Source organism: Dendropsophus ebraccatus, chromosome 2 (genome assembly GCF_027789765.1).
Source record: "Dendropsophus ebraccatus isolate aDenEbr1 chromosome 2, aDenEbr1.pat, whole genome shotgun sequence".
NCBI lineage: Eukaryota > Metazoa > Chordata > Amphibia > Anura > Hylidae > Dendropsophus > Dendropsophus ebraccatus.
The window spans coordinates 53473194-53617372 of NC_091455.1; the positions used below are offsets into that span (position 1 = coordinate 53473194).

Here is a 144179-nt window from a genome sequence, read left to right on the forward strand (position 1 = left end):
AGTGTCAGCAGCATTTTATCTATGTTCTGGTTCCGCCCAGATTCTGTATTCCATCATTTAATGGGCTCTATTTTAAAACAACGGCCGACTCCACTACCAAAATGAATCGCTAGCAAAAGCACATCTTTATTATTTTACAAATGTATGGCCTATAAGAGTAATCACATATATACTTGCCCAAAAAAAAACAAAAATGAAAACACTTAAAACTGCATAACCAAATGATTGAAACTCTGTGGGCATTTTTTTTTGCAACAATATATATGTGATTACTTTTGCAAGCCATGTTCACTCTGATGTAAAATAATAAGGATGCGTTTTTTATATTAACCCTTTAAAGACCAGGCCATTTTTTATTTTAAGACTTTCGTTTTTTTCTCGTGCTCAAAAGAACATAGCGCTTGCATTTTTTTCACCTACATATTTACATGAGCCTTTATTTTTTGCGACACTAATTGTACTTTGCAATGAGAGGTTTATTTTTGCATAAAATATGTTGTTAAAAAATGAAAACCTTTAAAAAAAAAAAAAAAAAAAAAAAGGTCCTTAATGGTGCGTTCACACCTACAGGATCTGCAGCTGATTTTCTGCAGCAGATTTCATTTAAATAACTGAACACAGCATCAAATCTGCTGCAGATCCTGTAGGTGTGAACGCACCCTAAAATTGCTTTATTCCCATGCTTATAATGCTTAAATTTTTTTTTTAGTTTATGGGGCTGTGTGAGGCGTAATTTTTTGCGCCATAATCTGTACTTTCTATCGGTACCTTGATTGCATATATGCAACTTTTTGATAACTTTGTAAAACAATGTATGGATTTGATGTAACCAAAAATGCGCAATTTGGCACTTTGGAATTTTTTTGCGCTTGCGCTGTTTACCGTGCGAGATCAGGAATGTGATAATTTAATAGTTCGGGAGATTGTGAACATGGCTATACCAAGTATGTTTATTTATTTATTTTTAATTATAAAATTGGAAAAGGGGGTTGATTTAGACTTTTATTAGGGGAAAGGATTTTTTCTTAATAAAAAACTTTTTCTTCTTTTCTTTTTACACACTAATTAGACGTCCCCCTGGGGTTAGGGTTATTCCCCGTTGGGGACTTCTAGTATAACTACATTGATTTCTCATTAAACCCTAGACGACCTAGGACGTACCGGTATGTCCTGGAAGTCTGTCCCCAGACGACCCTGGACGTACCAGTACGTCCTGGGCTATGACGCGCGGTCCGGAGCAGAGCGCGCTTCATAGCAGATGGGGGTCGGCTGCAATCAGCAGCCGGCACCTCACTGTTAGTGACACACTGCAGCGATCGCGCTGCAGCGTGACATTAACTCCTTAAACGCTGCGCGGCCGCGGCGTTTAAGTGTAAGTGACAGGGGGAGTCCCCTGTCACTTACCAATCGGGATCCCCGCAGTGTGACTGCGGGGGTTCCAATCGTTAAAACGGACAGCCGGAGGTCTCTCACCTGCCTCCGTGCAGCAAGCTCAATGACCCCGTGCGGCAGGCTCAATAAGCAAGGCGCCGATAACACTGATCAATGCTGTGCCTATGGCATAGCAATGATCAGTGTATAAAGTGAAACTAATCAATGTACAAGTCCCCCAAAGGGACTTAAAATGTAAAAAAAAAAAAAAAAAAGTTAAATTTACCAACACACTACCCCAAACCCCCTCCCCCAATAAAAGTCTTAATCACCCCCATTTCCCATTATATAAATAAAACATATAATATACCGTAGCGTGCGTAATTGTCCGATCTATTAAAGGGGTAGTGCGGCGCTAAAAATGTATTCACAGAATAACACACATTACAAAGTTATACAACTTTGTAATGTATGTTATGTCTGTGAATCGCCCCCTTCCCTATGTCCCACCACCCCCGCCCGTGTACCCGGAAGTGTGTGGTGCATTATACATTACCTGATCCGTGTCGAGGCCGTCCGCCATCTTGTGCCAAATGTCATCTTCGGCCGGCTGGCCGAATCCCTGCCGCCGTCCCTCCTCCGCCGCATCACAACTGTGCTGAGCCGCGATTAGCTGAGCACAGTTATGCCCAGCCAATCACGGCTGATGACATTTTTACTAATTCACCTATTTATATCTTCATAAATAATATATTTGGAATTCCGTCATACATGTTATGGTAGAATGAAAGCCATTACACAGTACAACTACTCCTGTAACAAATAAGCCATTACATGGCCTTGTAGATAGAAAACTGAAAGTGCTAGAACTCTTAGAAGGGGAGGAGGGAAAAACGAAAGCGCAAAGATCAAAATTTGCACGGTCCATTGGGTCATTTTGGGCCTGGTCCTCAAAGGGTTAAGAACTTTGCAATATTTACACTGCATAGATCAATGAGATCGTGGATCTATTGCTCTGGCCTGCTGCAGCCAGGAACAATAGATCGCTGAGTCGGCATCAGCGCCATTACGGGCAGACCGCCAGTCAGACAACATGGAAGGACCACTCCTCCACAATCGCCCCACTAGACCACCAGGTACAGGGAAAAGCAGCCATTTAAATAAAGCTGTTAGCTTTGACAGCTGCATTTAAATGGCTAATTAGCAGGCATGGCAATCGGATCGTGCCTGTTAATTGCCGTGCTCCTGGGCTGCAGATAGCAGCCGGGATCGCAGTGGTTCACAGCGGGGTCACCATGTGGCCCCACCTCTGAACTCCCCTAGCAGCGCCAGGATGTACATTTACACCCTGGGTAGGGTTTAAAGGGGTTGTCTTTTTTTTTTTTTTCCAAATTAACTGGTCCCAGCAATTGCCAGAGATTTGCAATTTATTTCTATTAAAAATCTCCAGTCTTCCAGTACCTAGCAGCTGCTGTATGTCCTACAGGAAGTGGTGTATTCTTTCCAGTCTAAGAAAGTGCTCTCTGCTGTCCTGCTCTCCAGACTGGAAATAATACAACTTCCTGTAGGACATACAGCAGCTGATAAGTACTGAAAGACTTGAGATTTTTTTAATAGAAGTAAAATATAAATTTCTGACATCAGTTGATTTGAAAGAAAAATGGTTAACAACCCCTTTAATTCATTTTGGTAGTGCAGTCTTTGTATGATGTACAGCTTTTCGTCTTCATATTTATTGCTGTCTTTTTGTATGTCTAACTGCACCCAGTAGTATCTATTGAGGTGGTGCCCACAGCTTCTTTGTTCCAGCATTATTTGTATAACAGTCTTTAAATGTTGGAGGTCCAAAAAACGTCCATCCTTTTAATGGTGCATGAATAATAACCTCAGAGGTCTGAACAAGGATTTACAGTAGCTATATTTGAAATGGTCTAGATTGTTTTAGGCCTAATTGGCTTCAAATGCCAAAAATGCCCCCACTCCCTTTTTTTGCCTACTCTCTATATATATCCTATTGTATATTGAGGCCTTCAATTTTTACAGCCTGGTTAAACCCTTTAAATTCCATTTGTGATTTATGTAACAGACATTTGACATTTTTATTAGAAATCAATGCAGAAGTGCAGGTAATCCCAAAGGTTTCACTTGATTTTTCTTGTGTAGAATTCGTATTACAAGATATTGGGGACAACCTGCCCTCACAATCTATCCAATGGATAGCTCACCAGATATTAGTGCGCGGGGTGGCAACACTCAGCACCCCCACCAATCAGCTGTCCAGCGCATGCACTATACAGTGAATGTGGCCATCACCCTGCTGATCAGTGACTGACTGCTTTTCCTTTTAGATAGCTCATCAGTTAATTTTGCCTGGAAAACCCCTTCAAATGGAATCATAAGCTCTGGCCCTACCAGGCAGAATGCTATAGTTGGCAGTCCCCTTGTGAACATGTTGCCTTTTGGTAATTTATCTGTGGAGTTGATTATGTGCAATATCAGACCTCCTACTGTAATGAAGAGTAAAAGAGGAGTTGAGGCTCAGCATTTGTGACACACTCTAGCACGCCTCATTGCTTCCTCCTCCCACTACTTTATAAATAATCTCTTCTGCCTGGCCTCCTACTCCCTCACGCTATCAGCCAGTGTTTTAGAGTTTAGTTTAGACAAACTGATCTGCAATATGATATAGATGTGTTAGAGCTGTGGTCATCAATAAGTTGCCTAAAGACTAACAACAGGTTTTTCTTGGGTTCGATTCCCTGATGGAAAAGAAATTCTAGGAACTGGATTTTAAACCTATTTTAGACCTGATTGGGAATTATTTGCACTTTTAAAAATGATACAATGGAGAGAAAAAAAACAAAAAACACAAAAATACATTTTATTTCCATCAACAAAAACCCTGTCACTGGTCTTTAGAAAAGTGATTTACCACTAGACCACAGCTCCAACAAAACTATACCTGATCGCAAATCAGTGCTCTGTAGGCAGTTTATGACTGATACAAACACTCAGATCCACTGGCTGACAGCATAAGTGAGGAGGCCAGACTGACTCTCCATTATAGTAGGAGATTGCGCATAATCCACTCCACAGACAAATTACCAAAGGTGCCATGCTCATTGTCAGCACCTTGGGTAGGGCCTAGGTGATGACAGATTCCTTTTAATAGAGGGGATGTCTAGTGATATATATTTTTTTTTACACAGGCAGCTGGTCAACATAAAAAGTGACTATTTTCTTACAGACTGGCAGCGGTGTCTCGCCTAAGCTGCCGATTGGTTGAGCGGGCAATGTCTTGTGCCAACCCTGATCCATAAAGTGCTGTGCATTAGGACTAGGGCTTAGTGGCCAAGTTACACATTTTTTTTAGTATGTTAACCAATTGCCTGAGCAGCTGCAATGACCTCAATTATTTTGCCTTCTTACAGTTGAGATTTTTTTGATTGGTAAAATAAGACACCATTTAAATCTGTCCCGCCTCCTGTGCCAGTCTTGCTAAGAATAAATGATGATAGGCTGCTACCTGTCAATTTTCATTGTTCCCTACTGTTTGTGTTGAAAACTTTCAATACAAATTACAGTTGAGGAAAAACTGTTCAATATATTTATACACAGTTATTAGAAACTCAATAACCTGAATTTGTATCTGTGTACTCCAGACCACCCCTATTCCGATAAGTACCTTGTCTACCCCCCTCGAACATGTGATTACAGTTATAATATGTAATTCATAAAGTCAGAGAATAAAATACCACTGCTCTAGAGTCTAAATTTGTGCCTTACGCTAACTCAGTCACTGTGCATGGTATTTTCAGGCTTGTATGTGGCTGCTTGGTCATTGAAACCTTATCCACGAAGCTCTCAAGGAACAGGACATCTGCTGACGTAAATTACAGATACACTTAGCAACTTGTTGGAAGTGTTGCATCTTAAACATAGACATGTTCTGCGAGCTGCCCACTTAAAAACGCTGTGGTACCTTTCCGTGAGCTTTTAGTGACTTAATTCTGCTGAGAAGTTATTGCTTCTTCCACTTCACAATGGTGTGATTTTAGTTTTACCAAGTGAGGCCTCATCCAGTCAAGCCCCCTTAGTAAATTCATAGAACAAGGGGCTTTAGTGGTAATATCTTTATTGCAAACACAAAAAATGAGGATGCAAAGACAAATGAAGAAATGAAGCTACCAGACTGTAGAACAAATAGGTAAGTGTTGAGAGGCAGAAACCCTCTGACCCTGGAAGATTTTCGGGGCTGCTATTAGGCCTACTGGTAATATGACATACCACTGACAAGGTGGTTGGGAGTAATGTTGAGTAGAGATGCTCGAGCAGGTTCAGGTTCGAACAATCGGTATTTGACTCCCGCAGTCTTCCCGTTCTGTAGGGAAGGTGTAGACAGCCCGAGTCCTGCCTGGAAAACAGGAATACAACCTATGGCCCAAGCTGTATTCCTGTTTTCCAGGCGGGACTCGGGCTGTCTCCACCTTCCCCACTGAACAGGAAGACTGCGGGAATCAAATACCGATGGTTCGAGTTCATACGAACCTAAACATCAACACTGTTCGATCATCTCTAGTGTTGAGCAGAGAGGCTGAACTGTTCGCGTTCTAGAACTCTCTCCGAACCCTTGACATTGCACGGCTAAAGTTGAATGCAGCCCTCGAGAATCCTGAAAAACATGGATACAGCCTAAGCACAAAAGCATAGGATGAAGTGCCGCAGCTCACCAAAATCGGTTAAGATGCTTTATTTGGACATAGAAGGCATCAATAGCAGGTACTATCCACAAATAAAGAGCGACGGCCGTTTCACCTATAAAACGCTTCTTCTCTGCTCACTTCTCGGTGAGCCGAGAAGAAGCGTTTTATACGTGAAACGGTCGTCGCTCTGTTTATTTGTGGATAGTACCTGCTATTGATGCCTTCTATTTTCAAATAAAGCATCTTAACCGATTTTGGTGAGCTGCGGCACTTCATCCTATCCTTTTGTGCAAAGACTTTACTGGACTGTTTTCTCAAGCTGAGTACCACCTACGGTAGAGTTACACAAACCAAGGGAGAGTCACGGTGAGGTCCAAGCTTGGTTTCCTAAAACTGGGGACAGTGCCAGCATACACATCTTGTGTGAATCTATGGATACAGCCTATGATTGTATCCATGATTTCCTGGACTCCTGAGGGCTGCACTTAAGCTGCACAGCCACGATGAGGCAAATGCAGAGAGTTTGGGTTCGGACTCTCCAACCCAAGCAGTTCAGCCTCTCTCGGCTAAGCACTGGTTGGGAGTGATGGAGACACTAATACACAGGATATGGATGTAAAACACCAACTGAAAAAAAATATTGCAGTTACTAGAGAGGTGGTTTACAATATTAAGAAAAAAGTATTTTATTTAGTTTTTGTTTTACATTTATGACATTCTGACACATTGCAAAGTCTACTTCAACAAAGATCTAGATGTAAAACTTCAGATTGTGTTTAACACAAACAAAAATATATAATCTTCCTTAAGTAAAAGCCTGTAATAATCATGCCTTAACAGACGAGTAGCCATGTTTCCATAGACTGGCAAAGGTTTCCCAAGCTATTGGCACGAAAATCTACTACAACTTGTACGCTAAAGGACATACTGTACATTAAGAGCAGTCACTGGACCAGGGAGGAACATGCCAAAGCAAATCCTATAGTAATGCTATACAGAAGCTCTTAATGAAAAGAAAGTAGATGTAAATTCATAGAAACCTTAGCCTGGCATATACACCAAGGCACGTCATCTTACATGTTATATACAATATGTACGGTAAATGATAGAGTGTCATATTAAATTCAGTTTTATTTTTGCCTTTTTTTATTAAAGGGCAACCCTATTAACTCATGTACGTTGATACATGCCAAGTGTAAAGCAGATCTGTGGTACCTATAGCATACACACAATGGAAATTATTGGCTAAAAAGGTGTGGAAACCTTACAGTAAGGGCCGAATTACACGGGATGATTATTGTTCGAAAAATCGCAAGATCGTTCGGATTTAAACTATAACAGTTTCTTGAGCAGGCAACGATTAAACGGATGACTAAAAATCGTTGATTGTTTGAGAGAATCTGGACCCATTTTCATCATTTGTCGCACACAAATCGTTTTGAACATCATTCGGTGTAATAACACGTCATTCGGTTGTTCCCTGGTCTATGAGCCAGGAAAGGACGAGTGCAAGAATGACGATAAGTAACAATCATCGTCCTGTATAATAGGGTGAACGATATAAGATAATTTGTCATAGCGGTCGTTTGAGATTGTTTATCGTTAATGGACAAAAAATCGTCCCATGTAATACCACCCAAAGAAGATCAGGTAAGCTAATCATACACCAACTCCACCATAAACATGCATGCTCAGCTGCAAGTGTTGGTATTAACAGGGAATAAACTGTTCTTATACTCTTTCCCTGACAGACTCCCATAAAACATGAGACCAATGCCCATTCCTGTTGATAACAGCGGGATTGGACAACTTTTTTCTCAAATGTATGGCCACCTGTGCTAACCAGTTACTAGATGATCTCAACATGGCCAAAGCTAGGACTCAAAATGTCAAATCAGATCCACAGCTGGAAATGGAGGACTTAGAAAGATCTTACAGGTCTTACATAACACATTATTAATGCCATAGGTTGATAGGAAGCGGACAAGTTCTCCACTGTATGTAGAGCATGGGTACCTCCTGATGGTGTTGACTAATAACTAAAAACAAACGAACCTCGAACACGCTTGTTTTTAACCGATCCCAAATGATCAGCATTTTATTACCAGTGGCTGAAGTTGGAAAAGATTGCATGGAAAACATTGATACAGCCATACAGGACTCCCTAGGGCTGCACCCAACTGCTTCAGCCACCAGTAATCAAATGCAGCGGGTTTGAGACTGGACAAACACAAGCGTGCTTAATGGTGCGTGCGTTTACACAAAAAGATTTATGACAGATTTTTAAAGCCAAAGCCAGGAATAGATTTTAGAAGAGGATAGATCTCAGTCTTTCCTTTATGACCTGTTCTCTGTTTATAGTCTGTTCCTGGCTTTGGCTTCAAAGATCTGTCAGATAAATCTGTGTGTGTAAATGGACCATAAGGTTCGCTCATTTCTACTAATAACTGATGTTACATATGTTGCGTCACAAACTTAAACCTCAAATTCTCACAAGGTTACAGTGAAAGAAATCTTTATTGCAAACACAGAGCACAATAATAAGGCAAAAGAAAGGATTTCCAGTAGCAGTAAACCATGACCATGCCAGGATTAAAGAGAAAGCATTTAGAGATAACATATTCGGCATTATAAAAATATCCCATGTATTTACAAACACGACCCACGCAAATAAAGTCATGATGACAAAGAAAATGTAAGGAGTGGAGATTAAGGGTGTTTTCTTGCCACAAAAGAATAAAATACTGAACATATCATTTCCAGTCCTGTTGTGTACCTCAGCGGAATTACTTGCTGCATTACACTCATCTCCCACATCTGACAAACCGATATTTACATTTCTGATGAATAATACCACAATTGGGTCATCCCCTCCAATGCTTCAGAACCTGGAATGTATCATACATTAAAGTGCACCTGTAGCCTTCATCTAGTGGAGGCAACCAACATGCATGGGAAAGAGGCCTAGCCATATATAAATCAGAGGAATTACTACATCTCTCTTTGTCTCCAAGTGTCATTCTAGGAAAGAAAGTCATGAGCTACTAAATATGCTGAAGATCATATCAATTCAAACACATATATAAATATTAAAAATGCTATTAAGAATCAGAAAAAAATGGGTGTTATCTATGAACAGGAACACATCTGTCCATTGATTGTGTATGTTATGCAGCCCTATGTGCACTGAAGTAAATAGGGTGAAATTGCAATACCATATACAACCAGTGGAAAAGAGTGGCACTATTTTTGGAACAAAAAAAAAACATGTTTTATCTAAGCTTTTCCAAATACTTTCAACTACTAATCTACAAATCCGTCAACACAATAAAACCGGGTTCTCCAATTTAGAAATTTTAGTTTTTCTTCAGCTTGCCAAAAGCAAACCTACGGCAGACAGTTTGGTGGGCATTTGCAAATTAAGAGCCAGGCACATATCCATTTATCTTTGTTAGTTTGGGGACAGAAGTCTCTATACATAGTGAATACATACATAGGCCCTATTTATCAAAACTGTCAATCATAGTAAGTGACAGTGCAGCCTGTAGCATCCATTCACAGAACAGCTTTCATTTTTACAGAGCCAGTTAGGAAATGAAAGCTGAGCCCTGATTGGTTACCATGGGCTCCTAACCCCATTTATAGGCCACAGTATGGAAACTTCAAAGCAGGATGGGGAAATTTTGTGTAAGATGTTGCTTGAAATTACATGCAACCTCATCCTGAAAAGAAAGAAAAATCACATAGGGTCATAGATTCTATTAATACAACGGGGGGTCATGGATTATTAATTGGTGCTAAAGAAAGCTATATTCCCAATAGAAAACAGAGGTTCCTTCAATTTAGACATGAAATCTGACTGGTTGCCAGGGACAATATCACTTTTATTTTCCCTAGTTAAAGCTTAGTTGATGCAGATGCAGTTTGCGGAGACATAAATTGCAGTGGCACTGACCCTAAATACGATGTCTGTAACTCACTTTACTGCAGCTGCAAAACTGCAGTGTCCTTTTCTTCCCCCCAAAGATAACACAGGCCATGTTAAAGCAGCACATTACATCAGCAAGATTACCCCAATATTATACCGAGAACAAGTTACTTCATCGCCACAATAAGATGTGCAAAATGATAAAACAGTGCAAGAAAATCTAAAGTATTCTGTATTAAAATGAAAACCACATGGATCTTCACACTAGTTAATGACAATACAACTGGTTTACTTAATGACAAAAAAAAAAATAAGATGGACTATCGCAGATTAGGATTATTCTCTCCAGGAATTCGACAGGTTTATAAGAAAACGTCATGTTCACTCCTCCGTCTTGGTTGTGTGTGTGTACGCGTCAGCATTACATACAGTATCAGGGATATACACACTGTACATGAGTAAAAGGTGATACATTATACATTCTGGCTACAGCCATTTTTCCTGTCTACCAATATATTATTATTTTTTTTTTTTTAAACTCCTTTTCAGCTTTATTGTGTAGTAAACTACTTAAGGCTCTCCCTTGAGGGACATCTTTGACGTTCACGAGTGACATTCGCATATTTGGTAGACTTGGCAGTTAGCGTATCGCGCCCCCTATTAATCAGCTGAAAAGTTTTACAAATCGTTAAAATCAACGTCCCACTCATTGACCGTTATACAGTATGTTGGTTAGCGCTGCTGCCCCGGTTAAAACCACTTAAAGGGATATTTCTATTTTAGCAAATGAGAATAAGCCACTGCATCATAAAACATTTAGCGACGACCACCACTAAATTTCGTATTCAAGATTTCAGCTAAACAGGAACCTTCATTTTTTACTTCTAGGAAATCAAATGTCATCCTGGTTATGTGCTGACCAATCCGATGCACCGTGCGTTACAGGAATAGTTGTATCTAGCCCTGCAGCTGTGTGATCCCATGATCAGGATGGGTTTCTGTCCCCCAGAAATACACAATGAAGGTAAAACATTCAATGGCTGCAATCAGAGATCTTCATAATTACAATAGAACATTGTGTAACTTTATAACATTACAAGCTGAAACCAGAATAACCCTAAGGGGCTTCACCAGTTGAACATCTTGGTTATTATATCACTGTCCACCTGTTGAGAAGATGATCCAGTCCAGGCAGAGTTTCTTGACATGATCGATATAACATGCGCATTACCGTTACTTATACATTTCCTTCATTAAAAAAATATATTGGTAGAGAGAAAAAAAAAAGGGTGTCTCCAAATGTCCTTTATTATTTGATTTTATGTCCCTTTGAACAGGTCACCACAGATCTGTGATTCCTACCGACACAAACCATTTAAAATACTATGAAAACATTTTAGTGTTGATAATTCAGTTTTTTTAGTCAAGGGAACAAGACGACATTTAAACAAACAACCACAATCAATAAACCTAGAAATCAAAAAAAGCGAATAGATACAGTATGGATACAATTTCCAAAATCTCTCTCTTTAAAGGTGAACATTGAAACTCTGGAGGAAGGGGCGGGGCAATAGGTAAAAGTACATGTAAATAGCCTATGAACAAGTTAAGTAGCCACAGCTGGCTCCTCGGATGGAGAAAGAAAAAAAAATAAAATAAAGGGAGACAGGTTCAACAGCAGCTGCCACCAGCTTGTCCTGCGTTGTGCGGTCCGGGTGGTCCAGGCATTGGGTTTTGTGGTCCAATTTTAATGCCGTTTGCCTAGAGAAAAGAAACCTTAAAATTAATATACAACAGATTTTACAAGTAATTTAGCAGCAGAGACGGGACACTGCTTCAGCCATTGAATGGCAAAGAGGCCCTGCCAACGTCACGTCTTTGAGTCCTGTCTGAGAGGTGAGCGGGCAGAGACTGTGGATGAGTCAGGGAGGTAAGTGGACATGATTGTTTTCATTCACCCCCCCCCCCTCCTTTATAAGGTAGCCCCAGAGGGCAGATTTTTTCCACTGTGTGCCCATAATTCCACTCCTGCCAGTGATAAACAAATGAGTTAGGTCCGAGCATGCCTGAAAATCCCGTTTCTGTAAACCAGAACTATAACTTAAATCTAAAAATTTGAAGCAAATGTACCATCAGCACATGAAAAGGACGACGCGGGGAATTGGGCTGCTGTGGGAAAAAAAAAAAAGGGACTGCAAAACCAGCTTCCCCGCGCAGGGAGTCTCTCCCCCCCCGCGTGGAGTACTTTGAGTCGAACCACTGACTAATATTGACAGTCTAATCTTGGTTGGTGGACGCAAAGACATAAGAAATAAGTTTCAAATCTTTCAGAATAAACTAAAAAAAACAAACAAAAAGAAAAACAAAACACAAATATGAATATTTTTCATGGTTATAAAGTAATCTTCTGGCTCAGAATGCATGATGTCTATATACAGCTGTTTATATTACAACACACGAAGCCTTCACATTAATTTTGTGGTTGTTCTCCTTGGACCAAAGCCAGAAAAAATAAATGCATGCATTGTATAGTGAAAATGGGCACTTCTCTGCGCTTACCAGTCAGGGCAACGTTATCAGAAGGAGAACGGCAGAGCTTTTAGGACAATCGACACTGAAAAGTTGGCAGGACGTAACAAAGAGGTAGCGGAGCTGGGGTTACCATGTGGCACAACATACTATAAAAGGTATCATAACACACGGTCCTGACCCATGAACAAACTTTTCCTAAAGCTTTCACCAATACAAAACAAGTTAACGGTTACAGAGGGACGAGTTTTCCGTCCTCAGCGTGTATTTTCCGAGTTGAATCAGCTGTGTAGATGCATACAAGTGTTCAGTGTCATCAATAATTTCTATGATCCCCAAAGAAATGGCAGCTCGCCAACAACCCACACACGGAGGAGCGCCTTTCATTCATCAAGATCGCACTTCTATCTTAGCGTTTGCTATCTCAAGTGGGTTTCAACTGAAGAATACAGCATTTTGGGTGGTGGGGGTAGAGGGGGTGTGTGGAGTGATTCAGAAGCTTTCAGAAATTAAGCTCTTAAGGAAACTTTGCGTCACACTAAATCTCAGATTTATAGTGCTTGGCAGTTGTTCTGCAACTGTAGTAGCCTTGGGGTTTCTGGCAATGGCTGGGTATTGACAGCAGCTGAAGTGGTTTCAGGGCTTTCTTTGACTCTGTTTTAATAAAACGCATGCCCTATGGCTCATTGGTTTTGCCCCCTCTCGGCTGGTAGCAAGTTCTTGAGGACTCCGGGAGCCAGACTTGGCGCTGCGCCAGTTAAGTAGCACAGACGGCTGGCTCTCACAGCAGATTGCAATCAGAGCTCCATAAAGGCACAGTGAAGCAGTCAGGTGCTGTATTAAGCTACACATGAAGAACCAACTTCTCCAACAAATGAACCACGACCTGCCCAACTTTCCTACAGCTTTTTATATTCGCGTTGCTGGCTTAGAATAATGCATGATCTCCCCTCCCCCGTGTGTCATATCCACTCTCACTCAGAAAGACAAAGAGAATGAGATAATAGCTGAGAGACAGGGAGGGAGAGCTAACAGCAGTACAAAGACGCTGGGGGGGGGTGGAGGATGCTGAGAGAGTGCGGACAAGTGAGGCACTGTAAGGCGTATAGGATTACACAAGTAAATCATCCGGGAGGAGATGGTGAACACTGGCTGTAGTATCGGTAAAATATAGTGCAATAGTGTGTGTGTGTATATATATATATATATATATATATATATATATATATATATATATATATTACACTTGCACGATGCTCAAGCGATGTGAGGAAGTTTGGGCTGGTTCCTAATTTCCTATTACAAGATGTTTTAGCAGCCATTGTCCTAAAAATGGTTCTAGAACAGGAATACTGCATTTTGCTGTCATGTTGACTAAATTCTAATTCACCATAGTAAAACAGCGAAGAAGCCTGATCTTAAGCTGCCATATACGTTCCATAAATGTCTGCTGAATGTTTATTCGGCTCTCCATTATCTCCCCCGACTTGCCCACACACGAGAACGCTCGGCACGGTGGGATAATCTGGGACGGCTAATCACTCCCAAAAAAACAGTTTGGGTGGCAATAGTCTAGCACGCCTAACCTTATCATCTGTTGGGAGAGACTTAAGGCCCTATTCCACAGGTGGACAGTGAGGACAGCTCACTGCCAGCGCTATTACACGCAACAGAAGCGAGCGGGTGAGTGCGGAAGGGGCTGCCCGGGTGATTGCTAGATTGTCCGGGCAGCCCATAGAGGATAGTGGCTGTCTGCTGCCGCGGCTCCTATTCCGCTGAGCGACGGCAGCAGATCGCTGCTATCACAGTCCTTTGCCTTTCAACATGCTTGAAAGACAAACGACTGCAACGATCAGCCGACATGAACGATGTTGGCTGATCGACGCCTTCTATTCCACGAGACGATTATCGGCCGAATACGGCCGATAATCGTTCCGTGGAATAGGGCCTTTGGGAGGCCACCATACACCATACAGCCTTGAGCACCACTCAAAAAGATCAGTGCTCACTTGCAGGGTCTTTACAGGGCACGATGAATTGCACGGCCAGGCCGCACACCCGAGTATTGCAATGATAATGGTCCTGTGTAAAAGGGCTTGTAGCAGCAGATATAGTTGTCTTTAGTATGAAGTGTATGAGCACCTTAATGGGGTTATTGAGCATTAGAAATACATGCCCACTTTCCGCCAGACACTGCACCACTCCAGTCTTGTTGGGGTTTTGCATCCCAATTCCATTGAAGTGAATGGAGCTTAATTGCAAACCACACCTGAATTAGAGACAAGAGTGGTGTTGTCTCTAGAAGTGGCCATGTTTTTCTAACTCTGGATAACCCCTTAAAAGGGCCCTTTTAGACATCTGCCCGATACCAGTGATATGTAACGGCCACATAAACGACTGCTGAATGCCATGTGTGTCCTTTTACTTCCATTATTGTCAGCAGCTCATCCTCTGTTTGTGCTGCTGACAAACCACAATTTTTAGGGCTGCACAAAAGGTGCATTTGTTCATTCCTTGGCTGATCATGGCTGATCATTGCTGCTCGGCTGATAGTCGCCCCATCTAAACTGATCCTACATGAAAGGAGGTGTGTAGAGAGGCAGGAGGCAAATAGATTAAAATGGTGCGTGTCGGAAAAACTGTCTTTTCTATCATTTTCAGCCTATTCTCATTATCACCAGCAGTTCAGCCTCCTTCCATGTTGTTAGAAAGCATCGTGGTTATATAAGACTGCAATCTGCTGCAATGTTACATACCCATCGAGTGACACTGGCGGCCCATGGGGTTTGCACTCTTACCCTGCGCGGATGCTCATTCCCTTTTTCACACTTGCGCGCTCTCCTCTCTGCGCTGCTGACAGTGAATGAAAGCACAGGAAGGAGCGAGGGAATGCGTACAAGGAGGAAGAAACATAAGGTGAGATAATAAAGATGGCAAGGAGAAGGACATGGAGACTGCATGAAAGAGATCAGCAGAGGAAGGGAAGGGGGAGGGGACGGCACAGACCAAGAGCTATAAACAGAAAATAAAATAAACAGATGACAGGATATTACAGGCTCTGTGTGTCTCCATGTGGAGAGGATATTCCTGCAGCTAACTTGATAATCACTTTAAGGGCTCGAGCACACGGACAGTAATCTGATGCAGTCAATGTGCATGGAACACATCAGAAGGAGAGCACAAAATACATGTATACGGAGGATCCCTGTCACCACAACCCCCTACGCTAGGGGGGAAAAAACGCAATATGCAGGCATGAAATCATATTCCCCACAGTAAACAGCAGAATCCCTGCAGATTTATTACCAGAATCACTCCCTATTGTAAAGAGCAATCCCTATATTTATGGTAGGGAAATGCTCATACTGCAATCCCATAATATAAGCATTAATGTGAAGCCCCTTTAAATATTTTAAGCAGTTATACATTGAAATTCCTTTAATCCAGCACAGGGACGCTTTCCTGGCACAAGACCACATGATAATCTAGAATCTTACAAGACAGGAAGTAGGTGAGTGAACAGCCAGCACTATGGAGAATCCTTGGGTTATTTAAAGTGATAGTAGCATGTTCTGCATTTTCCCTTCGTTTATTTAGAGTATTCTTACATTCTTTCTATGATCATACAAAATATCTGATCACCCAGCACCCATCAGGGCACCTTAATATTTACTGTACATGTAAACACAACAAGTCTATTACACTGGCTGGTCATTACAATTTGCCTGTTTCTAATTCGTCATCAGATAATTGACCAGTGTGAACAAGACCAGAGATAGAGTAATCGATGCTGCCATAAAAAGCAGATATATTACTGCACTGTAGATAACTCTCACTACAGCTGTTGCTAGGCAACAATAATGCTCCTTGCCCGGAGGGTAGGGGTCCTCTCCCCGCCAGCAGCAAGGACTTCAGTCATGGAAGAGCCCATCGGATTCTCAAGAGTAAGTTTTTTTTTCTTTTCTTATAATGGGGGCCTTAAATGAACACGGACATACACAAAGTGCAATAAAAACCCCACATCCCAGCGATTCCTCCCTTAATTTCTTCTCTTAATTTATTACATACATGTAAAACTGACAAATATATAATTCTTCTCTATGTCCTCCTCACTAACCTATACCTGGGTGGAAAACAAGGGACTGCAGCAGGAGCCTCCCTCTGCCCTCTCTAACATTGACCCCTTGTAGGTTTCTGCAGAATTTATAACTTTCAGGATCATCCAAGTTTAGTGCTCCTTAAAGGGCTATCCAGGCCGAAAAAACATGGCCACTTTCATCCAGAAACACCACCACACCTGTCCTCAGTTTGGTTGTGGGTTATGCATCTCAGTTCCATAAAAATGAATGGAGCAGAATTGTAATACAACACACAACCTGAGGACAGGGGTGGTGCTGTTTTTGCAAGAAGCTAGCTGTGCTTTTTCTAAGCCTGGATAACCTCTTTAAGAGAGAATGGCAACTACAATAAATACAAATCTGGCAGTTCGTATTCTGAGTAAAGGCCGTACCACACGGAACGATACACACTCGCTTAGGGTACCATTACACGAAGCGATGTTTCGACAATCGATTATTGATAAACAAACTCAAACCACCGCTATGGCGAACGACCTGAAATCGTTCACCCAATTACATGGAACGATGATCGTTACTGGGTTCGTCCTGTGGTCGCTACTGCAAACAATTTGCAAACGATCAACTATAATATTAGGTCTAAATTCTATTAAACAAACAACGATTTCTCGTTGGTCGTTTAATCGTTGTCTGCTATTACACTAAATGATTATCAGTCAAATCCGAATGATTTAAAGATTTTTTTGAACGATAATCGTTCCGTGTAACACCACCCTTACCGCTCTTTTCCTGCTCACTGCCTGTGCTACACACACAGACAGCGAGTGGGGTACAGCAGGAAGGGCCGCAGGGAGCAGTGGGAGGGGCGGCCTGGACATTCTAATATGTTGAAGGACCGCGACCAGCTGACATTGTGCATGCTGGCCAATCGTGGTCCTTTAACATGTCCTATTACACCACGCGATTATCAGCCAAGTACGGCCGATGATCATTTCATGTAATAAGGCCTAGATAGGCCATACCAAAAATGAAGCTTGGTGTTGGCATCAGGACGGCTACAATGGGGGCCCTTAGTGCTGATAGTTGGAAACAACAGCCATCACGACTACAGAAGTTGCAGAGTTGTCTCTTAAGCTGTGCGTTACATAAAGCTGGGAAGTTTGTGACTACAGCTACACACCCACTGTGCTAAACAACAGGTTACGGGGGGACGGGATGGGACGGAGAACCAGTTGCTAGCGATAAATGAGTTATTACAATCTCTACAGTGTATTAGCATAATGGTTTCATTCAGAGCAAATGGATAATAAATGCTAAGAGAATAGAGGCGGATTTACAAAGAAACTTCAAAGATCTTACTAGAAACAGTAAACTCTGGGGGGAAATGTAGTCGAGCAGACTGCAAACTGTTAATGATCCAAAACCAGCAGTCAATCTTGTATCAAAAAGGGAAAACAAAAGAGAACAAGTCCTGTGGCAGTCACCGCTGAGCCAGGTGGTGACCCTCGTAGTATCGCTGCTTTACCAACAGCTAGTGCTTGAAATTTAAGTCCTCCATTTACTCACAGGCCACATGTAGTGTAAGCAGCTGCAGGGCTGCTGGAGCTTTCCCTCAATGCCCTGCCAACGTCTGCAACCCCTGACCCACTCAAACGCTGCAAACGTGCGTCCAGTGCACCTCCTTGTGGCTATTCTCATCTAAGGCTTGCACCTTATTTCAGGCATCTATGACTAACTCCAGCAAGTCTAAAAAGAATGTTATATATTGGCAAAATAGCTATATAAAAAAGAAAATGTAATTTAAAATCACTAGGTCCTGCCAGAATGTAGTGTTAGAGAGAACACAGGTCATCCTGAGCCTCCTGGTTCATGATATGGCTCTGTGACATTCTCAAGGCCAAGCAGATGTAGAGACAAAGTACTATATAACTGCAGATGATGAGATGCTATTCTGCTTTACCACCTCAATAAACACTGTACGGGCAGCCAAATGTCACTTTTGGAAAGCTTATGTTAGATCAATATAGCATGGAAATGTCTAAAGGGAATATTAAAAGCATTAAAAAGAGAACACCTCAAGGTCTTACATATCTAGGGATCCTTCTTTAAATTGCCACAGTGATTAACATATCACACAGATATATCAAAAGTTTTGATCCGAGTCTAGATGTTCAGACCTCCACCAGCTTGGATCTCACTAACAATTTACCTTGGCGTGCCAGTATAGATTTTGATGACTATAGGATAGGGCATAAATGTATGATCAATGTATGGGTCTCCTATGTGAATGACATATGCAGTCATGTGTAATTTTTTTTTATGCATCTCCTATCGTCATATATGTAGAAGAGACGTCTCTACATACATACAATATTCAGGCCAAGCAGCAAGTAGATCTTGGGGCTCATGTATTCATGGCTCAGTGTTTATTCACAGTACACCTTCCTGAAAACCAGTGTATGGGTATGTATACATGGGACTGAAATGCTGCATGTCTGTTGGGGTTTTTGACCTCTCTATTGAAGTTAACTAGGAAAATCTGCAATAAATCTGCCCCCCGATACTGTATATAAAGGCTCCCATGCACCTTCAATAGCTGGTGGCCAAACAATCGTCCATCCATCAGCTATATCTATGGCCTGCATACCGTTCTGCCCATTCACAGGAACGTTCAAGCACAGCCAAGTGTTCCTGTGTTCTCTATGGGGGGGGGAAGGGGTAAGCAACAGCAAGAACGCTTTCACTGCGGCTTATCTCTCTGAACAAAGATGTCGGCCGTGATTCTCCCTAATGGCCGACCCCTATCACCCACCTACCCAAGTCTAAGGTGTACAGTAAAGCTTGAGATTATTTTATATATATATATATATATATATATATATATATATATATATATATATATATATTTATTATTATTAAAAAGGAATATCCCTTAATTTGCAATGTCACTATAATCAAAACCCCATAACTTAGTTTTCTATTTTCCCTTGATGGAGCTGTGTGAGGACTTGTTACAGAAATGGCTATATAATAACATGTACATATTTTTTAAATGAAGTCTTTGTTTGCTTTTGTTCTTCCTTGTGTAAATATTTTTAAATCATCTTATATATGTTACTTTCTCTTTAGGGGACCACGCAATTGCCCAATGATATATCACACTACAATATAGTATGCCAGTGATAGTAACACTGACAGGTACCGCACTACTACTAGTTTGGAGCACACCCTAATGCTGCAAATATTCCAAATCAAATGAAATACTTCTGAACATCTCCAGGCACCACTAGGGGGAGATCACTGCATTCATATGTAGTTTGTCACTGTTCAGTCTAGAGGTGGGGATGTGTAACGGCAACTTAGCACCCGATCAATGAATAGGAGCTGAGCTGCAGGTACACATTACCATTGCTACACAATAAGCCGAGACAAACTCTATTCCCTGTATAGACCGGCCTTGAACAGCTTATCTATGTGGGTGACGGGTGACAGCACCCCAGTGATCAAAACACCTTTTGTTGAACAAAGTATATAAAGTAAGCAGAAATCTTCTCTTAGTAGTATTAGCTGTAGGTAGATAAAATGCTATTTTGCTAGGTTTCTACAGGGGATTTTTAGGACTCAAAAGGGTAAGCAGGTGGATTTGCCCTAGAAGATAAATAGATTCAGGGAAGTTTAAAGCAACTCTTTAGCCACAATCTAAGCCCCCCCCCCACCCAAACCACTTGTACCTTCGAATATCTGCTTTTAATCCAAGATCTGTCCTGGGGTCCGTTTGGCAGGTGAAGCAGTTATGGTCCTAAAAAACAACTTTTAAATTTACAGCCCAGTGCTCTTTGGGCGTGGCTTAGAATATCTGCACCACTGGCTTAGAATATTTGCACCACCACTCCGTCCCTCCTCCCCACCCTCTTCATCATTAGGAATGCCACTGGAACATTTTCTCCATGCTGAACATTTGCACAGGTGTCTTAACGATCCAGCCCATGTGCCGGGCTGACAGCTGAGGAATAGTAGGCAATCTGCCTGGAGGATTCCTAATGAGGAGGAGGGCGGGGAGGAGGGACAGAGAGGGTGTGCCAGCCTAGGCCACTCCCGTAGGGCCCGGGGCTGCCAGTTTAAAAGTTGTTGTTTAGGACAATAACTGCATCACCTGCCAAACGGACCGCAGGACCGATCTTGGATTAAAAGCAGCTATCTGAAGGTACAAGCCATTTGGGGTGGGGGTCAGATTGTGGGTACAGAGTCGCTTTAAAAGCTTCACTCTGTTATGGTACAAAACAATGTGCAGAAAGGGGATCAAGTTCTGAAGTCCAAGGCATTCATAAGTAGGCAGCCTCCCCCACCCACCAGCGTCTATCTAGACCGGATGCATAAGTGCGTAACACAGGACGCCTTTTTACACCTGCCATTGCCGACCTGACTGTGGGTGTAATGACCTATACTGATTATTATATACGTGTGAATCCGGCATGAGACTCAAGTACTGTGTCCTCATTTACAAAGGTGTGTGCGTCACACCTTACTCTCTAGTTCAGCACCTCTCGACTTATAGCAAGGAAATGACTAACCTGCTTTATTCTGAGGTCTGAGGTGAAATAAAGACAATGAAATGGCAGATTATTGATATGTAACCTTTTCACATAAAAAGTAAAGGCGGCACTTTTTACTTGATAGACTGGATATCAGAAGTCCCTATAAATGTAAAGGACAGAAGGCTTATCTAATTACACTGTAAACTAATTACACTGGACTAATAGTAATTCATAAATCCATTTATAGCCTAATAAAAGAAAAAGTCTGCCAGTGCAGTCAACTAGCAATAGCCGAGGAACTCTGTTTTCTTCCTAAGTGGACAACTTGCAGTGTATGCACGGTTTCAGCTATTAGGGCTCTCAGAAGCTCAACAGCAGTAAACGTCCTCAATGTCCCGGTTTTAAAAGGGAACCGGTTACCATTCCCGACATCTTTGTTTTGGTTAATACTCAAATTCCTGAGTACATTTTTTTTTATAGCTGTGGTGTGCCTTTCCTATTATTCTTACTAAAAATGTATGACCCAATAGCCAACCGGGTTTACTAGAACAGATAGGCCAGGAGTGGTGACAGGTCCTCCTTAAAGGAGAAGTCCGGCGAAAATTATTTTTTTATATGTTATTACTTATGGAAAGTTATATAATTTTCTAATGTACATTAATTATGGGAAATGCTCATATACTGCTATTTCCCTTAATTTAGTGTATCAGGAAGTGTTAGAATTATCTCTGAAGCAGTGACGTCACGACCAACGGTGTAATTCCTATGGAGTGTCCAGCAGGGGGCGCTCTATATATAGAAGTCAATGAGTACCATTGACTTCTATATATAGTGCGCCCCTGCTGGACACTCCATAGGAATTACAGTGTATGTAATGTAATGTAATGTAATGTAATGCACTGTACTGTTGTGACTTTATGAATACATTTATGGAATACTTTGGGGAGCAAGTGTCCTTGCTCCCCAAAGTATCCCATAAATGTATTCAATGAATACATTTGCAGGGCACCGAGCAGGGAGGGAGAGAGGTGCCATCTACCTTCCCCCTCCCTGCTCGGTGCTGGGAACATATACAAAGCACTACTCCCCCATTATCTGCAGATAATGGGGGAGTAGTACCTTTTGCTATCCCTATCACCGCCCGCGCCGCCGCCGCTCACACAGGGGCTGCTATTCATCGCGCCGCTGATTCCCCGCCGCCCGCGCCGCTCCTAACTACCCGCCCGCTCGCTCGCCCGCCCCGTTCCTGGCCGCCGCTCTCTGCTCATGCCGGCCGCGTCAGACCACCCCCACCCCGGCAGGGAGCACGGCGCTTCCTGGTGTCCCCGGCCGGTGTGGGGGCGGGCTGACGCGGCCGGCATGAGCAGAGAGCGGCGGCCAGGAACGGGGCGGGCGAGCGAGCGGGCGGGTAGTTAGGAGCGGCGCGGGCGGCGGGGAATCAGCGGCGCGATGAATAGCAGCCCCTGTGTGAGCGGCGGCGCGGGCGGTGATAGGGATAGCAAAAGGTACTACTCCCCCATTATCTGCAGATAATGGGGGAGTAGTGCTTTGTATATGTTCCCAGCACCGAGCAGGGAGGGGGAAGGTAGATGGCACCTCTCTCCCTCCCTGCTCGGTGCCCTGCAAATGTATTCATTGAATACATTTATGGGATACTTTGGGGAGCTAGGACACTTGCTCCCCAAAGTATTCCATAAATGTATTCATAAAGTCACAACAGTACAGTGCATTACATTACATTACATTACATACACTGTAATTCCTATGGAGTGTCCAGCAGGGGCGCACTATATATAGAAGTCAATGGTACTCATTGACTTCTATATATAGAGCGCCCCCTGCTGGACACTCCATAGGAATTACACCGTTGGTCGTGACGTCACTGCTTCAGAGATAATTCTAACACTTCCTGATACACTAAATTAAGGGAAATAGCAGTATATGAGCATTTCCCATAATTAATGTACATTAGAAAATTGTATAACTTTCCATAAGTAATAACATATAAAAAAATAATTTTCGCCGGACTTCTCCTTTAATGTAACAAAACTATGTAAGTGTTTTTGAAAGTGCATGTGCTCTTTAAGGCTCCTCCATACACACACAAGTCATCCTAACTGGACTATCTAAAGCATATGGGGCCTTTTGATTTAAGAAAAGGGTCAGGTACGCTGGAATTCAACTACCCGATCCTTTTTCTCCTGAAGAAAAAAGCCACCGCCAGACTCTTCTGGCAGCAGTCTATCCCTCCTTTCTCCCTTCATGTGAGGGGGATCAGGAGAGAGAGTTAAAAATCTTCTCCCGACTGCTATGTTTTGTATATGGCTAGCATAAGCCTTAACATTACTACTGTGTTTCTCCAAAAATAAGACCCACCCTGAAGCCCTAGCTTCATTTTGCAGTCTTTTTAGAGTAGGCTATCACGTTTCTCCTAGTTATAGTCAGCTGACCAGATCCCTGACACTGGGTGCTGGCATCAACCAATCAGTGCCAGACTTGTTATGCTTTCATCTGATCAGCACAAGCTACAGGGGAGGCGGAAGGGGTAAGATGATGCACAGTAACTAAATATGGGAGGACAGGGGGTAAATGGGCCAACTACAGATGGGGAGGGAGGTAAAAAGTATGGGGACTACCCGCAGAGGGAGGATGTATACAGCATAGGGAAACTAGAGAGGGGGAAGGAATGTACACAGTATGGAGACTATCTGCAGAGGAAGGATTTATACAGTATGTGAGAACGACAACAGAGGGGGAGGGAAGAATACAGTATAGGGACTACCTGCAGAGGGGGGATGCATACAATACAGGAAAAAAACTAGAGAGGGTGAAGGGAGGTATACAGTACAGGGACTACCTGCAGAGGGAGGATATATACAATATGTGGGAATGACAATAGAGGGGGAGAGAAGTACACAGTATAGGGACTACCTGCAGAGGAAGGATATATAGAGTATGCAGGAACGACAACAGAGGGGGAGGGAAGTACACAGCATAGGGACTACCTGCAGAGGGGGGATGCATACAATAGAGGAAAAAACTAGAGAGGGGTAAGGGAGGTATACAGTATAGGGACTACCTGCACAGAGAGGATGCATACAGTATAGGGAAACAACTACAGAGGGGGAAGGGAGGTATACAGTATAGGGACTACCTGCAGAGGAAGGATTTATACAGTATGCGGGAATGACAACAGAGGGGGAGGGAAGTATACAGTATAGGGACTACCTGCGGAGGGAGGATACATACAGTATAGGGAAACTACAGAGGGGGAGGGGAAGTATACAGTATAGGGACCACCTGCAGAGGGGGGATGCATACAGTATGGGAGAAACATAGTATTGACATTTTAATTTATAAATGTACAAGTAAATATACAATAATATAATCAAAAACATACCTCATTATTAATGTCAAAGACGCCTTCTTGAATTTTTTCATAGATTTCTTTTGCTGTGTTTATGAATGCCTGGAAGACAAGAATAAAGGAAAATATACTGAGCATAACCTTGTGACAGCTCAAGGGGTGTACATTGTTTAAGGCCATACGTCAGAGAAGTGCTATGAAATTATATTCATCACTATCATGCCCGGAAATGAAACCCATGAACCTGCACGATCATAAAAAAATATATGGAATGGAGATACAGCCATATAAATGTGCTTCAAACACAATTCACCACCAAAACTTTCTAACAAAAGGAAAGATGTAGGTAGATGTTGTCGTTCATCTCCATTATGACCCGTGGTCATAGTGGGACAATGTGAAGCTGGGCTAACTTGTAACTTACTCATTTCAGTTCCTACTGGTTCAGAGCTTAGTAGTCCAGTGGGAGGTCCCAGCAGTGATTGACAGCCGACTATGCATAGGTGTACATGTAGAGATGGCTATCAATCATAAAGTAGGAATATGAATGAATAAATCAGCTACACTGAATCTTTTCCCAATGAACTATCTATATATCAATCTTCTCAGCCTCATTTGCTCTATATTATGTCACCTCTTGTCAAGTCACAACTATTTATAGGAACCCTTCAATATATTACATGCAATATCAATTACAAATCATCTCGGGATGTGGACGAAATAAATTTACATTAGGGTTTTAGTATTTATCTGACCAAGACATTATCAATGGTAATTCATTTTTGCTTTACGAAAACAAAAAAAAAAAAAAAAAGAGCTAATAAATAATACACATAAAATTTCCATGTAATGACAGCAGCCTCGATGAATAATAAAAGTACCATGTCTATAGGAAATTACATGCTTCAGCCATGGAAAGCGTTAAATTGGGCTTTGAAGCATCGATTCACAGCCCGGAAATCTTTCCTGAACTGTCAGGGAAGGCAGCTATATTAACCAATGGTGAAATTACAGAGCAGCTATGAAGTCACCGCAGTAACAGATAGCAGGCACACGCTTTTACGAGCTGCCTGCTGCCGAGCTAGAGCCATTAAATATTAATGGTGACCTTACTAACATTGGGCAGCAGACACTAGAGATGTTACGCTTCAACAGAGTGCACCAGGGGAAGATGACACTTGCAATGGTTTATGTTCTGTATAGTTGCAGCCGCACTTGGCCCCTTCATGTTTGCAGGGGAGGACAATGATATTACGGAGCAGCTTCTGGGTCCCTGAGTTTTCACATGTAGATTTAGAAGATGAATAAGACAGTGCCAGACTAAACTGGAGAACATTTCCTAGCATGATTATAAAAATCCAGCACCAAATACCCCTAAACTATAACACCCTAGAGATCTTTTGACCTTTACCTGCTTGACCCTACGGCTCCTCCTGAGATGAGCTTCACTGGGTATGCAGCTCCTTCACCTCTTACAATAAGACATGATCAGTCAAGGCAAATATGCAAGTCGACTGGCAGACATTGAGTGTCTACAGCCAGGTCAGGGCTTACAGTGACCCCTGACCTAGTGCAAATAAGGGGCAAGGCTTTAGCAGACTACAGTTCCCATCATGCTTAGCTGACAGCCCCTTGTTAATCCCCAGGCTGCAGAAAAGCAGGTCTGTATGCCTCTGTGCACTATATAGTGCACTCACTCCCAATGCTGCAACTGAGCATGTGCGACCAGCAAGTTAAACTACAGGTCATAACCCTATGCAACCAGCTATAATAATCACATTATGAGATTGGATAGTGTGGATTTATTACTATAAATATGAGCAACATAAGTGCAAATCTAGAAATAGAGATATTGGTGGAGATTGATCAAACATGGTGTAAAGTGACACTGGCTCAGTTGCCCCTAGCAACCAATCAGATTCCACCTTTTATTTTCCAAAGAGTCTGTAAGGAAAAAAGGTGGAATCTGATTGGATTGCTAGGGGCAACTGAGCCAGTTTTACTTTACACTATGTTTGATCAATCTCCATATTGTCCTTGGTTGGATCTGAACCCTGGACCCCAGCGCTGCAAGGCTACAATGATAACCACACCACACCTAGGGTAGAAAGACTAGGGCTACCCATAGGCTTCCTGTAATAAGATTTCTTTCCATAGCATAATAAAAACCTTAAAAAGTGAGTTTAAACTAGCGGTGGTCTTGAAAACAGATATTGGAGAGATCAGAAGAGAATACCTATGGGTCTGGGATATCAGAGAAAGTTTTCCTATGTGACATAAAAGTTTAGGTGTAACCTCAGCCTAGTTAGGCATTACCCCCTATTTCTAATTCTGGTCAGAAGGAGATGTAAATGACTGCTGACTGATAATACCCAAATGCTGACAGACAATACGTGGCCGGGCCAATCAATCAATCTATACAGCAAGACAGATGCTTTTCAGATTCTTCAGAGGATTAGCTGTCTTGTGGTTTGGGCTCTCGTCTCATCAGCGTAATCCTTTACCCACAGAGTCTATGGAGAGTTCTATATAGTTGTGACTCTTATTATCAACATTTCCATAACTACCAGACTAAACAATAGAACTCAGGCAGTTTCACTGCCTTTCTGACCAGGGCGTTTGCTTCATTTCTCCCCCTTAGGCTATGTATACCTTTATGGCGACAGGATTTTTCTTAGCCACGTAATGCTCGCTACGACTGTCATGCAGAAACTGGATTAGGCATGTACAACCTATATACATATTCCTCATCAATAAACAAGATATATACAAACACCACCAGTGCCCCCAAGAGCCACATTATCACAGTGACGGAGAACCTCTCTAAATAGCAGTGCTATGTGTGTCTGATTTATTCCCCCATTATGCAAAAGACATACACACATATCCTTATTCAGCTGTGAAATCTTTTGTATCCCATATTGTATAATAGGATCATAAAGCCGATATATAGAATTAGGAGGAAACAATGTTTTTGTAAAGATGCTACTTTCAGATGTACTGAAAAAAAAATAGTGGACATGCTTTGTGCTCCCTAAATGCTAATCTATCATTTAACCGGATTAGTCTCACAAAGAAGCAAGAACCCCTGTGATTGGCTGCTACTACTCAACCATTTAGACCATTTTTTTAAGGGAAACTATCAGCAGGTTAGGAGCATCCAAACTGCTGATTTCTTATAGTGCATTGAGCGCTGAGGATGAAGGTAAGCTTATTAAAAAAGGGATTAAACTCCTAAATATCATAGAAACAACATCAAGGATGAAGATAAGAAACTTCGTCATCCTCAGCACCCCGTGCGCTATAGGGATACTTCTAACCTGGTTATAGCTTATCTTAAAGGGAATCTTAAAATGTACCTGTGGTTTTTTTTTTTCTTTTTTAATAACTCAACAGGGGCTGTGATTGCAAGCAGTTTTGCAATATACCGTGCTCCCTTTATTTTTAAAATTTTATATGTTTAAATTTATGTTATACATATAGCCAAACTGGTCCATGCTCTCTCTTAATGCAGATATTTAGTCTTCTCTCAGTTCAAAATCAAACCCTACTAGGAGGCAATGCTCTTTGATATGCTGGTTACAGTGGTTTTGGTGCTGTGTGACAGGAGATCTGACCATACAATGCGAGCACCCCCAGGATTCTCTGCTACTGAATGTGGACAAGCAGCAGCTGTACACATGTGCAGTGAAGGAAGACATCTAGTGGCCACAAGTTTAACGTTGCCCTAAACATACAAAACGGGAAAAAAAATTATTTTTCTCAAAAACTGCTATAACACGCACCAACAGCGAGGGTGGAGAAGCGGGGAGGGGCTACCTAGACAATCTTTAGGAGACCATAGGAGAGAGCGGTGGTGTGATGCTCCTATTACATGGATCAATGGCCAGCAGACAGTCGCTATTGTTGTAGCTTTTTTTCAACATGGTAAAACACAAGGATCAGCAGACATTGTGCATGTCAACTGATCACTGCCTTAACACTATTGATAATTGACACTGCCGATAATTAGCCACATACAGCCGATAATCGATTGGTGTAATAGGGCCTTTAGAAAGAGCACTGAGAAAAATAGACTCACTCTGAACCAAGATTTTCATGAATTTGCTGCTACTGCTCAACCACTTTTACCATACTTTAGACAAACTTGAAAAAAATTAGCGGGCATGCTCTATGCTTGCTAAATACCATTCAACAAGCAAGCTGTCCTTATCTGCTCATTTACTTTTACTATAACCGAGTAGAAAGTGCATCTTGCAACATAGCCATAACTATTAGATCAGTCACGTCATTATTTTTGGCCAGCCATGCTTTTCCATTGCTGTGTTAAATTTGGCCCACCTAACCTTGCAGCAGATTATAATATGGGTGGTCCGTAGAGCTGCTTGGACCACCCATATTAAAATCTCATAGGCCACAGGCAGTTTTTAGCCTGTGGCCTAGAAGTATCTCAGTAGTGCCCCAACACTGGAAATGTGGTGAAGTCATCGCGCGCATCTTCCTACAGGCGTCTCCTGCAGACTCTGGAGCCGCAGGAAGGGTGAGTCCAAGCCAGGGGCTGGCTTCTATTTTAGAGACTATTCTCGAGGACTGGCTTCTACATAAGAGACTGTTGGGGAGGGCTAGCTACTATATAAGACTATCGGAGAAGGCTGACTACTGTAAAAAAAATATTGGAGTGGGCTTGCTACTATATAAGAGACTATTTTAGGGACTGGCTTCTGTATAAGACACAATTGGGGAGGGCTGGCTTCTACATAAGAGGCTTTGGGGGAGGGCTGGCTTCTATATCAGACACTATTGGAGAGGGCTGGCTTCTACATAAGAGACTATTGGGAGGGCTGGCTACTATATAAGACCCTATTGGGAGGGCTGGTTACTATACAAGACCCTATTGGGAGGGCTGGTTACTATATATTGGGCACTTAGGAGGGGCACTATTTAGGGGGGCTACTACATGGGGCACAATTATGGTATTACCTACTGCTTGAGGGATATAATGGGTAACTTTCATGTGGGGAAAATTACTATAGTATAGGCAGTGCCAGGAATGCCACACGATTCTCAGACAGTGCCAGAAGCGCTGCATGCAATCTTCATTAAATATCACGGTTAGCCCGCGACTTTGCCCAATTTTTAAATTTTGGCCCACTGTGTATTTGAATTTGACACCCCTGTATTAGATAAGTACAGCTATTGCAGTGATCTGCTAACATTTTCGTTCTTGTAAACGACAAGACCCTAAACACATCCGTCCATGTATCTAAAGCGGTGTGGGCAGAGGGTAAAGAACCCCTTCCATTTTGTAAGTAATACATAAGTGTTCAAGCACAATTTCACACATCTCATACGTATATATTAATAGGTGCTGATGCAGGGATCTCAATCACACCTAAGAAAGTAAACAAGGTCCACTGTGGAAATCTCCTCCAGGTCGTCGTCGTCCTCCTTGTGTGAGCGGTGGCAGCGTTTGACTGTTGAACTTGCCACCAGAGCTTTGTTTCCTAATTAACAGGACTGATATGTTTTCACCTTTAAAGGCCTTACAGCTCCCCAGAGCAATCAATCTACTGCAGCTCAATTACTGCACCGAGCTCGGGCCGCAGCTACACAGGCAAAGAGGGTGGCTGCAGCAGGCGGAGGAGGGCAATATGAATATGCATGGGCTCTAAGTGGGTGATCGAATCATCATAGAGGGGTCAGGAGAATTTGCAGCAAAATAATGAAAGGAATTAATCATCTCACACTTTCGTCAAGCACTTAAAGGAAGCAAGTGCATTTTTTTCAGGCGTGCCGTTAGGATGGAGAACACTTGGCTCGGTGCCAGCCGTGAATTGATTCACAATCCTCTGAAATGGAAGTTTTTAATTTTCAAATAAGGGGGGGGGGGGGGGGGGGGTGTTAAAAAAAAATCCTGGGCTTGCGATTAACATACCAATTATCGCGATGGCCTAACAAACCGTGCTAATTGAAAACGGCGGTCAAAAGCTGCACAAATCCAACCAGCTGGGATCCCGTATGGGGTGTTCAGTTGTTCACATTAAGTAAAACATTAAACAGAGCCATGAAATCCTGAAAATGTGTTATGATAACTTCATGTAAACAAGCACTTAACAACTGGCACATGGAGGGAAGCATTACCGCGCTCCGCACTTCCTCCCGCCCTGCTTTCATTATGGGGGAAAATCAGTTCAATTACGTCCAAGGGCTCGGTTTATTTTAGGTCGAGAGAAATTATATGCCGATTTATGGCTTCACAGATCTCGTACTGTACGTGTGACAGCGCCAAGAAAGGATTACTGTAACTTTAGAGCGATATATCGTTTAGCCGCAATTACCCGCAAATAAACATCAGACAATTCCAATTTAAGATGGCTGACATCAAAAATGACATGGAAACTGCTCTTTCTAGCGCATTATGTTGTCGCCAGCTTAAACAAACCAGCTTTGTTAGGGGAACGAGTACCAGATGAATCCCCGTGCAGCAGTGTGGCCGCGGATCCAGATGTTTAGAATCACATGCACCACTTACTCTAACATACCTTAGCATTCCCCTACTGTTCTGTGCTATATATTCAATCTTTCAACACGCATCAAGTTAAATTACAAAAATATACATCTCCATGTGCTCTTTGTCTGGCTCCATGCTCCTGCCTACTATTCCTCTTGGCGAGTAAAATCCCAATTTGTTAGATGCTTCCTGGGCTGAAAATTTTGGCTCAAGAGAAGAGAACACCAAGCTGGCAAAGAGGAGGCCTAGAAACCATAGCTGCCAGGACACAGACAGTTCTGAAGTATTCTTAAAGGGGAATGGTCACATAACAGATACTTTTTTTTTTCTCCTTGTTGGCTGAATCATCGCTGTGCAGGGCACCACAAGTGCAGCCCCATGCAAGTGAATGGAGCTGGCATTAGTTCCCTGTACAGCTCGGTTGCCAGGAACACCAGCACTGGAGGATGGATGGGTTACTGGGGGGTCTGGCTCTCACCGATCACCAAGTTACAGCACTTTATAAGACAGAAATAATCATTTAATTATTGGCTCAATGAGTGTTCCTAAAAGCTCCTTCACAATGATCAAAGCATCTAACCTGTTGATAGATCCCTATAGTGCACAGGGTGCTAAGGATGAAGATTTATTACCTCCATCCTCTGGACTATTTTCACGATATTAAAAGTGCAACCGTCATATAAATGTCATTTTTCAGAAATCAATACATATCAATTGTACAAGTGATTTTAAGAAACCATGTAATAGGTTTTATTAAGCAAAATAGTTTCCTGTACTCAAAAAGCTGTTTTCCTACCCCCCCCCCCTTTCAGGAGAAGCAGGATTTGTGTGTTTTTTATGGTCTATGGAGGGGGGAGGGGCCGAGGGGGGATGAGTGCGCATGGAGAGGAGAAAAGACAGCCCTGCACAGCATATCATCCTTCTTTTATCAAATTCACAGAGCACACAGACCTGTGAATCCAGTATTATGTGCTCAGACTGTCTGCAAACTGTACAGCTGCTTTTCTCCTCTTCCTGCTCACTCATCCCCCCTCAATAGGTTATAATGGACATAGGAAACCCGTCTTCACTTTGCTCCTCTGTAATAAAGACAACTTTGCCTGATAATGCAGATAAGCAGCGTGTGTGTGTGTGTGTGTGTGTGTGTGTGTGGTGGAGGGGGTTCTGGGAAACAGCCTTTTGAGCACAGAAAGAGGCTTTTTTGCCTGATAAAACCTATTACAGAGTTTCTTAAAATTGCTTGTACTATTGATTTCCGCAAAAAAAAAAAAAATAAAGTTTCATCCATATGCAAATGTGTCATTTTGGTGCACTACAACCCTCATTGAACCGATCCTCCCCACTCTGCTGATATTCATTAGGTGAGGTGAGGTGTAAATGTGGCTCTATTATGGCTGCATTTGCAAAACACACAGCCCTGCAATAACCGTCAGTAACTATGGGCCAAATAAGCTCTCCCATCACCCTAAAGGCTGGAGCTCTGACCAACTAGATAAAAGCACATTTGTCAGGTGACAAGATTAACAAATCTGCTACATTCTGTAGTGTAAAAGGAGTGGATAGCCTCATGAAAACCTATGAGCAACCACCTTGTAAAGACACCTAATTATCAGTGCATCTGAAATGTAACTAAGTGCAGAAAATATATTTATTTTAATATATATATATATATATATATATATATATATATATATATATATATATATTATATATTAACATATTTACACAGTGGTGCCTTGGATTACGAGCATAATTCTTTCTGGGGCCGTGCTTGTAATCCAAATCCACTCTTAAACCAAAGCAAGTTTTCCCATAAGAAATCATAGAAATGCAGACAATTGGTTCCACACCCCAAAAATAATGATTTATTATTCTGAATAACATGTAAAAAAATGAAAAACATTCAGGAACAGCAGAATATGTGATATTATAAGTTACTGTACAGTAATGGAGAGGATGGGAAACACAAGGACTGACAGACTGCAGGGAGCAGGAAGGAATGAGCAGGACAGATGTGGGCACAGTATAGCAGCAATCTCTGTCCGGGGAGAGGGGTTAACAGCTATGTAAAGATTACCTCCACAGTCCTGTCCCCTGATGCAAGCCCCAGCCTGAAATGGATCTGCTATGATTTGGAAGGTGAGGGAGCCTTCCTGGGTCAGAGTACAGTGCTGTAGACCATGCTCCTCCTCCACTCCCCCTCCCACCCAGTACAGGGAGCTCTTAAACCAAAGCAATTCTCTTAAACCAAGTCACAATTCTGAAAAACTGTGAGCTCTTAAAATCAAAACACTCTTAAACCAAGGTACCACTAATAAAAAAAAAATACAGTCACTGGCGTCGGTTAACTGACCTAAACCTAGTCAGGATGGTATCTGCAGTATTTTTGTTTTTCTATCTTCCTGTCAGAGTGCCCCCTCCCGGCACCCCCGTCCCGTGAGAGCGACCCCTGCACAAACGCACGCCGCCCGGCATTAGCGCTGTACATTATGTGCAGAGGCACTAATATCAGAGCGGGAGGTGGTGGAGAAGCAGCAGGGTCAAGGTAAGAATGCCCCACCCCCCGCAAGTCCCGTCCAAGCGCCCGCCTTCCTCACCTGTCCGGTCCCGTCTGAGACTCCTCACCTCACCTGTCCGATGCCCCCCACCGGTCCTGTCCCGTCTGAGGCTCCTCACCTCACCCGTCCGATACAACCCCATACCCCCCCCCCCCCCCAACACACACACCGGTCCCGTCTCAGGCTCCTCACCCATCCGATGCCCCCCACTGGTCCTGTCCCGTCTGAGACTCCCCCCCCCCCCCCACCTCTCCCGTCCGAGGCTCCCCCCCACCTCTCCCGTCCGAGGCTCCCCCCCACCTCTCCCGTCCGAGGCTCCCCCCCACCTCTCCCGTCCGAGGCTCCCCCCCACCTCTCCCGTCCGAGGCTCCCCCCCACCTCTCCCGTCCGAGGCTCCCCCCCACCTCTCCCGTCCGAGGCTCCCCCCCACCTCTCCCGTCCGAGGCTCCCCCCCACCTCTCCCGTCCGAGGCTTCCCCCCACCTCTCCCGTCCGAGGCTCCCCCCCACACACCCGGCCGGCGAACACTGCACGTTTTCCGGTGTGTGCAGGGACGCCAGAGTGTCAGAGCTGGAGGAGCAGCATTTGGAGGCGGCTGTCCTGTACTTCCCTAAGTAACAGTACAGGAGTGTGGCATAGGAGGAATGAATGGGCTGCAGCAGGCAGGATAAGTTATAGGAGACATTGCAGTGTGCGGCATCCTGCTGCAGCCCATTCATTCCTCCTATGTTACAGCCCTGTACTGTTACTGAGGGAACTACAGGTCCCAGCATGCACCTCCCTGTATAGTAATACACCCCTGCGCCCCCCCGTATAGTCATACACCCCTATCCCCCCTGTATAGTCATACACCCCTGTCCGCCCCTTGTATAGTCATACACCCCTGTCTGCCCCCTTGTATAGTCATACACCCCTGTCCGCCCCCCCCGTATAGTCATACTCAGTGAGTTCTTTTTAACTTTTTTGATATTGCCAGTTTTTCATAGCAAGTGGGTGTGGTTTGCAAAAAACGGCGTGTCAAAATTATCGTTCAGTTATTGTTACCGCAGCTACATGTGCGATTAACCGCGATATTGATTTTGGCCCATATCGCCCAGCCCTAATATATATATATATATATATATATATATATATATATATATATATATATAGTGATGTACAATTTTTAAACGGAATAACACATATGGAGCAATTTATCATAGCTGGTGTAAGGGAACAGTGAGTCTATTGTCTACAACAACCAAACATATTGTAGCCTGGCACCGTCACATATTTATTTATTTTTTAAATCAAGAGGGGTTGTGAACATTATGCATATGGCCACTAGGCATTTTCCTTCACTGCACATGTGTACAGCTGTTTAACATCCATATTCAGTGGCAGAGTGTCCTGGGGGTGCTTGCATTGTATGGTCAGCTCTCCTGTCACACAGCACCAAAACCATGTAACTACTGAACTGTTGCATAACAAAGAGCATTGTCTCCTGGTAAGCATGCAGAGTTGATAATATAATTATCCTTTCGTTAATTGCCCTTAGTTGCTATGCAACCTGCAAGTGTCTTTCGTTACATGAGTGTGCAAAGAACTGGGACTTCCTGTGTTTGGTCTCTTTTTTTGGAACAAAGAAAAGACCAGTTATTGGCATGAAGGAAGCAAGGACCACAGTTTGGCCATATGTATAACATTGATTTAAACATAGAAAACAAAAAAGAGAGAGCATGTTGCTAAACTGCTTGCGATCACAACCCTTGTTGATTTCTTAAAACGTACCTGTCATGATTCTTTTTTCTCCAAATAAAAGCTGTATACAGATCTGTTGCTATGGACAACAGCTTGAACTGTTTTGACACCATGATATTAATGGCAGGAAACAAAAGAAATGCCATTATGATAGCACAGGGGTTGTATCTCCTTGTGCACTGCAATGTTTTATTGCGTCTTATAATAATAATCAGGACCGCATAGGTGGATGGGCTGTAAGAGCTATAGGGAAATCACTTTGCGTCTCTGCTGGGAATGCAAGAAAACATCTCAGTCATATAAAAGTGGTAGTCCCATCCTAAGCCTGTTCAGCATTAGAGTGAAAGGTGACACCAGTAGATAGCATCAGTATAAGACAATAGTAGATCCTTATGGACTGACCTGTTCAAAAGGTCATAGGGTACTATTACACGGAACGATAATCGGCCCTATCCGGCCGATTATTGCTCTGTGTAATAAACACAACGATCAACCGATGACAACGATCATCGGCTGATCTTTGATATAGGTTTGGACCTATAATTGTCGGGGGACAGACCACGCATCGCTACGTGTAATAACGGGCAGCGTCCGGTGGTTGACGATTTGAAAAGTACATACATTACCTATCCATGGTCCAGGGCTTCTCCTGCGCTCTGCTTCTCCCCGGGTCCCGTGCGCTGCAGCTTCAAAGCGGTCTGTCTGAGCTGAGACAGGCCGCTTTGAAGCTGCAGCACACGGGACCTGGGGAGAAGCGGACCACAAGAGGAGCCCTGGACCATGGATAGGTAATGTATGCAGTTTAAGCAAGGGCTGCAAGGACTTCAGAAACAATGTCCATGCAGCCCTTGTTAAACAATTATCAGGCCGTGTAATAGACACAGTAAACGAGCGCCAATCTAGCAGCCCATCGGGCTGTGTAATAACACCCTTAGAGTATGCTCAGTAATGTTTCACTTTCATTTCAATGAGACAGGTCCTGTCTTATTGTCATCCATGCCAACAGGCCTTAGAGATTTATCTGACAGATTTTTGAAGCCAAAGCCAGGAACAGACTGCAGACAGGGAGGTGGTCATAAAAGAAAGACTGAGATTTCTTCTTTTTTCAAATTGTCAAGGGGACGCAGAGATTAAAAACAACTTATACTTACAACTGGCTCCAGAAAGTTCCCTGGTGACATCCCTATACACAAGATGCTACTTGTGGCTGCTAAGGCCGGTGACTGGCTGCAGGATCTCATGCACAGTGTATAGGGACCCCTCTGCTAGGGACTCGGGACAGTAGTGGACCTGAACCAGGAGCAGCCCTCCCAATCCCTGCTGCCTGGCAATATTTTGTCCAGCAAGGAAAAAACATTCACTTAATAATTACTACTAAAAGTGTATACTATAATATTGTTAAAAGTCAGCGTAAAGAACAGGAAAAGCAGACGTCCACAGCTTACAAGCAGCTTGTGAAAAGTGAGAGCTGAAATCTGTTTGTCACTATGGGCAGCACCGCCATTTTTTTCATTTGCACCAATTTTCTTTAAGCACATAGAAACCACTGTCATATATCCATATAACTAGGACTGAAACCAGATTGCAAATCTCTGCACAAAAATAGCATTGTACAGCCCTGATGGTTAGGTCCAGGCTGCAGCACCAGGATGTATGATACTTGGTGCGGAAATGAACATCGCAGGACAGAAAATGGAGACGGCATGATTAGTGAGCGGCTGAAATACTAGCGGGAAACTGAAGGCGGATGACAGCCTCATTCATCACTGGCTTTCCCCACGGTATTATTTCTATGGAGCTAGTCTCTTTGGGAACGGCTCATACCCACCTTATAACACCAGCTTCCTCCATAGCGGATCAAAAATGATTTCAATCTCCATGTCCTCTCCTGTCACCTCTAACTGTGCCTCAATATTTGGACATCTGCTGTCTAACATGATTCTACAGGAGAGTCAGACAACCCACTAGCTATTGTACCTAGCTGTAGACTCTCACATAACCCATCACATGGAACATAGAACAAACAATGGAGAGGCAGGGGATCGCATATTCATCTGCTTGGAGGACTACAACTCCCAAGCTTTCAAGAACAGCTATATATGTATGCAAGGCCTTTAAAATACACAACCTATTCACTTATGTTTAAAAGACACAACCAAATCCCTACAATGTAAAAGCTACATATACACATACAACAAACAGCAGTACAAGGAACACAGATGTACACAGGAGAGTCCTTGAGGAAGGGATCGCCAGTCTTGCACAGGTATGGGGACTATTAGGAAATCTTCTACATAAAGTCCCCCACAGATTGGGTAGAATTGATCTACTAAGCTGTATCTGGGGTAATCTATCAAAGATCGATAAAAATAGATACATTAATAAATCAATTACATAAGAAAACTTGCGAATGTCATCACTAATCTTCAACCATGGCTGGCTTGTCAGCCAGAGGTGCGCGGAACATTCTCACATTCCATGTGTTACACTGACACCTAGTGGACAAGTGAGTGAGTTCTTAGTTTAAAAATTCATTTTGGAAAAAAGGTACAAAAATACATCTAGTAAAATGGACTCTGAGGGGTTGTTCACAATTAACAATTTCCTTTTCAATAGAAGAGAGTATTGATAAATGGATCACAGGATGATCTCATGCTGGAGACCCCATCCCATTGGTCGGGGGAATCTGGCAGACAGTGTTTACTTTCCCTGCAGCGCCACCATTAGGGAAATAAGACATTGCTTAGTTCCCATTGAAATTAATAGACTGTTTTTTTCAGTACACTTGCCGTGCTGAATGCTCCTGTGTATGGGAAGGAAGGTAGTGATAGCTGTCTGTATGACTGTAATATTTTTCGATCTATTGATTAGGCTTACACTTAAAAAGCACAGAGTCTGAATATGTATACTTTTAGAATATAACCAGAAATTAATAGCGCTAAATTCTATGAGGTCAGTGCCTGAACATGCTTCTATATGTTGACAGGATGCCAATGTATCAGTGAGATGTTTTGGTAAATCGCAGAGTGAACTCACCCTTGTAGATAGGTATGTTGTACAGGTAAGCTCTTTTGTAAAGCATTCGTATAGGTGTGCAGTCCCAACACATTCTACATATCCAATATGAATGGACTATGGTCTTCCTATAACAGAATTGGATGTATACGGGGAGAGGTCTTATGCATTCAGTCTTTAATGTATAATCACTGCTGAATTTAACCAAGACCAGATGCAGAATTCTGTGTCATTGTTCAACAATAACCCAATGTTAAGAGTCACATGATGGCAACTGCTGGACCCTGGTCTATAATAGACAGTGACTCTGCTGCAGGCCGCCTTCCACTGAACAGTTACCTTATCCAGTGACCCCAGTATGGTATCACATAGCTGCTTGGGGTAGCAATCTCTAGGAAAACCCCCTGCTGGTTGTGCTCAAGTGATAAATCTGCTATGGAAAGCTGAAGCTTGGTGAGAAGATGTATCTCCATTATTACTGAACTGCTAATTAATCTTGAGCTGTCAGGTTGATGGGGGACCCTGCTAAGCTGGCTGACTTTCACATTCCTTCCCAAGCCTCCCTTGTAGAAGAAGCAGAAAAAAAAAATTAAAAGGTAAGGAAGCGGAAAGTTTCTGAGCACCTAATTAATGGGATGCCACTTGCAATTAAGCAGAACTCTGGTTAATTATTTCGGCAATTTCAAATATCTAAATTTATATTTTGTCTTGTGTAAGATCTGATCCTAATCTGATCCTAACCTTGTGTACGGCACAAACGTTTCCCCATTACATGGCATTACAGGGACAAGTGAGACAAAACCCATCAGAACACTGTCTTTTCTGGAGTGGCTGGTAATCACAATGACAGAGGAGGGGGCATCCCGTACTTGCATACAACTTGTCTGAGTGCTCATGGAGGTGAATGAGTCTAGTTAGGCCTAAAACAAATATCTGTGATATAGACCCACAAGGGCTTTATCCAACTTCAGCAGCCACCGCTAATCAAATGCCGAAAGTTCGGGTTCGGATCGACTCGAGCATGCTCGAGGTTCGCTCATCTCTAATGGACACGTTTGCGGCTCTGTATTACAGAAGTGTGTTGGGCCTTAGCTTTTACAACTCCAAATACAAGAAATCTCCCAACAATTTGATTAGTCTTGAAAAACTGATCAAAATGGTTCTGCTTTGGCTGCATAGAGCAGTAAGGTATAGCATCCTTAGCGTACAGTCCTATGACACCTCAGAGTATACTGACCTGATATTTTTGTGCAAACAGGGCACACCGAAAGTGGACTTTGAAATAAATCAATGGTCAGTAAATTAATTTAAGATTCATATTCATCAAGACTTAAGTGTCCTTTTACACGGCCTGATCATAAACTGTAAACAAGCGCTGATCTCCTAGATTGGTGTTCGCAGCCCTTGCCTTTAGTGTAAAGTAATTAAGTATTAACTTACCATGTCCCCGGTGTCCTTGGGCATTTCCCACTCTCTGCAACTCTGCCTTTTGTTTCGGTCTCTGCACTCATAGAGAGCTTAGCCAATCACTGGCCTCGGTCTGCCTCGACCAGTGATTGGCTGAGTGGCCGCGGCCTGCCACGGCAGAGACCAGAATAGAAGGGAGCAGAAGGCCAGTGCAGAGACCAGGGAAGGCCCCCAGGGAACGTGGTAAGGTAATTTTTCTTTATTATTTTATACTACAATCATCAGCTTCTGCCAAACATCATTACACATAGCAATGCGTGCCAATGATTTTAGGTCTGGACCTAAAGAAAGCCTTAAAGAGTCACCATAGGTTGCAGACCACTGTCTTACAACACCTAGTTACCTGGTCCTTCCAAGAACAGTACAATAATTGGAGTAGTGTACTTAATGGGGTTGTTTACCCCAAAACATCCCTTTCCATATATCCTATTAGAACACACACCACAAGTCAGAGGATGGTCGGCTTCCCATATGCAGCAGTGTGCAGGCCAAATTTCACTGCATAAAGAAATGCAGGCTGTGAGCAGATACTGAAAGGAGAATGAGAGCAACTACACAATAGGAGCAGAGTGATAGAATATAAAAGCCGCTCTCATAATAGTGAATCATGTAATCTGCAACCCAGTATTCAAGAGGGGGAAGTGGCCAGTGGCAGATAGGATGCAAAATATCATATGTCAACATGAGAGGAAGAGCCTGCTGGCTATAGCTGGGCTACAGGCCTATGATGTGGCATTAGGAGCAGTAGCAGGAGCACTAGTAAATCACAGCCACAGAATATGGCTATATCTAATCTAATTATTATATATATATATATATATATATATATATATATATATATATATATATATATATATATATATATATACACACACATACACACACACATATATATATATATATATATATATATATATATATATACACATGTGTGTATGTGTATATATATATAACTCTCTCTTGCAGCTAACTGTAATCTCAATTAAATCTGTATGGTAAATGATGCATTGCATTTACATAAAACAGCTATAGTGATTGACGTGTTTAGTACAGATCACTGCTCCGCTGTCCCTTTTTTCTATCTGTAAAAAATACTTAGCAGTATGTAGCCACCAAAAAGAATATGGATCAGTATGTGGACAAGAGTGACGCCATTTCTGGAGGGGAAAAAAGGACTGTTTTTCTGTATCTCCTACAACCCCTTAAAAGCAGCTGCTAAAGACACCTAGTCCACTGATACGCCGCCTGTGCAAATTACTGATAGCCCCAGGTATACAACAGAAATGTAGGCCAGGATGTGTGCGCTTTAGTCAAGAGCAGAGAACAGACAGGTTAAAGCTATGAGGCAATGAGGAGACGAAAGGCCTTCCTGTCGACTGTAATCAGTGTAATGTAATGACTCCCAATCATAGAAATGACCCGCTAATTACAGGGGGCGCAGAAGTGGAGAGGAGATATTACCAGCACTTGTCTGCCTCTAACACAGGGAAGATGTGAAATCCAGGTCTGTGCACTGGTTAGGAGTCACTAGGTGGAATGACAGACAGCTGATATATAACACTGGGCAGATACACTACTAATTTTTTGTAGCGGAAAAAAACTCAAGTGCTTCCACTACAAAATTCACAACTGCAGATTTTAAATACATTGGGAGAGTTTAATATTAGAAACATAGAAGATTGTTAGCAGGAAAAAAAAAAACACTGCCCCATTAGTATTTCTTTCCTTATCATCTTAGGATAGGTATGCGTGGATCCCAGGCATGTTTACATTCTATTAAAGGGGTTGTACAGTTTGAAACATTTTTCTCCCATTCTGACCCTTTGCCAAAGTTATACATACCCCCCATATGCTTCCTGTACCAGAATGGTCGTTTTCCCTGACTTTGAGCCCCCTCTCCAGCTGCACAGGAAGTTCTGTAGTTCTGAAAATCTCTCTGACTGTCGTCACATAGATTTCCCTGTCCTTCATTTTGTGCCAAACGTCAGAGAAGGTGGGCGGTCCTGGCAGTGAGACAGTCCCTCCTAATTGGTCCCTTGCTCGTGGCTAATTTACATATCTGGGCGTATGAATTCCTATTGGTCTGGTAAACTGCCGTGCTATGTTATCCAGAGGAGCAACCATATCCCCCTTCATCTGTGCTACAGCATCTATGTAATAACAGACTGTGGTCCTGCAATGTTCCTGTATGTACATATAATCTCTGCTGGAATACAGCGTCTTCATGATGTAGCAGAGCCGAGTGTCACTTCAGTGCTGCCATGTTCCTGGAGGTTAGCTTCTCTAGGAACATGGCAGCACAGTAGAGAAACTCAGCTCTGCTACATCATGAATACGCTGTATTCCAGCAGAGATAAGATGTACATACAGGGACATCAGCCTTTCGCCGCAGCTGCCTCTCCCTGGGACCCCTCTACATTACTATCCCCCACTCTCCAGGAGCCCCAGCCAGTAGTCGCTCGCCCATCCGGTAGCCGCCGGTGGGTACATCAGCCTGCGGCCGCCGCTGCCTCTCCCCGCCCCACTGGTTACCTCCAGCGGCCTGCCCAATCAAGTAGGACCCCTCTCCAGCCTGCTGCCCACCCTCCTGGAGTCCCCGCCGGCCGCTACTTGCTTGTTCAGCAGGGCGGGGAGAGGCAGCGGTAGCCGCAGGCTGATGTACCCACCGGCGGCTACCGGATGGGCGAGCGACTACTAGCGGGGGCTCCTGGAGAGTGGTAATGTAGAGAGGCAGCTGCGGCGACAGGCTGATGTCCCTGTATGTACATCTAATCTCTGCTGGAATACAGCGTATTCATGATGTAGCAGAGCTGAGTTTCTCTACTGTGCTGCCATGTTCCTGGAGAAGCTAACCTCCAGGAACATGGAAGCACTGACGTGACACTCAGCTCTGCTACGTCATGAAGACGCTGTATTCCAGCAGAGATTAGATGTACATACAGGAACATTGCAGGACCACAGTCTGTTATTACATAGATGCTGTAGCACAGATGAAGGGGGATATGGTTGCTCCTCTGGATAACATATCACAGCAGTGTACCAGACCAATAGGAATTTATACGCCCAGATATGTAAATTAGCCATGAGGAAGGGACCAATTAGGAGGGACTGTCTCACTGCCAGGACCGCCCACCTTCTGTGATGTATTGGCACAAAATGGAGGACAGAGAAAAGCTTTTCAGAACTACAGAACTTCCTGTGCAGCTGGAGAGGGGCTCAAAGTCAGAGAAAACGACCATCCTGGTACAGGAAGCATATGGGGGGTATGTATAACTTTGGCAAAGGGTCAGAATGGGAGAAAAATGTTTCAAACTGTACAACCCCTTTAATCTGGATTTACCAACCACATCTGCTGGAAGTTTGATTCAAGCATCTACTACTCTTTAGGTAAAGTAATATTTTCTCATGTTGCTTCTGATTTTTTCTCCCCAATAACCTCATATTGTGTGCCCTTGTTTCCCCCTTTTTGCCTATGTTTCGCCGACTGATGTTTCAAAATAAGGGCCCCATTTAGTATCACTGCAAATAAGCCAGGGAGATTGGTGCTCATTTGCAGGGCATTTACAAGGCTTGATAACTTGTGTTGCCTGTGTTACAGCCCTCTATACTGTAATGGAGGAGGAGTGAGCGGCAAATTGTCCCACTACACATCGGGAGTCAAATGTTCTCTGAATCTGCATGTGAGATGGCTGCTTAAGACATGTTAGGTGGTTAGAATATTTGGGTAGTTTATAGGTCTTATCCAGTTATGCAAAATGAACCTTCAAAATACGAGATGTGTACCCTGTCTTTTCAGGCAAAATGGACTGGGGAGCTATCGGCAGAATAGGCAGACACCACATGGTGCGGACACCTAGCAGCTGGTTTGATCATTTGTTCAGCGCCCGCACTACTAAGTGAATGAAGTTTGTCTCCGTTCACTTTATAGCGGTGGAGACCCGTATCTCCTTAAAGGAGAAGTCCCACCAACTTTGAAATCTGCAGGCAGGCTGGAGTGGGTGTGATAATAACTAATAAGTGAACTCACCCATCCCCTGTGCCCCGTAGCATTGCCACCGGGGTCTTGTTCGCCGCCGCCATCTTCTGAATGAAACCAGGTACATCACATATCCGGCTCCTGCAGCAGGAACTTTACAGTGCAGCTGAGCGATTGCCCACTCAGCTAGCTTAGCCGGGGTTGTGACTTTGCAGCTAGAAGAGCTGCAGGACCCTGGTGCACGGCACTATGGGGGTCAGGTGAGTTTACTTGTTAGTTTTGTTTCACACCCACCCCCGACTGCCTAAAAATTTTATAGTTGGTGGGACTCCTTTAAACAATGACCTCTGCAGACCGAGTCTTCTCCAGTCTATTGCTTTCCATGTCCATGGGGCTTGCTGTAAAGCATACCACTATACACTGTACAGAAAGCTTAGGCAGGGTGACTGTACCTGGCTCTAATCAGTGTAAAAAAAAATTAGCTAGATGACAAATTCCCTTTAAAGAAAATTTTCATAGACATAGCTTACTTACTGTAACAGAGCACTAAGTATATGCTGTCAGAATTGCATGGCTGCCCTTTCAGTATAGTACAATATGACAGTGTGGCCAATGTACAATCAATACAACGTGATGACAATTTCATGCCAGATTAGCAAATTACCTCCTCCACATTTGAAGCTGTTTTTGCTGATGTTTCCATGAAAATTAGACCATGTTCTCTGGCAAATGCTTCTCCTTCTTCTTTTTTCACTTCTCTCCTTGATTCTAAGTCACTGCAGGAAAAACGTACACATCAGAATGGGATCTATCACTTTGTCAAAAATACAGTTCACAAAATAAACTCTAATCTTGTCGGGGGACAATTTCAGCATACCTCCATCCTTTAGTATGGGAAAACAAGTTGCCATCGGGGTCATCTGACAATAAATTTCTCCTCTCTTCCCATTCAGAATACATGAATACATGTATGAACCTGGTGTGCATGTGCATAAGGCGATCGAGAGAGATGTTGGCCAAGTGAACATATGTCTCCACTGTAACTTCACTGTAAAGTTAGTGACACAATGGAGATACAAAATTCTCCACTGACAATCTATCACCATATGACTGCTGTGATTCATATCTCTGATTGCTGTTAACATGGTAACTATTAAGGCAAGATGGCTGCCTCCATATTCATGTACAGAAAATAGAATAAAATAAATAAATGATTCACACAACCATGGTAATATATACTCCGAGGATCCTTCTATGACAAGATCTATGTAAAAGGAACCTTGCAGGGGGAAAAAGTTGTGCAAGGATACCAATAGTTCCTGGTGACATAGAAGGCGGTACACACAACTGTAATCAAGATCGTTCTGCGCTCATTTCATCTTTCATCCTAATATCTTTAATGAGATGGGCTCGGTACAATTAGCAATGGCATAGGAGCTGCAGGGGCAATGAGGACGCTAGAGCAGTGGTTGGCATACAGAACGCTGCGCCTTTTCCTGGCTGGTTGCTCAGGGTCTCCACTCATTAACAGATTTAGTTATGGTAAAAAAACGTTCTGTCAGGAGGGAACCCACCAATCAAAATGCATACCGATACATGCTCCTCTGATGCCTGTGCTGTCAGTAACACTTCTTCCCATGACATACGATTACTAAAGTGCCCAATATGTGAAATCATAGACTTGAAAGAGGATGTCTTTCTCCAAATATAAGAAAAATACAACGTACTGCAGTTTATATATACACAGTCTCATGAGACCTGCTTCAAAGCATCGGCAGCAGGGATCAATGTGATGTCTAAAGTGCTTCGCTTTCTAAATGGATGTAAAAGCGTAGCAAGGCCTTGAGACATATACAGCTAGCTTATTAATAGCCTATGAGAGGACTGCTGGTATGTGTGGCATTCCAACAAAGTGATTAAATCAGCAGTTTCTTCTTGCTTTTTTTTTTTTTTTTGTGCAACCTAGAAGTGTAAAGCACTGCTTAACATGACTGGGTTATCCCAGCTAGCCATTCATGCACTGTGTAGTACTACAGTGTTACATTGTGACCATTCAAAAGAACAGCCTCGTGTCAGCAGCTCTCCAGTTCAGCTCAGAGGGAGTAGTGTAGGTAGGGGAGCCCCCTCTCTGACATCCTTACTCCTGTCCAGTTTAAGGGCCTTATTACACAGAGCGATTATCGTTCACAAAATTGTTAAATCGTTCGGATTTGAACGATAATCGTTTAGTGTAATAGCAGACAACGATTAAACGACCAACAAGAAATCGTTAGTCGTTTAATAGAGTTTGGACCTATTTTTATCGTGGATCATTCGCAAATCGTTCACATGGAATAAGACGTTGTTCGCAGTAGCGGAGAACACAATAGCGATGACAAGACAACTGCATGAACGATTATAAGTAACGATAATCATTCCGGAGAATTGGGCAAACGATTGCAGGTCGTTCACAATAGCGGTCGTTTGAGATCATTTATCGTTAAAAAAACGTTTCGTGTAATAGTACCCTAACTGTCCTTAGATTTATTCATTAGATTTCTCTCAGCTTATTTTGGGTCCAGAATTGCCTACTGACTGCCCCCCCCCAGACATCCCCCAAGTGTGTCACCAACTCATCACCCCTATTTGCTTTCGTTTACCTTTTGTTGGCAATGAGCATGATCACCATGTTCGAATTTGAGTGTTGACGGGCGTCTTCAAGCCAGGTAGTCAGATGATTGAATGTGTCTCTCCTAGGTACAAAAACAAAGTGAGATACAAGACCAGCTTTCTGTTTAGGTGCCTATCTAATAAATATCCCGTGGCAATGCATGTAAATGCTTTTGAAAGCTGTCATCCTTTCCTGTCAACTTGGCCTGTTACTTCAGGATCCCACAGCCCCAAATTCAGATTGCAATTTTTTTTTTTAAATAAAGCTGAATAAAAACTTTTAAAAAAACACTGCGCTAGTAGCCAGAACATACCAGCATATACAACTGTGGATCTCATGGGAGACCTCTACATTAAAGAGCTTCGGGGTTAAACAAGCACTCCGTTTTTATTGTTTGCCCATATAATGCACACTCCCTACCACTATGCCTTCAGTGCCATCTGTTTCATCCCAGCTCTGCTGCATTAACACATCTCATTAATATATATTGGCCATGTGACCTCTGATCAGCCACCATCTTGAATTATTTTAAATATTCCCTCTTTTACATCTGCTATACATGCCATGATGCATCAGCACTGCCTCACATAGGCAGCTACAGACAGTACCCTCTGTCTATGCTGCGGTACAATAATCCTCATCTCTATATATCTCTAAATGAGCGAAGACTGTAAGTACACAGTCAGAGAGGCTAAGCTGTCATCAAATCCATTAAACCTATGTGACAGGTGCTACAAAAGCATCACCAGTAACGGTGATAGGAATAATACAGAAGGCCTTCCTGGCTGAGCACAGACGCACATGTGATTCCCTGTTTTGTGTTCTGACTCTTCAGTGCTAATACAGACATCATGTGATGACATCATCGCATTTAAACCTCTATTTAGAAGACAAGAATGGGAGTTACACTGGCCACAGCCAGCTGGAGCAAAGACCATGGGGCTGAGTGGTCAGGGTGCCTATCACAGTGGAATCACTGCCATGGGGACCTGGTATGTACAGTACACATGTTAAAGTGACACAATAGTGACACAATAGAAGAATAAGTCTTCCATTTTTGAAGAAAAAAAGCCATGCAACCTATAATGCTTTATCCCAGTTTTAAGTTGTAGACTTGTATATATTAATAACTGGATGCAAGCCTACAGTGAGTCAAAAATGTGAAATTCTAGGAAATAAATAAATAAAATTGAAATCTCACCTTGTGATGTCATAAACTAATAAAGCACCGGCTGCACCTCTGTAGTATGACCTTGTGATGGAGCGAAAAGATTCCTGACCGGCCTGGAAGAAAGCAAGAGATTACCAGTCATCCATAAGAGCCTCTCAATATGCATCAAGAAAAAAACCTTTTCTGAACAGATTTTTTTCTAGCGGATTTGCAGCAGAAATACTGTTCATCTGGTGGGGACTTTACCTCCTCTGTTCATTTCAACTGAAAATCCGCAACATAAATTCACTGATGTTGTTAAAATCTATATGGCAGGTTGCCCTCAGGGAGAATTCACACAGGACAGATTTGATGTGCATTTTATCTGTGGCCTTGTGGCCGGGATGGGACCGCCACGGCCAGTGATTGGCTGAGCGGCCTGTCACTTCAGAGACCGGCTCTGAAGTTGCCTTTGCGTCTGCGGGGAGAAGCAAGGAAAACACTGGGGAGCATGGACAAGTAAGGTATATACTTTATTATACTTTAAAGCAAGGGCTGCACGGACATCGCTAATGATGTCCATGCAGACCTTGCTGAATAATGGTTGAGTTGAGTAATAGGCTCAGTAAACGAGCACAGATCTAGCATATGTAATATGGCCCAAAGTCTGAAGCAGATTCTTATGGGCAGCATTATCACGGTATAGTGGATTTCTTAGCAGATGTCACCACTTTAACGTAGCAGGGGTGCAATCTGCAGCACAAAATGTATACTGTGTGTGAATTTATAGACAACAACAGTTCCTAGAATAAGTATCAACGAAGTGGCGGACTGACAGTGAAGTTTGCGCCAAATAACAGCACGGGACCAGCACCAAGGATGAATATAAAACATATACCTTCCTCCTCCGCGTCCCAGGCATTATAGGGGGCTATAAGCATGTTAGATTCCTTTAACCTGCTGATAATTCCCCTTTAATCAGAGTGAGTTCATAAGAAACTTGACCTCAGAGTTAACCCTCCTTGCTTTACAAAGAAGCTACAAAGTTGCAGATATAGCCCGTCGGGGCATTGTTTACATCAGTTGGCTCAGAAGAGAGAGGGGGGGGGCAGAGGGAAACTGTTCACACACAGATTTCTGTGTTTTCAGCAGAAAGCAGCAGCTGATAACTGGGGGAAGGAGACTGAATGGATAACAACAAGGGCAGCAACATATCAAAAGTTATGTTTAAGCAGAGAATACACTTTTAATGGACAGAAGAGCACATGGGGCTGTGCTTGTAAAATTGCTTGAGGGTGCCTTCACACACACCGGATCCGCAATGGATTTCACGCTGCAGATCCATTGGCACTTTTTTCCTATGAGAATATATACTTGCAGCGGGATTGACATCCCGCTGCCAGTAAGTTAACCCCCCTGCCGGCTGGAGCATACATCACCCGCTCCACGCTCCGGGGCTCCCGGTGTCTGCATGTCCTGCTAAGCCAATGAGTGCGCCCCCCCAAGAAACAAAACAAAACATATTACATGCCCTAAAGATCGCCACCTGACTCTAAAGGAACCTGCATTGGAACAGTGGCAGTTCCCTGCATCAGAACACAATGTGCATTTCTGCCAGTTTTAAGAAAAAGTGTCACAAAACTGACAGCTATTAATACATTCTAACACAGTGAATGAGCCGGATGAACCGATCAGTCTAGCTTCAGCTATAACACTAAGGGGGAAAAACCCAAGCCAGTGGTCCTCTATAACTAGAATTCCATCCAGTCTTCCTTCAGAAGATGTGCCATATGATGGACTAGGCAACTACTACCCACTCCCTGGCTGCCGTAACACTGAATGATTAACATTACTAGTCCAGGGAATGGAAAGGAGAAATAGAAATGTAAATCAATGTAAATGTTATCATTAGGACTAAGGCAGGTTAAGCGAGTTTTATGCATCTGTATTATTGATGCAAATTTAGGCTTGACTGTTAATCTGATGTCACAAACAGACAACTGCAGATCACTAGGGGACCCCTGAAATCCTAAGAGTCATGAATGTAAGCCACTTTTCTATTTACTGTCTATGGAGCTAGAGGAGCACCGTACTTCTCCGGCAGCTCCATAGACCATAAATGGGGTGGTAGTGCGTGCACTTGTTTTCTCAACATGCAGTGGCAATTCACTTAAAGGACAAGTGCCATGAAAAACTTTTTCCCAGTAATTGAAACACATTACAAAGTTATATAACTGTGTAATGTGCTTCAATCACCTATCTGCCTCCCTTCCCTGTCTTTTCTCCACCCCCCACCAGGAAGTGTCCTGACTCACACAGACCTGATTACTGTTGTCACCGTCACCAGGCAGCTCCTTCTTGTGAGGATGAGTCATCAGCAGGAGGGCTGCTCTAGCTCCTGTTACACCAGCCTCCCCCTCCCCCTCCTTGTCAGGTGACTCTGCTTGCTCAGCTTATCTTCTCTAGTGACATGACTCCCTCACTGAGTCCATGGCAGCAGGAGAGAGGGTATGAGGGGAGGGGGGAGCTGCCTATGTGCTGGAGTCAGTCTGAGGGAAGATAAGCAAGGGAGATGTGACAAGTGATGGCTTGCAGTTGTTCAGCCAATCGGAGGTGAGCAAGCCTGTCACCTGACAAGGCAGGGGAGGGGGGAGGCTAGTGTAACAGGAGAAGGAGCTGAGAGAAGAGCTTGGTGATGGTGACGGCAGTAATCAGGTCTGTGTGAGTCAGGACACTTCCTGGTGGGGGGTGGAGGGGGGGTAAAGACAGGGAAGGGAGGCAGATAGGTGATTGAAGCAAATTACAGAGTTATATAACTTTGTAATGTGCTTCAATTACTGGGAAAAAGTTTTTCATGTCACTTGTTCTTTAAGGCCCTATTATACTAAACAATTATCGGCCTTACTTGGCAGATTACCGATAATCGTTAAGTGTAATAGTGCATGTTTGAAAGGCCACCATCAGGGTCTTTAGGCTCCTAGACAGAAATAGGGCTCCTAGGCTCCCAGCCACCATCACAGCCTTTCGGCTCCCAGCCGCCATCACAGCCTTTAGGCTCCCAGCCGCCATCACAGCCTTTAGGCTCCCAGCCGCCATCACAGCCTTTAGGCTCCCAGCCGCCATCACAGCCTTTAGGCTCCCAGCCGCCATCACAGCCTTTAGGCTCCCAGCCACCATCACAGCCTTTAGGCTCCCAGCCACCATCACAGCCTTTAGGCTCCCAGCCACCATCACAGCCTTTAGGCTCCCAGCCACCATCACAGCCTTTAGGCTCCCAGCCACCATCACAGCCTTTAGGCTCCCAGCCACCACCACAGCCTTTAGGCTCCCAGCCACCATCACAGCCTTTAGGCTTCCAGCCACCATCACAGCCTTTAGGCTCCCAGCCACCATCACAGCCTTTAGGCTCCTAGCCACCATCACAGCCTTTAGGCTCCTAGCCACCATCACAGCCTTTAGGCTCCTAGATTCCTAGCCACAATCACGGCCTTAAGGCTTCTAGACATGATCACGGCCTTAAGGCTCCTAGACTCCTAGTCTCGAATACGAACTTTAGGCTCCTAGACTCAAAATCACAGAGGGTCCCAGTGGTCAGACTCTTAAGGATTATTATAAGTGTTTAATGGAGAGTGTTCAAAGGTGAACACTGTCTCCGTTCCACCTTGAGCTTGAACTCATAAATCCCTTATGCAATGCAGGGTGCGCCCAGGTGGACACCCACCAGCTCCTGCTGCTGCCGAGTCCATCCGCTCACTAAATGAATGTCCAATGTTGAAAGGGCAGCTGGAAATAAATCTTTATGATCCTGTTGTCTTTATGTTGAATCAGTCACCCAGAAAATATGTTCTGTACCTTGCATATAAATGAAAAGTTCTCCGAGCACTTCAAACCATAACTCACTCTTTTATGTGTCAGATGCTGACATTTTACAGTAGTTTCTCCCTTCCTCTCTAGTGTTTAAGGTGCCCGGAGGAGATGGCAATAGATATGAGGCTATAATGTTCTTTATCGAGCATTAGAAGGGAATGAACAAGCGAAGGACAGGAACAGGTAGCTGCTATTTTTTTTCTAGGAACAAGCAGCCCTTCCTTGGCAATCCCTGACATCCCAATTTACTGAATGGCTTCACAATACATGAATCATTATTAGAACATAGAAAGGACTCCTAGCAACTGAGCTCACAAGACAAATCTGAAAGGAAGCAAATAACCCAGAGCTGCGCATCTCAATTCAATAACCTGCTCCCTGGGGCAGCTGTTGACACTAGAATAAATAAAGCCCATTGTAAATAAATGATGAATGACATCTTTACGCCCACCATCTGCTGGTGTAAAGGTTGTTGGAAGGCCAAGGATGCAGATTTTATCCGTTATATCGGAAGCAGCAGCCAGCCTTTCACCAATCCCTAGACTCAATGTTGTCACTTTTCCCCTTTTAATCTGTTTAGGCAAAAAATAAAAAAGCTGAAATTCAATGACAGCCCAAATTGTTCAGTTGGTCACATCACCTAAATAGATTTACTCTTCAAAAGACAAAAAATAAAAAAAAAAACTGAAAAAAGAAAACTTGCTGAGAAGGGGCACTGCCCCTCCAGTGGGAGAATGGAGACTTCCTTACCAGCAAAGCAAACAATTGTCCGGCCATCAGTTATTAAAGGTTTATGTTAAAGAGGCGGTGTCACAAAGCAGAGAAGGTAGAATCAGATGGGCACTACATACATGTATATAAAGGAGAACAAATATGCTTATTTTATTTTTTATTTGGTAAAGCAGGTTAAATCACTGCACCATAATTCTTCCCTATGTATCTGATAACTCCCTTGTTTCCTCTCTGAACTGTGACACTTTTCCACAATCCTCCCTGCTGCATGTGAAGTGAAAACCAACTGCCAGTACTAATGGGACAGATCAAGTGACTGGGAGTGAACTGGACAATGGAATCCGAGCATAGAATGTAACCTATGTGACGGGCGGAACTTCAAGTGGGAGCACGGGGGGGAGGTGGCTGCGAGCAGCGGAATCCGCATGATTTTGTAGTGTGCATATACCCTTAAGGACAAAGCCAATTTTTGTCTTTGTACTTTTGCTTTTAACTCTTTATGTTTAAATGGCCATAGAGCATGAGCCTTTATTTTTTGCAACAGCAATTGTACTTTGCAACGATAACCTTGATTTTACCATAAACCATGCTGCGACACCAGAAAAAAAAAATCACTTGAGTTTTCAAAAAAAAAGGAATTTGTTTTAATTTCAGGAAGTTTTGTGTTTCGTGCCGTTTGCCCTATGGTAAAACTGACATGTTATCTATGTTCCTCACGTCAGTACAACTACAATGATATGCAACTTGTATAACTTTTATTTTATTTGACAGCTTTCAAGGGTGCGTTCACACGTATAGGATCCGCAGCAGATTTTTTGCTGTGTTCAGTTATTTAGATCAAATCTGCTGTGGATCTGCACCATCAAATCTGCTGCAATGTGGAACATGTGAAGCTACCCTAAAAAACTAAGGCCCAGATTTAGCAAAGGGTGTAAAATTTAGACTGGTGCAAACTGCCCACAACAACCAATCACAGCTCAGCTTTCAGCATTGGTAAAATGAAAATGGAGCTGTGATTGGTTGCTGTGGGCAGTTTGCACCAGTTTGAATTGTACACCCTTTCATAAATCACACCCTAAATGTGTTCCATAGATTCCTGACCGCCTCTATAATGTGTATATCAGCTCAATGAGAACCAGCACTCCCCCAGAGTAGCATCTACAGCATCTCCCTAGTTGACCAACATCCTGCTCTCTACTGATACGGAGGAAAACCAGCTGTCTACAGAGGGGTGACTCTTCCTTCTGGAGGAGACTATGGTTTGGCTAATATCAGATTTTCAGCATTTTAGCTAATAACTGACCAAAGGGACACAGTGCTTGTGTGAGGGCAGCGGTTTCTTATTCAGCTCTCTACATTTATTAGTGATTGCACCTGGAATTACAAATCATTTAATTATGGGACAAGTTGTAATACCAAGTAGAGTTGCTATTAATGTGCGGCGCTGTGCCCTATAAGCGATGGTGAAGCCATCCATTTACAGTAGGGATATATGTAAAGGCATCTAGTTCTGAAGCTCACTGGGTTGTTATGCTAGGATTTGGTTTCTTGTATCTATCGTTTCCCTCCCTGTGGGCATTTGCCATTAGAGATGAGCGAATTTACATTAGGAACAAAGAGAATCGCTACATTCCTACTGTAAATTTGCTCATCTCTATTTGTCATACATTTCTTTTGGAATGTACTTTTATTTCCTGTATTTTTGGTGCACCACATAGCGCAGTGTTTCCCAATTCCAGTCCTCAAGACCCAGCAACACGTCATGTTTTGAGGATATCTCATACAAAGAACACCTGTGATAATTCTAGATATAATCACCTGTGAAATACTGAGGAGATCCTAAAACCATGACCTGTTGGTGGGTCTTGAGGACTGGAGTTGAAAAACACTGACCGTCATAGCAGGAGGAGGGACCTATCAGTTTATGTGTGGACCCTTGTTCATGCATAAAGCATTTTAATATGTTTAAAAAGTGTGTAAGATACAAATTGGTGTAAAGTGCCCATAGGAATACATCTCAGCTTAGCCTGCAGCTTAAAGGGGTTATCCAGCGTGGGGGCACTTTTTTGGGGGGACCGGGGAGGAGGTGGCTGAAATAAAAGGCGTCCACTTACCTCCCCGGTTCCAGCGGCGGGTCCCGCATCACGGCGCTCCGGTGCCCGGCCGCTTCCTGGTGTCTGACACCGCCTGAGACGCTACGTCTCAGGGCCGCTCAGCCACTTAGTGAAGGAGGCGGGATCCGAGCGGACTTCAAACGGAAGTCCCCAGACGACCTAGGGCGTAACTGTACGTCCTGGGTGTTTCTCCAGCTATGAAGCGCGCTCCGGGCGCAGCGCGCTTCATAGCAGGTGGGGGCCGGCTGCAAACAGCAGCCGGGACCTCACCGGTAATGACACGCTGCAGCGATCGCGCTGCCGCGTGTCATTAACTCCCTGTCACTTACCGATCGGGACCCCTGCAGTGTGACTGCGGGGGTCCCGATCGGTAAAACGGACCGCCGGAGGTCTCTTACCTGCCTCCCTGCGGTCCGATCGGCGATCTGCTGCACTAAGCCTGCACAGGCAGGCTCAATGAGCAGATCGCCGATAACACTGATCAATGCTATGCCTATGGCATAGCAATGGTCAGTGTAAAAATCAAAGTACTGGATGTAAAAGTCCCCCAAAGGGACTTCAAATGTGTAAAAAAAAAAAAAAAAAAGTTAAAAACACTAACACTACCCCAAAACCCCTCCCCCAATAAAAGTTGAAATCACCCCCCTTTCCCTTTATATAAATAAAACATATAAAAAAAAAAAAAAAAAAAAAAATAAACATATAAAATATACCGTAGCGTGCGTAATTGTCCCATCTAATAAAATATAACAAGCGTCATTGCGAGCGGTAAACGGCGTACACGAAAAGAGGGGAAAAAAGTGCACGGATTACCGATTTTATGTTACATTATATATAAAAAAAATTAATAAAAAGTGATCAAAACGTTTGATCTTCACAAATATAATATTAATAAAAACTAGAGATTATGGCGGAAAAAATGACACCCCATACAGCCCCGTAGGTGAAAAAATAAAACTGTTATAAGCGTCACAATAGGCCCATTTTATTTATAATTAATTGCCAAAAAAAAGGATTTCATTTAAAAAAAAATATATAACATTAGAGAATCTGTGTAACCTGCATATGGTTGTGTTTGGACTGACCTATAGAATAATTGTATCATGTCGCTTTTACCGTATTACGTAGACACAGGAACCCCCCAAACGTTACCATATTGCATTCTTTTTTTACGATTTCACCAATTTATATCTTCATAAATAATATATTTGGAATTCCATCATACATGTTATGGTAAAATGAAAGACGCCATTACAAAGTACAACTATTCCAGTAACAAACAAGACCTTACATGGCCCTGTAGATAGAAAACTGAAAGTGCTAGAGCTCTTAGAAGGGGAGGAGGAAAAACAAAAACACTAAGATCAAAATTTGCGTGGTCCACTGGGTCATTTTGGGCCTGGTCCTCAAAGGGTTAACAAAACAAATGCCTAGCAGGAGGTGTATAATATGTAAGCAGACGCATTACTTACTGTGTCCCATATCTGAAGTTTGATCTGCTTGCCATCAATTGTTATCATTCGTGCACCAAATTCTACACCTAAGGAAGAAAAGTGGACAGTGTTAATTTTTCTTTATCTGGAATTATATACTCTGTACTCCTGCATAAAACGTCACTGGTCAGATGGTTGGCTAATCTCCTTAGAAGTAGTCTTGCACTAGTACCAGGAAATCAGTTGTATATGCCAGACATGGAATTTTATTAATTATTTAGAGGACAAAGTTCCACAATCCAGCAAGTGTCATTCAAATACCCCGAGGACTGTACAGTACTTCTCCACTACAGCCATCACTTTAACTGTGTGCCTGTACATTTTCCATAGAAAATTCTTCAACAAAAATACAGAAACAATTGCATTGGACAGTGACACTTGTTCATTGTTCATTCTTCAGCGCGGACAGGGCAGGAGCGCGCGCCTCCCATAGACTCCCATTATGAGCGGGAGGCTAACGGCATTCCGCGGCGGACAATTCCATCGCGGAATTCCGCTACCTTTCCTCAGTGGGAACGAGGCCTTAGAGAGAATCTTGACTTGTTACAGAAACACGTCTAAAGTTTTTATGAGTTGAGGTGTGAGTGTTTAGACCACGACAATCGATCAAGAGAATAAGTAGGAAGCTGGTTGTATTGTCCTGCGTGCCCCTCACTACCCTGCCCTGCATTTTTGCAATCAGCTTTTTTTTCATCCGTTGTTTAAAAAAAAAAAAAAAAAAAAAAGGATTGCAAAAATGCAGTGTGAACCCAGCCTGACACAGAGCTGATAGAAAACGTGCTAAGTACAGATTTCTCTCGGCTCCTGATCGGTCCTGACCAATCAAAACTTTTTATATGCCTCTATGACATACCAGAAGAATAGGCTTTGTGCTACAACACTCCCTCTACCATCCAGCTGCTGATTGACAACTGTCTGCCTATACACAGTATAGATAAGCAACCGACAATAAGTAAACAAACATTGGGCACAGAGAGCTGGTGTTCATGAATAGCAAGGACTACAGAGCACATGCACATAATGGAGAGGGCTAGTGTGTGGTGGCTCAGAGTCCTCGTTATTCAAGAGGATAACTCTTAATAAGGTCTACAGAACAATGTAAGTGATCCATCATTCTCTTCAGCATCGCATGTCAATCACTGGTGGAAGCCTCCATAGCACATGGATGAGATCTGTAAAATCCATTCACCTGCAACATCAACCCTGTCATTTTAACCTGACCTGCAACATTTCTATCCATGTGAATCTATCCTTAGATTGCTTCACTTTCCAAAGCAGAAGGAAAACCCAATCCAGCCCATCACTTTGTGCTGTTTACATGGACACTTATTAGTGACATAGAATAATAACAGGACTTGCACTAGCAAAAGGCTGAATGCTTGGCAAGTACCACTTACAGAAAAAAAGAAACCTAGACATCAAGATCCTCTGAGTTTGTCAGTAAGCTGCTGACTGCAATATAATGATACCACACTGCCATCTATCAGGAACTCCTGGTTACCACAAATGGATTCTGACAATGTAAAAACAAACAAAAGATTTGCATCTAGCGCAACTAAGTGAAACTCATGAATGGATCGTTACTCACGATGTCTTTTTCTTTTACTTCCTCCTGGTGGTGAGATGTTATAATCCTTCCAGTTTGGGGTTCCAGCAAGGTGGATATAGTCCACGCTGGGAGTACGCCCCGGCCGGTGGCGTAGTCTCAACCAGCTAATGTTCCGGTAAAGGTTCACTGTGACGTCACAGGGTTTGTTACGGAGTAAGGTGAGGACCAAACTTTCTCCAACGCGTTTCAGCGTTACTAACGCCTTCCTCAGGGATGGTGAATAGCTCCTTTCTTACTCCTTTTACGTACTCGGAACATCCTGATTATCCTCCTATTGGTTCCTATTGAGGATAATCAGGATGTTCCGAGTACGTAAAAGGAGTAAGAAAGGAGCTATTCACCATCCCTGAGGAAGGCGTTAGTAACGCTGAAACGCGTTGGAGAAAGTTTGGTCCTCACCTTACTCCGTAACAAACCCTGTGACGTCACAGTGAACCTTTACCGGAACATTAGCTGGTTGAGACTACGCCACCGGCCGGGGCGTACTCCCAGCGTGGACTATATCCACCTTGCTGGAACCCCAAACTGGAAGGATTATAACATCTCACCACCAGGAGGAAGTAAAAGAAAAAGACATCGTGAGTAACGATCCATTCATGAGTTTCACTTAGTTGCGCTAGATGCAAATCTTTTGTTTGTTTTTATTATTACTTATACGGGGAATCACGGGTATCCCCACTCCGCATCCTAAGCAGCACACTAATTGCCAAACTGGTACAGCGCCGTGTATAATATACGCATAGTATATACACTTTATTACGATTCTGACAATGTGCATCATAGGGCAGCTTTATGTGATATGTGCTTCTTACACTATTACTCTTTAGGTTTAGCCCTTATTTAACCCCTTTCCACCACATTCATATCCATGAATAGCCAATGGAACTGTTCTTTCCCTATGTGACTCCTCAGTTTGCAGTCACGCTGTCACTACCAGTATCAGGCTGCCAGTATAGCCACTACGAGGGTTGCACACAGCACTCACACAAAGCACTGTGGTCCTGAATGTAGGAGACATTGCTTTCGCTTTTTTTTTTTTTCTTGATGTCATTATTGACATCAAGGGATTTCTAGAAGCTGAAGAGTGTGGCTATTCGGAAAGGGCACAGGTTCCTGTATGCAGACCACTAGTAATCCTAAATCTAATGGATGATTACTATTACCAATGATCAGTATTATCAGGACATGCAGGGAACACACAAATCATGTGCCCCCCGCCTCTCTGACCCCAAACGCGTAACATTTAGGGCAAAAAAGCATTAGGATGCGTTCATACGTACAGGATCCGCAGCAGATTTGATGCAGTGTTATTTAGTTACATTGATATCTGTGCCATCAAATCTGCAGCGGATCCTGTACGTGTGAAGCTACCCTTACAATATCAATGAAGTGGATGAGACTATAAATCCTCACCCATGCTAGGACAGTGCAGAAACACACACAAAGTGTGGAGTCAGAAACCGCAGAAGACTACACAACACAGATTGCATATTCTTTAAATTAAATGGACAAAAACAATAAAAATCCACATCATTTCCACTGTATATGGCCACAGGGAAAGCCACCCCTCACCACACACCAGATCCCCTGAAACAAAAAAGTTGGCTGTGATTTAACATCATGCCTGACCCCTATTCTCGACTGACATCAGTGGAAGGTGGGGAGAGCCACATAGATCTTACAGCGACATAAGTCTAAGTTTATAGGGACCTTTAGGCTCTGTTCACACTGCATTTTTGGTTTTCATTTAATGTATATGGTAAAAGAAAAGAAACTGATAAAAAAAAAAATGTTGCTGTATACCATACTGCAGAGTCAGTTTCCTACTGACTTACATACTAATAAAAAAAAAAAAAAAAAACTGATCAATTTCAATCTCTTTTTTTGCGTAGACAAAAATGTGGTTGAAATGAAACATACGGAAATGGGAAAACAAATGGAAAGATGCAGAGTGAACTTAGACTTACGTAAAAATGTGATAAAGTCACTCAAAATATTTGAGTTGCATGACTTGGATGAGACCTGTTATCAAGTGAATAAAGTTGCTGTGTTGCCCCAGCCCAAAGCCACTAAAGTCATAGGCATCTCTGCGTGCTTGTGGATTATGCCATTATAGCATTTAAGATAATAAAACTGCAAATACTGTGCAAGGTCTACTATGCTGTAAACAATTATATAAACTATACTCCAGGAAAGGGTTCCCCCATTACTTGCACATTTCTGCTGTTAAATGGCCACTGTGCTGAGACTGGGAGCGATAAGGAGAATCAGTCTGGAGAATTCAGCATGCTGTGTGTTCTGCAATCTGCCTCCTTTTGGACCTGGTAGGCCCCATAGCCTTACATTAAGTGGCTAACAAACGCTGTCAAGGCCCTATTCCATTAAGCAATTATCGGCCATATTTGGCCAATTATCGGCGCTTGGTGTAATAGCTAGTGTTAAAAGGCAACGATCAACTTTCAATTTGTTAACAAAAAATGTAGAACAATAATGACGGTCTGCTGGCCGTCACTCTGTGTCATAGAGGCGCAGCTAACTCCTATCCCGCGGTCTTCCTGCTCTTAGCAGCACAAGTAATCGCGCCGGCAGCGAGGAGGGAACAAAGAGCAAGCGAGCGCTGTTCTGACAGGTTGGCGCTCGTTTGCTCCTCCAGATCGGCCCGTGTAATAAGGCCTTTAAACGCAGCACTGGATACACCATCTTAAAAGTTGCAGGGGTATGAATAAAGCCAGACTTTTTTTTCCATTTAAAGTGCTGCTTCATTTGCTATTTCTACATTATGTGACCGTCCAGGTCACAAAACCCAGAGATGGGTTTAAGTATTCAGACCACGACCAATCAAAATTTCTGACATGTCTAATGTTGCATTTACACAGACAGATTTATCTGACAGATTTTGGAAGCCAAAGCCAGGAATGGATTTGAAAAGAGGATAGATCCCAGTCTTTCCTTTATGACATGATCCCTGTTTATAGTCTGTTCCTGGTTTGGGCTTCAAAGATCTGTCAGATAAATCTGTGTAAAAGCACCATTAGACAAAACTGTCTTTCCCAGATCATCTTTCATGTTTACAAGCTCTGATATAATGAAATGTTATTTAAAGGAGTAGTGCGGCGCTAAACAATTATTCACAAAATAACACACATAACAAAGTTATACAATTTTGTAATGTATGTTATGTATGTGAATGGCCCCCTTCCCCGTGTTTCCCCCCACCGCAACTCGTGTCGACCCCCGTCTGCCATCTTGTGACAATGCCGTAGTCTTCGGGAGGCCGGCCGAACCGCTCCATCCGTGCCTCATGGCGACCACCCTCTGCCACGTCATAACTGTGCTCAGCCGCCATTGGCTGAGCACAGTTATGCTCAGCCAACCAATCGCGGCTGAGCAGCTGGTGACGAGGCAGAAGGGGGCCGGCATGGGGAATGGCTGGAGCGGTTCGGCCGGCCTCCCGAAGACTACGTCATTGTTTCAAGATGGCGGACGGGGGTCGACACAAGATGCGGTAAGTATAATGCATCACACTTCCGGGTCTAGCGTGGGTGGGGGGGAAACAAGGGGACGCGGCCATTCACAAGTTGTATAACTTTGTAATGTGTGTTGTTTAACTGATGTTTCTGTAGGAAATGTGTTAACGCATAATGGTCCTTTTACACAGAGTGATTATTGTTCGAATTTTCACGATAACGATAGCATCTGAGCGATAATCGCCTCGTGTAAACAGCGAACGATCAAGCGATGAGCGAGAAATCGTTTCTCTTGTTCTTTCAACATGTTCTCAAATAATTGTTGGTCGTTCACTGAACATTCACAGATCGCTTTGTGTAAACAGTCTTTCACCGATTTACCCAATGTGTGAGATGGGCTTAAGTGATCTTAAAACAATCGCAATAACGATTTTTGCAAACAATATATCGTTCCATCTAAACGCTGATCGTTATAAAAAAACACATAGTTACTTTGAAATAGTTTCAGGCTCCGTGCAAAAGGACCATAGCTGTTGTTTCTATGGATTTTTAAAAATCTTTACGGTTTTGTTAGATTAACCCCTTAAGGACAGGGCCTAAAATGGCCTTAAAGGAGAAGTCCGGCCAAAATGAATTTTTTATATGTTATTACTTATGGAAAGTTATACAATTTTCTAATGTACATTAATTATGGGAAATGCTCATATACTGCTATTTCCCTTAATTTAGTGTACTAGGAAGTGTTAGAATTCTCTCAGAAGCAGTGACGTCACGACGAATGGTGTAATTCCTATGGAGTGTCCAGCAGGGAGCGCTCTATATATGAGTACCATTGACTTCTATGTATAGTGCGCCCCTGCTGGACACTCCATAGGAATTACAATGGATGTGTGTATGTAATGTAATGTTATGTACAGTACTTTGCAAATGAATACATTTATGTAATACTTTGGGGAACAAGTGTTTTTTCTCCCCAAAGTATCCCGTAAATGTATTCAATGAATACATTTGCAGGACACCGAGCAGGGAGGGAGAGAAGTGCCATCTACCTCCCCCTCCCTCCCTGCTCGGTGCTGGGCACATATACAAAGTACCACTCCCCCATTATCTGCAGATAATGAGGGAGTAGTACCTGTGCTATCTATCGCCGCCCACGCCGCCGCCGCTCACACAAGTGCCGCTCTTCATGCCCCCTGCGCCGGTCCGACCTCCTCCTCCCGGCTTCAAACACTATAGCACAGTATTCCCCGCTGCCCACCCGCACTGCTGACTCCCACTATCCGGCCGGCCGCCGCTCCGCATACTATCCGGCCGACCGCCGCTGACTCTCTGCTGCCCGCCCGAGCCGCTGAATCCCACTATCGATGCTATCAAATTTTCAGTAAAATTTCTAAATCAGATATTTTTAGGGACCTGTTCAGGTTTAAAGTCTATTTGAGGGGACTATATGTTGGAAAGACCCACAAAGCACCTCATTTCAGAAACTGCACCCCCCAAACTCTTCAAAAGCACATCCAGAAAGTTTTTTACCCTTTAGGGGAGTCACAGAAATAAAAGCTAAGTGTGTAAGTGACATTTTATTGTAATCCAATATCTTTCATAATTGTAAACCTATTACCAGAGAAATGCACCCCAATATTTATTGCAATTTAAAGAAATACCCCATATGTGGCCCTAATGCGCTATTTGACGCAACCACAAGCCTCAGATATAAAGGAGCGCCTAGTGAATTTCAACGCCTCCGTTCTATTTGGTCATTTTTGACTGTACCACTTCAGGTTGGCAGAGGCTCTAGGGTGCCAAAACATATAAAACACCCCTAAAAGGACACCATTTAAAAAAAAATACACCCCTCAAGGAATGTAACAAGGGGTGCGGTGAGCATCTGCACCTAACAGGTGCTTCACAGATTTTCAGAACAATGTGGCGTGAGAAAGGAAAAATTAAATTTTTTACACTAAAACGTTGTTCTAGCCTTCAATTTTTTAATTTTAAAAGAGGATAAAAGTAAAATAAAAACACCGAACATGTAGCGCACTTTCTCCGGAGGACAGAAATACCCCACATGTGGACATAAAGTGCCAAGCGGGCGCAGGAGGAGCCTCCAAAGGGAAGGAGCTCCAATTGGCCTTTGGAAGCTGGATTTCACTGGAATGGATTTCAAGGGCCATGTCGCATTTACAAAGCTCTCGTTCTGCCAAAACACTGGAAACCACACTAAAAGTGACCCCATTCTGGAAACTACACCCCTCAAGGAATCTAACAAGGGGTGCAGTGAAAGGGAAAAATTTTCATTTTTTCACTTCCACGGCACAAATGTGCCCGTCATCAAGGGGTCCATATCCTCATTTCACCCCTTGTTAGATTCCTTGAGGGGTGTAGTTTCTAGAATGAGGTCACTTGTGGGGGGTTTCCAGTGTTTTGGCTGCACGAGGGCTCTGTAAATGCGACATGGCGTTCATCATCCATTCTGGCCAAATCCAGTCTCCAAAATCCAAATGGTCCTCCTTCCCTTCGGAGGCTTGCCCTGCGCCCACATGGCGCTTTATGTCCACATGTGGGGTATTTATGGACTCAGGAGGAATTGCTCTACACATTTTGTGTGGTTTTTTTCTCTTTTAACCCCTTGTGAAAATGAAAAATTCAAGGCTAGACCAACATTATAGTGTAAAAAATGTAATATTTCATTTTCACGCCACATTGTTCCACATTTGTGCCCATCACCAGTGGAGTCCATATGCTCACTACACCCCTTGTTACATTCCTTGAGGGGTGTAGTTTCCATAATGGGTTCACTTGTGGGGGGTTTCAACTGTCTTGGCAACACAGGGGCCTCTTAAATGCAACAAGACCCTCAAAATCCATTCCAGCCAAATCCAGCCTCCAAAAGCCAAATGGCGCTCCTTCCCTTTGGAGGCTTACCCTGCACCCGCATGGCGCTTTATGTCCACATGTGGGGTATTTTCGTACTCAGGGGAAATTGCGCTACACATTGTGTTTTTTTTTTTATCTTTTAACCACTTGTGAAAATTAAAAAATCTAATTTACATTTACACTAAATGTTGGTCTAGCCTTGATTTTTTTCTATTTCCACAAGGGGTTAAAAAAGAAAATGAACACAAAACGTTTAGGGTAATTTTCCATTATGTGAACATAATGTGCCATATGGGCACAGGGCAAGCCACCAAAGGGACAGAGCGCCATTTAGGCTGGAATGGAGGATGGAGGCCATGCCACAATTACAAAGCTCCTGTGCTGCCAGGACAGTAGAAACCCCCCACAAGTGACCCCATTCTGGAAACTACACCCTCAAGAAATCTAACAAGGGGTGCAGTCAGCATATGGACCCCACTGGTGACGGGCACATATGTAGAACATGTGCTGTAAAAATAAAAAATACATTTTTTTTCATTTTCACAGCACAAATGTGCCAGTCACCAGGGAGCCATATCCTCGCTGCCCCCCTTGTTAGATTCCTTATGGGGTGTAGTTTCCAGAATGGGGTCACTTGTGGGGGGGTTTCTATTGGCCTGGCAGCACAGAGGCTTTGTAATTGCATCATGGCAAGTCTCTAATGGGAATGGGGGCCATACTTATTTAGTTGGGGAAAAGGGACAGTTTTTAATTAATTTGGGAGTATTAGGCCAATTATTAGTTTATAAGGTTGAAAAGGACAGGAGTCCATCAAATTCAATCTGTGTTGGTCCAGAGGAAGGCACAAAAAGCCTTGTGAGGTAGACGACAGTAGCCTCATCACAGGGAAAAAATTCCTTCCCGACTTCAAAATGGCAATCAGAATAATCCCCGGATCAACGTGACCCCTGAAATAGGAAAGAGTGAAACTCCAATGACGTGTGGTACGTCTTGAAGCGATCCAGTATGCGGAGGTCGGGGTGATCAGGACAGGTGTCACACTGGAAAATGGTGTCCTTCCTGATCCCCCGGTTACGGCACACTCTGCGCTTCTTCTGGGGTCTCCTGTTTTCCAGTGTGCGGGACGTCACCTAGAAAATGTTGTCCTGGTACGATACGAGGTCCTAAATAAATATTAGGGCTCTATTACTGCTTCTGATATTTTCGGATTGTGCCACAAGCTACAGTAGCTCGGGCAGTGAGGGACCGGAAGAGGGGGGTGCTGGTATAAAAGTTATCCCCGTACAGGTGGTAACCTTTATCCAGCAGTGGGAAGATCAGTTCCCAAACGATCTTCCCACTAACTCTGAGGATGGGGGGGGCATCGGGGGGCTGGATTCAGGTGTCCTTTCCTTCATACACTCTAAGGGTACATGCACACTGCAGAATGGCGACGGATAAGGGCCCTATTCCACCGGACGATTATCGTTCAGATTATCGTTAAATCGTTCGAATCTAAACGATAATCGTTCGGTTGAAATGCAGTAACGATTAACGACCGAACGAGAAATCGTTGATCGCTTTATAAGACCTGGACCTATTTTTATCGTTGCTCGTTTGCAAAACGTTGGCAAATCGTTCGCATTAAATAAGACATCGTTCGGTCGTTCGCAATAGATACGAACGCAATAGCGAAGAAATACGGAAGAAGAAACGATCGCAATTACGATCATAAGTAACAACTATCGTGCCATGGAAATGAGTGAACGTTTTCAGGTCTTTCGCAATAGCGGTCGTTTGAGATCGGTAATCGTTAACGATTATGCTAACGATAATCGTCCGGTGGAATAGGGCCCTAACCCTTCATGCATTCCGCAGCTGGCACCCGCCGGCGGACTGATGGAGGCGCGTGTCTCCGTCCGTATCACACTCCATTCTATGCACAGGCGCATTCCACACTCTGTCCAAAGACAGAACGTGTTCATTCTTTGGACGGACAACAGAATCTGCCCGTGCATAACATTGAGTCTATGACATGGGTGGAGACGCACGCATGCATTAGTCTGCCGGTGGGTGCCAGCTGTGGAATGCACGAAGGGTTATCCTTCGCCATTCCGCAGTGTGCATGTACCCTAAATCTGTAAGTGTACCCGGAGGTAATCTCACAGAGTATTTTAGAATTTTCACGCCATACCGCAATCTCTTACTGAGACTGTACTGGATTATGAGGATTAATAGAGGAAAAAATGATCCCCCCCCCCCCATTCATCCTCACTGGCTGTTTCGGTGTCAGAGGCAATAATACCATATGCCTCCGACGCCCAAAACACCCTGGGGGCCATTTTTATATGGGGATTGGTAGATGGGGTATGTAAATGTGTAGTGGTGTAATGTAAAACTTTATTTCGTGTAGTATAATAGTGTTTTTTACGTGTTTTTTTTAACATTAAGTATAAAAAAAAAACTACGCCAAAAAAGGTGTTGCTGATAAATGCCGCACTTAGCAGACAGTGGCAGTAGGACATAGGAAAAAAAACACACCCTACGCCTAAAAGGAGGAATTGCTGATTAGCAGCGCATTTACGTAAGATGCTGATCAGCACTCAGCGGCGATAGGGTGCGTAAAATAAAAAATAAAAAAATGGAGGGGAAAAAAACCAAAACACTTTCTACAACCCTATAGCTACTGATAAGTATATAATATACACTTATGAGCCGCTAGGGGGCAGTAGGACGCAAAAGCCGGAAAAAGCCGAAGATACACGACGGGACCGACAGAAAAAGCCGAAGACAGCCGACGGGAAGGACGGCGCGAGACCAGGAAGACATCGCTCCTGACCCTGGATCAAGTAAATATGGGCCAATACCTGCTCTGGACACCTCAGCTACCTAGCTGGTGTGTCCAAAGCTGGTATTTAACCCTTTGTTGGGGGACATTTATTGCCGTGATCGGGACGTGGCACTGTGGCTACACCAGCAAAATTATTTTTCTTTTAAATTAACTGGTGTCAGAAAGTTATACAGATTTGTAATTTACTTTTATTAAAAAAATCTCCAGTCTTCCAGTACTCATCAGCTGCAGTATGTCCTGCAGGAAGTGGTGTATTGTTTCCAGTCTGACACAGTGCTCTCCGTTGCCATCTCTCTCCATGACAGGAACTATCGAGAACAGTAGCAAATGCCCATAGAAAACATCTCCTGCTCTCCAGACTGGAAAGAAAAAACATCCTGCAGGACATATAGCAGCTAATAAGTACAGGAACACTTAAGAGTAATTAATAGAAAAAAAATTACAAATATCTGGCACTTTCTAGCACCAGTTGATTTTACTTTTTTTGCTAGAGTACCCCTTTTAGGCCTTGCGTGAAGACAAGGTGAATTTTGGACTTTAGTTGCGGATAATGAGCCTGTGACTGTCCCCTTCATGGTGCACAGCTATTTCTTATTTTCCTCCAAGTCAGAGCACAGCTCTTTCTGCTATGACAAAATGCTAGTGAAATTGCACGGTTTACACTTCACTACTATAGATGTGGAGGATTACTGATCCACTGGGTTTGCAAGGTGTTTTGTGAATAGAAAAGTGATGCTATATGTGCAGAGATAAAATTAAAGCCTGGACCTCCCATTTAGATCTTCTGGAGGATGGAGAACGCCTCAGTTTGCATGCACAGCCTGGGGTTGTTCTCTTTTAGCCCCCCGCGTCTGCACATGGCACATGGTAAGCCCTGCCCTCACTGTGTGTTCTATCTTGCTCTTTCCACTAACAGGTAGTGAAAAGCAGATTTCAGAGAAGAGAGTTCTCTAGTGGCCCAGGTTTTAGAGTCCTTTTTCTGAGAGTATGTAGTCATTTCTACATCGTCTGGAGAAAAAGTGTATTATAAAGCCTGAGCCTGAGTATTATTGAATATTAGGCCAGGCCTATTTAACTTCAGCCTATGGGTGGGTTCTATCCACGCAATTAAGGACCGCTTCTTTGTTATCAACTTACCAATTGTCAGGTCGTGAACTGGCTGGAACCTCTTGTCTGTGAACTGCAATAGTAGGCATGACTTACCAACACCTGCAACCAAGACAAAAAGAAAGGATTTTATTCACTATAGAAAACAGGAAATTAAGACTTTATTAACTACAGAGTTAAAAGCATTAATACAAGTAACCCCTTTACAGGCAAGTATATATGTATTATGAAATCACTGTGCTTACTGCGACTAGTATAGTAGTTTAGACCTTGGCATCATACCCATACTCTAGGTGCAATATTCAGGTCAAAGCCCTTAATAGAAGCCAGGGGGCTTCTGGAAGAGAAGGAAGAGCCCAAATCATCATTTCTTACACTGGCCATACACTTGCATTCTGCTAATGACTGAGAATAAAGCAATAAGTTGCTGTCAGACACCATGAAATCCAACACTGCAATCCCCCTCACATACAGATATTTATTTATTTTTTTTATTACGCTGGGTCCACTATGGGGAAAAGAAAAACACACATCCGACTACATTGTTCCCTTAGAGATCCCCTTAAATCTGGTCAAAAGGTACAGTGCCGAGAGGCCGCTTATTATTCTAAAAGTATATTAATACTTTCTTATTCTTTGCTCAGGTGTCTTCAGGACATTGTTCAACATCAGATCAAGTCTTTAGTGTAGAATTTCCTTTGGTGTGTTATCTATTGCCAGAGCATTGTGAGGACGGCCAGTACTGGTACCATCCTAACCTATCTATGGTGTGCCCGCTCTCCATTGGAGGGTGACCCATCTATAGTGAGACCACTGTTAATGGGGGGGGGGTGACCTGTCTAGGGGTGTGGTTGCCCATAATTGCAGCGCTCTCCTTATTGTGTGCTCACTCTCCACGGAGGTCACCCATCTATAGTTTGCCCGTTCTTCATGGTGGCAACCTCTTTATAGTGTGCCCACGCTCCAAGGTGGTGACCCATCTATAGTGTGCCCGTTTTTCATGGTGGCAACCTCTTTATAGTGTGCCCACGCTCCAAGGTGGTGACCCATCTATAGTGTGCCCGTTCTTTATGGTGGCAACCTCTTTATAGTGTGCCCACGCTCCAAGGTGGTGACCCATCTACAGTGCATCCACACTTCATGGCGGTGACCCATCTATAGGGTGCCCTCTATGGGGGGGCACACTCATCTATAGTGTGCCCATTTACCATGGCAGTAACCCAGTGTGCCCTCTCTCTATGGGGGTGACCAATCTATAGTGTGCCCTCTCCATATGGGGGTGAGCCATCTATAATGTGCCCACTCTTTATGGTGGTGACTCATATATAGTGTGCCCTCTCTCTATGGGGGTGAGCCATCTATAGTCCGCCCTCTCCCTATTGGGGGAGAGGATGACCCATCTATAGTGTGCCCACTCTTCTTGACGGTGATGTGATTCTGCCATGCTGGACTGATACTTTGCTTCTTATTAGCACTGCCTCCAGAGCAGCACAGAGCTGTTAGCATGTTGCTTTCTTTCCTCCCATATTACCCTTGATATAACATATGGTTTAGTAATTTCGTGCTAGGACCAGACACGTTTTCTCATTAGCTGCCGCCAGACACAGTATACTGTATTTTTGGTAGCAGATATGGTTGTGGTTTGTCTCACGATCCTAGTTATAAGTGAATTCTCTAGACTCTCCCTGTTTGCGGAATCTATTGCTCATTGGCACTGACATGTAACACCCAGGTTTTCATGAGTTATAGGTTGCATTGTCTGATGCCCCTGGGAGCTCACCAGTAACCAAATACTATTGTTCTGTGCAACCATACCAAATACCAATGATGGACAGGTAAGGTGCTGTTTGGAGAAGGCAGCCATGTTTTCTAATCCTAGATAACCGCTTAAGGGTGCGTTCACACGTACAGGATCTGCAGCAGATTTGATGGCGCAGATTTGAAGCTGCAGATTGAAAGCAAATCAATTCTGGGCCATCAAATCTGATGTGGATCTGCTGCAGATTCAAATCTGCGCCATCAAATCTGCTGCAGATCCTGTACGTGTGAACGCACCCTTAACTGGGAAAAAAAAAAAAAAAACACCCAAGAGAGACCATGAGAAGAATGTAAAGGTCCGCGTACACTTTCAGCCATCAGTGTATGGGGCTCTCTCAACACTCTTTCACACCTTCCATATGTACAGATATTTTACTTACGTGCATAACCTCACAAATCCATCAGCCGGCCCGGTTTATTGACAAATCTCAGCACTGAAGCTTGTGCCGCCCTATTGTGCACAATGCCCTAAGTGTTACATTAGTGGAAGCAGCACATGGTATGTAAGTTTTATTCTCTGGGACAACAAGCCGCACTGAAGCTGGAAGAGATTATGTTGTTTAGTACATGGGCTGAAACCTAATATGTTTTCTATTGCACAAGCTGTTCAGTCTGGTGTCTGGTATACTAGCAGCATGACAAGTCACATGCACCCTTGCAGCGTAAAGGTGCCTGAGTAACCAGTGCATGTAAACACATCCTCATCATCCTCATCTAGTCATGCCTTGAGAAGGGGGCGGCAGAAGAAGCAGGAATGCTCCATACAACACATACTGTGCTGGTAAATGTCCCCTGGATCAGTGACCTGCACCTAAATATAGCAATACAAGGACATTACATTACATCTGACAGTGACAGACTTATCTGTTCACTCTCCTGGAGAGATACATGATACATAGCATTATACATGCTGTTTCAGACTACATGTTTGTGTCTTACAAATGCAACGTATAAAGGCATAAAACAGACCAAACTAATGGACTGCTGTTGGCCTATTGACACCCAGGGGTAAGCTGTAGTATATATTTTTTTATGTTATCCCAACATACACCACAAGCATATATCCACTCCTAACACAGAAGCCTATGAACACGATGGTGTCTTGGCTAGAGCTAACAGTAAGTCATCACTATGTAGGCAGATAAGGGCAACTGGATGACGCTCCCCTTCAAGAAAGCAATAGGACTACACAGTGTGACATCCAACCACTCCAAGCTGTCTGTTTTCCCCGACAGCTGACATAAGAGAACAGTCGCCTTATTCACATGACTCTGTGAATAAGGTGATTTGGCATTCTGTTGCAAGGATGAATAGCCCGCCCCCCCTAAACCCCCCGCTGCCCTGTTAATACTTTACCCGTTCGCGCTCTGGCCTGCTTCTGTGCCTCCCACCTCCCTGACATCCTGCTCAGCCAATCAGTACAATGTCCTGCTGCAGCCACTGATTGGCTGAGCGGTATGTCAGGGAGGTGGGAGCGTGGACGGGTAAAGTATTAACAGGGCGACGGTGGGATAAGCCTTACGTACTCACAGTGGAATGAAGAATCGGCTGCGAGTATGTAAACCCATACAGAATAACAGTACAGTGAAATCCGCTGTGATCTGCTACATGTGAAGCTACCTTTAAAGGGAATCATTACCATTAATGAGCAGAGATGAGCCTTACTGTGCAGTGATTTCCTATGGACACTGGACTCATCTCTGCTCATTAGCATAACTAGCAAGAGGACGAGCGGCGGGGATTTCTTTGCAACAAAACGGGCACCCAGAACAGGAGGAGAGATGAAGTATCAAAAGCTTTATTAAGGGGTCGGGTGGGTTCTGCCCGGGTCTCCAGCATGACAGGTTCCCTTTAACATGAAAGAATTTGTAGAAAAACAGCACAGTCTCTATTTTGCACAAGATACAGTATCTCAGCACAGGTTGTTTTATTTGCCGGTGAATATTGGGATTAAGAATAATCTGTGAGACATAAAAGTGCCAGTCTCCTTTACGGTATTATAGTGGCAGGACTGGATTTTGTGCACACATGCTTGCTCCTCCACTTCAGAGGCTTATACCATACTGTACACAAAGGGCAGCCTGCAACCAGCCAACCTGAGCTGCTCACTACCGGCCACGGTAACCGGGGAGGCTCCAGAATATCAGGCTGTCCATACACCTTACTGAGATATCTCACAGATTGTGGCATCATTGCACTTTACACTAGCTGATAACTGTGAACTCGCACTTAGTTTTAGGGTAATCCTCCCATATAAAAAGGTTCCTGTTGATATACCGGCCAACATCCAATGGTCAGTGGATCCCCTCAAAGAAAACAGGTGTTGGTGATGACCATTTTATTATGCAAGGGATCCCTGAACAAGAGACCGCTAGACTTCAACAGAAAGGCTAAAGACCCTCTCTGCACCATGGTGTAACTTCATGTTGTGTGGGCTCATTTTCTGCGTCCTGAAGTAAAGTTATGTCATACTCATCTAACCCAATCTAATGGTGCATTTACACAGGCAGATTTATCTGACAGATTTTGGAAGCCAAAACCAGGAATGGATTTGAAAAGAGGAGAAATATCAGTCTTTCCTTTATGACCTGATCTCTGTTTATAGTCCATTCCTGGCTTTGGCTTCAAAAATCTGTCAGATAAATGTGCCTGTGTAAACGCACCATTACTCAGCTCCTGGGGTCACGTCATCTGGATCCCCACCTGTCACCACTTTAGGATTTGGGGGGAGGGGGGTTATTATGCGAATCATTCCAAACGGTAAGAGAATATAGCGTAGTCCCAGGCTATACTGCAGTTACAGAAAAATACTGAGTACCATTAGCACACAGTCCTGTCCCCATGGGACACTGACCAATTGCTGACTAAGCTTCCTCTATGCTTACAGCTACATAATGTATACTATTAATAGGATGATCTGACATTACCTCCACCCTAATAGCCAACCTGGGCATTTACTGAGCATGTCAGGTGTGTGTAGACTTTGTTCACACAACGTATTGAGACTGGCCATCCGGTCTCTGCCCGGATGATCTGTCTGGCCGCAGAGCTTTGATGCGGGCGCATCAGCGTGCACGGGCATCAGAGCTTCCCATAGCACACAGTGAAGCAAGCGGCCAGAGCCGCTCGCTTCACTGTGTGAACTGACAGAGTTTCTTACGGCCACAACTCATTGAATTGCAGCTGCAGAAAACTGACATGTCACTTATTTGCGGCCCCGTGCAGGATACCGACCAGAGCGTATACGATGTGTATACGCTCTGGCCGGGATCCCTCAGAACAATAGGTATTGTTCACCCGTACAAAGTACGGCCGTTGTTGCAGATGGCAACAAAGGCCGTACTTTTACGTAGTGTGAAGGTAGCCTTATGCTACGTTTACACAGCGATTTATCTGACAGATTTCTGAAGCCAAAGCCAGGAATGGATTTGGAAAGGGGATAGATCCCAGTCTTTCCTTTATGACCTGTTCTCTGTTTAAAGTCTGTTCCTGGCTTTGGCTTCAAAGATCTGTCAGATAAATCTGTTAAACACAGCATAACAATAGACAATATCAACACGCTGCACATATAAGGCAGCAATAGACACTTTCTGCTACTGATCAATGGAATTAGCGAACGTTGTAAGTAGAAAAGGCAAAAACAAAATATATATATAAAATGTATGCCATGTATCTGTATACTTTTTTTTTTTAGCATAGATATCTATGTCTGTTGTATTATCGCTGCAAATGTTTTAGCAGTGTGGTCACCAAGCTTTTATACTTCATAGCAGATACCAAAATGACAAAATATGACCCAAAACCAGGGCTGTGGAGTCGGTAAGCTGCAGCTTTGACTCAGACTCTTGAATCTTATCAGCAACAGACTCAAATTCCTTCATAAATGGCCAGTCAGACACCAGGGGAGGTATCACAGTGGTGTAAAGTAGATTTGGCTCAGCAGCTTCTTCCTTATGTCCACTCCAAAGGCCCCACAGGAACTACCCACTGAGCCAGTCAGTGACTACAGTGGTGTCCCACTCACCGATTGGCTGAGTGGGCATTTCTGACTGGGGCTGTGACATCACAGGATTGGGAGCCTGGCCGGGGACCATAAGCCATGATGCTGCACTGCAAGAGCACAGGGACAGGCAAGTAGGACTTCTTTATTATGATCCCATCACACCCCCTGACCCCCTGGATTTTATACTGTTGCCCATAATACCCCTTTTACTTCTGCCCCTTTCTCTCAAACCCACATACAGCCTGCTGCAGCCATAGCACACATGTTCATACACAGCCTGCTGCAGCCATAGCGCACACACACACAGCTTGCTGCAGCCATAGCGCACACATACACAGCCTGCTGCAGCCATAGCACACATGCACACACAGCCTGCTGCAGCCATAGCACACATGCACACACAGCCTGCTGCAGCCACAGCAAACATGCACACACAGCCTGCTGCAGCCACAGCACACTGAAGAAAGACAATCTTCTCCCAGAGAGAAACCACCACACTGAGGACAGAGGTTACTGCTACACTACTTATGGCTTTTCTACATTCTCTATATTACACTGGAAATCTTTATAGTACATTGCTGCCCATATATAATCACCCAGCATCCAGAAAGAGAAAAGCACAGATCTTCCCACACACAATGGACTCTTTCAGCTCAGAAACATACTGCCAAATAGTGACTGACAACGTTTACTCGACCACCCTTATCTAATAGGGCCAGTGCTTTATTAATGATATATGGAGGAAACTAAAGGTATTTGTGAAAGTGTTTTTCTGGTTTTAATAAATAAGGGCCTTAGCTTGCCAGAACATAAAATATATTGATGAGAAACATTTTTAAATTCATGTTAAAACTCAATTATAAAATTTGTAAAGATAAATTTTTTTTTTAAGCTGGAGTCGGTACATTTTTTCGACAAAAATTCCACGACTTCGACTCCACATTACAAAAAACAATGTGTAATAGCTGAACAGCCAGCCAACACAGTAAAGTATTTTAATAATGGCACATGTTTTTCCAGATCTAGAAAAAAAGTCTAGAAACTTCAACAAAATCTCTGTAAGGGTACCTCTACATATAATGGATCCGCAGCAGATTTCACGCTGCGAGTTTGCAGCAAAATCTGCTGCAGATCCAGTAGTGTAAAGCTGAATGGGTCCCATACACGTCTGTATGGGACCCGGCCCCTTTAACCCCCCACCGCCCTGAGCATACGTTACCTGCTCGGCGCTGCGGCTGTGCGTGACGCTCCCGGCTCCCCTCGCTCCTCATGAGCCAATCAGTGCATGGCAGCACTGATTGGCTGATGGGGAGCCGGGAGCTTCACACAGCCATGGCGCCGAGCATCAGCATTCATTATTATGCCGTGAGCTCCACAACTGTTTAAGGAGAATTACAGGCACAGACATTTTTTTTCAAAACTGCTGAGGAGGGGATGGGTGTCCTCGGTCCTCCGTTCTGGTCCCGGCCGCTTCTGGGTCTGAGTAGGTACCTGGGACGTGACATGTCAAGCCCACTCAGCTGGCCAACGGCAGAGGTGGGACACCGCTCCAGCCGCCAACTGGCTGAGTGGGCATGGAACGTCACACCCCAAGTCAACTCTCTAGACCAGACAGCGGACATCAGCGCTGGAGTTGCGGAAGTGAGTGCATGTTTTTTTCGCCTCTCTCGGCAGTTTACAAAATCTTGGACCCTCTTGTACTGACATGGAACACGTGAATGTAGAAATACTCCTTTGTTGCTCCCTTATGCTTTTAGAACCAATTTCTGATTTCTTTTGTGCACAGATTTTACTAGTAAACAATATTCTACATGGGTGGTGGGTGCAACTTTGCTGAACACTGGTGACAGATCACAGTCACAGGATGGGGCCTTGTAATAAACCAACTTTCTACTTGTGTGTTGGTATATTTACGATGAAGTTGTGGTGACTCCATAATTGTTGTTAGGAGTAATAGGTATGCCCCCTCTGTCACCTTCCATTATCTTTACACTCATTACATACAGGTAAAGTCACGTATCACCTGCAGTTTGGCTGTGATGCAAAGTTTTGCATTGTTCTTGGCAGGTCAATTTATACCGCAGTCTTAGGTTCTACAATCCACGATTATAGACGACGCGCTACAGAAAGGCCATTGAATTTAAACTGTTTCTGAGTTTCCGTGCATGGACAGTAATCGCAAAACTGCCCCCTTACTGTTAATATTCCCTATTGACTTCAATGAGGAAGTCAAAAATTACAAGTAAGGTCACACGATCACACGTTCTAAATCCCTTTCAGATTTATTCAATATCCATAAACACATCAGAACCATAAAATCTGCAACGGATTAGGTACATGTGAACGTAGTGCCTTAGGGTATGTACACACGGACTGCCTACGCTGCAGATTTTCTAGGGCCACCTCCCATCATATCAGGGCAGTCAAAGCAATAGCTTATAGGCATGATGGGAATTGTAGTTCTCTGCGGTGTTCTCTGCGGCCGCACAAAATAACTGACAGGTCTATTTTGTGCAGTCACAAGACAGCCTGTTCTCACGGTGTAAAGCACAGGCAGGTGCCACATGTAAGACAATGGCCGTTGTTTGACACGGCCATGTCAAATAACGGCTGTTGTCTTAGCCCGTGTGAACATGGCCTAAAACTGATGCAACATTTTTGCTGTTAGTTTTCTTGCTGTTAGTTCATTTGTGAGGATTTGAAGGCACAAGAGTCTACCACATGCTGCGTTTTATGGTCTAGTTGTTTGGACAGATTCTGCGACATCCGATACTCTGAACGCCGCCTCTGACACAGATGTGAACCTATTCTTAGGGCCCTATTACACAGGGCAATTATCATACAAAAAATTGTTATATTGTATTAAACGTATATATCGTATTTAATGTAAACGTATTAAACACATTAAATTTAACCGATAAGGCAACAATAAAAAAATTGTGCGTTGTTGATCGCATCTTTTAAGCTAACCATAAAATCATCGCTAATGGTTCGCTAATCTTCCATGTATACAGACATCATTCCTTCTTTTGCTGGGATCAGAAGGAGTAAATGATTTTAGTAACGATCGTATTAACAATCATAACTAATGACTAGGGATGAGCGAATCGTTTCTTTCCTATCTGCATTCTGCTCATCAGGCTGCTGTGCTTTGCAGTCTGCTCCGCTTCGTGCCGCTCCTCCCCGGGTGCTGGGAAAAGATGGATCCAGTCCTGGGAAACCTCACAGGGAGGTGCGGCATGGAGCGGAGCAGACTTCAAAGCCTGCAGCCTGATGAGCAGAATGCAGATAGGAAGAAGCAATTAGCTTCATTTTTACTGTAGATTTATTCAACTCTTTATACAATTATCGTTCGGTGTTATTGTGAATGATTTCAGGTTGTTTCCAAAAACGTTCGTTTGCGATCGCTTATCGGCAAAAACGCAAAATCACTTTGTCTAATAGGACCCTTAGGGCCTTATTCCACTGGACGATTATCGTTCGCATAATCGTTAACGATTAACGATCTCAAACGACCGCTAATGCGAAAGACCTGAAAACGTTCACTCATTTCCATGGAACGATAATCGTTACTTATGATCGTGTTTGCGATCGTTTTTCCTTCGCTATTGCGTTCGTATGTACTGCGACCGACCGAGCGATGTCTTATTCAATGCGAACGGTGTGCGAGTGTTTTGCGAACGAGCAATGATAAAAATAGGTCCAGGTCTTATAAAGCGATCAACGATTATCGTTTAGATTTGAACGATTTAACAATAATCTGAACGATAATCGTCCGGTGGAATAGGGCCCTTAGTTTTCCCTGCACAGCTGCACTTCTGACCACCAGGTTTATAGGGAAATGCAGCAGCCCTCATTCACTTCAATAGGGCCATTCTGTAATTCCCTGTACAGCAAGTGGTCGGGGTGTCACTGTGCATTGGAGATAAGTCACAGGGTCAAACAAGCGTAGTCTGAGATGTGTAGGGAAGTGAAGGAATATCCTGGCAATGGAAATACCTCTTGACCACACCAAATGAGAAGGTGGCCTTGTAGAGCTGGAATTCCTATTAGTGGTACAGGGGCAGCTGCTGCCCTGAGGGTCCCTGAAGTGGACATAGATCCCTGCCCTGCCTGGAAGGGACTGCTCCTTCTTAAGAGAACAAAGTCCAATAGGAATTCTTTTTTTCCTTTTGCATACAGAATATCCTACATATACAGTGAGTGATAAGCTGACGGATTTAACCTCCACCCCATTTACATAGCACATTAGATGTGCACTGCTTGTACAGTCTATTGGTTGTCTGTAAAGTCACCCTAACCTGTAGAGCAGGCCGCAGACATTTTTATGGGGTTGGTACAACCCTCATTTCAGTGTATTTCACATCCGCTGCCTGTCCTGAGCTATGGTTAGGACCTCAGAACTCACCGTTCTGGTAGCACAGATGTGACTAGTAAGATCTCCTGCCCTTTTCTATTACAGGATGTGACAAAACCACACATGCAATTTACCGCCAATAGTAGAGGGTTTGGCATTTTTCAGCTGTGTCATTTTTCCATGTGAACCATGTTGCCTTTAAAGTGTATCTGTCACAAAGGGCTGCTTTCGGATCAGCGGAAAGATCCTCTGTTATCACGGAAGTTCAGATCTTCATGGATACCTTGGATTTAAAGGGGGTTACACACATTACAGCCTCATTGAGTCACCATATTCATGGAGACCCGAACTTTTAACAGCGGATCACTGATCTGGAATCGGCCCATCATGACAGGTACACTTTAATGTTTTACATCTGTAAAAACCCTGGGTTAACCAGCCTGTAAAAGTCGATGGTCCATCAGCCACTTTAAAGGGTCATGTGTAGCCTTGTCAATGTTCTCTTGTCCTTACATCACAGTACTACGTGTAACAGCGGTGTAGGGAACTGCTGTGCTGTCCTGTTCACTGGAATGGGACAATTCTGCACTTCCTTGCAGCACTGTTACTAGTAGTACAGGGACAGACAAGTGCAGGTAAACAGTAAAAAGGCTGTGCCCCTTACAAGAGTACCCTTGGGGCTTACTCACACGATCCGTGCTGCCATCCGGAGGAGGATTGTGGCACGGACCCCCGTAGCCAGAGCCCCCCCGCCCAGCACAGATCCCCTGCACCCAACCCCGGCAACAGAGATGACCGTGCTGACCGGCTACAAGCGCTCACCGGAAGTGGCCTGGACTGCAATGCCGGGAGAAGGAGGCAGCATAGTCCAGGCCACTTCTGGTGAACATGTACGGCGGTCAGCACGAGGGATTCATGCCGCTATCCGCACTATTTTTTCGCGGTGCAGGTTGCAGCACGGACCATGTGAATGGCCACAATTTTTTTCTATGGCCCCTAAAATTGCAGATCCGCATCCACAGACAATTTTTCTGGACGTGTGAATGCAGCCTTAAATAAGCTGGGAAGTCAGTCCCACTAATTTAATGTTTTTAAACTGGATAATCCCTTTACACCGCTCTACAGCATGATGACCCCACCCTGCAGCTCCACGTATCTCAGCTTCCTGGGCCATTGTGCTGAGTATTATGGGTTAAATACAACCACACATGAATTTGTAGAAGCTGCAAGGCAGTGCCATACAAGAAGACTGAACTACAACCCTATACGGATATGGAAGAAATGATTGATCAGGCATGTTTGAGTTCAACGTGCTGATCCTTTGTCCTGCTTGCATGCTATGCGAGTATGGAGCGTCTCCAAAGAATAGCTGTTTACTATCTAAAGCCGACCATACATTTTGGATATCTGTCAGCTGGATCTCTCCTGATCACAAAAATATTTATTCAGCAAGGTGTGTATTTACCCTAAACGGGGAGAAAGTTGCTGCCCCCCTCCCCCCCCTGCCATCAGGATCCAGCATGTTGATATTTACCACATCAGCCAATCGGTGAGAATCAAGAGGCCACCATACTGAGAGAGTCATACATGATCCTTCTGATATCAAGGTTTAGCTAATCCTGCATAGTTGGCTTTAGGCTTAAAGGGGTTGTCTGGCGCTCACACACTTTTAACATATAAGAAAACATACCAAAGATGTTATACTTACCTCTCCGCACTCTTACATTGTCTCAGATGTCTGTAGCCTCTGTTACTTCTGAGACAAGCTCATCTTGGGAGTGACAGCCCACTCAGCCAATCACTGACTGAGAATGGAAAGCACCGAGGCCAGGGATTGGCTGAATGTGCTGTCACTCCTGAGATGAGCTTGACTCGGAAATAACGAGAACTACAGACAACAGGCGACACCGGCGACCACAGGGAGGTAAGTATAACACGTCTATTAGGCTTCCTTATATGGCGGCAACATGTTAAAAAAAAAAAAAAAGTTTTATGTCCAAAATCCAGACAGATCTATTAGGCTAGATTAACCTGGAGAATTCACACTGGAGAATCCCGCCAGCCTCCGTGTTATGACAGTCTGTGGGAGGCTCGCTCGCCTCCTCTCTCTGCTCTGAAGAATGGACATGTCCACTCTTCATTGTGAAGAGACGCGGAGAGGAGGAGCGCGAGCCTCCCATAGACTGTCATCATAACACAGAGGCTGGCGGGACTCAGGCCAGTTTTATTCCGTGTGAATGGAGCCTGACTCAAGGCTTTGTCCAGGACCACCATCACATTTTCTATTTGCAAACTGAGCCCGACAGCACCATTGACCTTAATGGGTCCCTAGGGTGCCCATTTTACAAGAATCTAATAGGACAAAAACTATTTTTTTTTCTGTTATTTCTTTTCCTGTTATTAAATCGAATTCTGTGCAGTGGCCTCTGACGCACCTCGCCTTATTATCCATCAGGGAATAAAATCCCTCCCTTTCTAATAGTCACCTCCCTTTGTCGGGGGGATTGTTTCCCAACCCATTGTTCTCCGGCTCTGGTAATACTACAGCACGCTGGATGGAAGATGTCAATATGAGACGGCCGGAGGGCCACAGGTTGTCCATCACTGCTCCAGAGGGCTGACTAGGCCATGATGACATCACACCATGATGTAACAACCTCCAGATTGTAGGTCACTAAGGCCCTAAGAATACAGTCAGCTCAGTGATCTATCCCTTGTAGCAGGGATGGGCAACCTTTGACCCTCCAGCTGTTGCAAAACTACAATGATGGGAGTTGTAGTTCTGCAACAGCTGGAGGATCATAGGTTCCTTATGCCTTGTGAAGAACCCCTGGATGCTGCCCCCCCATGATGATGTCACAGCGGCAGTAATGACGTCATACACCCTGCTGGTTGTCACCACTGTAGCCGTCCACATCATCCAGCTGGAGGAGGCAGGCCCGCCCCGGACACCCACACAGCACCGCCCGTGTCACCGCTGCGTCTCCTCACTCTCACACACTGTTCACATACAGCGTTATCCCGCAGCAGCCCGGGCCCTGGCACCGCTCGCATCCACCACGTCAACGACTCCAACACTGCGGAAATGGGAAGACCGGCCGGCCCCGCCCGCACAGCCTCCCGCACACCGTCCCCAGCCCGTGCCCGCAGCGTCCTGAGCGCGGCGCTATCACGCGCTATCACACCCAGCCCGCCCCACCGCCGCCCGCACACACCGGAGCCCTCCTTACCGGTGTCACCGATGATAATGTATTTAAACAAATACGCGTACGCCATGTTCCGGACTGGTCTGTCTCTCCTCGTCACTGCTACTAACGGACGCGCTGACGTAATCACGGGCTCGTCCACGACAACCCTCGCAAGCGTGGCCGGCCGCGCATGCGCTCTCGGGGCTGCTAGGGTTACCTATAGTCGTAGAGAGAGTAGCACGTCATCAGCTGTAGTGGGGGGTGATGCTCTGGGCTGTATTGTGTGTGATGCCCACCAGGTCACAGGGGCGTGACGGGAAAAGTGTATTAAAGAAAGAAAACACTTGCAGGGCCTATACATATGAATGACAATGTACATGCTGAGAGGAGAGATGGGCAGTCGCCTAGGGCCCCATAGAGAGCGGGTGTAAGGTGAGGAATCAGTCAAGACCTATTGCTGTATCCTCTAACAATGCTGTAAAAGGATAAGTATATATATATATATATATATATATATATATATGCTGAATAGCACCTGGTGGCCCACTGGTCCTTGCCGTTAGAAGATGTGGTGCTCTCGCTGACAGTGTGAGGAGCCAATAGTTCCCTGTTCTGCCAAGTGCCCTTGTGGCTGCAGGCGGTATTGTGTCACAGGCCACTAGAGGCTTCTCTCCTTAGGGTATGTGCACACTGAGGAAAAGGCGAGGAATTCAGCTTGAAATTCAGCTCAAAATTCAGCTTGAAATTCCTCCCGTAAAAAATGTACAGAGCAAAGTCCCATTGTGTTCAATGGGTTTTCTGCTCTGTTGTTCACACTGCAGAATTTCCGAGCAGAATTTTCTGCTGTAGATCTGCTAGAGGAATCCTATAGAAGTCAATGGGGGGCTTAAATTCTGCTTGAATTCTGCCTGAAAACTTTCTGCTTCAATTCCTCAAGAATTGCTCAGTGTGCAAGGGCCCTTACATGGCACAACCTCTCCCTTGTGCCTGCAGTGCCGCGAAGCAGAGGGGATGCTGGGGGCTGCAGGGGAGCTAGGTGAGTATGTTTTTTTGCTTTGTTTTTTTAAATACAGCAGTTACCTCGGTTCTCAAACTGCTTGGAACTCAAACTGTATTTTCAAGGAAAGTTTGCTTTGGTTCTCAAACTCTGCTTGGTTCTCAAACACTTTTCGGGCCCCCAGTTTTGAAGTACTCAGTATCTGAACGTTTTTGTGAGCGTGGATGGTGGGTTGTACCTGGTGAGTTTAGCACTGGTGAGGCTTCACATACAGTACAGTACTGTATAAGGCCCCATTCACACGTCCATTTTTACTGTCAGGAAGTCCTGATCAGGAGGCCTCAAATGCCATCAAGAAAGTATCAGGATTTCCTGACAGTAATCCGTTTTTACTTTCAGGAAACCATCAGGAAAAACCTTCAGGATTTCCTGATGAGAAAAAATAGGACATGATGGGAGATGTATTTCTGCAAACTGGATGGTCACAGCTTGCAGAACTACAACTCCCGCCATGCCGGGCTGTGAGGCCATGATGAGAGTTGTACTTCTGCAGTCTGTGGCCACCCAGGTTGCAGGTCATGATGGGAGTGTTAATTCTGCAACCTGGATGGCCACAGGCTGCAAAGCACAACTCCCATCATGACCTGTAGGAAGGGCATGATGGGAGTTGTACTTCTGCAACCTGGATGGCCACAGGCTGAAGAAGTACAACTCCCATCATGACCTGTAGGAAGGGCATGATGGGAGTTGTACTTCTGCAACCTGCATGGCCACAGGCTGCAGAAGTACAACTCTCATCATGGCCTGTCAGCCGGGCATGATGGGAGTTGTACTTCCGCAACCTGGATGTCCACAGGCTACAGAAGTATAACTCCCATCATGACCTGTAGGACATGGTGAGAGTTGTAGTTGGGGGGGGGGAGTGGTGATTCTCACCTGTCCGGGCCTGATTTTCAGATCGCCGGTGCTGCTCCGACCCGGGGGCGGGGCTGGCTGGAGTTTGATGCGGTGAGGTCCGGGGGGAGCGAAGTCGGCAGCCCTGTCCAGGAGGGGGGGGGGGAGACACAATCGGGGCAGGTCCGGTGCCGCTCCGAGTGCAGTGCTGAGATCCGGTGGGGAGGCGGCAGTCGGTAGTGTGTTGGCTGCGGGCGGCCCGGTGGTGAGTTTCGGGGGGGGGGGGTGAGGCGTCAGTGTTTGAGAGCGGGCAGCGTGCAGGGCTCAGCGGAGTGCAGAGGTCCGCGGTGGGGTGTGGGCTTGGGGATTCGGGCGGTGGGCTGCCCTGAGGTCCGGTCTGGTCCGGTGTGGCTCTCAACCAATCCGGAATCACGGGCACTTTCCTGATGTACATCAGGAAAGTGCCCGCGATTCCGGCGCTCCCATAGGCTTCTATGGGTGCGTCCGGGCCGGAATTCCGGGCAAAAATAGGATATGTCCTATTTTTTCCGAATCTATTTTCCGGAACGGACACCCTTCCGGAAAAATCTTGGTGTCCGTGACTAATACAACTCTATGGGTCCGGTTTTTCCGGACGTGTGAAGGGGGCCTAAAAGGTGGCGCTTTTGAGGCGGGGGGTTACCTACAGGGATTATGTTCATGGGGTATTGGGTATCTGATGTATGTATAAAGTGCATACAATTACAGCTAATCCACATGCCCCCATAATATTGACATATATGCAATAGTATACATGATGTATACAGTGCCTTCCATATAATGCAATACATATAAAACATTGTATATTAAGCCCTTATAGGTATATAATGCACACACAACTATCTATGTACTCACCTTTTTCAATATACCCCTATAAGTATATAATCCATATGCCCCTATACCCGTGATGCTGAACCTATGGCATGTTGCACTCAGAGCTCTCTTTGTTGGCATGTGCATCATAGATCGCTTGCTAACGGTAATCCAGGTCCCCTTGAGAGCAAGTGGTCTTTCAGGTGTATGTGCATTTGCACATACACCTGATAACTGTAATTGTAGGCTATGGATCAGCAGGACCACAGCTTACACTTACTGATCGCGACCTCTGCCCCAATGCAGGCGCATTGATGTCAGTTGTCAGCACGCCTGCACTGCGGAATTAGGTTGCCCAATAGCTCGAGTGCAGGTATGAATAATGGGTAAGTGGTGATGCCTAGCATCATCACTCAACTCCATGGGCTGTGCAGTACACAGTGGTGCTTTGGAAGCCCCAAAGTCCCTCATAATAATGGGAGTGCCTGCTCTTTATGGGGTTTCACGCTCAAGAGCAAAAAACCTATGATCCTGAGCAGGCCCCTGAGCTGTAGAGCTGTGGTTGGTCTGAGCAGTAGGCATACATTGTATGCCTCCTGCTCAGCCTGTAACAGTTAAGTGGCGACACTGTCCAACACTACGTAAAGGGAACCAATTGCAGCTGTTATGAATATAATGCTGCTAGCAGCTCCTAAAAGAGCTGCTAAAGTGTTTCCTTAGCATACTTGGTGTAACTTCCGCCCAGGGGGTGTAGCTTCCTCCCTGTATCTGCAGAAGCATATAACAATACTTACCTATCTATCCCAGTTTTGAAACTACCAAAAATCCATTTGTTTGGGGGGTTTTGTTCTGTTTTGTGTTTCTGTATTTCCTGGTTGAGCAGATGTACTCAGTACTACAGGTTCCAGAATGCAATGCTTTCCCTCAGCTGTTCATCACAGTCCTCCATCCTGCCCATTCCCCGCCCAAAGCTGTTGCAAAACAACTAGGCTGTGTTCACACATTGCAGTTTTATTGTGTTACTGAATTATTTGCAGTACTTTATAGTTTCATTGCGTTCCCACCCACACAGCAGACTGTATTCTCTACCTGTAACACCGCACAGCACAGTGTATTCTCTACCTGTAACACCACACAGCATACTGTATTCTCTACCTGTAACACCACACAGCACACTCAGGGCCGGTTTTAGACTAGATGTGGCCCTGGGCAAAGTTAAAGGTGGGGCCCCAAATGCTGAAATATTTTAGCAACAATTTAAGGTCCCCATACATTTTACTCTTTTGTTGGTGGTACCTGTTGCTCCTGGTGGGTTCGGCCATCAGTGTAAGGTGTATGGGGCTCTCTGGACAGTCCTCTGACAGATGATATCAGTGAACATAGGGGATCAAGCTTGATGGAAAATCAATGCCCAACCTCTTTGTTCTAAGAGAGATAAGCCGCCATCAGATCTGTATGGCTATGGCTTTACCCTCTCATAGAAAACACAGGAACACTCAGATGTGCCAAATTTCTGTGTATGGGGAGGACGGGACCAGATGGGAGAGATAATTGTCAGCTGAAGGATTGTTCAGCCAGCAGTTATTGGAAGCATACGGCCACTTTTAAGGCCATATTACACGGCCTGATATTCTGCAGAAGTGAGCGCCAATCTGGTAGAATGGAGCTCGCTTAGAGAGCCTACTACAGCAAAAGCTATGGAGGAGATTTATCAAACTGGTGTAAAGAAGAATTGGCTCAGTTGCCCCTAGCAACCAATCAGATTCCACCTACTTAGAATCTGAGTAATGAAAGGTGGAATCTGATAAGTTGCTAGGGGCAACGGAGCCAGTTTCACTTTACACTATGTTTGATAAATCTCCCCCTATGTGTATATATACAGTATATCATTAGTGATGTGTGTGCAATCCTTGCTGTATATAGTAAACAATAAAGATATATATACTACCTGATCACGTTCCCCGGTGTCCTCAGGCCATGTCTGTGATATATACTACCTGATCATGTTCCCCGGTGTCCTCAGGCCATGTCTGTGATATATACTACCTGATCATGTTCCCCGGTGTCCTCAGGCCTTGTCTGTGATATATACTACCTGATCATGTTCCTCAGTGTCCTCACAGAGCGATAGCGTCCTGATTCGGACAATTTTCGCTCCATGTATTAGGGCCCTTACTCAGTTCAGAAGTTTACATGCCGCTACATGTCAGGACTACCGCTACATGCCGGGACCGCAGCTACATGTCGGGACCGCTGCTACATGTCGGGACCGCTGCTACATGTCGGGACCGCCCCTACATGTCGGGACCGCCTCTACATGTCGGGACCGCCGCTACATTCTGGGACTGCCGCTAAATGCCAGGAATGCCGCTAAATGCCAGGACTGCCCCTACATGCCAGGACTGCCGCTAAATGTCAGGACTGCCCGCTAGTGGTGTAAATACAAGAACTATTTATATGAATTGCTTTAAAAAAATAAATTTAAAAAAATCACTATAATCAGGACCAAATATTACCTCCATACCGTTATTGAAGAAAACACACTATATATAGGCCAATATTACCACCATAAAAGTGACCGCCCCATAATGACTCTATATACACTATATACAGACCAATATTACCGCCATAGAGTGACCACCGCATAATGACTCTATATACACTATATACAGACCAATATTACCGCTATAGACTGACCACTGTATAATAAATGACTGTATATACACTGTATACAGACCAATATTATGTGGCTGTCACCCTATGGCTGTACTATTGGTGTATATAGTGTATATATAGAGTCATTATGTGGCAGTCAATCTATGGCAGTAATGACTCTACGCTATATACGCTATATACAGACCAATATTATTGCCATAGGCTGACCCCTGTATAATGACTTTATATACACTCTATATACAGACCAATATTACCGCCATAGAGTGACCACTGCATAATGACTCTATATACAGACCAATATTACTGCCATAGACTGACCCCTGTATAATGACTCTATATACACTGTATGCAGACCAATATTATGTGGCTCACTCTATGGCTGTACTATATATACTGTACTGTGGCTGTACTGTATATAGTGTCATTATGTGGTAGTCAATCTATGGCAATAATGACTCTATATATACGCTATATACAGACCAATATTAATGCCAAAGAGTGACCACTGCATAATGACACTATATACAGACCAATATTACCGCCATAGAGTGACCACTGCATAATGACTCTATATACAGACCAAAATTACTGCCATAGACTGACCCCTGTATAATGACTCTATATACACACTATATACAGACCAATATTATGTGGGCGATCACTCTATGGTTGTACTATTGGTCTGTATATAGAGTCATTATGTGGTGGTCACTGTATGGCGGTAATATTGGTCTGTATATAGTGTCATTATGTGGTAGTCAATCTATGGCAGTAATGAGTGTATATATATACGCTATATACAGACCAATATTAATGCCAAAGAGTGACCACTGCATAATGACACTATATACAGACCAATAATACCGCCATAGAGTGACCACTGCATAATGACTCTATATACAGACCAAAATTACTGCCATAGACTGACCCCTGTATAATGACTCTATATACACACTATATACAGACCAATATTATGTGGGCGATCACTCTATGGTTGTACTATTGGTCTGTATATAGTGTGTATATAGAGTCATTATGTGGTGGTCACTGTATGGCGGTAATGACTATATACAGTATATATGCTATATACAGACCAATATTAATGCCAAAAAGTGACCACTGCATAATGACACTATATACAGACCAATATTACCGCCATAGAGTGACCACTGCATAATGACACTATATACAGACCAATATTACCACCATACAGTGACCACCACCTAAGGACGGAATACCATCTTATTTTTTTCTCAATAAAATACACCGTATTGCCTTAGTGATGTCATCATACACTATACATAGGAGCTGCAGCAATTACATAGGACTGATGAGGCCGGAGAAGGCTGCAGCTCCTATATACAGTCTATTCACCTCAACACTTGGAGTCAGCAGTGCTTATACACACACACCATTATATATATATATATATATATATATATATACACACACACACCTATATATATATATATATATATATATATATATATATATATATATATACACACACACAATTATATATATATATATATATATATATATATATATATATATATATATATATATATATATGTATATACACACACTCACACACCCATGAAAACACATTATACAGATACAAACCATCCAGTCCACACACTATACACAGGACATGTAACACACACTACATTCATGCATTATACACCTACATTCATACACACACTACATATACAGTATACTTACCCCCTCTAGCATGCTGGGTGTAGTGGTGCATCCCCCTCATGTTCCTTAGAAGCAGCAGGCTGTCATCCTCAGCGGGCAGCCCTCTCCTCCATCGTCCCGACAGCTCCACACCAGAGCAGGAAGTCACGTGCAGTGAGGAGCTGGAGGGAGGGGGAGGGGGAGCAGACACCGAGCAGCTTCCTGCAGCCTCTGCGTGACCCCTGATAGCAGCAGCCAGGGATCACTGCCAGACGCTGGAGGACGCTGTCTGTGCTCTCCTCTCCACTGGAACTGCGGTAGGGGGCCCCTGGGGGATGGGGGCCCTGGGCATTTGCCCTGCTTGCCCCCCCCTAACGCCGGCCTTGAGCACACTGTATTCTCTACCTGTAACACCACACAGCACACTGTATTCTCTACCTGTAACACCACACAGCACACTGTATTCTCTACCTGCAACACCACATAGCACCCTGTATTCTCTACCTGTAACACCACACAGCACATTGTATTCTCTACCTGTAACACCACACAGCACCCTGTATTCTCTACCTGTAACACCACACAGCACCATGTATTCTCTACCTGCAACACCACACAGCACCCTGTATTCTCTACCTGTAACACCACACAGCACACTGTATTCTCTACCTGTAACACCACACAGCACCCTGTATTCTCTACCTGCAACACCACACAGCACGCTGTATTCTCTACCTGTAACACCACACAGCACCCTGTATTCTCTACCTGTAACACCACACAGCACATTGTATTCTCTACCTGTAACACCACACAGCACCCTGTATTCTCTACCTGTAACACCACACAGCATGCTGTATTCTCTACCTGTAACACCACACAGCACGCTGTATTCTCTACCTGTAACACCACACAGAACGCTGTATTCTCTACCTATAACACCACACAGCACGCTGTATTCTCTACCTGTAACACCACACAGCACACTGTATTCTCTACCTGTAACACCACACAGCACACTGTATTCTCTACCTGTAACACCACACAGCACGCTGTATTCTCTACCTGTAACACCACACAGCACGCTGTATTCTCTACCTGTAACAGCACACAGCACGCTGTATTCTCTACCTGTAATGCTGATATTGGAATAAAGCAAAGAACTTTTTAAATTACATTTTTCTTTTTTTCTTTTTTTCTTTTCATCTCCATGCACATATTATGATCAAGCATCTTTTATCTTTGAAGTTGATTCCCACAAAAAGGACTTTATCCAATATTATCTTACATGGGATATACTGTTTATGCCTTGTTTTTTGTGCAGGTGGGATTGGCAGTGCCGGCTCTTATCCTCTCTGCTGTTTAGCATTATCTAATTGTGTTACTGCATCATTTTTGTGCAGATGCTGCAGTACTGCAATAACACTCCAACATGTGTGAACACAGCCCTAATTTCTCTGTAGACTTTTGCACAATCAGCGAAGCTGAAACACCTGCTTCTGGCAAGTCTGAGATGGTGAATCACGCCCTGCCCCCTCTCTGCATCATCAGCCTGTGCCTAGCAAACACACACAATGTGAGACAGAGGCATGAAATATTTGTCTCCTAAGGTGGGAGAGCAGTGGGAGCAGGAGACAATGTGGATCGGCACAGAGGCCATATTTTTTCACTTCCTGGATTTCTATCAGCTACCATTGTGGCAGAACTGTACAGATACTATAATACATTGTATAGACACATCTATATAACTAATAATGTACTTTTAATAGAAAACAAGTTTTTGTTATCCGGAATTCCCCTTTAATAATCTGAGCCTTAACTAGTCAGGGCTCTCTGCCTGTTAGAAGCCTCTATGCCTGTCAGTCAACTCTGCAAAGTGCACTGACAGAGCCATGACTAAATGCTCTGCCGAAATGACTAGTTCCTGCCTCTCTCCCTGCAGTGTTCGCCACAAAATGTATTTATTATTTATTCATTTTTACTTCTTTTGCGGGCTTAGTAGCAGCAGCTGTCTGATTGACAGTGGACAGTGTCTATTACCAAGTTGGGGGCCTGTGTCAAACTGTAAAATAGTTATCATTAACCCCTTAATTATTACTCCAGTACCCACCGCCACAGGGAAAAACTGTTTATGAGTAGTACTGGAGTGTAAAAAATGGCGCTCTGGGTGTGATGTGGTAGCAGGCTGGTATTATTAGGCTGGGAGAGTCCGAAATAAATGGCCACTCCCATTCTGGTACAACTAGTGTAAAAGTAAAAAAAAAGTATAAACTAAAACAAAAAAAATCGACCCCCACTCTCTCCAATAAAAAATGCATTATATTACCCACATATAATAAGCTGTTATATAAAACTTAAAAATCACAAAACCTTTACATGTTTGGTATTGCCATGTCCTTAACGACCAAAGCTATAAAACAATATCCCTATTTATACCGCATGATGCACAATGTAAAATAAATAAAACAGCACCAGAATTACTGTATTTTAACAATATGCCTAAGAACAAACGTCATAAATGAGATCAAAATGTATGTAAAACTTGGTATCAATAAAAACTACATTGTCCCGCAAAAAATTAGCCCCAAACCCACTTAGTCTTTGAAAGGTAAGAACGACATGGATCTTGTAATGTGGTGACAGTTTTTGATTGTTTTTCAGGAAGATAGTTTCTATTGTGCTGAAGTGGTCATGTTTTACTAACACTGGATAACCCTGTGGTTTGCAATTAAGCTCCATTCACTTTTTTAGAACTGAGTTGCAAAACCTGCACCCAACCTGGAGACAAGAGTTGTGTTGTCTCTGGAAGAAAGTGGCCATGTTTTTCTAATGCGGGATAACCCCTTTAATTACCAGAGGCACTATGGCTCGTGTTGAGGCCAAGTAAAGGCCTCTAGCTTCCATTGTATCCAATTAACTATCCAATTGTGTTACTTGGGTGCCAATCAGACCCCTGACAGATGTGGGGCCTGTCAGTTCACTCTCTGTGTGCTGTGTTTGCTATTGATTGCAGCATGTAGCATGTAGCATGCAGCATGCAGCATGTAGAGAGTTTAACTGGTTAACTGGTAGTTGCAGGTAGGTGTCAACTGTAACAAACAGCTGGACCCACAGCATACAAGGTGGCCTCAGCTCCTCCACACTGTAACCACCATAGAAAGGCGTATTGGCAGTTGTTAAAAGTAGGGATGAGCGAACTTTTGTTCGGTTCGGTTCGATCCGGCAAACTTTCGTGAAGTTTGGATTCGTACGAACCGAACCTAAAACGAACCTTGCTAATAGTGATGAGCGAATAGTGAGATATTCGATATTCATACGAATATCCCGTGAATATTCGATAAATATTCGATATGCGTTCAAATCCCCCAGCTTCCGGTTTTACCCTCTAAGTGGTCAAATAGATGTTTTTCACTAATCGAATACTTGTTCCCATGGACTTTAATGGGATAGAATATTCGAATATTTGCGGGATATTCGTACGAATATCGAATATTCGAATATCTCACTATTCGCTCATCACTACTCTAAGTCCACAATGACACCTCAGGAAATGATGCCAACACCACTGGAATGCAACTGTGACAGCAGGGAAAGCATCTGACACCCCAAAATCGCTGGTAATAAAGTCACAAGTCGATGTTATACAGGTGAATTACCTGGTTACTAGAGATGAGCGAATAGTGAAATATTCGATTCGATTGGATTAGATTCACATAGCTCCCGATATTCGACTATTTGAACGAATATCGAATTTCGTTATAGTCTATGGGAGAAAAATCCTTGGGACCTGGAAATCAATATTCGACGAATTGGAGGTCACCAAGTGCACAATGAAACCTCAGGAAATTATGCCAACACCTCTGGATGCATATGGGACAGGAGGGGAAGCATGTATGCATGCCTCTGAGGCTGCCTAATCGCACCATTACGCCAAATTCTGGGCAACAGCATGGCAGTGATCACACAGTGAACCATTAAAACAGAGGTAGCATATAATTTAAACCATGCCAAAATTGCTGACAGCAAGCAAGGTTACTGTGTGTTTCCATTCATAGACAGTAAACAAGGTACTGGGTGTTTCCATTCATTTCAGCAAACAAGGACACTGGGTGTTTCCATTCATTGACACCAATCAAGAGTACTGGATGTTTCCATTCATTGACAGCAAACAAGGTTACTGGGTGGTTCCATTCAATGACAGCAAACAAGGTTGCTGGGTGTTTCCACTCAGTGACAGCAAACAACATTACTGAGTGTTTGCATTCAGTGACAGCAAACAAGGCCGCTGGGTGTATCCATTCATTGACAGCAAACAAGAGTACTGGGTGTTTCCATTCATTGACAGCAAACAAGGTTACTGGGTGTTTCCATTCATTGACAGCAAACAAGGTTACTGGGTGTTTCCATTCAGTGACAGCAAACAAGGTCGCTGGCTGTTTCCACTCAGTGACAGCAAACAAGGTTGCTGGGTGTTTCCACTCAGTAACAGCAAACAAGGTTACTGGGTGTTTGCATTCAGCAACAACAAACAAGGCTACTGGGTGTTTACATTCATTGACAGCAAACAAGGTTACTGGGTGTTTCCATTCAGTGATAGCAAACAAGGCTACGGGGTGTTTCCATTCATTGACAGCAAACAAGAGTACTGGGTGTTTTCATTCATTGACAGCAAACAAGGTTACTGGGTGTTTCCATTTAAATATGTAGTAGCAAATCTACAAAGGGTAGTGCAAGCACTCTGCTGACCAAGTGCTTTATGCTGCTGATACGTGCTAGACTGCTTGTCTAGTAGTACGTGTGTTCCTCCAGTGCTGCTACATCATACATAAGTACACTGGGTGATACAAGCAGGCTGCTGTGCTACTATAAGGCACTCTGTTTACCAAGTCCTACCTGCTACATAATACAGCCGACCAGCTGTACCTATAAAATATTCATACACCCTTTAGTAACCAGGTAATTCACCTGTATAACATCGACTTGTGACTTTATTACTGGTGATTTTGGGGTGTCAGATGCTTCCCCTGCTGTCCCATATACATTCCAGTGGTGTTGGCATCATTTCCTGAGGTGTCATTGTGGACTTGGTGACCTCCAAGTGGTCGAATAGATGTTTTTCAATAATGGAATACTTGTTCGATCAAATATTCGAATTTTAGGAGATATGCATACGCATATCAAATATTCCAGATTCATTACGAACTTTCTCAAAGTTCGGTTCAGTGATGAACCGAACTTTTTGCGAAGTTCGTAACGAATCTGGTACGTTACGGTTCGGTTCGTTCATCCCTAGTTAAAAGGTTCAATATAAAAACATTGGGGGAGATTTATCAAACATGGTGTAAAGTGAAGCTGGCTCAGTTGCCCCTAGCAACCAATCAGATTCCACCTTCCATTCCTCACAGACTCTTTGCAAAATGAAAGGTGGAATCTGATTGGTTGCTAGGGGCAACTGAGCCAGTTTCACTTTACACCATGTTTGATAAATCTCCCCCAATGTTTTTATGTATTTAAAGGTATTGTAAATATTTATTGAAGTACTGAATAAGATAGTGTTTATCAACATAATATATGACATAGTTTAAAAGGAAAGTGACAGCACAAATATGCTGATATGCATATCCGTGCTACCAGCTCCAGATGCCTATCATGCATTGTATACGGACCTTTAGTGATGCTGTGTGATCCGGTCTGTGACACTGTCAGAGCCCCCACCCCACTCTTTTTCTTTAGTATTCAGGCCGCCGCCTGCCTGCCTGCCTCCTCTGGCTGTCAATCATTCTTAGGCAGGATGGGCAGTTTTGCAGATTTGTCACATTTCTTGGTTCACATAGGTAGAACCTAATTGATTATGTGGGCTCTGCAATTCTGTCTAAATTTATTGTCTGGGCTTTGTCATGTGATCAGTTGCAAAATTATATTGTTATGTACAAACCACCTTATCTATTAGGCTGTAATTATGTAAATCAAGAAATGCAAAAAAATGGAAAAGTTTGAACACAGCCTAAGACACCCACCTTCAAGAAGAAATCTGATTGGCCCCAAATTTTTATTCTGTTGCAGGACAATAACTCCAAACATAAAGCTAAATTGGGAATTATCTTCAGTGTGGTGACCGTGAGAGGTTGTAACAGATGGTGTAGTGCAGAGCTAGCTGGGTGCAGTAGTGCATAGTAAATGTTAGGAGGCAGAGATGATGCTAACATAGTGTCCCTTATGAACCACGCACACTCCTTTTTAATGGGCTGTTAAAGTGCAGGCGAATGACTTCTGACACTAGAATTCCGTAAAACAACTTTAACTTTACTAAGCATCTTGTGCAAAAATCCAATATACATAAAGTCTAATATAGCACAAGGTAGATACAGCTTATTCATAAGAACATTTGGTCAATTTCTCTTAAAGGAGTAGTCCGGCCAAAATTATTTTTTGATATGTTATTACTTATGGAAAGTTAGACAAATTTCTAATGTACATTAATTATGTGAAATTCACATATACTGCTATTTCCCTTAATTTAGTAGATCATGGAGTGTTAGAATTCTCTCAGATACAGTGACGTCACGACCCAGGGTGTAATTCCTATGGAGTGCCCAGCAGGGGGCGCTCTATATGTAGAAGTCTATGGGACTTTATTGTTTCTATGGATGTCTATGTAAAGTAATGTATTGTAGTGTACAGTGTGCTTTATTGATTGAATACATTTATGGAATACTTTGGGGAGCAAGTGTCCTTGCTCCCCAAAGTATTCCATAAATGTATTCAACCAGTACATTAGGAGGGCACCAAGCAGGGAGAGAGAGAGGTGCCTGTGCATCTACCTCCCCCCCTCCCTCCCTGCTCGGTGCTGCTGCTGCCACATACAGTATACACAGTACTACTCCTCCCATCATCTCCCATGATGCGGGACTAGTACCAGGGCCATCTTCATCACCGGTAAGCCTGCCGAACAGCCACCCGCCCGCCGCCGCACTGAACTACTATTACCATCATCTACTTATAGTATGAGCAGATGATGGGAAGAGTAGCTGGGTTATCCTATCACATGCTGGGCGCAGGGGGGAGCCGCTCATCACACAGGGGCTTCTGTACAGCCATCATGCCCCCTCCGCTCCCCCCTCTTTCTTCTTCCGGGATCCGGGGAAACTTGCCACTATCCCATTGCTGACTCCTCGCCCGGCCGCCGCTCCCCCCTCACACAAACCGGCTCCCGGTGCTTCCCGATGTCCCCGGCCGGGAAGCACAGGGAGCCGGTATGTGTGAGGGGAGCGGCGGGCGGCTGTTCGGCCGGCTTACCGGTGATGAAGATGGCGCTCGTACTACTCCACCATCATGGGAGATGATGGGAGGAGTAGTACAGTATATAAGTGGCAGCAGCACCGAGCCGGGAGGGAGGGGGGAGGTAGATGCACAGGCACCTCTCTCCCTCCCTGCTCGATGCCCTCCTAACGTACTGATTGAATACATTTATGGAATACTTTGGGGAGCAAGGACACTTGCTCCCCAAAGTATTCCATAAATGTATTCAATCAATAAAGCACACTGTACACTACATTACATTACCTTACATAGACTTCCATAGAAACAATAAAGTCCCATAGACTCTACATATAGAGCGCCCCCTGCTGGACACTCCAAAGGAATTACAACCTGGGTCGTGACGTCACTGTATCTGAGAGAATTCTAACACTCCATGATCTACTAAATTAATTGAAATAGCCCTATATGTGCATTTCCCATAATTAATGTACATTAGAAATTTGTCTAACTTTCCTTAAAGGGGTATTCCCCTCAAAACTTTTATTAGTTAGTTAAATCTAGAAGCATACTTACCAGCATTGTGTAATATGCTTCTATTTCCGTTTTTGCACCGTTCCTCTACTTGCCAGGCTGTTTCTTCCTCTCAGTTGATGCAATCAGCTCCTCTCCAGATCCACTCCGACACCGCTCCTCTTCTTTTACTCCCTCCGGCCGAGACGGGGACACGTGATGCATGGGCAGGGCAGCAAACCAATGAGAGCTAACCCAGCCAATAGGAAGCCACAGAATGATCATGTGACCTCTGAAACATCTTCAACAGCATCTGAGAAGATTCAGCTTTCTCCCATTGAGCTTCACAGCCCTGTCCTCCAGCCTCCCTCACACATGTATCAGCCGACACCATCTTCCCCTGGCCCACCGCAACATGGCCCTCCCCCTCCCTCACAGACAAGTGTCCAGCAGCCCCTCACTGTGCTGGCTCTCCTCTCATCACCCTCCGTGCAGCCCCCCCTCCCCCTCAGACAAGTGTCAGCACAGAGGGTGATGAGGGGAGACCAGCATACAGTGAGGGGCTGCTGGACACTTGTCTGTGTGAGGGAGGGGGAGGGGCTGCACGGAGGGTGTTGAGGGGAGAGCCAGTACAGTGAGGGGCTGCTGGACACTTGTCTGTGTGTGTGTGGGGGGGATGCTGATCAGAGGAGACCAGCATACAGTGAGGGGCCGGCGGCTGGGAGGAGATGATGCCAACTGATACATTTGTCCAGGATGGGGGGGCTGCTAAAAGAAGATGCTGCTGCCAATGCTGGGGTTGTGCAGGATAGGGTTTTGTTTTTTTTACTATTGTGAAGATCCTCTGTTTACTTTCCAATATGCTGCATGTGAGCTGGGGGCGGTACACATGTGGACCAATGACTGCGCCGCAATGCATGATGGGAAATGTAGTTTCCAGGGCAGTGCCATGTTAGCTGTACACTACTATTCAGAGAAAAGTTCAAAAACAAGAACGGCTGCACACAGAGAGGCGTGAGATGGCTCAAATTACTCAGAAGAAGGTGGTGAGTATGACTGGCAAGGTTATTTAGCATTACATTTTTTTTGCTCCTGAGGGGAATACCCCTTTAAGTAATAACATATCAAAAAACTATTTTGGCCGGACTTCTCCTTGAAAAATACTGAAAATAAAAGGAACTAAAGACTTAAGCTTCGGGGCACTTTAGTAGCTTGGATGCTATGGGTCCACTTTAAAGGAAAAGTCAGGCGAAATTATTTATTAAAGTATTGTATTGCTTCCTAAAAGTTATACAAATTACCAATATACACTTATTACGGGAAATGCTTATAAAGTGCTTTTTTCCCTGCACTTACTACTGCATCAAGGCTTCACTTCACAGGGACACAGGGCACTGTAGGGACACTGAGCATCCCTCTGCCATCATCCTCTCCAGCAGCCACAGCCCGCACAGCTCTGGGAGTCGGGTCGTGACATCACCATTTTATCCAGGAAGTGACATCACCATTTTATCCAGAAAGTGAAGCCTTGATGCAGTAGTAAGTGCAGGGAAAAAATCTATTTATTAGCATTTCCCATAATAAGTGTATATTGGGGATTTGTATAACTTTTGGGGGGCAATACCATACTTTAATAAAAATTTTCAACGGACTTCTCCTTTAACTGATCTTATTAGAATTAGAAATTAGACTAAACTCTATATATGAGGATCTCCACAGCTTGAGTGGCTTTGCTTAAGAAGAGAATACTCGTTCTCACAGAAGAACTCTGCATATCTGTCTCACAATACCCAGAGGGATGCACGCAGGAGCATGATAACTGATGTAGAAGTGGATCAGCACTATCTCTGACTGGAGGCCTAATGAGAGAATGGGGAAGCTGGAGGGCATTTAAGTTATTTCTTTAACCCTGGTCTTGAAGAAGTTTGTTTCAGAACGTAGAGTTTATCCTTGCAGTCTGGACGAGAAAATGATGAATTTTCTTACAAGACTTGAGTGCTGTATTTTACAATCTCACAGATGCTCGCAGAACATTTGACTTTATTTAGGACTTAGCAAACTAAGGAGAACTCACAGCTTTATAGCTGGTTAAATTGGTTGAGTAGCAGGAGCTGAGCTGGCAGACATGTGCACTGGCCAGGGGCCAGGCTTAAACTGGTTTAGGCTTGTTTATGTTCTCCCCTTTTGTAGGTTAGCATGGACTGGACTAGGAATGGTTCTCATTCCTTAAAAGACATCATGTGACCAAATGATCTTACTTCCACACATGTGACACGGGTTGTAGTGAGTACACAGCAGAATAACAAGTACAACAGCAGTGCATACACAGAATAATACCCAAAGACTGTTTAGAAGGTTAAGTATCCCTTAACCACATGACAACCTTATACCATAGTTGCCAACATTTGAAATTTTTTTCCAGGGAGTGTCGGTTCAAAATTTTCCAGTTAGAATTTACAGTCAAAACAACACAATAGGAGCATTACACACCAGTATTAGGTCCCCAGTATATTACACACCCCAGTATTAGGTCACCAGCATATTACACACCCCAATTTTAGGTCCTAAGTATATTACATAGCCCACTCAGAGCAGGCTGAGATAGCATTCTACTGACTGACTGGTAGTTTGTACCATATGATGCAGCTGCAACCTATATCATCATACTACTACCCCCTTCATCCTACTGCTCCTCCATTATCATACTACTACTCCCTTCATCTTCCTGCCCCTCTATCATCATATTACTACCCCTTCATCATCTTCCTGCCCCTTTCATCATCATAGTACTACCCCTCCCATCCTCCTGCCCCTCCATCATCATAGTACTACCCCTCTCATCTTCCTGCCCCTCCATCATCATTCTACTTCCCCCTTCATCCTCCTCCTGTCCCTTCATCATCAGGCAGGGCTTCCGGTGGCGGGGGGGCTTCTCGGGACATACCCAGGACATGGTTTTGCCGGGGCTGTCTCCTCAGAATCGGGAACCTTTTCTTTGAATTATGCTTTAGCTAAAATGTCATTACTCGGATGCACAGTAAGGATTTCCCATAGAAATCAATGAGATCTGTGTTTTTCACGGATTTACACGTATGTGACATCCGTGTTCATCCGTGACAAAAACGGATGTGATGTAATCAATGTAATTTAAAATGCTTTAACACAGATCCGTCAAAAAAACAGACACGGATGCAAAACGGATGAAAAACAGACTGTTTTGCACGGATCACGGAGGTAGCTGCCGGACCACAATCACGGACCGGGAAAAACACTGAACGTGTGAATGCAGCCTTAGTTCTGCTGTCAAAAACATGCAGAAAGAATGGAGGTTTTTCCACATAACAATGTGTGCAGTACATTCTCCAGTAATCTTCCACAAGTCTCAAGATGTTGGAAGTTCGGCCAAGTGTCGGGTCAGAAAGGGAGAGGATTTGTGCAGCACAGCAGTCTGTAGGCAGAGATACAGCAACGTCAGGAATTGGAAGCTAACTCTGCCCGGCTGTATGTGCTTTTCCCCCTTTAAGAGGAAAAAATAGAGAGGGTATCGGTAAAGTCATATATCTGGATGGCAAACTCTTCAGAGATGAGTTATGGCAGGGTCAGAGGGATAAGAAAAGGAAAAGTGAACTGTGACTGTAGTTGATCTTACCTGTGGGTCACTGGATGTAACTGCAGTGTAATTGCTGCAGAGCCTGTAAAGTTAAATGGGTAGTGCGGCGCTAAGAAATTATTCACAAAATAAGGTATGCTCAGCCGCGATTGGCTGAGCATACCTGTGCTCAGCCAATCGCGGCAGAGCACAGTTATGACGCGGCAGAGGGGGGGCCGGCATGAGGGACGGCAGAAGCGGGTCGGCCGGCCTCCTTAAGATGACGTCTTTGACAAGATTACAGACGGGGTCGGTCGACACGGATCAGGTATGTATACTGCACTACATTTCCGGGTACACGGGCGGGGGGCGGGGAACACGGGAAGGGGGCTATTCACATAGATAACATACATTACAAAGTTGTATAACTTTGTAATGTGTGTTATTTTGTGAATAATTTCTTAGCGCCGCACTACCCCTTTAACTATGATTTAGAAGTGGATTAGCACCTTATATGTGATGGGAGGGGGGGTCACAAATACCTAATAGAGCGAGCTTACCTAACATGAGAAATTCACCTACCTACCTAAAATGAGGATTTTAACTACCTACCATATGGAAGGTCTACCTACCCACCTACTTTTTGGGGGCACAAAATAAGACTACAACTGTATGGAAGCATGAAAGGGACATAGCTTCCTTATAGAGAGCAGAAAAAGAGGGCACTATTGCTGTTGCCCTATTTACTATTGAGGGAGAAAAGGCATTAATATTAATGTGTGGGTCACCAAAGGGGGCATTATTTCCATTTTGGCCAGTGTAGATGGAAAACTTACATAGGGAATATGTCAGTAAGGTGTGAGGCCAAAGATTTTTGTCTGGCAAATCCTCCAGAGATAGATGAGTGGTGAGAGAGTAGGAAAATGCAGGCAGGGGTGCGGTAGCGCGGTGCAGCAGCAGCATGGGAACCGGTAAGTATGCATTTTTTATTATATTCTCCCAACCCCACCCACACTGTATTTTTTGTTTTTGCCTAGAGTACCCCTTTAATTGTTCTTGGTGTTGCATTGTCCCTGCAGAACACTTAGGCGATCACTGACCACAGTGGGGGCCCCGCTTAGCCAGTGATTGGCTGAGTGGGCATTTCTTGTAGGGTAGACAGATCACCAGGAACCAAGAGTGTCGACTCAGCAGCTACAGGGCTCAGGGTAGGTGAATAAAGTTTTTTTTTTTTTTTTAATACCACCTTCAGCCATATACAACATTTTTTTGAAATCTCCATACAATTCATTTAAATTATGAGAAACTCAAGGCTGTAATAGCAGGCACAACCACTACCAAGAGAATTTTTTTAATCATTATGTTTTTGTGTACAGACCCAATGTGGTAATGAAGATATAGAGAAATAGGATTCTCTGGGACTACGGACTGCACACTGGTCTAATAGCTCTGGTTTAACTGCTGGTAAATAAGAAATCCAATCCTTTTGTTCCCTTTGTTTATATTTAGCAGTATTTAGGACAGTATATTGCTTTACACTGTTTGGCCACTAGATGGCAGGGCTGGACCAGTAATCTTAGCCCCTTTATACTATGTACTCTTCAGCAAGAAGGATAATTGCTTGTCGTGACACACAAAACATTCTCTAAATAACCATTGTTGTTTCTATGATTACATTACAACATAATAAAAACTTAATTTGCTTGTTTGACTATTACGAAGCTCCTAAAAAGCCTGTGTAATTTAACCATCATTTTCCAGATGCATTCACATTACAATTTCCATTTCTTTGTGTAAATTATAATTGTATTTACCCAAATTCCATCAAAAAGTTTTTAAACATACATGTGCAGCAGAAACAATGAGGTCGCTTTCACATCTTGTTTTAGCTCTGTCTCTCCAACATACATCAGGATACTGGCAAAAAGGTTTGTAGGCATAAAGTGGGACATGCCTTTTGCAGGCCTATTGACTTTATTTATACCTTTTTTGTGGGACTTTAAAAGTATAGTTAAGTATAGTCTCACTTCCTTTAAGTTATCAATCCAATTAGGTTTGAGGTAATGGGAACCATACCAGTTTTCATTCCTCCCTACTAGAAAACTATTATCTTAACACCTTCCCACCCCATGACGCACCATTATGCCATGTTACAGAGGCAGCAAACACCATTTTTAGTGGCTGAAATCAAAGCAAGTACCGATCCTGGCTGTTTAACCATGGCATTTAGCTGGATGACAGGAAAAAAGAGCTCCCCAAATAACCCATTGGGGTAAACCTTACACTGCTGTGACCTCCAAACACTGGGCTCCGCGTCTGCATATATGGAAGCCTATTAGATACTGCCAGAGGGAGGCTTTATTAAGTTACTGGTCAGTGTAAAACCAACAAGTATAATGTACTGCATTACTGAAGGATTATGTCTTTACTGTCATAGTGGAATCTGCAGTGCTGTGTGATACTGGTGTGGCCTAGAGCAGTGTTTCTCAACCTGCGGTACGCCGGAGGGGAAAGAAATAAACCTTTGCTTTGGGTGCCGGGACACTGCTATCACTCAACAATGTCCCGGCACCTATCCCCTCCGCTGTCACCTTCCTTCCCCCAGCAGCAGCAGCATTCTGTGGGAGATGCATGCTCAGGTGCATGCTCTTCCCACGGCTGCCGGATCATGGAACGGCGTCGACCCAGGGGATTCAAGAGTGTAGGAGGTGCCTAAGGCTGAGTTCCGGGCAGGCGGGCGGAAAGGAGAAGATGGCTGATGTCCCCTCCGGCGGCCGCCGGACCAGTAAGCGGGGCTTAAAGAAGATCAGCGGCGAGGGGGTTGTGGTGCGTGGGGCTCCGGCAGCAGTGAGTTGTGGATTGGGAGGAGTGGCGCCCCCCACGTCCACCGGCTGCCGCCGCTGCTCACCTTCACCGGCTTGCCCTGGGGAGTTGGTGGTTGGCTGGCTGGACATCAGCCTACAGCCGTTTCTCCTCCGCTACCCTCTTGAAGCCCCCAGGTGGACGCCGCTCCCTGATCCAGCAGCTGCAGGGGGAGAGTGTGCGCTGTAAACTGCTGCTTCGTACCCTCTGAGGTGGTGGGCGCTCAATCTCTTCATCCACAACTTACTTCTGCCAGAGCCCCGCGCACCACGACCCCCTCATTAGCCCGGTTCCCTGACCGGACCCCTCTCAGAATAACACATCACCCCTCTACCTCCTCTCTTCCCCTCTACACTCCCTCTCTCTTTACCTCCTCTGCCCCGTCCACCTCCTCTTTCCCCCATCACCTCGTCTCTCCATCTCCCCATTACCTCCTCTCTCCACCTCCCCCATCACCTCCTCTCTTCATCTCCCCATCACCTCCTCTCTTCATCTCTCCTATCACCTTCTCTCTTCATCTCTCCCATAACCTCCTCTCTCCATCTCCCCATCACCTCCTCTCTCCATCTCCCCCATCACCTCCTCTCTCCACCTCCCCCATCACCTCCTCTCTCTCCCTCCTCCTGTCTCCCCTCATATGCTCTCTCTTACTTTCTCCCCCTCCCCCTCATCACCTTTTTTTCCCCTCCCCTCTCCGCCCTTTATCTTCTCTCTCTTTCCCCTCACATCTCTCTCCTCTTCTCTCTCCCCCATCACCTCGTCTATCCCTCTCTCCCCTTTACCTCACCCCCTCTCTTCCCTTTACCTCCCCCTCTGTCCTCCTCTACTTCCTTCTCCTCCTCTCTCCCCTCCACCTCCCCTCTCCTCCTCTCTCCCCTCCACCTCCCCTCTCCTCCTATCCCCCTTTACCTCCTTTCTCCCCCCTTCCCCCCTCTCTCCTCCTCTCCCCCTTTAACCTTCTGTCTTTCTCTTCCCCCTTCACTTCCTCTCTCCGCCTATTTCTTTCTCTCCCCCCTCTGTCCCCCTCGGACCTCACTCTGCAGCCCCAGGCATGGACTTGATTTTCCCCTGGATCAGAGGCTGGAGAAGAGAGGAAGACCCGCTCAATACCCAGATTAGGTGAGTATGATTTTTTTTTTGTGGTGGTGGTGGTGAGGGGAGTGGAATGGTGGGCATTGCTATGGTGGCAAGGCAGGAAGCATTATAGGGGCACAGCAGCACAGGGGGCATTACTATGGGGGCACAGCAGGGACATTACTATATGGGGGTACAGCAGGGAACATTATTACTGTCTGGGGGCACAGCAGGAGGCATTATTACTATATAGGGGGCACAGCAGGGGACATTATTACTATATGGGGACACAGCAGGGGACATTATTACTATATGGGGGCACAGCAGGGAACATTATTACTATATGGGGCATAGCAGGGACATTATTACTATATGGGGGTACAGCAGGGGCATTATTACTATATGGAAGGGGGTCATAGAAGGGGATATTACTACTATACAGGGGATTGTACATACGGGAGCAACCCACATACCTACTCGCTTTACTGCGCATGACACCAAACAGCAGAATTACTACTGTATGGAAGCCTATAGGTAGGATAAAAGGAAGGAAGTTAAAGGAAAAGTCAGAAGCTTAAGATGTTTGTCTAGCAGGTTCTGATGAGATGAATTGTAGCTCCAAGTATTCATCATGGTGGTCTGGGTCAGATAGAGAAGAAAACATGGGGCAGGTATACGGCTACTTGAGGACGTATTTGGATGCAAAGGGGAGGTATCTAGCTACATGAGGAGGTATTTAGCTATAGAAGAAGGTATCTGGCTACATAGGAGGGAGGTATCTGTCTATATTGGGGGAGGTATCTGGCTACAGAGAAGGAGGCATCTTGACAACATGGGGAGATATCTGACTACATGGGGGAGGGAGTTATTTGGCTAGATTGGGGAAGGTATGTGGCTACGAAGGGAGAGCCGAAAGGGGTGCAAAGAATGTTTGGCTGCAGGGGACATATCTTGCTCCAGGGGCATACCTAGCTGAAAGAGACAGATCAAGCTTACCTGCCCATGCTCCCGCCTGCCCTGCTTCTCTTGCACCTGGCTCATTAACGGCCTGCTCATCCAATCAGTGCGCTGTTCCATTGCAGCCACTGATTGGCTGAGCGGGCTGTCAGTGACCCCTGAGACTAAAAAGCAGGTGGGAGTGCAGGCAGATAAGCATGATCTGTTTAAGGCCCGGCAGATAATTAGGTAAAAAGGCAGCTGCTACATTCTCACAGCAGAATGAAAATCCACTGCGAGAATTCAGATCCATAGGACATACCATTATAGAACATTTCGCTGGATTTCGCTGCAAAATGTATGTGTGAATCTACCCTAAGGCAATGTTTATAATGAATCACATCCTTGGGGGTACTCGGCTGGAGCATCTTGTCGCATGGGGGTACTTGGCTTGAAAAGGTTGAGAAGCACTGGCCTAGAGTGTCTGTGCCCTAGGCTTGTGGCATCTTCCCTTTGTTCCTCCCCACTCTCCTCATCATTAGGAACACCCCCAGGTGGTTCATTGCCCTCTAAACTGCACCTTTGTCACTATAACATGTGCACTGTTTAGACAGGTGATGAATAGGAGAAGTCCTGCCTGTGGGGGGATCCTAATGATGAGGGGCGAGGAAGAAGGGAGAGGCGTCGCAGACTTGGGGCAAAGACACTCTAGGCCACGCGTTATAAGCGTCATAGAGCAATTTTAAGGAACATTTATTTTTTTTTTTAAAGGTTTTAATTTTTTTTAGATCCATCAAATAAAATAAAAGTTATACAGGTTGAATATCATTGAACCAACAAAACACAATCACTGAGCTCTGGAAGATCAGTGAAAAAAATCCAATGGAGTACTCATTTAAGAGTCTCCACTCTAACCCCCTGCAAAATTTAAATGTGCAAAGAAGTGGTCCGTGGAGCCTCAGTTGCAAGTCTCAAAACAGGGTTATAGCCAGATATCCCTCTCCCCAGAGAAGGAAGCCTGTTGACAAAAGTTGCCTCCCGGTGGGGAGAACACCAAACCACCCCAATACGTAGCCCCTAAGGTCCTTACTGTGTTGCGAGCATTGGGACTTAAATAGGGAAACACCAGGGTGGCCCCTATAAGTTAAAGTCTAACTCTGTTACAAGTGTAACGACATAAGACAAGGGTTACCAAGGCTAGGAATGCATCCAAAGACAGCTGTTTCTGGGTATTTTCCTCTCGTCAGTGTGGAGCAGGATTCTGGCTACCAGGGGCAATGAAAAATAGACCAACAAAACACAACAATCACTGAGCTCGGGGAGATCAGTGAAAAAAATCTGCAGGGGCTACGTATCAGGGTGTTTTTTGTTCTCCCCACTGGGAGGAACCCCTCGGCAACAGGCTTTCCTTCTCTGGATATCTGGCTATTCCCGTGTTTTAACACTCGCAACTGAGGCTCCACGGACCTTTTCTTTACATATCATTGTAATCGTACCAACTTGAGGAACATGCATAACATATCAGTTTTACCATAGGGCAAAGGGCGTAAACACAACCCCCTTCCTCCAATTAAAAATAAATTGTGTTTTATTTTCAATTTCCCCACACATAATTTTTTACACAGTTTCACAACATACTTTTTGCAAAAATTAAGCCTGTTGTTGCTTTTAAATTGGGATACTGACATACCCTTTAACACTAAGTTCTGGCAGCGGCCGGGGTCCCCAGCCGCTGCCAGAACTTACTGTTATATATAGGGCATGTTAGTATCCTAATTTAAAAGCAACAGGCAGCACAGCGGCCTCCCGCCGCCACGCTGCGCAACTGTCAGGAGCCGAGCCGCACGCTCAGCCCCTGCCTCTGGCGATGGCGTCCCTGGTTACGGGCAGGGCCGGTTGCTGAGGGTGCGCCGACGGTGTCCTTAGCAGCCAGCCTGCTGTTTGTGCGCTGCAACGCTTTTTTACCTTAGTCCGTTCCTGGTTTTGTTGCGTTCTTTGTTTGTGTCTTCTGTCATCCGGTCCATGTTTTTCAGTTTTCCCTGCACCTTCCTTGCTGTGGCTAACTCACTGATTGTTTCTGTCTGTGTTCTGATTGACAGCTGACCTGTCCAGTTAGCTGTCAGCACCTAGGTTGCTATCCACTATATATCCAGCCCTAGGCCTCAGTCCACTGCCTGTGAAAGAGCCTAGTAACCCTAGTGTATCTTGAGCTAGCATTCCTCTGACCTGTTTATCCTGTTTTCCTGACCTCTGGCTTTTGGACTTCGACTATTCTTTTGGACTCTGATTTTGTACTGTAGTTGCCCGCTTGTTGCTGACTTAGCTTTCCTGACTATTCTCCTTTGTGTTGTTTGTCTTGTCTTGTCCTGTGTCTCACTTGCGACAGTGTAAGGAACGTTGACAAGTTGTCCGCAGTGTCCCGAGTAACTGTCTGAGGCAAGCAGGTAGGGATAGCTGGGGTGGGTGGGAGTTGCAGGATTGCACTTGTCTTTTGTGTCCCAGTACCCTACCTGACACTTTCACAGGCCTTCATACTTTTTTTTACCAGGTGAAGGCATGAGCATCGATAACTCGGTCGCCGACCGCCTGGAAGCTTTGACCACTCAGCTGGAGGGTGTTGCTGGATTGGTGGCACGTCTTGCTAGTCGGGTTGATGCTATAACTACTTCTGCTTCCCCGTCTGCTGCGACGCCCCAATCCTCAGCTGAAGCTCCAGTCCAAGTGGTGAAGCATAAAACCAAGATGCTGTTGCCCGACAGGTTTCAGGGTGACACTGGTAGATTTCGGACATTCAGGGAGTCTTGTATTCTGTATTTCAGACATAATCCCTTTTTGTTTGATGCCGAGAGGGTGGCCCTTATGGTTTCATTACTCCAGGGACCACCTCAGGACTGGGCTCTATCTCTCCCTGCGGGGGCTCCCGAGTGGAATTCAGTAGAAATATTTTTGATGTCCCTAGGCCAAATCTATGATGATCCCAACCGGGCCGCAGTGGCGGAATCTCATCTTCTGTCCATCCAGCAGGGGCGCCGCACTGCAGAGGAATACTGTGCAGAGTTCCGCCAATGGTGCACCCTGACTGGATGGCCAGATTCCCCACTTAGAACTCTTTTTCGACAGGGACTGTCTGATGCCGTTAAAGACGCTATGGTTAGCCATCCCACTCCCAACTCTCTCAGTGACTATATGACTCTTGCTGTTACCATTGACCATAGACTGAGAGAGAGAAAACGATAAAAATCAGGAGCAACTACAGCACAGCCAGGTCCTATTCAGTCTCTCAAACAATCTGCTATACTTCCTGCACCTGCTGCATCCCATCCGTAGGAGAAAGATAAACCCATGGTCCTGGGTAACACGACTACCAGAAGGAAGTACAGATTGGAGAACTTCTTGTGCCTGTATTGTGGAAAGTCTGGTCACTTCCTAAAGTCCTGTCCAGTGAAACCACCTCGGCGGTCGAAAGACTCCAGTGCCTGAGTGATGGTCCGGAGGGTCACTCAGGCACCTAGGTACCTCCAAGAAATGTTGAAAAATTTTTATTACCGATTTCCTTGTGTTACAATGGTCTTTCTGTCAAGGGTACTGCCATGGTGGACTCAGGGGCAGCTCTAAGCTTTATCAAGGCATCGATAGCCCACTCCTTGGGTCTTCAATTAGTGCCATTGTGTTATCCATTTTCTGTAGCTGGCGCTGATTCCAACCTTTTAAAGAACGGATCATTGAAGTTTCGCACCCTTGAAGTCATCATGCAGGTGGGATGTCTCCACCAGGAGCAAATTTCATTTTTTGTTTTGGAGCATTTGGCAGCTGATATCATTTTAGGGTTGCCATGGTTACGTCAACATAATCCTGTGTTTGACTGGAGAACCACAGAACTCGTCAAATGGGGAGATTTTTGTGGCCCTCACCTCTCTTCTGTAGTACCTATTGTTTGTTCTGTTCGAGACTCATCCCAAGTTCCTGATTTCATTTCAGACTATGTTGATGTATTTAATGAAGCTGTTGCGGATGCTCTACCTCCTCACCGCCCATATGACTGCGTCATTGATCTTGTGTCTGGGGCCAGGTACCCTAAGGGTCGCATTTTTAATCTTTCCCCCCCAGAGCGAGAATCAATGCGCACATACATTCAGGACAGCCTGAAAAAAGGACACATTAGACCCTCTGTGTCCCCTATGGGCGCGGGATTCTTTTTTGTCAAAAAGAAGGATGGTGGGCTATGCCCCTGTATCGATTACAGAGAACTCAATAAAATTACTATCAAAGATATGCACCTCAGGGCCGGGACAAGGAGTTTTGGTGCCCTAGGCAGAGAAGACAAATGGCGCCCCCCCCCCCCCCAGAATAGACTGTACGCTATGCGGGGACAGCCAGGAGGCTATACTGTATGTGGGGGTCATGTATACTGTACCCCCTGACTGTAACAGGACCATGTATACTGTACCCCCTGACTGTAACAGGACCATGTATACTGTACCCCCTGACTGTAACAGGACCGTGTATACTGTACCCCCTGACTGTAACAGGACCATGTATACTGTACCCCTTACTGTAACAGGACCATGTATACTGTACCCCCTGACTGTAAAAGGACCATGTATACTGTACCCCCTGACTGTAACAGGACCGTGTATACTGTACCCCCTGACTGTAACAGGACCATGTATACTGTACCCCCTGATTGTAACAGGACCGTGTATACTGTACCCCCTGACTGTAACAGGACCATGTATACTGTACCCCCTGACTGTAACAGGACCGTGTATACTGTACCCCCTGACTGTAACAGGACCGTGTAAACTGTACCCCCTGACTGTAACAGGACCGTGTATACTGTACCCCCTGACTGTAACACACCATGCCACCTGAATGTAGTAGTGTCACACATGGCATCCTGAGAATATAGGTGTCACACACCAGGCCCCTCGGGTATAATGATGGTGCACATTGTGCTATAGGTATAACAGGAATATACAGCGTTACAGACTTCAGGAACAGAGAAAATGATGCAGCACAGGAGCCTCCCCTATACCATGACAGCACAGCGCCATATACACATCATATACTGATCCTGCCACATACACCTCCGCTATACCATGACAGCACAGCGCCATATACACATCATATACTGATCCTGCCACATACACCTCCCCTATACCATGACAGCACAGTCACAGCGCCATATACACATCATATACTGATCCTGCCACATACACCTCCCCTATACCATGACCGCACAGTCACAGCGCCATATACACATCATATACTGATCCTGCCACATACACCTCCCCTATACCATGACAGCACAGCGCCATATACACATCATATACTGATCCTGCCACATACACCTCCCCTATACCATGACCGCACAGTCACAGCGCCATATACACATCATATACTGATCCTGCCACATACACCTCCCCTATACCATGACAGCACAGCGCCATATACACATCATATACTGATCCTGCCACATACACCTCCCCTATACCATGACAGCACAGTCACAGCGCCATATACACATCATATACTGATCCTGCCTGACCCAGTACACGGACCCAATACAATAAGGATATAAAGCACCAGTGTCAGGAGAATTAGCCTGTACATAATAAACACATGTGTTCACCAACCTGTGGGTCCCAAGCTGTGGCAGGACTACAACTCCCATCATGCTGTGACTGTTGTAGTTTTGGAGCAGCTGGTGACCCTCAGGTTGGGGAACAATATGGGAAGTGCTGTGTATAGAAGAGCAGTGCAGGGATATGGGGCAGTGTTATATGGGGCAGCCCTGTGACCTAGGTGACCTCCCTCTCCCAGCACTCCCAGCCTCCCTACACCTACAGGATGATGAGAGTCAGTCAGTGAACTCACCATACAGCAGCCCCAGCAGTCGGCACGGCCTCCAGCAGTCAGATAGTGAGGAGGTCACATGGTGAGGAGGGGGCGGAGCCTCTAGTCCGAGTGAAAGGTCCTAGCAGGTCCTTGCAGGCCATCTTCAGGGCAGAGCAATGATCCTGCTCGGGGTGAGGGGATATTCACACTGCCTGCCCAGGAGGGGAGAGAGTGGGAGCACATGAGGATGCTGAAGGTGAGCAGGGAGGGGTAGCACTCTGAGGCCACCAGGAGTACAGGAGCCTGGAGTAATTATTTTTTTTTTGGAGATTGAAATTGCGCCCCCTGTAACTCACCACTAGATGGCGCCCTAGGCCATCGCCTACCCTGGCCTACCCTTTGTCCCGGCCCTGATGCACCCCCTCCCTTTGATCCCGGATCTGCTCAGTCAGGTGGTGGGCGCTCACTGGTTCTCTAAAATAGATTTACGCAGTGCCTACAACCTGATCCGGATCAGGGAGGGGGATGAATGGAAGACTGCATTCAATACTTCAATACATTTTGAGTACTTAGCTATGCCCTTTGGGTTGAGCAACGCTCCTGCTGTCTTCCAGAGATTTGTCAATGACATTTTTCGAGATTTATTTGGTCAGTACGTGGTGGTGTACCTTGATGATATTCTGATTTTCTCTTCTGATTGGGAATCCCATGTGAAACATGTACGAGAGGTTTTGTCCAGGTTACGGAAAAACCGTCTTTGTGCTAAAATGTCCAAATGTTTGTTCGGGGTAAAGGAAATAGGTTTCTTGGGGTACATCATCACCCCCGAATCAGTTCAGATGGACCCCAAAAAAGTTATAGCGGTTCAAGAGTGGGCAAGGCCTACCACTCTGAAAGAACTACAGAGATTTTTTGGATTCTCTAACTTTTATAGAAAATTCATCAGGAATTTCTCAATTATTGCCAAGCCTCTCATCGATCTCATTAAGAAGGGTCCAAACCTTATTAACTGGTCTCAGGAGGCAGAAGTTGCTTTTAAACAACTTAAGAATAGCTTCTCCTCCGCTCCTGTGTTGGTACATCCTGACCCCGAACTTCCATTTGTCATTGAGGTTGACGCATCCGAGTCTGGTGTTGGGGCCGTTTTGTCACAAGGTAGGGAACCATATACCAATATGCGTCCGGTGGCCTTTTTCTCCAGGAAATTCTCCAATTCTGAACGTAATTACGATGTCGGCAATAGAGAACTATTAGACATTAAATGGGCCCTGGAAGAATGCAGACATTTCCTGGAGGGGGCCCGACATCAGATTACTGTCCTCCCGGATCCCAAAAATCTTTTATATCTGGACAAGGCCAAGAGATTGAATCCCCGACAGGCTCGCTGGGCACTCTTTTTTACCCGCTTTGATTTTGTGGTTACTTATCGCCCGGGTAATAAAAATGTTAAAGCCGACGCCTTGTCCAGAAGTTTTGGTGACAGTAAAATTATTGAGGAAAAACCTGAAACTATCTTGACCCCGGGTACAGTACTTGCTGGCGTGACTGTGGATATTGCCAATGCTATCCTGAACTCTCAGGGGAGTACGCCAGCTGGTGGTCCTCCCGGTAAATTGTTTGTGCCTTTGAATTTGAGGTTAGAGGTTCTTAAAGAGATTCATGCTTCTAATCTGGCAGGTCACCCTGGGATTGCTGGGGCTAGTTACTTGCTGTCTCGGCCCAAGTGGCAAAAGGATGTATTTGAGTATGTTAAAGCTTGCGAAACATGTGCTCGGGCCAAAACCCTGAGATCCCTACCAGAAGGTTTGCTGCAACCTATGCCTTTGCCTTCTCCTCCATGGTCCCATCTGTCGATGGATTTTGTCACTGATCTACCTCCGTCACAGGGAAAAACCATATTGTGGGTGGTGGTCGGCCGTTTCAGCAAAATGTGTCACTTAGTAGCTCTGAAAAAACTACCTAATGCTAACACATTGGCCAGATTGTTTGTACGCCATATCCTCCGCCTGCATGGGGTTCCTACCAATATTGTCTCTGATCGCGGGGTACAGTTTGTTTCTAGGTTTTGGAAGGCATTCTGTGAGCTCCTGGGAACATCTTTATCAAATTCGTCAGCATTTCACCCTGAAACTAATGGTCAAACAGAACGTACCAACCAGTCTGTCATTCAGTATTTAAGATGTTATGTGTCTGATAGTCAGACTAAATGGTCCGAATACCTACCTATGGCACAGTTTGCTCTCAATAACCATGTAAATGCTTCCACCCAACAAACGCCATTCTTTTGTAATTATGCATTTCATCCCAGGTATTCCGCCTTACCGAATTCTGAAACACATTTTGGGTCCATCAAACAATTGACTAAGAAACTGTGCACAGTGTAGGCAGAGAGTCTGGCGACTCTGACTGCTTCACAGGAACAATACACTAAGTTTGGCAATCGTAAACGCCGTCCTGGACCTGACTATGTTGTAGGAGACAAAGTGTAGTTATCCACTAAGAACCTACACCTCCGTGTACCTTCTGCCAAATTGGCTCCCAGGTTCATTGGACCTTTTTCTATAATCAGAATCCATAATCCTGTCTCTTACAAATTGCAATTGCCACGTTCACTTAGAGTCCATCCATTGTTCCATAAAAGTCTACTGAAAAAGTACATTCCTCCTGTGAGCACTCATTCTCCTCCCTCTCCAGTGGTGGTCCAAGGGGAGATTGAGTTTGAGATTGAACGTATCTTGGACTCCAGAAGGGGGGGTTCTGTCAGGAGCCGAGCCGCACGCTCAGCCCCTGCCTCTAGCGATGGCGTCCCTGGTTACGGGCAGGGTCGGTTGCTGAGGGCGCGCCAACGGCGTCCTTAGCAGCCAGCCTGCTGTTCGTGCGCTGCAACGCTTTTTTACCTTAGTCCGTTCCTGTTTTTTTGCGTTCTTTGTTTGTCTTCTGTTATCCGGTCCATGTTTTTCAGTTTTCCCTGCACCTTCCTTGCTGTGGCTAACTGATTGTTTCTGTCTGTGTTCTGATTGACAGCTGACCTGGCCAGTTAGCTGTCAGCACCTAGGTTGCTATCCACTATATATCCAGCCCTAGGCCTCAGTCCACTGCCTGTGAAAGAGCCTAGTAACCCTAGTGTATCTTGAGCTAGCATTCCTCTGACCTGTTTGTCCTGTTTTCCTAACCTCTGGCTTTTGGACTTCGACTATTCTTTTGGACTCTGATTTTGTACTGTAGTTGCCCGCTTGTTGCTGACTTAGCTTTCCTGACTATTCTCCTTTGTGTTGTTTGTCTTGTCTTGTCCTGTGTCTCACTAGCGACAGTGTAAGGAACGTTGACAAGTTGTCCGCAGTGTCCCGAGTTACTGTCTGAGGCAAGCAGGTAGGGATAGCTGGGGTGGGTGCGAGTTGCAGGATTGCACTTGTCTTTTGTTTCCCAGTTCCCTACCCTACAGCAACAGCTGCTGAGGACCCTCTCCGAACTGCAAAGGCCACATGTAAACCTGTCATTCAGTGAGTGAACAACTGATGACAAGAGTCTGGTTGCGGTCGGCCCTCAGTCTGGCGACTGCCCACAACATCTGATTAGCAGCCCAGTGGCTGTGATCAGTGTCTGGCAGGTGGCTGCAAACCCTCTCCCCCTGGTGCTGGCAGGAGCCACGATCAATGTCTAGCAGGCGGCCCTGGACCTCGACCCCCTTCACTACCCCTCCCGCCCAGTTCTGGCAGCGCCTGCGATCACTTTCAGGTTGGTGGCTGCCGCGGACCACCCCTCCCCCCGTGTTGTGACCACTGCTCTTACCAGAGCTGCAGCCCCGATTGGTGTCCAATGTTAAAATATGCAGACCAGGCGGCCCCCCGGACTGGTAATCAGGGCAGCTCACCGGGCATTTTCCCGGTATGCCAGATTACCAATCTGGGCCTGTTCATATGTATGGACCAGCAGTTTTCATTTAAAGAGAACCTATCACCTAAAACTCACTGTCCCTATTATCAAAGTTCATCTCTCCCTAAGTCTCTCTATGAAAATACAGACTGCCTTTGCAGTCTATAGTCTGTATCTTATGCTTTACTCAATTCTTTTTTTTGGTGCAGGAAGGCCAGGCGCCACCATCTTGATGACGTTACTTGCGTTCCACCACAGGTAATGTAATCAAGATGGCGGCACCTGGCCTTCCTGCACCGAAAGAGGATTGGGTAAAGTATAAGATACAGACTGCAAAGGCAGTCTTTATCTTCATTTTGTCTATTTATGAAGATACAGACTGCCTGTGCAGTCTGTATCTTATACTTTACCTAATCCTCTTGATCAGTGCAGCAAGGCCGGCGCCACCATCTTGATTACATTACCTGCGTTCCACCGCTGGAAGGCAAGTGACGTAATCAAGATGACGGCGCCGGCCTTGTTGCACCGAAAAAGAGGATTAGGTAAAGTATAAGTTACAGACTGCAAAGGCAGTCTGTATCTTCATAAATAGACAAAATGAAGATAAAGACTGCCTTTGCAGTCTGTATCTTATACTTTACCTAATCCTCCTGTTCAATGCAGCAAGGCTGGTGCCGCCATCTTGATTGCATTACTTGCGTTCCACCGCTGGAACGCAAGTGACGTAATCAAGATGGCGGCGCCCGGCCTTGCTGCCGCTCTGCATGACGGGAGCTTCCTGTATCGCAACGGCTCTTTTCAAAAGAGCCGGCGCGAGACAGGAAAGTAAAAACTCTGTAATAAAAAAATGCGCCCATAAACGTAATTAATTGTATTTACAAATATTAATAAAATTATAATTTACATCCAATTAGGGAAAAAAAAGTTTTTGATTTTCGTCCATGATTGGTTCTCTTTAACTGACAATTGAGCTAAGAACCTGTGAATCAGAGTCAGCAAAATATTCTTCTCTAGAATCATTACTTCTAAGCAGAATATACTCCCCTGCAGACTGACACGTGATAGATTTGGCACTTTTTCTGCATGAACTCCACCGTGTTTTTCCTTTACTTGTAATGTTGACACAGTTTACATTACAAAGTTTGAGTATGTACTTATATGTGCCCTTTCCATTAACCTTGCATCTACCTGAAGAGAAATAGCCTTTTTACCTGTATGTGGGGAATCTTCAGCATTTAATAACAGCAACTTTTATAGGAAATGATTCCTGTGATATATGTATACTTCATCTTTTAGCTACATTCACACATTGTGCAAACATTCCGCATTGTAAAAGACGTGCATTAAAGGGGTACTCCAACATGAGGTAAAAAAATAAACATCCTGCAGAAGCATATAGCATTGCTTACCTCTCTGTTCTGAAACCACCAAAAATCTATTTATTCTGGGGTCTTTGTTCTGTATTGTGTGGCTGTACTTCCTGGCTGAGAAGTTGCAACAGTACTACAGGTTCCAGAAGGCAATGCTTTCCCTCAGCTGTTTATCACAATCCTCCACCCTGCCCATTCCCCTCCCAACACTGTTGGAGAACATCTAGGCTGTGTTCACACATTGCAGTTTTTAGGGCCAGGTTCACACAACGGAAAAATAAGGGCAATATACAGTATGGCCTGTTTTGGATAAATACAACAAGAAATAGTGAACATGATCAAAGGCCAGAGGCCATGTTCACACAATGTACACAATTTTTACGTTATGTGAACATGGACTCATAGTGCAACTGAACTATTTAACTCTTAGAGGACTCTTAAACGACCCATGAGGTACCCCTATGGCACAGCGCTATGAAGTGAGCTCTGGAACAGTATACTGTATTCTATACCTGTAACACCACACAGGGCGCTGTATTCTCTATCTGTAACATCACACAGCATGCTTTAATCTCTACCTGTAACACCACACAGCACGCTGTATTCTCTACCTGTAACACCACACAGCACGCTGTATTCTCTACCTGTAACACCACACAGCACACTGTATTCTCTACCTGTAACACCACACAGCACACTGTATTCTCTACCCGTAACACCCCACAGCACACTGTATTCTCTACCTGTAACACCACACAGCACGCTGTATTCTCTACCTGTAACTCCACACAGCACTGTATTCTCTACCTGTAACACCACACAGCACACTGTATTCTCTACCTGTAACACCACACAGCATGCTGCATTCTCTACCTGTAACACCACACAGCACACTGTATTCTCTACCTGTAACACCACACAGCACACTGTATTCTCTACCTGTAACACCACACAGCACACTGTATTCTCTACCTGTAACACCACACAGCATGCTGTATTCTCTACCCGTAACACCCCACAGCATGCTGTATTCTCTACCTGTAACACCACACAGCATGCTGTATTCTCTACCCTTAACACCCCACAGCACGCTTTATTCTCTACCTGCAACACCACACAGCACACTGTATTCTCTACCTGTAACACCCCACAGCACGCTTTATTCTCTACCTGCAACACCACACAGCACACTGTATTCTCTACCTGTAACACCACACAGTACACTGTATTGTCTACCTGTAACACCACACAGCACACTGTATTCTCTACCTGTAACACCACACAGCACACTGTATTCTCTACCTGTAACACCACACAGCACGCTGTATTCTCTACCTGTAACACCACACAGCACACTCTATTCTCTACCTGTAACACCACCCAGCATGCTGTATTCTCTACCTGTAACACCACACAGCACTAATTAGTAGCAACATCTGCTTTTTTCGTTCCTTATCTGCTCAGGCATAGGCTGGAGGGTCTTGTCAGAGATGGTTAATTACACAGGGGAGTGGAAGACAAGATCCAGCCAAGCCTCCTGTGACATTAGTGGATGGTGCGTTGTGACAGCAGATGGAGAAGCTGGGGTCAATTTTGTATTCTTTCAATTTCCTGTCAGTGTTGCAGCACGGAAAAGTCACTGAAGTCACATTATGTTAAAAAGTTATATATTTTGAGGTGATAGTTTAATTTAAATACAATTTTCTGATACTAGAGTACCCCTTTAACCCTTTAGCCATTAGGGTGGTTCAGAGAGCGGTCATGCTGTGACCACACTCTGAACCGTGTGCCTTTTGGCTGCTCTCAGCAGTCTGGGACTGCAGCTATTAGCCTGCCCAGCCGATTGGCCATGCAGGATGATTACCATTTAAATGTCGCTGTCAAAACTAACAGCAGCATTTAAATGGCTTAAAAAACGCATCCCTGGTTGTCTAGTAGCAGGATGCTCCCCCCTTCCCCCCGAAATTGCAAAGGGGTGATCCTTGCTCCCTGCTGGGCCGGGGCTCTGTGCCGCAATGACCCTGATCCTGGCAGGGCATTCGTTTACTATGGGTTCATAGTAGTGGAACACTGTTCTCATAGATTAGTGCAGTACATGTGCATTGAGATCTATGAGAGATCAGTGCAGTCATTATAGAAGTCCCCCGAGGGGATTCACCCCCCCCCCCCCTTTCCCATTTTATAAATAAAAATAAATAGCTTATTTTATGTAAAAATTAGCTGGGCACACAATCTTGAGTATGGGGACCATGAACTCTCAGCTGAATGGTGCTATAGCATGCGCACCACTACATAATTTTATACAGAGCCGAAGAGATCCAAAAAGAGAGTGAATGGAGCAGTGACACACGTTTGGCCTGCAGCTCCATTCAGCTGAGATTTCAGGATATTATATGCAACATCGTGAATGCCTCCAGTGGTTGTACCTCATGATCCTGAGCGTGGGTATTTGTTGCAACAAATCCACCTAATGTTTCCAGTGGTGGTCACGCTCACTCAGTAACTCAGCTCCACCCGTAGCCATGACTAAGAGCACATGAAGCACTAGAAATGCACTAGTGGGTTCAGGAAGATTTCAGTAAAGTTTTATAACCAATGGGAGCTGAGGGTTTAATTTCTTCCAGTTACCATATACAATTGCCTGTAGTCCATGGCTTCCTTTAGAGAGACATAACATTGAAAGGGTCTTAGCATGTAATTTCTTTTTAACTTGAATAAGTCTGCATAATGTGAACATGCAATTGGTTTTAAAAGATACATACAAATAATATATTTCTTGAATTATTGTCTGACATGTAATAGACCAGTATGGGTCAGATCACTTGTACTTGTACCCCTTTTACTTTTGTGCTACGACCTCCACCCAACCCTCAACCTTACACAAAAATGACTTCCTTTTTATGACAGCATATTTGCATATGTTCATCATAGTCAAACAAAGACTTTATTCTTTCCACAAACAATGTCTTCTCTGTGTAATCTACACACATAGTATGCGATCATCAGCAGCACATGGTGGGAGAGGAGTTTCGGATACATCCTAGAAGCACCTGTGTTTGTTTAACTCTTAGCAGTTCTTTCCTGCTTATTGACATTATTTGACCCTGCCAACCCCAGTAATAAATGAGGAGAAAAAAATATACATATTTAAGTGTATTCTGCTGGAATCATTGCTTACAGAATCTGGTGCGTGGTAACATGACAGTATCAGGAAGTTCAATGTAGTAGATCTACAGTCATGATACATAGAACAATTATTTTAGCATAAATGGGGTACAGAGAATTTTTAAATTAATAATGGTGAAGATCTCCATCAATAAGAAGGCACACAGAGTAGCAAGATCATCTCTATCATTTTCATCTTCCTGATGGTCGTGCAGGGCTCTCTTTCTATTGCTTACCAGTCTACCTTAGTTCTGAAATCGCCAAAAATCCATGTCCTCTAATTACTTCCTCATTAGGTTGTTGCTCTGACCACAATGCATTGCTCTCCGTAAAAGCCCTCCCACTCTGCCTAGTCCCCTCCCACAGCACTTTCTATAGTTGTTGCAGAACATTTTAGTACACAGCAGACTGTTGCTCTACAGTACCCTCTGCATTTTCTCCCTGATATATATGACAGGGATAGGGTGATGTAGGCTTTAGGGACTGGCCCAAGGGGTGGGGCTTCAGCTTAGAGACAAGATTCAGCCAAACATCCTAAGATAGCAGAGGATGATGCATTGTCTTGGGAGAGAAGGAGGAGCTGAGGTGCTGAAGACAATACCCCATTGAAAAAAGGACTTCACATCTTAGACCTCATTAGCACGATCCGTGCCACAATCTGTGCCGCAATGACCAGAGGATGATCGCAGCACGGATCCTCTAATAGAATTGCAGCTCCCCGCCGTCCAGATGCACAGATGACAGGAGTGTACATTATGTGCATTTGACAACTACTCATCTACTCTCCCCGATGCCGGACTGCTTACACGTATGGACTATGCTGGTTTGTGCTGGTGCCGGGAGAAGAAGGCGGTGTAGTCCACGCCACTTCTGGTGAACATGTAAGCCGGCCGGCACTTGGGAGTAGGTGAGTAGCTGTCAGATGTGATGACAGGAGCGCACATTATGCAATCCTGTAATTTCTGCTGCCGGGTGGCTGGGGGGGGATCCGTGCCACGATTCGCACTAAGGCATATCCTATCTTTTCCCGGTGCGAATCGCGGCACAGATTGTGTGAATGGCTGCATTCACTTGAATGGTTTCTAAACCACGATTTGCGAATACGGACAGTTTTACAGGACGTGTGAATGCAGCTTTACTGGCAGGCATTTCAACCAAACAAATGCTGAAACAGTACAGTTTGTGATAAGACTGTATTTTGTATTAGTGTTATATATCTTGGTTTGATAGTTTTATTTATTTTTTTGGGGGGGGGGGGGGCGGTAGTTGGTGGTTGAGAAAAAACAGTAGTTCTGAGTTTTTTTTTTATTTTTAGCTTTGGGCTGCTCGTTGAGTGCAATGGAATAAAGGTAAAAGTTGTCATGCCACAATGTTTTATGTACAGTTTTGGTGCTATCTATTTTTATTAGATTATTGAGATAGTATACTATTGTATATTATTAGATATTGTGTAAGATTAGGCTGTCTCCCCAGCTCATTGGAAGTACAGCAACAGGAATTTGGAGAGGCCAAAATAAAATTGTTTGGAAGTGTGGACGTCATAAGACTCATTTATCAAAATTGTGTAAATGGAAAAAAAGACTTGTTGTCTATGGCAATAAATCACAGTAACTTTTCCCAGAGCAGTTTAGGAAAAGAACGCTGTACTTGTGATTGGTTTGATATGGGCAACAAAGCTAGCTATTCAGTTAGACAGCTTTACTAAATAAGACCCCAAGATTGCTGCACTAGCAGGCTGCTAACATTATAATTTAGCCAATTCATTTACTCTTGCCTTAAGTAACAGTTTTATATGTTTTTTTTCCAAACATAAAAAGGATGGGTAAATTTAATACTCAGATAAGTGATAGCATCAAACAGCCACTCAATCTGATATGGACTCATGCAGGGTACAGCTATTTTAAGCAGGTGCATCTAATCAATTGTGCAGCAATGTAACCCCCATAGGAAAACATTGGCGGTAGTAGTATGCTTTGCAGTAGTAGTCAGTTTGTAAAACTTTTAAACTAGATTTGCCTTTACTTAAGCGGATGTTCGCACATGTCTGCGTTTTATTGCGTTAACGCAATGTTCAGCAATGAAATTATTAATTACTGCAATTAAATGATGCATTCACCTTGCATTACTGCATGTGGATGCATCTAGGTTAGACAACAGCCTAGTCATCAAACGGTAAATTCATAGGGCAGGGTCACCATTGTGTGACATGTAGAAAGTGCTTATCCAAGAACTGGATTCTGGAGCAGTAGGAGCATGTTCTCTGGATTGACAAATCACATTTTAGTAATATGGGTCCGCTGAATGTAGAAGGTCACCTGCCAGATTATATAGTAACTACTGTAGCCCAGCACTATAAAGTATGGGAGATGGTAGTGCACTGACTGTACTACTACTGTACTGTATATGCACTCCAGCTAGGGCTGGGCGGTATGCCGTAAAAATACTGATACCGTCCCTGGCGTCGGTTAACCGACCAGGACGGTATCTGCGGTATCCCCACCCTCCTCCTCCTCCCCCGCATGCTCTGCTCCTAATCTCCCTTGCGCTCCGGCTTCTTTGCTGCCTGGCCTGGGTAATACTATTCTGCCAATAGTTCTACCTGCTGCACCCACACTGAGCGCGGGGTGCTGAGGATTCTAGTAAAGGAAGAGAGAGGGGTGTCGGGTGGAGAGGTGGGGGCCGGAAAGCTGCTGCTCCGATTCACCTTCCGATCCTAGTCAGGGCGCCCATATAATAATGTCGGGCTAGGGACAGAAGATCCTGCTGCTGGGGGCTGAAGAGGAGATTTGCAGGCTGCGCACAGGCTGCTGCTGCCGGGCGGCTCACTCACTTCTCCTAGCTTCTCTGGAAGCCCCCATCTTCGGCACATACAGTGGCTGCAGGGGGTCAGGTATAGGTCGGCACCTCTCTCTCTCCCACACAGGAATCCACGGCGCCCCGTTATCTTTTAACAGGAAGCAGCCATGTGTGACGCTCAGCCTGGGACACTGCTGGCAAATATATGTGCTACACCAACACTGAGTGACAGGGGCCGAGGATTCCTGTGCGGGAGAGAGAGCGGTGCCCGGGGGAGCAAGGAGGTGCCGACCTATACCTGACCCCAAGTGTATGTGCGGGAGAGGGGGGGAGTCAGAACAGCATGTGGCAGAGTGACTGGGTGTAGATATTAGATAGTGAGAGAGAGAGAGAGAGATAGATAGATAGGAGATAGATAGCTAGATAGCTAGATAGATAGGAGATAGATAGACAGACAGACAGATAGATAGATAGATAGAGAAGAGATAGATAGATAGATAGATAGATAGATAGATAGATAGATAGGAGATAGATAGATAGGAGATAGATCAATAGATAGGAGATAAATAGATAGGAGATAGATATGATAGATAGATATGATAGATAGATAGGAGATAGCTAGATAGATAAATAGATAGATAGGGGATAGATAGATAGATAGATAGATAGATAGATAGATAGATAGGGGATAGATAACAGATAGATAGGAGATAGATAGATAGATAGATAGATAGATAGATAGATAGATAGATATGTAACAGAAAATCTAAGCAGCACTGCTCAAAAATATTCAGGTGCCAGCGGTCCTGGATCCTGACCACAGATCGTTCCCAAACAGCAAATAGATATTGCAGAATGCTGCAATAAATCACTTACTTTTTTCACCGTTTAACCCTGTGAGTGCCGTGGATTATCTATTTGCTAGATAGATAGATAGATAGATAGATAGATAGATAGATAGGGGATAGATAACAGATAGATAGGAGATAGACAGATAGATAGATAGATAGATAGATAACAGATAGATAGGAGATAGATATGAGAGATAGATACAGTAGATAGATAACTTGTTTTTTTTTCTAGATAGAGAGATAGATGATAGATAGATATTAGATAGATAGGACTCCTATTTATCTCCTATCTATCTATCTATCTATCTCTATCTATCTATCTATCTACCTCCTATCTATCTATCTATCTATCTATCTATCTATCTATCTATCTATCTATCTATCTATCTATCTCTCATATCTATCTATCTATCTATCTATCTATCTATCTATCTATCTATCTAGAAAAAAAAACAAGTTATCTATCTTTCGATTTCCTATCTATCTATTATATATATATATATATATATATATATATATATATATATATATATATATATATGCAGCACACTAAACACAAAATGAGCTGTGGCTGCCAGCAGACGAATCCCAGACCTTGGATCAAGTCAGCTAGTAAAACGACGTATACGACGTTTTGGCGTCTCTTACGCCATTTTCAATTGTGTATTACTCGTGAAGTTTGCTGCACATTGTTATATGGAATAAATCTACATTTGTATCACCATCGGAAAATGGGGTTTTCAAAAGGGGTGGGGCTTTTAAAAGGGGAGTGTCATAATTATCGTTCAATTTATCGTTACCGCGGCTACATGTACGATAAACCGCGATATTGATTTAGGCCATTATCGCCCAGCCCTAACTCCAGCAGTCTTATACAGTACAGGATGGGAGATGGTGGTGCACTGACTGTACTACTACTGTACTGTATATGCACTCCAGCAGTCTTATACAGTACTGTACAGGATGGTTGATGGTGGTGCACTGACTGTACTACTACTGTACTGTACATGCACTCCAGCAGTCTTATACAGTACTGTACAGGATGGTTGATGGTGGTGCACTGACTGTACTACTACTGTACTGTACATGCACTCCAGCAGTCTTATACAGTACTGTACTGTATGTGAAGCCTCACCAGAGCTAAACTCACCAGGTACAACCCATGATCCACACTCGCCAAAACGTTCCGATACCAAGCAACGTTTGAATTCTGAATGTTACTCCCAGGTAAACTTTTGTTTGGATAGACTGGGTGCCCGAAAAGTGTTTGAGAACCAAAGCAAACTTTCCTTAAAAATACTGTTTGAGTTCCAAGCAGTTTGAGAACCGAGGTACCGCTGTATTTGTATTCTGTTTTCTTCTGTCTACTCTGTTTCCCTATTCTAGGTCTGTGCCCTGAGTCTGCATCTGTTGCTGAGAGTCCCATAACTTTACTTTCTATGCTTTCCCTGTTGCTAAATACTAATTTGATAGAGAGCTAAAACACTTAGTCATGAAGACTTACAATTCCCTTTATTACAATAATTAAAAGAATACTTTTTTAGAAACATTGGCTTTGCTAAATTGCTTGTTAACAAGACATTGTCCCTAAAGATCACAGGGAGCTAATGAGTTATACTTAGTTATCAGTCCCAAGCTGTACCTTATGGCTGGACAGAAAAGATATAATTCTATAATTCCATATACAGTATAAGGCTATGTTCACACTATGTATCTGTGCGGCTGTATTGCGGTCTGCAAATAATCGGCCGGATTTTTCCGGTTCATGCGTACGCTGGAAAGTATACGATATACGGCTGCACAGTGCACACTATGTATGAGCCTACGGCCCGATCGTAAACGGACCCGTAAAAAATGAACAAGACCATTGTTTGCGGCCGGAACTGTGCAAATTCACGGCCGCGGATTGACAGGCGGTCCGTACGGAGTACTTAAAAAATAGCCGGCAATAATGCCGATGCCTCTAATAGTTAATATATTAAATTAATAAAACACATTTTCTTTGTAATAAAGTCCCTTTCGTTGTTCAATAATTTAATTCTAACGAATCCATCATTGTGCAATTAAATATACTGTTAAAATAAATATATATAAATAAATGTATATTTATATATATAAATATATATGTATTTATTTTTTGACAGTATAATTAATTGCACAATGATGGATTCGTTTAAATTAAATTATTGAACAACGAAACTGTTTTTATTACAACAAAAATGTGTTTTACTAATTAAATATTAATTAGTACAGGAAGCTCCATTAAGCCGTTAATTCATATTCCCGGTAAATAGAGCATTCTGTACTAATCAATACTTTACTTTAATTAAAACATGAAATGTTTCTTCTAATTATGTTATCACAATAGCATTATTAGAAGAAACATTTTGAATTATGTGCGCTCAGCTGATTGGCTGGGCGGCTCAGCGCACATATAATGAGCGGGTCCGCAGCACAGTGACTTCATTGTGCTGTGGACCAGCGAAGAGGACACATCGGGACATCGGATAGTGAGTATAAAGCTCTCCCCACCCCCTCCCCAGCACTGCACCCATCCCAGTAAGGAGGGGGGTCACTTAACCCCTTCCTTGCTGGGATGGGTGCAGTCTGACATCAGTCTGGCCCCCAAGGAGTTAAGGGGGATGCAATGCATCCTCCCTTAACCCCTTGGGGGCCAGACTGTAAGCAGCGATCTGTAAAGATTCTGCATACTGTAAGGTGCACAACACCGCTCACAATGATGGGTGTTGTGCTCCTGTTTGTGTGTTTTTTGTGTGTTTCTCCCTTTTTGTTTTTCAGATATCTGTATCCTGTGGATTATGTCAGATTCCATGGATTACGACGATGACCAGCGGTTGTTTGGTGTTTTTTTTTTTTTTTTATAAAATGGTCAATGAGGGTTGTGGGGGTGTTTTTATTTGAATAAAAAAATTTTTTTCCACTTGTGTCTTGTCTTTATTTCTTTACTTTATAGACTTAGTAATGGATTCCCTCTATTAGACGGCTTCCACTACTAAGTCGGGGCCTAGTGTTAGCCGGTATAAAATGGCTAACACTAACCCCCCCCATTATTACCCCAGTACCCAATGCCACCAGGGCTATTGGGAAGAGCCGGGTGCCAGTGCTTCAGGAGCGTCAAAATTGGCTCTCCTGGACTGGGGCGGCAGCAGGCTGGTAAGATTTAGGCTGGGGAGGGCCTAAACCAATGGCTCTTTTCACCCTGGTGTTACCAGGCTGCTGTCGCTTGGTTTTTAACCCGGCTGGTTATAAAAATAGGGGGGACCCTATGCGTTTATTTTTAAATATTTATTTATTTAAAACGCATAGGGTCCCCCCTATTTTTATAACCAGCCGGGTTAAAAACCAAGCAACAGCAGCCTGGTAACACCAGGGTGGGAAGAGCCATTGGTTTAGGCCCTCCCCAGCCTAAATCTTACCAGCCTGCTGCCGCCCCCAGTCCAGGAGCGCCAATTTTGACGCTCCGGGACCACTGGCACCCGGCTCTTCCCAGTACCCCTGGTGGCATTGGGTACTGGGGTAATAATGGGGGGGGTTAGTGTTAGTCATTTTTTACCGGCTAACACTAGGCCCTGACTTAGTAGTGGAAGCCGTCTAATAGAGGGAATCCATTACTAAGTCTATAAAGTAAAGAAATAAAGACAAGACACAAGTGGAAAATTTTTTTTTATTCAGCTTCCACTAATAAGTCTGTAAAGTAAAGAAATAAAGACAAGACACAAGTGACAAATTTTTTTTTATTCAAATAAAAACACCCCCACACCCCTCATTGACCATTTTATAAAAAAATAAAAAACAAACAAACAACCGCTGGTCATCGTCGTAGTCCATCGAATCCGACGTAATCCACAGGATACCGATATCTGAAAAACAAAAAGGGAGAAACACACAAAAAACACACAAACAGGAGCACAACACCCATCATTGTGAGCGGTGTTGTGCACCTTACAGTATGCAGCATCTTTACAGATCGCTGCTTACAGTCTGGCCCCCAAGGGGTTAAGGGAGGATGTATTGAATCCCCCTTAACCCTTTGGGGGCCAGACTGATGTCAGACTGCACCCATCCCAGCAAGGAAGGGGTTAAGTGACCCCCCTTCCTTACTGGGATGGGTGCAGTGCTGGGGAGAGCTTTATACTCACCATCCGATGTCCCGATGTGTCCTCTTCGCTGGTCCGCAGCACAATGAAGTCACTGTGCTGCGGACCGGCTCTTTATATGTGCGCTCAGCCGATCAGCCAGTCAGCTGAGCGCACATATAATTCAAAAATGTTTCTTCTAATAATGCTATTGTGATAACATAATTAGAAGAAACATTTGATGTTTTAATTAAAGTAAAGTGTTGATTAGTACAGAATGCTCTATTGCCGGCAATATGAATTAACGGCTTATGGAGCTTCCTGTACTAATTAATATTTAATTAGTAAAACACATTTTTGTTGTAATAAAATCAGTTTCGTTGTTCAATAATTAAATTTAAATGAATCGATCATTGTGCAATTAAATATACTGTCAAAAAATAAATATATATATAAATATACATTTATTTATATATATTTATTTTAACAGTATATTTAATTGCAAAATGATGGATTCGTTTAAATTTAATTATTGAACAACGAAAGGGACTTTATTACAACGAAAATGTGTTTTATTAAATATATTAACCATGAGAGGCATCGGCATTACTGCAGAGGATCGCAAACCCCGGTAATAGCGATTCCTGTAAACTGTTTCCCTGCTTTCCCAGATGCATCCAGAGGTGTTTGCATCACTTTCTAAAGATTTTATTTGTTATTTTTAGTTGAACCAGATTTCCAAGTAAATGACCGTATGTTTTCAGCCGCATGTCTATTTTTTCCCACGGCCGTAGTTTCAGCCGCACATTTCCAGCCACGTAAAAACTACGGCCGGAAATATACATGGTGTAAACATAGCCTAATAAAGTATGCTAAGCAGGTAAAAATTATAGCACAAGGTGCAAACAATTTTTTTTTAGTTATCTTAATTTGGCTTCTGAACTCTAAAATAACCCAAAAAAGAATTTGTTGGCGCGATATGGAAAGGGCTGTGCCGCATAAAACAAAGGAAGAAGATCCAACACTGCAGAGGTCCAGTCCTTATTCTTTATTAAAGCAAGCCATACTAAAACCTTAAACCAGCTGAAGCATTTCAATCTGAAGAGATCTTTGATGTAACATGGGTTTCTACACAAAATGACATCTTATATATGTGTATACAAGCAGTGTAACACCCATTACTCAAGACACACACCTGTTGGGGGAGGGCTCAACACTCTATAAGAAGCACAAATATAAAACATATAGATTACATCAAGTAAAAACATAAAAATTTATAAAAAACGGTCCCCTGAAAATACGTATTTTAAGGGGACCAGTAGTGCATCCTACATACTGGATCGGACAGCAGGTACACATGATAAGAGATATTGTAGGCAAGATACTTTGTGGCATTTCTTCTGGCGACTTGACCATGCAACCCATTTTTCTTGAAGTGCCTTCTTATTGTGCATTTTGAAATAGCCACACCGCTAGTTTTCAGAGAACATGTCAACCTTATCAGATCATAAGGTTATGTTCACAATGAACAAAACAGGGGAAATTCCGCGGTGAAGCTTCCCCACCACGGAATTCCACCCACATTACACATTGTGAACATACCCTAATGGTGATTAAGGCCCACTGGATGTCTGGTACCTAGAGTAAAAAGCCAGAATGTCCCGGGGCCTAGACGCATATTTCTTCCGTCCCTATTGCGCAGAGGCTGGACCATATGTTCAATACCCATACAAGAAAAACTGTTGGGATTACCTTGTTGCACAGTGGCAAAATGTTTAGATACCGCAGACATGTTGACAGCTTTCACATTGGTGCCGTCAGACATATCTGACAGCAGGTACACATGATGAGAGATATTACAAAAGAGGGGCTACAATTAATAAAACTTTTTTTTTTTTATAATTGTAATTTTTATTAAGGTTTTTCAATTATATGAAGACATACAAAACAATATGTCAGCTGATATTAGAAAACAGAAAGAAGGATACATTGCAAAAAACCAAACTTAAAGCGTAACTGTCATGTTTTTTTGTTGTTGCAGAAATCAGTAGTATAAGCGATTTTAAGAAACTCTGTAATATTTTTCATCAGCCAAAAAAGCCTCCTTCTGTACTCAAGAAGCAATCTACCAGCCTCCCCCCTGACTTCTTATCTGTGCATTATCAGGCAAACACGTCTTCATTACAGAGAAGCCAGTGAAGACGGGTTCTGCTCTCTCCATTGTAAGCCTATGAAGGGGGGAGGGGCTGAGGGAGATGAGGGAGCAGGAAGAGGTGACATGAAGGTCAGCTGTTTGTAGACTGTCTGGGCACCTAAACCGCAGGATTCTGGGGTCAGAAAGGTCAGTGCTTATCTATGAACTTACTGAGGGAAGATTGCAGGGTGTTGTGCTGTGCAAGACTGCTCCGTGCTCAGTCACTCCTAACAGCCCCTCCCCTCTCCATAGCCACATAATGGAGACAGAAATCCTGCTTCATTTGATGTGAGGGGGGAGGCTGGGAGATTGCTTTTTCAGTACAGAAGGAAACTCTTTTAGTACATAAAACCTTTTACATAGTTTCTTAAAATCGCTTGTACTGTTGATATTTAATGTTTTCCAAAAAAAATGGCCCTGAAATGACAGTTACGCTTTAACCCCCTAAAGACGGGGCCCATTTTTGTTTTTGCGTTTTCGGTTTTTCCTCCTTGTGTTTAAAAGGCCATAGCACTTGCATTTTTCCACCTAGAAACCCATATGAGCCCTTATTTTTTGCGTCACTAATTGTACTTTGCAATGACAGGCTGAATTTTTGCATTTGGTACACTACGAAACCAGAAATAAATATATAATAAATTCAAAGTGTGGTGAAATTGAAAAAAAAAAAAACGCATTTCTTTTATTTGGGGGAACTGTGTTTTTACGCCATTCGCCCTGGGGTAAAACTGACTTGTTATGCATGTTCCACAAGTCGTTACGATTAAAACGATATATAACATGTGTAACTTATATTGTATCTGATGGCCTATAAAAAATTCAAACCATTGTTAACAAATATACGTTCCTTAAAATCGCTCCATTCCCAGGCTTATAGCGCTTTTATCCTGTGGTCTATGGGGCTGTGTCAGATGTCATTTTTTGCGCCATGATGTGATCTTTCTATCGGTACCTTGATTGCGCATATACGACTTTTTAATCGCTTTTTATTACATTTTTCCGGGATTTGATGCGACCAAAAATGCACAATTTTGCACTTTGGGATTTTTTTGCGCTGACGCAGTTTACCGTGCGAGATCGGGAATGTGATTAATAGTTCGGGCGATTACGCATGCGGCGATACCAAACATGTTTATTTATTTATTTATTTGTTTACTTTTATTTAAAACCTGGGAAAAGGGGGGTGATTCAGACTTTTATTAGGGGAGGGGGCTTTTTACTATAAACAACACTTTTTTTTTTTTTTTTTACACATATACTAGAAGCCCCCCTAGGGGACTTCTAGTATATATACTTTGATCTCTCATTGAGATCTCTGCAGCATAGATATGCTGCAGAGATCAATGAGATAGGCACTCGTTTACTTCCGGCTGCAGCCGGAAGTAAACGAGTGCCGAGGCGGGGACGGCGCCATCTTGGACGAGTCCCCGGCCGGCATCAGTAATTTAGATCGCTCCTCCGGGACAACGTCCCGGAGGAGCGATCTCCCCCACTAGACCCCAGGGAAAGGTTGCCTCCGGTAATCGGAGGCAGCTGTCAACTTTGACAGCTGCCTCCGATTAGCCAATTAGCGGGCACGGCGATCAGACCGTGCCCGCTAATAGCGGCGGTCCCGGGCTACATGCGGCACCCGGGACCGCGGCGCTTCAAAGCGGGGTCGCCGCGCGGCCCCGTTTTGAAGTGCTAATGAGGACATATGACATACGGGCACGTCATATGTCCTTAAGAGGTTAATGTGCATTACGATACCAGCAGTACAGAAACATAGATTTCCAAGAGCAAGAGCCATAGCACAAAACAGCAAATACTCCAACTAATTACAGCGATATATGATATTTACTGTAAGACATGAAAGAACAGACAAAAAAAAAACAAACAAAACAAATACACATTGACAAGGAAGGGGAGGGAAGAGAGGGTTACAGATCCACCGACTCAGATGACGCCAGAGGGAAAAAGAACGTCCCAGGGGGACCAGATCAGGTCAAAGGTCTCCAACTTATTATTTAAAGACGCCGTCAAGCGCTCCAAGGACCTCAACTCCTTCATTCTACCCATCACACCATCCATAGAAGGGGGAAGTACCTGCTTCCAGGACCGAGCTATCAGGGACTTAGCTGCGGTGAGCAGAACAAGGAGTAATTTAGATTCTTTTTTACCCAGTGTCTTTGGTGTCAAATTAAGGAGGCATAAGGCCGGCTCCACCGGGATAGGTTTCTGAAAAACCCTCGTTGCTAGTTCACAAACATCCCTCCAATAGCCCTTGATCAAAGGGCAAGTCCAGAAAATGTGGTATTGAGACCCGATGGCACCCGCACATCGCCAGCATGTTGGGGATATAGAGGGATTCAATTTATGAAGAAGCTCCGGGGTATGGTACCATAGCATCATGACCTTATAGTTCGTCTCCTTGTAGTTAGTGCAAATGGAAGCCTTGGCGGCGCTATCCCAAATGACACTCCATCTCTCAGGAGTTAGTTGTCTACCCAGAAATTCCTCCCACCGCACCATGTATTTATGTTTGGTCAGTTCATCACCCGCCGGGGAATTAAGAATAGCGTAATATTTGAAATCAACCCCTTGGTAGAAGTACCCAGACGCACCAACTGTTCAAATGCCGTCGGTTTGGAGACGGTTAGCGACCCCAAACGGGATATCATGAAATGGCGTATTTCCAAATATGCAAACCGCTCTGACAATGCCAAATCATTCCTATCCACCAGAGTCTCAAAGGGGAGCAAAGTGCGTGATAACGGGTCCACTATGTCCGCGAACTGAAATAGCTTCTTCGCTGACCAGGCCCGTACCATAGAGGATTCAAGCCCCGGAGAGAAGTCTGGGTACGATAGAAAGGAGTTTAGGGGAGAAACCGGAGAGTACAACTGAAATCTAGAAGCACAGATAGACCAAATAGATAGAGTAAATCTCATAGGGCCCAAAAGAGAGATGGGAGCAAGAGGGGGGGGGGGGGGGGAATTTATGCCATAGAAAGGAGTTGGAGAGGTACGGGGGAAACCATAATTTTTCAATTGCTGACCACTTCTTATAGGCATAATACTTAGTCCAAGCCGGAATCTGTCGTGAGTGGCCCAATAATAGTGAATATTATTTGGGACAGCCAATCCTCCTTGCCTCCTACTACTCATCATTTCCGTCTTCGGGATACGATGTCGGCCCGAGCCCCAGATAAATTTAAACATAGCACTTTGTACAGACTTAAGTTCGGACAGCGGGACCCGAATCGGTAAGGTCTCAAAGCGGTAGAGGAGTTTCGGAATAATGGTCATTTTGATCGAAGCAATCCGACCCAATAGAGAGATATAATGCGAGGACCATTTAGACATTAGGGATTTGACCTCCCTAAAAAGTACAGGAAAATTTGCTGAATACAAGGAGGAATATGTGGGGGTCAAGTGGATCCCCAGATATTTAATGGAGGTAGCGGGCCAGCGAAATTGGAAGTTAGATTTCAAACTATTCACTGTAGACGCAGTTAGGTTCAGCGGCAATGCCTCTGATTTGGAGTTATTGACCTTAAAACCCGACAGAGTGTCGGGTAAATGTAAATGTAGTAAGCAAGTCATGTAGAACTGGAAGGGTGGTGACTGGATCAGACAGAGTGAGGAGAACATCATCGGCGAACAACATAATCTTAGACTCGGAACCCCCTAACCATTACCCCTTTGATATCAGGACAATTGCGAATGGCTGCCGCCAGAGGCTCTATGCTTAGAACAAATAGTAGTGGCGATAGCGGGCAGCCTTGCCTGGTGCCATTCAAAAGAGGAAAGGTTTCTGAAACCATGTGCGGAAATTTAAGTGCCGCCGTTGGTTTAGTATATAATTTCTGCACAGCAGTCAAGAAAGGGCCCGAAAAACCAAAAATTTTCAGAGTCTCAAACATAAAAGGCCACCCAAGGCGGTCAAACGCCTTCTCGGCGTCTAGACTCAGGAGAAGGGCCCGATCCAACTGCTGATTAACAGCGTCAATAATATCTATCACTCTCCTAGTGTTATCTCCACCCTGCCGATCCATCACAAACCCCACCTGATCTTTGTCTACCAAAGAGGGGAGCCAGAATCCCAACCTATTAGCTAAAATTTTCGTAAACAGTTTAAGATCAGAATTTAATAGGGCAATAGTTGCTACATTCCAGGGCATCTCTGTCAGGTTTGGGGATCAAAGTGATGTAAGAGTGAAGCAAAGAAGAAGGGATTGCATCTCCTTGCATAAAAGAGTTAAAAAGGGAAAGAAGGCGGGGAGAAAGTTCAGATGAAAAGGTTTTATAGTACAGATATGTGAAGCCGTCAGGACCCGGAGCACGTCCCGAAGGGAGGTCCTTAATCACCTCCGCAAGTTCTTGTGCAGTGATAGGCAGGTTCAATTCCTCTACTGCCCAAGCAGGAAGAGTAGGCAGGTGACATTCGGACAGAAAAGCTCTAAGCCTTTGTGACCGAGCCACCGGGTCCGAGGGCAGGTTAGATGATAGAGAGTAAAGCTTAGAATAGAAAGCATGGAATATAGAGGAAATATCCTTAGGGTTAAACTTAAGAACCCCCCTGTGATCTTTAATAGCCTGCGGAGATTGGGCAGCCGACCGTTCATTGAGCATACGGGCAATAAGGTGTTGGCTTTATTCCCTTTTTCATAGAACCGCTGCCTGGAGAAGAGCAGAAGACGCTCTACCGTCCCCAGAGACAGCTCTTTAAGATGCGCTCTGGCCCTTGTCAGCTTGCCCAGTGTCCGGAGGGAGGGGCGAGCTGCAAGCTCACGATCTAGATCCTTAACAGCTTGCCTAGCCTGGAGCAACGCCGCCTGCCTGTCCCTCTTTTGACGTGAACCCAGGGCTATACAATGGCCTCGTACCACCGCCTTATGGGCCTCCCAAAGAATAGCATTGGACGAAACCGAACCCTCATTTTCAAGGAAGTAGGCAGAGATACAGTTTTGAATCGAGTCCCATAAGATCTGACTTTTGAGGAGGCTCTCATTCAAACGCCAATGGCATTCCCTAGTTGGGGTATGCATGTCTGCCAACTTTATTGGGGGGGGGGAGTAAAAAGTAACTCGCCACAAATCATACAGGTTATGTAGACGAATTAGCTTGCGGAACTCGACCGATAATCTGGCCTGTTCGGCTGATAAAGGTCTACCTGAAACGGATTGTCTATTACTGGACTCCGAAAAGGGAACATTAAAATCCCCTCCTAGAATCCTCGGAGCTGGGGGGTATTTGGCAATGCGTGAGAGAACCCTACGGAGAAACGGAATTTGGGCCTTATTGGGAGCATAAACATTACAGAAAATAACTTCTTAGGCTTCCCCCGCAATGTTCCTTCAACAATGACACATCTCCCCCTGAGATCCAGATAGGAAGAGACTACTTGAACCGGGCAGGTACGAGAAAACAATACAGCCGTTCCGGCTGTCTTATTTCCGCTGGAGGCAGAATACACCTGCGGATAGGAGTGACGGGCAAAATTAAATGTACCAGAGGAATCAAAGTGGGTCTCCTGTATGAAGGCTACGTCTGCCTTCAGGGAATACAGCTCTCTGAGGAGTAGGTGATGTTTCTGATTGGAGTTGAGGCCCTTGACGTTGAGGGTAACACACTTAATCATTGGGAGGCTGAAAAAAGGAAAAAGCGGATGTAATCACTCACCCAACCGAGGATAACAAAAAGGAGATACCTCCCTGACCTCCGTCGTGGAGGTGACGTCCACCAAGCCGGCAAGACCTGTTGGGAAAAACAAGAGGGAAGGGGGGACAAAGAAAGACAAACACAAGACAACACAGAAGGCATAGACAGCCTATAGGCACATGGCCTTAGACCCTGGCAACCATTGCCAGAGTGGGGGCTCCCGAACCTCTCCAACCTCAAATCCACAAGTAGACACCACTGAATAGAAAAAATGGTTGGAGCAAAACAGCCCCAAGGGGGGAGAAGGAAAAAACCAACAAAGTTGTTGCATAAACTACTCTGAAGCCCCTAGCAGAGCTTGTCCACACGGCTATGTTAAATGTCGCTATAAAAAGAAGGCACCCAGGCCAACACAAGAACCAATTAACTGAAAAAATCCCCAAACAGTAAAAGGGTAAGACTGCAAGCTAGAAGAGGTGAATCAGTCCTCAGCATTCCTTCAGGGCGGAACTCCTCCCAGCGAATCTTGGGAAGCAGCAGATGCTCTGGAGTTCCGACGCCGTCTCTTGTTGCGGACCTGTTGCCACACCGGTGGTGGAGGCAGCGGAGGAGGAGCTACCGTCCAATCTGTTATCTTGGGTATCGGAATCTCCAGGGTCTCACAAAATTTAGGGAGGTCAGAGAGGTTTCTAAGAACTGCAGAGCGTCCATCTTCACGAGCGGATAAGGCGAAGGGATAGTTCCATCTTTATGGCACCTCATAATCTTTCAAGGCAGTCAGTAGGGGGCGCAGCAGGCGGCGCTTTTGCAGGGTGATCCAGGAAAGATCAGGAAATAACTGCACCGCTGCCCCATCAAAATCTAGGTCTCGTAGAGAACAGGCCTTCATCATTATGCTCTCCTTGATCCTATGGTCATGTAAGCAGCAGATAACATCTCTGTGTGCTCCCGAGGTCGGCTTAGGCTTTAGGGCCCGATGGGCTCTATCAAACTTTATCTTGTGAGTAGGCGGTTCGCCCAAAATGGAATTGAATAAGCCCTCTAGAGTGTCCACCAGATCATTATCATGAGTAGCTTCAGGGAGGCCTCTGACCCTAATGTTATTGCGTCTACCCCTGTTATCCAAATCCTCGATGTGGCGCTGCATGTCTTCTAGCGCTGTGGCCTGGGCACCAATAGTAGATTGTAAAGTCCCAATGTAGTCACGAGTAGCATCATGTTCCTCCTCTATAGCCTCCACCCTAGATGTAACATGTTGTATGTCCTTTCGGACCGCAGCTATCTCTGAGCGTCAGGCCTTCATTTCTGCAATAAGAGACTGGAAATCAGTTTTCGAGGGCAATTGAGAAAAAAGCTGTTGAAAATCTCTCTGTGAGGTACCCCCCTGACAGGAAACATCAGAGTCCGATTCTGTATGATAGGACAAGGACTGGGTCTGACTCATTGCCTCTTCCCCTTGGTGGGATGACTGTTTACGGTCAGTATGGGATTTCCCAGTGTTCACAGTCTTGTTTCTTTCCCCCCTCTGAGGTAATGGCGCAGTAGCCATTTTTGGATGATGGCAAGCTGTGGCAGTCGCCCTTCCGCTATAGGCTCCCTCCCCACAGAGCTGATGGACAGATGGTGGAGATGCCGGGACCCCAGGGTTATTTTTACAAGTCGTGCCACTGACTTCTGGCAGAGCGGGGGTTAAAGCATGTAGCTGCAGCCGACTGTGCTCTGTGTCCTCTTCACAAGATGACGCCGCACCACGTGGCTGAGAGGCTGCCGGGGGATCCATGCCAGGACGTGACTCCTCTTGTGGACGCCGAGCCCGCCGGGTGGTTCTGTGCTTAGGAGAGGGGAGGCTGCGGGACCTTGTCCCCTTACCGGCACGCCTGGACGGTGGAAGCGTGGGCGCCGCTGCTGATGGCCGGTCCGGACCCGTGACCGCACTACCCGCCCTGGTAAAGTACCGGTCTAAGGTTTTGGGATGCCGGATGGGGTCCCGAGGTGGCGAGGGAGATCTGGGGGTCTTCCTAGGCAGCTTCCCCATTAGCAGGGGGAATTACTGGAGGCCTGGGTCCTATGTTGGAGCCGTGTGGAGCGGGAGCTCAGCAGACATGCGACCGCTCACATTGGAAGATCGCTCCGCCCCCCACAATTAATAAAACTTTTTATAGAAAATCGTTGCTGTTTTTTATAGATTCCCCTACCTTGTAGATTGTGTGCCCACATAAAAGTCTGCCATTTACCTTATTCATGTAACATGTTTTGATTTTGTAATGTTTTGTTTGTTACCCTATCACTTGTATAGCGCTCTGGAATGCTTTAAACATAAATAATAATAATAATAATAATAATAAAAAAACATAAAGGTTCTACCAACTTGCATACATTGACTTGTTTTGCATACGTTATGCCTGCATTTGTAATTGCCTATAGTATGTAATCATGTGTAATCCCTCTGTGTTTGATTAGAAAAGAAGCTGGGAGATAGTTGTTGTCCTAAAGTTAAACCCTTTTTAGGAATGATTGTTACCCTTAATTATATTATATGTCCTCGGTGCCCTCCTGATTATTCCCCACTCACCACAGTCGCCGTTGAACCTGTCTGTGCAGTGGTAGGCAGCTCAGCCAATCACTGATCGAGGCAGGACAATTTTTGGCTGAGCAGCCTGTCACTCCAGAGACGGCCCCATAAGCTTCATTGGCAGCAGCAGTGAGAGGGGAACATGGGGAAAAGGCTGTAGGACACAGGGGGAGCCTGGACAGGTAAGTATAATGTTTATTATCTTTCCTGCAGTTTCATCAGCCACCAGCCGCGCATCGCTATTACATGAAGTGATGCAAGGTTGGCAGTCTTTAAAAATGTTGAAAGACAACAATCAGCAGATGATCAGCTCTTCGGCTGATCATTGGCTCTATTACACAGAGCAATATCTGCTTATACTTATGCAGAACCCAAAGCAGAGCCCACGGGGAATGGCCATTCATGGTCAGGTGGGGACCCCACTGGTGAACCTGTATTTCATGGGTTGGTCCGGTTTGCTTGGGCTGCACTGGTAATGGTCTTGTTTATTTATTTCTCTGGGGATCTCCATAGTACTAGTTGGGGTGTCCTAATGATACAGCATGGAAACAGATGCTGGACATAGGATTGGGAAGAAATAAAGGTTGTGCAACTTTAATTGGTTCAACCTAACAAATGCATTTCACTGTCTAAAATAGTAGGACAGCAAAGGATTCTGGCATTTTGGCAAAATATGACTAAGACAGGGGAGAACTCTACAAAGTAATAGTAGGAAAAGGTAAGTCAAATGAAGCAGACCTCTAATCACTAGTTAATTACATCCAATATTAATCCAGAGAGAGAGAAGCTATATAATAACAATGTAATTAGACACGCTCCAGTGACACGTCAGAAGTTATGATCAGTGGAGGTCCTGGAGGTGAAACCTCGCCTAATCGCTAAAATGAAGTGGCAAATGTGCTTAGCTGAGCACTGCTTCCTTATGTTTTTCTACTCAGCTCTACTCATGAGAACAGAGCGAAGGGTCTATGTCTAAGTCTCTGAGACTTCCTGCAAAGCCATAGGCCACTTTCTCTGCTTTCCTAAATAAAGCTGAGCAAAAAGGCAAAATGATGAAACACTCAGCCAAGCTTTTTAACCAAACTAATGTGCAGAAACCCCAGATGTACATGTACATGAACTTGTGTTAAGGAGTTAAAGGGTAACTAGTGTAGGAGAAAGAGCGTCTGAACCCTATTCTACATGTGGTTGTCAGGCCTTCTGCTCAGACTTCCATATAATTCACCCAAATTTCAGATTCATATAAGGAAGCAGCTCAAAGGGAGCAGTGTTAATATTATATACAGAGAGTGAGCAAGAAGTCTGCCGGTGAAGTTTCAGCTATTAGTTGCCAAACATTGAGTGTGTTGACAGTTCTTGGATAATGGAGGCATTGGTGCCATTGGCTGGCTTTAAAGTGTCACTGTCGTGAATTTTTTTTTTGCAGAAATCAATAGTCCAGGCGATTTTAAGAAACTTTGTAATTGGGTTTATTATCCGAAAAATGCATTTTTATCATGAAAAAGCAGTTTGAAGCTCTCCCCCCTGTCTTCATTGTTCTCCTATGGAGAGAGCTAAAGAAAAGACCAAAACAGGACAACAAAGAGTTAATCTACAAATCCCTCACGGGATATCTCCTGTGACAGTCACCAGTGACCTGTCTGAGCTCGGATTACAGCTGTCACCCAGCTCCGTGCCTGTAATCTGCTTTCTGTTGCCGGCTAACTCTCTCCTTCCTCCTCCCCCCTCCCCTCTCCCTAGAGCAGACAGGGTACGACTTCTGCAACAAGTCACAATTTTCAGATTTTTCAGAGTGGATGAAAAAGAGGAAGGAGGGGGGGACTTGGGAAAAGGCTTTTTACATGCAGATAATGGCAGATTTGGCTAATAAACCCAATTACAAAGTTTATTAAAATCGCCTGTACTATTGATTTCTGCAAAGAAAAAAAATACGACAGTGACTCTTTAACTTTCTTCATACCAACTAAGATGCTCTGAGAGAATATGTTTTGGTGTATCTGATGCCGCCAAATAGCACAACAGACTGTTCAGCAGCTTAAATTTGGAAGGAAATTGCACAGGACACCATCACACCAGAAGCATGGCCATATATTGTCAGGAATGCATACAGGCAAGTGGTGGTCATATACACTACTAAATCGCATTTAAAGGGGTACTTTTGGCGGGGGTTATTTTTAGGGTATGGACGGGGGTGGATACAGACGTTGCCGTTCACTTATCTCCCTGGTTCCAGCGCCAGGTCCCGTATCGTGCCGCCCCGTTCTTCTGTATGGCTGCTGCTTCCTGGTCTGAGCTGTGGCTTGAGATGTGACTTCTAAAGGCAGCTCAGCCATTCAGCGGTCGTAGCAGGGTCCCGCCTCAGCTGCTAAATAACTGAGCTTCCTTGAGACATCACCTCTCAAGCCGCAGCTTAGACCAGGAAGTGGCAGCCGTACGATCCGGGACCTGGCGCTGGAACAGGGGAGGTAAGTGACTGCGGGCTTCTATATCCATCCCCTCCCCGGCCATACATGGAAAATACCCCTAGCCCGGAGTACCTCTCTTAGGAGAAGTCCGGCATTTTTTAAAAGCTGGTAGCTTGCAGCTTGATTTCAAGTCACAACCTACCTCTCCCCATGGCCGCTGTGAGTGGGGGGGAGCAGCTGCGGGACTCCCGCCGGGCTACAGGATCTCCAGGGTGTACACATCATGATCCGGCTGATGGACTGGCCACTCAGCCAGTCAGTGACTGGGGCGGGACACCGCTCCAGCCACTGATTGACTGAGTGGCCAGTCCATTAACCGGGACAGGCATTTCCCCCCGAATCATAACGTCACCACAACTCGCAGCCGATTCAGCCGCTCACCGTACTTGAAATCAATTTCCCCCCTTCCCCTGCAGGCTGCCGGCTTTTAGAAAATACTTCTCCTTTAAGGAGTTGTCCAAATGAAATTCATCCATATTGGATTTGCCCGTGATTTCAATTCTTGATTTCCTGTGTGATTGGAATCAAGCCCTCAATTGGTTGATAATTTTTGTTTCCACTGACAAGTTACATGTCATTTTGTTTTTAATGAATTTCGCAATTTAAATCAGTAAATATTTTCAACTTGGATTAATAGTTCATAGAAGTCCTATTAGTTATTTAAAGGGGTACTCTAGGCAAAGAAAAATGTTTTCAAATCAGCTGGTGTCAAAGTTGTAAAGATTTGTAAATGACTTTTAAAAAACACAAGCCTTCCATTACTTATCATCAGTACGTCCTGCAGGAAGTGGTGTATTGTTTCCAGTCTGACACAGTGCTCTCTGCTGCCATCTCTGTCTGTGTCAGGAACTGCCCAGAGCAGTAGCAAATCCCCATAGAATACCTCTCCTGTTCTTGGGTTTCATTCTTTTTTGTGTACCAGTGTGGCATAAAAACACATTATATTTACTTATTGAGTGTAACTGTAGCTTCTAATGTATTATTTACAGTGGGTTATACATCATGGGTGTGAGCAATGTCTTTAGGTACCTTATGAGCATCTAAAAATAGTCAATGGTGTTACTGACCACATTCAGCTTAAGAGGACTTTAATGCCATTAGTCTCTTGGACACATTTACAATAACCACTTACTAATGGACTATTAAATGCATAACTACTGATTTGTAGGCTGTTCTATGAAGAAAGCTGTGGCATTCTGTTACCCAGGAGCGGCTATTAGTATTATGTAAGTGCGTTAAGCAAACATGCTCTAACACAATCCAAGGATTTGCTAATTACAAAGCATTAAATACATAATTCTTTACAGTAAAAGGATGAACGTGTCCAGGGTTATTTTTTCATGAACTGTGAAATGTAATCTCTAAATTCAACACTAAAGATTTTATCTCAAAATTGAAAACTCGAAAATGTTTATGATGTAACAGACCATCAACCTTAAAGAGGATTTCAGGGCAAAAAAAAAATCTTTATCAGAGTATATATTACACATGCAGCGCACTGTTACTGGAGCCTTTTTCTTTTTTTCTTTTTCTTTTTTTTTTTTTTTATTTACAATCACTTTAGGGCACTAACCAGATGCTGGTAGCTTAGAGGGTTGTAAACACATAAAACTAATTGCTAAACGGAGAAAGCACTTTTATAGCTTACTGTAGATAATAAAATTATTATTAAAATTCTGCCACTCTGAGCAACTCTAAAAACCAGGGGGAGGAGGATGAGAAAAAGGTTTAACCCATCGCCACATGCCTGGCAGAGGAGGCTCATCTGGTGGTTTGGTGCAACTGCTGTACAGACTCATTGGATAATGTTTTATGATATAGTTGCAGAAGAGTAACAAAACGTTTTTACCATAAGACTATATGATTTGAATTGAGGAATTTTATTTTGTAGTCATTAAGACATTGGTCAAAATGTCACATGATATAATGACATCACTATAGGTATAGATTATACATGTCTTATGCAAATCCATAGCAGCCGGTTTGAAATCATTTGCTGTTACGGTGCATTCACACCTACAGGATCCGCAGCAGATTTGATGGTGTAGATTTGATGCTGCATTCGGTTATTCAAATGAAATCTGCTGCGGATCCGCAGCAGAAAATCTGCGGCGGAGTCGGTAAGAGTGAACGTACCCTTAAAATTTAAATAGTTTATTTTTAAAAATGTTATATATTCAATTCTGATTTTTTTTTTTAATTAAAATAAATTAGAACTGAAATAACATTTAAATGTATTTATAGGGCAATCTGTTATAAGTGCATATAGATAAGAGAGGGGGCCTTCAAGGGTTTTTCTGATTCATCATTATTGTCCTCTGTCCACAGGATAAGGGACAAGTATGGGATTTTGTGTGTGTGGGGGGTGGGGGTCCGACCTCCGGGCCCCCCAGGGATCTCTAAATTAGCGCCCTTTGTTTTGAATGGAGCTGCGGGTGGGCACATGATTCCATTCATAACTCCATAACTCCATTCTCCATAAATCCATAACTCCATTCATTCTGTAGTACAGCACTCAGCTATCTCCAACGACCCCATAGAGAATGAAAGGGGCAACAGGTCATGTGCCAACCGGTGGCTCTATTTAAAGCAAAGGGCTCATCTAGCAATCCTCAGGGAGCCCAGAGATCAGATTTCCACAATCTCATATTTGTCCCCTATCCTGTGGAGAGTGGACAAGTTATAAAAAATTATAAAACCCTTTAAGGGTGCCTTCACACACACCGGATCCGCAGCAGAATTGATGGTGCAGATTTGATGCTGTGTTCAGTTATTAAGATTAAATCAGCTGCGGATCCGCAGCAGAAAATCCGCTGCGATGAGGTGTGTGTGAAGCTACCCTTAAAGGATACCTGTCACCCCCCGTGCCGGGGTGACAGGCTCCCGACCCCTGTTAGAGCACCGTATACTTACCTAATCGCGCCGGGTCCCGCTTCCTGATCTGGTCGGGTCACGGAGATTTCAGCTCCCGAAGCCCGGCACGTGCGGTCACAGGAGAGTCCGATGCCCATAGAGAATGACAGAGCATCGGACTCCCCATTCATTCTCTATGAGCGTCGGACTCTGCTGTGTGCGCGCGCGCCAGGCTTCGGGAGCTGATTTCTCTGTGACCCGACCGCATCAGGAAGCGGGACCCGGCGCGATTAGGTGAGTATAGGGGGATCTAGCAGGGGGTCAGGAGCCTGTCACCCCGGCATGGGGGGGTGACAGGTCCTCTTTAAGGCATTACTGTAATTTGCAGTAACTTGTGACAGGTCTTTAGACATGTCAGAAGTGACTGATCACACCGTGTCTCTTTCCTGAGACCAGCTGCCATCTCTAGACATAACTAGGGGGAGTGCCCACTCCTCAGCTGTCAATTAAATCTGACTAGTTTGCTCCATTAGAGTCTGTCCCTGGCTGTCCCTGACAGTTTGGGGGGTGAATAGCACTGCTGTATACTCCCCCTGTCTGTATCTTGCTATCCCAGCAGGTCTAAGGAGCAAGACCCAGTGTGATTAGTACCTTTTGTTATGTCTGAAGTTATATCAAAAGTTACTGGAAATTACAGTAATGCTTTAAGATTATTAAAAAACAGAAGTGACTGATTCGTTGTTTTCCCCTTGGCGCCCTTTACGTAATATGTACTAATATACTAATACTAATGCTCTACCCATTTGTTTACTAACAATGTACAATAGTTCATTTCCATTCACATTGGAGCCTTCTATCGGAGGTATATGTTGTGATTATTGCCCGACAAATATCCCTACAGAAAGGCAGTGATGTATACCATTGCACATTGACTACTGCAACAAAAACATACACCACTCGATATGTTTTACCAGTTTGTTTTGCATAGAATATCATAGTCTAGTCCCTTCTAATCAGAAAAAAAATAACACAGCCCAAAAAAAATTATGGTCTCCATGGGGTGAATACATTTGAAGTTTATTCTTTGAGATTTCCCAACATATACATAAAATACAGGGCTGGATAGGGGTTTTGTAGCGAGTTCTCACTACCTATTGGCAAAGGGGGTATGATCGACTATGGGTTTGGCCATGCCCTTTAACAGCTCAAGTGGGTACTGAATAGGGCACATGCCTTGGAAAAACATATGATCAACCATAATATCAAAATCACCTGTCTGATATTGTGCCCCTTGTGCTACCAAAACAGCTCTGATCCATAGAGGTATGGACACCACAAGGTCACCATGAACCCTTGGACTGTGGTAGACATGAGCGGGTAGATAAATATTAGAAAGTTCGAAATTCGATTTAAATAGACCTGGATACTCGACTATTCAATAGAATATTGAACCCCATTAAAGTCAATGGGAATAGCTTAAATTTAATTAAGAGGAAGCCGGGGGAATGTGGACGGGTAACTATGGCATACTTTAGTACAATTGTTTAGCTGTTTTAGTAAAGCTCATCTATTTTCGATTTTCGATCAGATACTCGATCAAAAACAAATCTTAGAATAGTTCAATACTCCATCAAATAGCTACTCGATTGAATATTGCTCACTCATCTCTAGACTGTGGCTATACAACCCACAAAGCATATACTTTTCTATTGTAGTCAACAATGTATGCTCTACTGAGAGATGGGATCGGACAGGATAGACATCCCTATGCACATCAGTAAACCTTGGGTATTCAAGGCCTATTTCAAATTCATGTGCTTCTTTGGTAGGTACTAACCACCACTTACTGTAGATCCTTACACTTGCCTATTTCTCCACTTCCAACACAACATACAGAATAGGCAACCTATACTCCTTGACAGACGCCTTTGTTGAGACCATCAGTGTTAGGCTATGTTTACACAACGTAAGTTCCGTGGTAATCATTAGAGTTGAGCGAATTTGCCAAAGTTCGGGTTCATCTGAACATGAACTATCGGCTTCTGATTCCCGCTGTCTGCAGCCTCGGTGATCGGGGTGGATACAGCCTTACGGACCGC

The 144179-nt window shown here is 44.2% G+C and overlaps 1 protein-coding gene across 2 annotated transcripts; it reads right to left on the reverse strand.

Annotated features, from left to right (window-relative positions):
- Positions 1–6732: 6732 nt before the first annotated feature.
- On the reverse strand, positions 6733–81187 carry RAB2A (RAB2A, member RAS oncogene family). Of its 2 annotated transcripts, XM_069957548.1 has the most exons (9): positions 81077–81187; positions 67699–67770; positions 55761–55828; positions 47627–47709; positions 46415–46507; positions 44440–44551; positions 24543–24611; positions 21179–21302; positions 11675–11763 (listed from the first exon to the last, which is right to left on the reverse strand). In XM_069957548.1, exons 1-8 carry the CDS (start codon positions 81120–81122, stop codon positions 21228–21230), a joined length of 618 nt encoding a protein of 205 aa, XP_069813649.1. In that variant the 5' UTR covers positions 81123–81187; the 3' UTR covers positions 11675–11763; positions 21179–21227. The 2 variants fall into 2 exon arrangements, with proteins under 2 accessions (XP_069813648.1, XP_069813649.1); XM_069957547.1 differs by lacking the exon at positions 21179–21302 and having other exon boundaries at positions 6733–11763; positions 81077–81186.
- Between the last annotated feature and the right edge of the window lie 62992 nt (positions 81188–144179).

Coding starts and splice junctions, on each gene's coding strand:
- RAB2A (XM_069957547.1), bottom strand. CDS start 81,122: ATGGCGTACGCGTATTTGTTTAAATACATTATCATCGGTGACACCG. Junction 55,829..67,698: donor AGTTCACGACCTGACAATTG/GTAAGTTGATAA, acceptor TTTCTTCCTTAG/GTGTAGAATTTGGTGCACGA. Junction 47,710..55,760: donor AACTTCAGATATGGGACACA/GTAAGTAATGCG, acceptor GCTTTCTTCCAG/GCCGGTCAGGAATCTTTTCG.